We start from the raw sequence: 144179 nt of genomic DNA, 5'->3' as shown, positions 1-144179 counted from the left end.
GTGCTGGTTTACTGTATCCCTTGGACTTTCACACTGCCCATGAAACACAGATATTGCATTGGGATTGAATACAAGAGGGACAATGCCGACTTAAGTACCAAAAGGGCGAATCTTCTAAGAGTTTGTCGTTTGAGCGGCTCCTGGAAGAACAGTATATGATTACAATGCACCAGTGCAGGTTTACTGTATACCTTTGACCATCTTATTGACCGGGAAACACAGAAATTGCATCGAAATTGTATACAAAAGGGACAATTCAGACTAAAGTAAAAGAAGAGTGAAATTTCTAAGACTATGTGGGTAGAGCAGCTGCTAGGAGACCAGTATTAGATTCCGATGCACAAGTGCAGGTTTTCTGTATCCCTTGGACCTTCAATTTGTCCATGAAACACAGAATTTGCTTCGGTATTGAATACAAAATACACAATGCCAACTTAAGTACAAGAAGAGTGAATCTTCTAAGAGTTTGAGTTTTGAGCGGCACCTGGGTGTCCAGTATTACATTCCGATGCACTTGTGCAGGTTTACTGTATCCCTTGGACCATCACATTGACCATGAAACACAGAAATTGCTCGGGATTGAATACAAGAGGGACAATGCAAGCTTAAGGTTAAGAAGAGGGAATCATCGAAGGGTTTGTGCTTTGAGCGGCTCCTGGGAGACCACTATTAGATTCCGAAGCACCAGTGCAGGTTTACTGTATCCCTTCGACCTTCACATAGACCATGAAACACAGAAATTGCATCGGGATTGAATACAAAAGGTACTGGCGGCTTAAGTACAAGAAGAGTTAATCATCTAAGAGTTTGTGATTTGATCGGCTCCTGGGAGACCAGTATTAGATTCCGATGCACCAGTACTGGCTTACTGTATCCCTTGGACCTTCACTTTGACCATGAAACACAGATATTGCATGGGGCCCAATCCAAAAATTACAATGTTGTCTTAAGTGCAAGAAGAGTGATTCTTCTAATAGTTTGTGATTTGAGCGGCTCCTGGGAGACCAGTATTAAATTCCGATGCACCAGTGCAGGTTTGCTGTATCCGTTTGACCTTCGGATTGACCAAGAAACACAGAAATTGAATCGGGATTGAATACAAGGGGAACAATTCCGACTTAAGTACAAGAAGAGTGAATCTTCTAAGAGTTTGTGCTTTGAACGGCTCCTGGGAGAGCAGAATTAGATTCCGATGCACCAACGCAGTTTTACTGTATCCCATGGACTTTCACATTGACCATGAAACACAGAAATTACATCGAGATTGAATACAAACGGGACAATGCTGACATAAGTACAAGAAGAGTGAATCTTCTAAGAGTTTGTGCTTCGAGCGATTCCTGGGAGACCAGTATTAGATTCCGATGCACCAGTGCAGGTTAACTGTATTCCTTGGACCTTCACATTGGCCATGAAACACAGAAATTGCGTCGGGATTGACTACAAGAGGGACAATGCCAACTTAAGTACCACAAGGGCGAATCTTCTAAGAGTTTGTGCGTTGAGCGGCTCCTGGAAGAACAGTATTAGATTACGATTCACCAGTGCAGGTTTACTGTATACCTTGAACTTTTTTATTGACCAGGAAACACAGAAATTGCATCGAAATTGTATACAAAAGGGACACTTCCGACTAAAGTAAAAGAAGAGTGAAATTTCTAAGACTATGTGGGTAGAGCAGCTGCTGGGAGAACAGTATTAGATTCCGATGCACCTGTGCAGGATTTCTGTATCCCTTGTACCTTCAATTTGACCATGAAACACAGAATTTGCATCGGGATTGAATACAAAAAACACAATGCCACCTTAGGTACAAGAAGAGTGAATTTTCTAAGAGTTTGTGCTTTGAGCGGCTCCTCAGAGACCGGTGTTCGATTCCGATGCACCAGTGCAGGTTTACCGTATCCCTTGAACCTCCACATTGACCATGAAACACAGAAATTGCATCGGGATGGAATACAAGTGGGACAATGGCGACCTAAGTACCAGAAGAGCGAATCTTCAAAGAGTTTGTGCTTTGAGCGGCTCCTGGAGAAGAGTAATAGATTCCGATGCACCAGTGCAGGTTTACTGTATACCTTGGACATTTTTATTGACCAGGAAACACAAAAACTGCAACGAAATTGTATACAAAAGGAACAATTCCGACTACAGTACAAGAAGAGTGAATTTTCTAAGAGTATGTGGGTTTGAGCAGCTCCAGGGAGACCAGTATTAGATTCCAATGCACCAGCGCAGGTTTTCTGTATACCTTGGACCTTCAATTTGACCATGAAACACAGAAATTGCATCGGGATTGAATACAAATTACACAATCCCAACTTAAGTACAAGAAGCGTGAATTTTCTAAGAGTTTATGTTTTCAGCGGCTCCTCATAGACCAGTGTTCGATTCCGATGCACCAGTGCAGCTTTACTGTATCCCTTGGACCTTCACATTGACCAAGAAACACAGAAATTGCTCGGGATTGAATACAAGAGGGACAATGCCGACTTAAGTACGAGAAGAGTTAATCATCTAAGAGTTTGTGCTTTGAGCGGCTCCTGGGAGACCAGTACTAGATTCCGATGCATCAGTGCAGGTTTACTGCATCCCTTCGACTTTCACATTGACCATGAAACACAGATATTGCATCGGGATTGAATACAAAACGGACAATGCCGACTTAAGTACAAAAACAGTAAATCTTCTAAGGGTTTTTGCATTGACCGGCTCCTTGGACACCAGTATTAGGTTCCGATGCACCTGCGGAGGTTTCTGTATCCCTTGGACCTTCACATTGACCATGAAACACAGAACTTGCAATGGGATGGAATACATAAGGGACAATGCCGACTTAGGTACAAGAAGAGTCAATCTTCTAAGAGTTTGAGCTTTGAGCAGCTCCTGGGTGTCCAGTATTTAATTCCGATGCACCTGTGAAGGTTTACTGTTTCCGTTGGACCTTCACATTGACCAAGAAACGCAGAAATTGCATCGGGATTGAATGCAACAGGGGCAATAACGACATATGTACAAGAAGAGTGATTCTTCTAAGGGTTTGTGCTTTGAGCGGCTCCTAGGAGACCAGTATTAGATTCCGATGCACCAGTGCAGGTTAACTGTATCCCTTGGACCTTCACATTGGCCATCAAACACAGAAATTGCATCGGGATTGAATACAAGAGGGACAATGCCGACTTAAGTACCAGAAGGGCGAATCCTCAAAGAGTTTGTGGTTTGAGCGGCTCCTGGAAGAACAGTATAAGATTACAATGCACCAGTGCAGGTTTACTCTATACCTTTGATCTTTTTATTGACCATGAAACACAGAAATTGCATCCAAATTGTATACAAAAGGGACAATTCCGACTAAAGTAAAAGAAGAGTGAAATTTCTAAGACTATGTGGGTAGAGCAGCTGCCGGGAGACCACTATTAGATTCCAAAGCACCAGTGCAGGTTTACTGTATCCCTTCGACCTTCACATAGACCATGAAACACAGAAATTGCATCGGGATTGAATACAAAAGGGACTGCCGGCTTAAGTACAAGAGGAGTTAATCATCTAAGAGTTTGTGCTTCGAGAGGCTCCTGGGAGACCAGAATTTGATTCCGATGCACCAGTGCAAGTTAACTGCATCTCTTGGACCTTCACATTGACCATAAAACACAGAAATTGCATCGGGATTGAATGCAAAAGGGACAATGCCAACTTAAGTACAAGAAGAGAGAATCTTCTAAGAGTTTGTGCTTTGAGCGATTCCTGGGAGACCAGTATTACATTCCGATGCAGCAGTGCAGGTTAACTAGATCCCTTGGACCTTCACATTGGCCATGAAACACAGAAATTGCATCGGGATTGACTACAAGAGGGACAATGCCAACTTAAGTACCACAAGGGCGAAACTTCTAAGAGTTTGTGCGTTGAGCGGCTCCTGGAAGAACAGTATTAGATTACGATGCACCACTGCAGGTTTACTGTATACCTTGGACCTTTTTATTGACCAGGAAACACAGAAATTGCATCGAAATTGTATACAAAAGGGACAATTCCGACTAAAGTAAAAGAAGAGTGAAATTTCTAAGACTATGTGGGTAGAGCAGCTGCTGGGAGACCAGTATTACATTCCGATGCACCAGTGCAGGATTTCTGTATCCCTTGGACCTTCAATTGGCCATGAAACACAGAATTTGCATCGGAATTGAATACAAAAAACACAATGCCACCTTAGGTACAAGAAGAGTGAATTTTCTAAGAATTTGTGCTTTGAGCGGCTCCTCAGTGACCAGTGTTCGATTCCGATGCACCAGTGCAGCTTTACTGTATCCCTTGGGCCTTCACATTGACCATGAAACATAGAAATTGCAATGGGATGGAATACATAAGGGACAATGCCGACTTAGGTACAAGAAGAGTGAATCTTCTAAGAGTTTGAGCTTTGAGCAGCTCCTGGCTGTTCAGTATTTAATTCCGATGCACCTGTGCAGGTTTACTGTATCCGTTGCACCTTCACATTGACCATGAAACGCAGAAATTGCATCGGGATTGAATGCAACAGGGACAATAACGACATATGTACAAGAAGAGTGAATCTTCTAAGGGTTTGTGCTTTGAGCGGCTCCTAGGACACCAGTATTAGATTCCGATGCACCAGTGCAGGTTTAGTGTATCCCTTGGGCCTTCACATTGACCATGATATACAGAAATTGCATCGGAATTGAATACAAGATGCACAATGTCAACTTAAGTGTAGGAACAGTGAATTTTCTAAGAATTTGTGCTTTGAGCGGCTCCTCGGAGACCAGTATTAGATTCCGATGCACCAGTGCAGGTTTACCGTATCCCTTGAACCTCCACATTGACCATAAAACCCAGAAATTGCATCAGGATGGAATATATAAGGGACAATGATGACTCAAGTACAAGAAGAGTGAATTTAGTAAGAGTTTGTGCTTTGAGCGGCTCCTCGGAGGCAGGGTATTAAATTCCGATGCACCAGTGCAGGTTTACTGTATCCCTTGGACCTTCAGTTTGACCATAAAACACAGAAATTTCATCGGGATTGAATACAAAATACACAATGCCAACTTATGTACAAGAAGAGTGAGTTTTCTAAGAATTTGTGCTTTGAGCGACTCCTTGGAGACCAGTATTCGATTGCGATGCACCAATGCAGGTTTACTGAATCCCATGGACCTTCACATTGGCCATGAAACACATAAATTGCATCGGGATGGAATACAAGAGGGACAATGGCGACTTAAGTACCAGAAGAGCGAATCTTCAAAGAGTTTGTGCTTTGAGCGGCTCCTGGAAGAAGAGTTATAGATTCCGATGCACCAGTGCAGGTTTACTGTATACCTTGGACATTTTTATTGACCAGGAAACACAAAAATTGCATCGAAATTGTATACAAAAGGAACAATTCCGACTACAGTACAAGAAGAGTGAATTTTCTAAGAGTATGTGTTTTGAGCAGCTCCAGGGAGACCAGTATTAGATTCCGATGCACCAGCGCAGGTTTTCTGTATACCTTGGACCTTCCATTTGACCATGAAACACAGAATTTGCATCGGGATTGAATACAAATAACACATTGCCAACTTAAGTACAAGAAGAGTGAATCTTCGATGGGTTTGTGATTTGAGCGGCTCCTGGGAGACCACTATTACATCCCGATGCTCCAGTGCAGGTTTACTGTATCCCTTCGACCTTCACATTGACCATAAAACACAGACATTGCATCGGGATTAAATATAAAAGGGACTGCCGACTTAAGTACAAGAAGAGTTAATCATCTAAGACTTTGTGCTTTGAGCGGCTCCTGGGAGCCCAGTATTAGATTCCGATGCACCTGTGGAGGTTTACTGTATCCCTTGGACCTTCACATTGACCATGAAACATAGAAATTGCAATGGGATGGAATACATAAGGGACAATGCCGACTTAGGTACAAGAAGAGTGAATCTTCTAAGAGTTTGAGCTTTGAGCAGCTCCTGGGTTTCCAGTATTTAATTCCGATGCACCTGTGCAGGTTTACTGTATCCCTTGGACCTTCAGTTTGACCATAAAACACAGAAATTTCATCGGGATTGAATACAAAATACACAATGCCAACTTATGTACAAGAAGAGTGAGTTTTCTAAGAATTTGTGCTTTGAGCGACTCCTTGGAGACCAGTATTCGATTGCGATGCACCAATGCAGGTTTACTGAATCCCATGGACCTTCACATTGGCCATGAAACACATAAATTGCATCGGGATGGAATACAAGAGGGACAATGGCGACTTAAGTACCAGAAGAGCGAATCTTCAAAGAGTTTGTGCCTTTGAGCGGCTCCTGGAAGAAGAGTTATAGATTCCGATGCACCAGTGCAGGTTTACTGTATACCTTGGACATTTTTATTGACCAGGAACACAAAAATTGCATCGAAATTGGTATGCAAAAGTAACAATTCCGACTACAGTACAAGAAGCGTGAATTTTCTAAGGAGTTTATGTTTTCAGCGGCTCCTCATAGACCAATGTTCGATTCCGATGCACCAGTGCAACTTTACTGTATCCCTTGGACCTTCACATTGACCAAGAAACACAGAAATTGCTCTTAATTGAATACAAGGAGTGACAATGCCGACATAAGTACAAGAAGAGTGAATCTTCGAAGGGGTTTGTGATTTGAGCGGCTCCTGGGAGACCACTATTACATCCCGATGCTCCAGTGCAGGTTTACTGTATCCCTTCGACCTTCACATTGACCCATGAAACACAGAAATTGCATCGGGATTGAATACAAAAGGGACTGCCGACTTAAGTACAAGAATAGTTAAGGGGGGGACGTACACGAAACTGCAGTAATTTTAAAAGTATTTTATAAAACTCTAATTTTTTAAGATAATCAATCCAAATTTGGTACAGTTATTAAGAAATGTTATGCGCATATGAACCTAAATTTTCATTTTTATTGACCTTTTACATCTTTAATTATTAACAATTAATTTTTTTTCAACAATGTAATTACAAATGTTCCTTTTTTGAGAAAACTGTGAGAGCAATGTTAATGAATTTTTGTACACACTTTCATACCAAATAATTACAAAACTCTGTGGAGCAGAATTTTTATATCTTCTTTTGTTCAGTTTTTACGGGTCTCCAATTTCCCTGAAAAATAATATATCAAATTTAAGGAATATTTTCTACCATAAATACCTTACTATTTTATTAAATGAAAATTCCTTCCACAGAATTTTTCACTATAGTACTGACTAGTCATATACCAAATTTCACTTCTCTACCTTTTGTGGTTTTTGAGAAAAAGGTACATAAAGTTATAAAAATGTAAGTTACGGGAAAACTGAATTCAATGATTTGATAGTGTTTGTATTAGGTCCTTACCGTCTCTGTGTGAACTAGTGCAAGCCATATGCATACTCCTCTTCATCTGCAAGCAGTCTCTTCTTTGCTTGTCTTCTTTGGTTAACCTGCTGTTCAATTTTATTGGCTGTAATATCAGCCGCAGCAACTCTTTTGTCATCGATGTCCTTCAATATTGAATAGGTGAAAGCTCCTGGATGAAATCCTAGCCTCTGTAGAGTTTTTATTCTTCCAAGATTACCATTGTTAAAAACTAAACAAGCATCATATGCAGCAATTTCAACAATAATTGTTGAAACAAATGTTGTTTTTGGGCAACGTTTCCAAATCAGTGAGTTGTAACTTTCATTAGGGTTTTGTGTCTTTCCATGCACACACTTTCGTAGGATGTCTGGCTCTGCTAAACACCTAAATGTTGGTTTTATAGCACTTAAAACAGCCACAGGTAAACTGTGCTTGGTGTGAATTGTTCATGCCATCACGCTCAGCCTGCTTGAATTTGCACCACGATATGTCACACAAATTATGTACAGGTTTGTCATCTGTGGATAGTTTATGAAAATAAATAGACCCACACAGCCTTCTGCATGTTATTCAAATTTCCACTGTTGTCCCTTATTGCCTTGCCATAGTACACTTGTAAAGAATGAATTTCTTTGTCTGTGAGTCTGTTGGGACCACCTAAAAGTTTTCCATCCTCAAGTTTCCTGCCCTTCAATTCACGTTTCAATTTTAAAAGTCTGCCTCCCATTCGTTTTTTGCACATGTCCAACACATTCCAACTTTTCTATAGCACAATGGGGACCATAAGGTTCACTTTCCAAAACAGTTTTGAAGGAGCTGGAGTCACCCATCACCAAGGTATTTTGTGTATCTAACACCGTACTTTTCCACACTTCGATGGAACATAAGTTTCATAGCTGCAGGTTCCATTCCACCACTAGAACCAGAATAATTTCTACAGCACACTTTCTTGTGTTCAACCCTGCCACTTATTTTCTTCCACTTCACCAGCTCTCTTTCCGAGTACACAGCTATAGCAATATTTGCTCATTACCTGAACGTCAAGAATTTTTTCCAGTATCAACACTAATGACAGATGATACTCCATACAGTGATGTATGTCCACGCTTCATCCACGTTCCATCACATGACACACACAAAATCGGTGTCTGGCGTGTTATCTGCTTCTGTCTTTAGTTCACTATTCATCTTCACAGCTTCCTTTGCAGAGGACTTCAAGTTTTCTTCCACTTCCTCTTGAAGAGCACTTAGCAGTGTTTTATTTCCAGTGGTGTACCTAGCACTTGGTTGTGGCATGTTCATGATCCCACAAAACAGTCTGGTACCTTCCCTGCCTATGCCCAAACATCTCATGCCATATATTAAACGCATATTTGCTTCATATATCCGGTTACTTGATGCCGAAGTTCTAAAAGCAGTGTCTGAATGACAGCTTTTCACAAGTAAGATGCAACATACACACTATTCCCAATTCTGTTTTCTTCGTCATATAATCTCAAACTTTTTGCACCACAGTCAGCACATACACAAGCAGATGATATAATATCAGATAGTATTTTCAATCAATAAGCCTAAAACCACTAGTAGCTTGAGTGTCTGAGCCACAATCATCAAGTGATTGACAGCTGTCAATTTTCCTTCTCGAAGCACTCGCTTTCTTGGTTGAAGTATCGTTTCCATTTGTTATTATGGGGCTGGTTTTCAAGTGTCTTTACTACATCGAGAAGCTTGACACTTTCTAACCTTTTAAAACACCTTACTAGAACGCGGCATGCTGCAAAATATAATAACAAGTCTACTTACAACTTTCGTAAAAATGTATTCCAAACAAACACTCGTAAACAAACGCTATAAATCAAAGAATATAAAACCAGCGGCAGAGATATTATTCCACAGCCTTCTTGATGTAGTACACAAACGTTCCCTGCATTGTGACTGCACAAAACTGGAAAAAAACGCAGTATAAATAGATATAACGAGAGGATGAAGACCAAGATGGGGGGGCGTCGCCCTGTGCAAGCTATTACAAATTATTATTTTTTTCCCCCTTAGAAGCGGAATTGGAACGTAATATTTGGTAATTGAAATTTCAATACAATGTAGTAAATGAAGAGCCAATAAAATTTTTTTCACAAATTTGGTCATTTTCATGTACGTCCCCCCTTAATCATCTAAGAGTTTGTGCTTTGAGCGGCTCCTGGAGAGACCAGTATTAGATTCCGATGCATCAGTGCAGGTTTACTGCATCCCTTCGACCTTCACATTGACCATGAAACACAGATATTGCATCGGGATTGAATACAAAACGGACAATGCCGGACTTAAGTACAAAAATAGTAAATCTTCTAAGGGGTTTGTGCATTGAACGGCTCCATTGGACACTCCGATGCACCTGCGGAGGTTTACTGTATCCCTTGGACCTTCACATTGACCGTGAAACACAGAACTTGCAATGGGATGGAATGCATAAGGGACAATGCCGACTTAGGTACAAGTAGAGTGAATCTTCTAAGAGTTTGAGCTTTGAGCAGCTTCTGGGTGTCCAGCATTTAATTCCGATGCACCTGTGCAGGTTTACTGTATCCGTTGGACCTTCACATTGACCATGAAACGCAGAAATTGCATCGGGATTGAATGCAACAGGGACAATAACGACATATATACAAGAAGAGTGAATCTTCTAAGGGTTTGTGCTTTGAGCGGCTCCTAGGAGACCAGTATTAGATTCCGATGCACCAGTGCAGGTTAACTGTATCCCTTGGACCTTCACATTGACCATCAAACACAGAAATTGCATCGGGATTGAATACAAGAGGGACAATGCCGACTTAAGTACCAGAAGGGCGAAACTTCTAAGAGTTTGTGGTTTGAGCGGCTCCTGGAAGAACAGTATAAGATTACAATGCGCCAGTGCAGGTTTACTCTATACCTTTCACCCCTTTTATTGACTATGAAACACAGAAATTGCAACGAAATTGTATACAAAAGGGACAATTCCGGCTAAAGTAAAAGAAGAGTGAAATTTCTAAGACTATGTGGGTAGAGCAGCTGCTAGGAGACCAGTATTAGATTCCGATGCACAAGTGCAGGTTTTCTGTATCCCTTGGACCTTCAATTTGTCCATGAAACACAGAATTTGCTTCTGTATTGAATACAAAATACACAATGCCAACTTAAGTACAAGAAGAGTGAATCTTCTAAGAGTTTGAGTTTTGAGCGGCACCTGGGTGACCAGTATTACATTCCGATGGACCTGTGCAGGTTTACTGTATCCCTTGGACCTTCACATTGACCATGAAACACAGAAATTGCTCGGGATTGAATACAAGAGGGACAATGCCGGCTTAAGTACAAGAAGAGTGAATCATCGAAGGGTTTGTGCTTTGAGCGGCTACTGGGAGACCACTATTAGATTCCGATGCACCAGTGCAGGTTTTCTGTATCCCTTCGACCTTCACATAGACCATGAAACACAGAAATTGCATCGGGATTGAATACAAAAGGGACTGCAGGCTTAAGTACAAGAAGAGTTAAACATCTAAGTGTTTGTGCTTCGAGAGGCTCCTGGGAGACCAGTATTTGATTCCGATGCACCAGTGCAGGTTAACTGCATCTCTTGGACCTTCACATTGACCATAAAACACAGAAATTGCATCGGGATTGAATACAAAAGGGACAATGCCAACTTAAGTACAAGAAGAGAGAATCTTCTAAGAGTTTGTGCTTTGAGCGATTCCTGGGAGGCCAGTATTAGATTCCGATGCACCAGTGCAGGTTAACTGTATCCCTTGGACCTTCACATTGGCCATGAAACACAGAAATTGCATCGGGATTGACTACAAGAGGGACAATGCCAACTTAAGTACCACAAGGGCGAATCTTCTAAGAGTTTGTGCGTTGAGCGGCTCCTGGAAGAACAGTATTAGATTACGATGTACCAGTGCAGGTTTACAGTATACCTTGGACCTTTTTATTGACCAGGAAACACAGAAATTGCATCGAAATTGTATACAAAAGGAACAATTCCGACTAAAGTAAAAGAAGAGTGAAATTTCTAAGACTATGTGGGTAGAGCAGCTGCTGGGAGACCAGTATTAGATTCCGATGCACCAGTGCAGGATTTCTGTATCCCTTGGACCTTCAATTTGACCATGAAACACAGAATTTGCATCGGAATTGAATACAAATTACACAATGCCAACTTAAGTACAAGAAGCGTGAATTTTCTAAGAGTTTATGTTTTCAGCGGCTCCTCAGAAACCAGTGTTCGATTCCGATGCACCAGTGCAGCTTTACTGTATCCCTTGGACCTTCACATTGACCAAAAAACACAGAAATTGCTCGGGATTGAATACAAGAGGGACAATGCCGACTTAAGAACAAGAAGAGTGAATCTTCGAAGGATTTGTGATTTGAGCGGCTCCTGGGAGACCACTATTACATCCCGATGCACCAGTGCAGGTTTACTGTATCCCTTCGACCTTCACATTGACCATGAAAAACAGAAATCGCATCGGGATTGAATACAAAAGGGACTGCCAACTTAAGTACAAGAAGAGTTAATCTTCTAAGAGTTTGTGCTTTGAGCGGCTCCTGGGAGACCAGTATTAGATTCCGATGCATCAGTGCAGGTTTACTGCATCCCTTCGACCTTAACATTGACCATGAATCACAGATATTGCATCCTGATTGAATACAAAACAAACAATGCCGACTTAAGTACAAAAATAGTGAATCTTCTAAGGGTTTGTGCATTGAACGACTCCTTGGAGACCAGTATTAGATTCCGATGAACCTGTGGAGGTTTACTGTATCCCTTGGACCTTCACATTGACCATGAAACACAGCACTTGCAATGGGATGGAATAAATAAGGGACAATGCCGACTTAGGCACAAGAAGAGTCAATCTTGTAAGAGTTTGAGCTTTGAGCAGCTTTTGGGTGTCCAGTATTTAATTCTGATGCACCTGTGCAGGTTAACTGTATCCGTTGGACCTTCACAATGACCATGAAACGCAGAAAATGCATCGGGATTGAATGCAACAGCGACAATAACGACATATGTACAACAAGAATGATTCTTCTAAGGGTTTGTGCTTTGAGCGGCTCCTAGAAGACCAGTATTAGATTCCGATGCACCAGTGCAGGTTTAGTGTATACCTCGGACCTTTTTATTTACCAGGAAACACAAAATTTGCATCGAAATTGTATAAAAAAGGGACAATTCCGACTACAGTACAAGAAGAGTGAATTTTCTAAGAGTTTGTGGGTTGAGCAGCTGCTGGGAAACCAGTATTAGATTTCGATACACCAGTGCAGGTTTACTGAATCCCTTGGTCCTTCACATTGACCATGAAACACAGAAATTGCTCGGGATTGAATACAAGTGGGACAATGCCGACTTAAGTACAAGAAGAGTGAATCTTCGAAGCGCTTGTGCTTTGAGCGGCTCCTGGGAGACCACTATTAGATTCTGATGCACCAGTGCAGTTTTACTGTATCCCTTGGACCTTCACATTGACCATGAAACACAGAACTTGCATCGGGATGGAATACATAAGGGACAATGCCGACTGAAGTACAAGAAGGGTGAATCTTCTAAGAGTTTGATCTTTGAGCGTCACCTGGGTGTCCAGTATTACATTCCGATTCACCTGTGCAGGTTTACTGTATTCCTGGGACCTTCACATTGGCCATGAAACACAGAAATTGCTCGGGATTGAATACAAGAGGGACAATGCCGACTGAAGTACAAAAAGAGTGAATCTTCTAAGAGTTTGTGTTTTGAGCGGCTCCTGGGAGACCGGTATTAGACTCCAATGCACCAGTGCAGGTTTACTGTATCCCTTGGGCCTTCACATTGACCATGAACCACAGAAATTGCTCGGGATTGAATAAAGAGATGGACAATGCCGACTTAAGTACAAGAACAGTGAATCTTCGAAGGGTTTGTGCTTTTAGCGGCTCCTGGGTGACCAGTATTAGATTCCGATGCACCAGTGCAGGTTTATTGTATCCCTTGGACCTTCACATCGACCATGAAACACAGAAATTGCATGGGGACCAATATGAAAGATACAATGTTGACCTAAATACAAGAGGAGTGATTCTTCTATTAGTTTGTGATTTCAGCGACTCCTGGGAGACCAGTATTAAATTCCGATGCACCAGTGCAGGTTAACTGTATCCCTTGGACCTCCACATTGACCATGAAACACTGAAATCGAATCGGGATTGAATACAAAGGGAACAATGCCGACTTAAGTACAAGAAGAGTGAATCTTCTAAGAGTTTGTGTTTGAGCGGCTCCTGGGAGAACAGTATTACATTCCGATGCAGCAGCGCAGGTTTACTGTATCCCTTCGACCTTCACATTGACCATGAAACACAGAAATTGCATCGAGATTGAATAGAAATGGGACAATGCCGACTTAAGTACAAGAAGAGTGAGTCTTCTATGAGTTTGTGCTTTGAGCGGCTCATGGGAGACCAGTATTAGATTCCGATGCACCAGTACCGGTTTACTGTATCCCTTGGACCTTCACATTGACCATGAAACACAGAAATTGCATGGGGACCGATACAAAAAATTCAATGTTGACTTAAGTACAAGAAGAGTGATTCTTCTAATAGTTTGTGCTTTGAGCGGCTCCTCAGAGACCAGTGCTCGATTCCGATGCACCAGTGCAGGTTTACTGTATCCCTTGGACCTTCACATTGACCATGAAACACAGAAATTGCTCGGGATTAAATACAAGAGGGACAATGCCGGTTTAAGTACAAGAAGAGTTAATCTTCGAAGGCTTTGTGCTTTGAGCGGCTCCTGGGAGACTACTATTAGATTCCGATGCACCAGTGCAGGTTTACTGTATCCCTTTGACCTTCACATTGACCATGAAACATAGAAATTGCATCGGAACTGAATACAAAAGGGACTGCCACTTAAGTACCAGAAGAGTTAATCATCTAAGGGTTTGTGCTTTGTGCGGCTCCTCTGAGACCAGTATTAGATTCCGGAGCACCTGGGCAGGTTTACTGTATCCCTTGGACCTTCACATTGACCATGAAACACAGAAATTGCAATGGGATGGAATACATAAGGGACAATGCCGACTTAAGTACAAGAAGAGTGAATCTTCTAAGAGTTTGAGCTTTGAGCGGATCCTGGGTGTCCAGTATATGATTCCGATGCACCAGTGCAGGTTTACTGTCTCCGTTGGACCTTCACATTGACCATGAAACACAGAAAATGCATCGCGAATGAATGCAAAAGGGACAATAACGACATATGTACAAGAAGATTGAATCTTCTAAGGGTATGTGTTTGAGCGGCTCCTAGGAGACCAGTATTAGATTCCGATGCACCAGTGCTGGTGTACTGTATCCCTTGGACCGTCACATTGACCATGAAACACAGAGATTGCATCAGGATAGAATACAAAATGCAAAATGCCAACTTAAGTGCAAGAAGAGTGAATTTTCTAAGAGTTTGTGCTTTGAGCGGCGCCTCGGAGACCAGTATTAGATTCCGATGCACCAGTGCAGGTTTACCGTATCCCTTGGCCCTTCACATTGACCATAAAATACAGAAATTGCATCGGGATTGAATACAAAAGGGACAATAATGATATAAGTACAAGAAGAGTGAATCTTCTAACGGTTTGTGCTTTGAGCGGCTCCTGGGAGACCAGTATTAGATTCCGTTGCACCAGTGCAGGTTTACTGTATCCCTTGGACCTTCACATTGACCATGAAACACAGAAAGTGCATCGGGATTGAATACAAAAGGGACAATAGCGACATAAGTACATAAAGAGTGAATCTTCTAAGGGTTTATGCTTTGAGCGGCTCCTGGGAGACCAGTATTAAAATCCGATGCACCATTCCAGTTTTATTGTATCCCTTTAACCTTGATATTGACCAAGAAACACAGAAATCGCATCGGGATTGAATACAAAGGGAACAATAACGACATAAGTACAAGAAGAGTGAATCTTCTAACGGTTTGTGCTTTGAGCGGCTCCTGGGAGACCAGTATTAGATTCCGTTGCACCAGTGCAGGTTTACTGTATCCCATGGAACTTCACATTGACCATGAAACACAGAAAATGCATCGCGAATGAATGCAAAAGAAACAATAACGACATATGTACAAGAAGAGTGAATCTTCTAAGGGTTTGTGTTTCAGCGGTACCTAGGAGACCAGTATTAGATTCCGATGCACCAGTGCAGGTGTACTGTATCCCTTGGACCTTCACATTGACCATGAAACACAGAGATTGAATGAGGAGTGAATACAAAATGCAAAATGCCAACTTAAGTGCAAGAAGAGTGAATTTTCTAAGAGTTTGTGCTTTGAGCGGCTCCTCGGAGACCAGTATTAGATTCCGATGCACCAGTTCAGGTTTACCGTATCCCTTGGACCTTCACATTGACCATGAAACACACAAATTCCATCGAGATTGAATACAAAAGGGACAATAATGACATAAGTACAAGAAGAGTGAATCTTCTAACGGTTTGTGCTTTGAGCGGCTCCTGGGAGACCAGTATTAGATTCCGTTGCACCAGTGCTGGTTTACTGTATCCCTTGGACCTTCACATTGACCATGAAACCCAGAAACTGCATCGGGATTGAATACATAAGGCACAATGCCGACTTAAGTACAAGTAGAGCGAATCTTCTAAGAGTTTGTGCTTTGAGCGGCTCCTGGGAGACCAGTATTAGATTCCGATGCACCAGCGCAGGTTTACTGTATCCCTTCGACCATCACATTACCATGAAACACAGAAATTGCATCGAGATTGAATACAAACGGGACAATGCCGACTTAAGCACCGGAAGAGCGAATCTTCTAAGAGTTTGTGTTTGAGCGGCTCCTGGGAGATCAGTATTAGATTCCGATGCACCAGTGCAGGTTTACTGTCTCCCTTGGACCTTCAATTAGACCTTGAGACACAGAATTTTCATGAGTATTGAATACAAAATACACATTGCCAACTTAAGTACAAGAAGAGTTGATTTTCAAGGAATTTGTGCTTTCAATGACTCCTTGGAGATCAGTGTTCGATTCCGATGCACCAGTGCAAGTTAACTGTATCCCTTGGACCTTCACATTGACCATGAAACACAGAAATTGCATCGGGATGGAATACATAAGGGACATTGCCGACTGAGGTACAAGAAGAGTGAATCTTCTAAGAGTTTGAGCTTTGTGCGGCTCCTAGGTGTTCAGTATTAGATTCCGATGCACCTGTGCAGGTTTACTGAATCCCTTGGACCTTCACATTGACCATGAAACACAGAAATTGCTCGGGATTGAATACAAGATGGACAATGCCGACTTAAGTACAAGAACAGTGATTCTTCGAAGGGTTTGTGCTTTGAGCGGCTCCTGATTGACCAGTATTAGATTCCGATGCACCAGTGCTGGTTTACTGTATCCCTTGGACCTTCACATTGACCATGAAACACAGAAGTTGCATCGGGAATGAATACAAAACACACAATCCCACCATTAGTACAAGAAGAGTGAATTTTCTAAGAGTTTGTGCTTTGAGCGGCTCCTTGGAGACCACAATTAGATTCCGATGCACCTGCGCTGGTTTACTGTATCACTTGGACCTTCACATTGACCATGAAACACAGAAATTGCCTCGGGATGGAATCCTTAAGGGACAATGTAGACTTATGTTCAAGAAGAGTGAATCTTCTAAGAGTTTGAGGTTTGAGCAACTCCTGGGTGTCCAGTATTAGATTCCGATGCACTTGTGCAGGTTTACTGTATCCCTTGGACCTTCACATTGACCATGAAACACAGAAATTGCATCGGGATTGAATACAAAAGGGACAATACCGACATAAGTACAAGAACAGTGAATCTTCTAACAGTTTGTGCTTTGATCGGCTCCTGGGAGACCAGTATTAGATTCCGTGGCACCAGTGCAGGTTTACTGTATCCCTTGGACCTTCACATTGACCATGAAACACAGAACGTGCATCGGGATTGAATACAAAAGGGACAATAACGACATAAGTACATAAAGAGTGAATCATCTAAGGGTTTGTGCTTTGAGCGGCTCCTGGGAGACCAGTATTAAATTCCGATGCACCATTCCAGGTATACTGTATCCCTTTAACCTTCACATTGACCAAGAAACACAGAAATCGCATCGGGATTGAATACAATGGGGACAATGCCGACTTAAGAACAAAAAGAGTAAGTCTTCTATGAGTTTGTGCTTTGAGCGGCTCATGGGAGACCAGTATTAGATTCCGATGCACCAGTGCAGGTGTACTGTATCCCTTGGCCCTTCACATTGACCATGAAACACAGCAATTGCATCGGGATTGAATACATAAGGCACAATGCAGATTTAAGTACAAGAAGAGTGAAGCTTCTAAGAGTTTGTGCTTTGAGCGGCTCCTGGGAGACCAGTATTAGATTCCGATGCACCAGCGCAGGTTTACTATATCCCTTCAACCTTCACATTGACCAAGAAACACAGAAATTGCATCGAGATTGAATATAAACGGGACAATGCCGTATTAAGTACCAGAAGAGCGAATCTTCTTGGTGTTTGTGTTTGAGCGGCTCCTGGGAGATCCGTATTACATTCCGATGCACCAGTGCAGGTTTACTGTATAACTCGGACCTTCAACTTGACCTTGAAACACTGAATTTTCGTGGGGATTGAATACAAAATACGCAATGCCAAATTAAGTACAAGAAGAGTGATTTTTCTAAGAATTTGTACTTTGAACGACTCCTTGGAGACCAGTATTCAATTCCGATGCACCTGTGCCGGTACTGTACCCTTGGATTTTCACATTGACCATGAAATACAGAAATTGCTCGGGATTGAATACAAGAGGGACAATGCCGACTTAAGTACAAGAAGAGTGAATCTTCGAAAGGTTTTTTTGCTTTGAGCGGCTCCTGGGAGACCACTATTAGATTCCGATGCACCATTGCAGGTTTACTGTATCCCTTGGACCATCACATTGACCATGAAACATAGAAATTGCATTGGGATTGAATCCACAACGGACTGCCGACTTAAGTACACTAAGAGTTAATCATCTAAGAGTTTGTGCTTTGAGTGGCTCCTGTAGACCAGTATTAGATTCCGATGAATCAGTGCAGGTTTACTGTATCCCTTCGTCCTTCACATTGACCATCAAACACAGATATTGCATCGGGATTGAATACAAAAGGGACAATGCTGACTTAAGTACAAAAAGAGTTAATCTTCTAAGGGTTTGTGCTTTGAGCGTCTCCTGTTAGACCAGTATTTGTTTTCGATGCACCAGCGCAGGTTTACTGTTAATATTGGACCTTCACATTGACCATGAAACATAGAAATTGAATGCGGACCAATACAAAAGATAGAATGTTGACTTAAGTAAAAGAAGAGTGATTCTTCTAATAGTTTGTGCCTTTAGCGTCTCCTGGGAGACCAGTATTAAATTCCGATGCACCAGTGCAGGTTAACTGTATCCCTTGGACCCCCACATTGACCATGAAACAGAGAAATCGAATCGGGATTGAACACAAACGGGACAATGCCGACTTAAGTACAAAAAGAGTGAATCTTCGAATGGTTTGTTCTTTGAGCGGCTCCTGGGAGACCTTATTAGGTTCCGATGCACCAGTGCAGGTTTACTGTATCCCTTGGACCTTCACGTTGACCAAGAAACACAGAAATTGCATCAGGATTGAATACAAAATACACAATGCCAACTTAAGTACAAGAAGAGTGAATTTGCTAAGAATTTGTGTTTTGAGCGGCTCCTCGTAGAGAAGTGTTCGATTCCGATGAACCAGTGCAGGTTTACTGTATCCCCTGGACCTTCACATTGACCATGAAACACAGAAATTGCATCGGGATGGAATACAGAAGGGACAATGTCGACTGAAGTACAAGAAGATTGAATCTTCTAAGAGTTTGAGCTTTGAGCGCCTCCTGGGTGTCCAGTATTAGATTCTGATACACCTGTGCAGGTTTTCTGTATCCCTTGGACCTTCACATTGACCATGAAACACAGAAATTGCTAGCGATTGAATACAAGAGAGACAATGCCGACTTAAGTACAAGAAGAGTGAATCTTGGTAGGGTTCGTGCTTTGAGCTGCTCCTGGGAGACCACAATTACATTCCGGTGCACCAGTGCAGGTTTACTGTATCCCTTGGACCTTCACATTGTCCACGAAACACAGAAATTGCATCGGGATCGAATACAAAATTCACAATACCGACTTGAGTACAAGAAGAGTTTATCTTCTAAGAGTTTGTGCTTTCAGCGGCTCCTGGGAGACCAATATTAGATTCCGATGCACCAGTACAGGTTTACTGTATCCCTTAGAGCTAAACATTGACCATGAAACACAGAAATTACATGCGGACCAATACAAAAGATACAATGTTGACTTAAGTAAAAGAAGGGAGAATCTTCTAATAGTTTGTGATTTGAGCGGCTCCTGGGAGACCAGTATTACATTCCGATGCACCAGTGCAGGTTTATTGTATCACTTGGACCTTCGCATTGACCATGAAACGCAGAAATTGCATCGGAATTGAACACAAAATGCACAATGCCGACTTAAGTACATGATGAGTAAATCTTCTAAGAGCTTGTGCATTTAGGGGCTCCTGGCAGACCAGTATTACATGCCGATGCCCCAGTGTAGGTTTACTGTATACCTTGGACCACCACATTGCCCATGAAACACAGAAATCGAATCGGGATTGAATACAAACAGGACTATGCCGACTTAAGTACCAGAAGAGCGAATCTTCTAAGAGTTTGTATTTGAGCGGCTCCTGGGAGATCAGTATTAGATTCTGATGCACCAGTGCAGGTTTACTGTATCCCTTGGATATTAAATTTCACCATGTAACACAGAATTTTCATCGGGATTGAATACAAAATACACAATGCCAACTTAAGTACAAGAAGAGTGAATTTTCTAAGAATTTGTCCTTTGAGCGACTCCTTGGAGACCAGTGTTCGATTCCGATGCACCAGTGCAGGTCTACTGTATCCCTTGGACCTTCACATTGACCATGAAACACAGCAATTGCATCAGGATTGAATACAAAAGGGACTGCCGACTTAAGTACAAGAAGAGTTTATCATCTAAGAGTTTGTGCTTTCAGCGGCTCCTGGGAGACCAATATTAGATTCCGATGCACCAGTACTGGTTTACTGTATCCCTAGGACATCCACACTGACCCTGAAACACAGAACTCGAATCGGGATTGAATACAAAGGGAACAATGCCGACTTAAGTACAAGAAGAGTGAATCTTCTAAGAGTTTGTGTTTTGAGCGGCTCCTGGGAGACCAGTATTAGATTCCGTTGCACCAGTGCAGGTTTACTGTATCCCCGGGACCTTCCATTTGACCATGAAACACAGAATTTGCCTCGGGATTAAATACAAAATACACAATGAAAACTTAAGTACAAGAAGAGGGAAATTTCTAAGAGTTTGTGCTTTGAGCGGCTCCTCGGAGAACAGTGTTCGATTCCGATGAACCAGTGCATGTTTACTGTATCCCTTGGACCTTCACATTGACCATGAAACACAGAACTTACATCGGAATGGAATACATAAGGGACATTGCCGGCTGAAGGGTGAATCTTCGGAGTGTTTGTGTTTTGAGCGGCTCCTGGGAGACCTGTTATAGATTCCGATGCACCAGTTAAGGTTTACTGTATCCCTTGACCTTCACATTGACCACGAAACACAGAAATTGCATCGGGATCAATTACAAAGGGGACAAAGCCGACTTAAGTAAAAAAAAGACATAATCTTCTAAGGGTTTGTGCTTTGAGCGGCTCCTGAGAGACCAGTATTAGATTCCGATGCACCAGTGCAGGTTTACTGTATCGCTTGGACATTCACATTGACCATGAAACACAGAAATTCCATGAGGACCACTGCAAAAGATACAATGTCGACTTAAGTACATGAAGAGTGAATCTTCTAATAGTTTGTGATTAGAACGGCTCCTGGGAGACCAGTATTAGATTCCGATGCACCACGCAGGGATACTGTATCCCTTCGACCTTCACATTGACCATGAAACACAGAAATTGCATCGAGATTGAAAGCAAACGGGACAATGCCGACTTAAGAGCAATAAGAGTGGGTCTTCTAAGAGTTTGTGCTTTGAGCGGCTCATGGGAGACCAGTATTAAATTCTGATGCACCAGTGCAGGTTTACTGTATCCCTTGGACCTCCACATTGACCATGAAACACAGAAATCGAATCGGGATTGAAGACGAAGGGAACAATGCGGACTTAAGTACACAAAGAATGAATCTTCTAAGAGTTTGTGCTTTGAGCGACTCCTTGGAGACCAGTATTAGATTACGATGCACCAGCGAAGGTTTACTGTATCCCTTCGACCTTCACATTGAACATGAAACACAGAAATTGCATCGAGATTGAATACAAACGGGACAAAACCGACTTAAGTACAAGAAGAGTGAATTTTCTAAGAGGTTATGGGTTGAGCATTTCTAGGGACACCAGTATTAGATTCCTATGCACCAGTGCAGGTTTACTGTATCGCTTGGACCTTCATATTGACCATGAAACTCAGAAATAGCATCGGGATTGAATAGAAAAGCTACTGCCGGCTTAAGTACAAGAAGAGTTAATCTTGTAAGAGTTTGTGCTTTGAGCGGCTCCTGGGAGACAAGTATTAGATTCCGATGTACCAGTGCAGGTTTAAAGTATCACTTGGACCTTCACATTGACCATGAAACACAGAAATTTCATCGGGATTGAATACAAAATGGACATTGCCGACATAAGTACAAGTCGAGAGAATTTTCTAAGAGTTTGTGGTTTGAGCGGTTCCTGGGAGACCAGTATTAGATTCCGATGAACCATTGCAGGTTTATTGTATCCTTGGGACCTTCACATTGACCATGAAACACAGAAATCGCATCGGGATTGAATACAAGATGCACAGTGCCGACTTCAGTGCCAAAAGAGTGAATCTTCTAAGAGTTTGTGCTTTGAGCGGCTCCTGGGAGACCAGTGTTCGATTCCGATGCACCAGTGCAGGTTTACTGTATCCCTTGGACCTTCAATTTGACCACGAAACACAGAAATTGCATCGGGATGGAATACATAAGGGACAATGCCGACTCAAGTACAAGAAGAGTGAATTTTGTAAGAGTTTGTGCTTTGAGCGACTCCTGGGAGACCAGTATTAAATTCCGATGCACCAGTGCAGGTTTACTGTATCCCTTTGACCTTCACATTGACCAAGAAACACAGAAATCGCATCGGGATTGATTACCAAATGGACATTGCCGACTTTAGAACAAGAAGAGTGAGTCTTCTAAGAGTTTGTGCTTTGAGCGACTCATGGGAGACCACTATTAGATTCTGATGCACCAGTGCAGGTTTACTGTATCCTTTGGCCCTTCACATTGACCATGAAACACAAAAATTGCACCGGGAATAATGCATAAGGCACAATGCTGACTTAAGAACAAGAAGAGTGAGTCTCCTGAGAGTTTGTGCTTTGAGCGACTCATGGGAGACCAGTATTCGATTCCGTTGCACCAGTGCAGGTTTACTCTATCGCTTGGACCTTCACATTGACCAGGAAACACAGAAATTGCATCGAAATTGTATACAAAATGAACAATTCCCACTAAAGTACAAAAAGAGTGAATTTTCTAAGAGTTTGTGTTTTGAGCGTCTCCTCGGAGACCAGTGATCGGTTCCGATAATCCGGTGCAGGTTTACTGTATCCCTTGCACCTTCAATTTGACCATAAAACACAGAAATTGTATTGGGATTGAATACAAAATACACAATGCCAACTTAAGTACAAGAAGAGTGAATTTTCTAAGAGTTTGTGCTGTGAGCGGCTCCTCAGAGACCAGTGTTCGATTCCGATGCACCCGTGCCGGTTTACTGTATCCCTTGAACTTTCACATTGACCATGAAATACAGAAATTGCATCGGGATTAAATACAAAAGGAACAATAACGACAAAGGTACAAGAAGAGTGATCGTCGAAGGGTTTGTGCCTTGAGCGGCTCCTGGGAGACCAGTATTAGATTCCGATGCACCTGTGTAGACTTACTGTATCCCTTGGACCTACACATTGACCATGAAACACAGAAATTGCTCGGGATTAGATACAAGAGGGACAATACCGACTTCAGTACAAGAAGAGTGAATCTTCGACGGGTTTGTGCTTTGAGCGGAACCTGGGAGACCAGTATTAGATTCCGATGCACTAGTGCAGGTTTACTGTATCAATTAGACCTTCACATTGACCATGATACACAGAAATTGCATCGGTATTGAATACAAAAGGTACAATGCCGACGTAAGTTCAAGAAGAGTGAATCTTCTAAGAGGTTGTGTTTTAAGCGTTTCCTGGGAGACCAGTATTAGATTCCGATGCACCAGTGCAGGTTTACTGTATTCCTTGGACCTTCACATTGAGCATGAAACACAGAAAATTCATCGAGATTGAATAAAAAATGGACAATGCGGCCATAAGTACAAGATGAGAGAATTTTCTAAGAGTATGTGGTTTGAGCTGCTCCTGGGAGACCAATATTAGATTCCGATGAACCAGTTCATTTTTATTGGATCCCTTGGACTTTCACATTGACCATGAAACACAGAAATCGCATCGGGATTGTATACTGAAGGAACAATGCCGACTTCAGTACAAGAAGAGTGAATCTTCTAAGGGTTTGTGCTTTGAGCGGCCCCTGGGAGACCAGTATTAGATTCCGATGCACCAGTGCAGGTTAACTTTATCCCTTGGACCTTCACATTGACCATGAACCACAGAAATTTCATCGGGATTGAATATAAAATGGACAATGCCGACATAAGTACAAGATGAGGGAATTTTCTAAGGGTTTGTGGTTTAAGCTGCTCCTGGGAGACCAGAATTAGATTGTCATGAACCAGTGCAGTTTTATTGCATCCCTTGGACCTTCTCATTGACCATGAAACACAGAAATTGCATCGAGATTGAAGACAAACTGGACAATGCCAACTTAAGTACAAGAAGAGTGAATTTTCTAAGAGGTTGTTTGTTGAGAAGCTCCAGGGAGACCAGTATTAGATTCCGATGCACCAGTGCTGGTTTACTGTATCCCTTGGACCTTCACATTGCACATGAAACACAGAAATTGCATCGATATTGAATACAAAAGGGACAATGCCGACTTAAGTACAAGAAGAGTGAATTTTCGACGGATTTGTGCTTTTAGCGGCTCCTGGGGGACCAGTATTAGATTCCGATGCACCAGTGCAGGTTTACTGTATCACTTGGACCTTCACATTGACCATGAAACTCAGAAATTGCATCGGGTTTGAATACAAAAGGGACTGCCGACCTATGTACAGGAAGAGTTAATCATCTAAGAGTTTGTGCTTTGAGCGGCTCCTGGGAGACCAGTATTAGATTCCGATGCACCAGTGCAGGTTTTCTGTATAACTTGGACCTTCTCATTGAGCATGAAGCACAGAAATTGCATCGGGATTGATAACAAAAGGGACAATAACGACAAAGGTACAAGAAGAGTGAATCTTTGAAGTGTTTGTGCTTTGAGCGGCTTCTGGGAGACCAGTATTGGATTCCGATGCTCCAGTGCAGGTGTTCTGTATCCCTTGGACCTTCACATTGACCATGAAACACAGAAATTGCATCGGGATTGAATACAAAATGTACAATGCCAACTTAAGTGCAAGAAGAGTGAATTTTCTAAGAGTTTGTGCTTTGAGCAGCTCTTTGGAGACCAGCATTAGATTCCGATGCACTAGTGCAGATTTACCGTTTCCCTCGGACCTTCACATAGACCATGAAACACAGAAATTGCTTAGGGATGCTATGCATAAGGGACAATGCCAACTCAAGAACAAGAAGAGTGAATGTTGTAAGAGTTTGTGCTTTGAGCGACTCCAGAGAGACCAGTATTAAATTCCGATGCACCAGTGCAGGTTTACTGTATCAGTTGGACCTTCACATTGACCATGAAACACAGAAATTTCATCGGAATTGAATACAAAATGGACAATTCCGACATAAGTACAATTTGAGAGAATTTTCTAAGAGTTTGTGGTTTGAGCTGCTCCTGGGACCCCAGTATTAGATTCCGATGAACCATTGCAGGTTTATTGTATAACTTGGACCTTCACATTGACCACGAAACACCGAAATCGCATCGAGATTGAATACAAAAGGCACAATCGCGACTTGAGTACCAGAAGAGTGAATATTCTAAGAGTTTGTGCTTTGAGCGGCTCCTGGGTGACCAGTAAAAGATACCAATGCACCAGTACAGGTTTACTGTATGCCTTGGACCTCCACATTGACCATGAAACACAGAAATTGCATGGGGCCCGCTACAAAGGATACAATGTCGACTTAACTACAAGAAGAGTGAATCATCTAATAGTTTGTGATTTGAGTGGCTCCTGGGAGACCAGTATTAGATTACGATGCACCAGCGCAGGTTTACTCTATCCCTTCGACCTTCACATTGACCATGATACACAGAAATTGCATCGAGATTGAATACAAAGGGGACAATGCCGACTTAAGTAAAAGAGGAGTGAATTTTCTAAGAGGTTGTGGGTTGAGCAGCTCCAGGGAGACCAGTAATAGATTCCGGTGCACCAGTGCTGGTTTACAGTATCCCTTGGACCTTCACATTGCCCATGAAACACAAAAATTGTATCGGGATTGAATACAAAGTGGACAATGCCGACTTAAGTAAAAGAGGAGTGAATTTTCTAAGAGTATGTGGTTTGAGCTGCTCCTGGGAGACCAATATTAGATTCCGATGAACCAGTTCATTTTTATTGGATCCCTTGGACTTTCACATTGACCATGAAACACAGAAATCGCATCGGGATTGTATACTGAAGGAACAATGCCGACTTCAGTACAAGAAGAGTGAATATTCTAAGGGTTTGTGCTTTGAGCGGCCCCTGGGAGACCAGTATTAGATTCCGATGCACCAGTGCAGGTTAACTTTATCCCTTGGACCTTCACATTGACCATGAACCACAGAAATTTCATCGGGATTGAATATAAAATGGACAATGCCAACATAAGTACAAGATGAGGGAATTTTCTAAGGGTTTGTGGTTTAAGCTGCTCCTGGGAGACCAGAATTAGATTGTCATGAACCAGTGCAGGTTTATTGCATCCCTTGGACCTTCTCATTGACCATGAAACACAGAAATTGCATCGAGATTGAAGACAAACTGGACAATGCCAACTTAAGTACAAGAAGAGTGAATTTTCTAAGAGGTTGTTTGTTGAGAAGCTCCAGGGAGACCAGTATTAGATTCCGATGCACCAGTGCTGGTTTACTGTATCCCTTGGACCTTCACATTGCACATGAAACACAGAAATTGCATCGATATTGAATACAAAAGGGACAATGCCGACTTAAGTACAAGAAGAGTGAATTTTCGACGGATTTGTGCTTTGAGCGGCTCCTGGGGGACCAGTATTAGATTCCGATGCACCAGTGCAGGTTTACTGTATCACTTGGACCTTCACATTGACCATCAAACTCAGAAATTGCATCGGGTTTGAATACAAAAGGGACTGCCGACCTATGTACAGGAAGAGTTAATCATCTAAGAGTTTGTGCTTTGAGCGGCTCCTGGGAGACCAGTATTAGATTCCGATGCACCAGTGCAGGTTTTCTGTATAACTTGGACCTTCTCATTGAGCATGAAGCACAGAAATTGCATCGGGATTGATAACAAAATGGACAATAACGACAAAGGTACAAGAAGAGTGAATCTTTGAAGGGTTTGTGCTTTGAGCGGCTTCTGGGAGACCAGTATTGGATTCCGATGCTCCAGTGCAGGTGTTCTGTATCCCTTGGACCTTCACATTGACCATGAAACACAGAAATTGCATCGGGATTGAATACAAAATGTACAATGCCAACTTAAGTGCAAGAAGAGTGAATTTTCTAAGAGTTTGTGCTTTGAGCAGCTCTTTGGAGACCAGCATTAGATTCCGATGCACTAGTGCAGATTTACCGTTTCCCTCGGACCTTCACATAGACCATGAAACACAGAAATTGCATCGGGATGCTATGCGTAAGGGACAATGCCAACTCAAGAACAAGAAGAGTGAATTTTGTAAGAGTTTGTGCTTTGAGCGACTCCAGAGAGACCAGTATTAAATTCCGATGCACCAGTGCAGGTTTACTGTATCCGTTGGACCTTCACATTGACCATGATACACAGAAATTTCATCGGAATTGAATACAAAATGGACAATTCCGACATAAGTACAATTTGAGAGAATTTTCTAAGAGTTTGTGGTTTGAACTGCTCCTGGGACCCCAGTATTAGATTCCGATGAACCATTGCAGGTTTATTGTATAACTTGGACCTTCACATTGACCACGAAACACCGAAATCGCATCGAGATTGAATACAAAAGGCACAATCGCGACTTGAGTACCAGAAGAGTGAATATTCTAAGAGATTGTGCTTTGAGCGGCTCCTGGGTGACCAGTATAAGATACCAATGCACCAGTACAGGTTTACTGTATGCCTTGGACCTCCACATTGACCATGAAACACAGAAATTGCATGGGGACCACTACAAAGGATACAATGTCGACTTAACTACAAGAAGAGTGAATCATCTAATAGTTTGTGATTTGAGCGGCTCCTGGGAGACCAGTATTAGATTACGATGCACCAGCGCAGGTTTACTCTATCCCTTCGACCTTCACCTTGACCATGATACACAGAAATTGCATCGAGATTGAATACAAAGGGGACAATGCCGACTTAAGTAAAAGAGGAGTGAATTTTCTAAGAGGTTGTGGGTTGAGCAGCTCCAGGGAGACCAGTAATAGATTCCGGTGCACCAGTGCTGGTTTACAGTATCCCTTGGACCTTCACATTGCCCATGAAACACAAAAATTGTATCGGGATTGAATACAAAAGGGACAATACCGACTTAAGTACAAGAAGAGTGAATCTTCTAAAAGTTTGTGTTTTGAGCGGCTCCTGGGAGACCACTATTAGATTCCGATGCACCAGTGAAGGTTAACTGTATTCCTTGGACCTTCACATTGACCATGAAACACAGAAAATGGATCGGGATAGAATACAAGAGGGACAATGCCGACTTAAGTACAAGAAGGGCGAATCTTCTAAGAGTTTGTGCTTTGAGCGGCTCCTGGGAGAACAGTATTAGATTCGGATGCACCAGTGCAGGTTTATTGTATCCCTTGGACCTTCACATTGACCAGGAAAAACAGAAAGTGCATCGGGATTGAATACAAAAGGTACTGCGGACTTAAGTACAAGAAGAGTTAATCATCAAAAGTTCGTGCTTTGAGCGGTTCCTGGGAGACCAGTATTAGATTCCGATGCACCAGTGCAGGTTTACTGTATCCCTTCGACCTTCGCATTGACCATGAAACACAGAAATTGCATTGGGATTGAATACAAAAGGGACAATGCCGACTCAAGTACAGGAAGAGTTAATCTTCTAAGGGTTTTTGCTTTGAGCGGCTCCTGGGAGACCAGTATTAGATTCTGATGCACCAGTGCACGTTTACTGTAACCATTGGACCTTCACATTGATCATGAAACACAGGAATTGCATCGGGATTGATTACAAAATACAAAAATGCCAACTTAGGTACAAGAAGTGTGAATTTTCTAATAGTTTGTGCTTTGAGCGGCTCCTCGGTGACCAGTGTTCGATACCGATGCACCAGTGCAGGTTTACTGTAACCCGTGGACCATCACATTGACCATGAAACACAGAAATTGCATCGAGATGGAATACATAAGGGACAATGCCGACTAAAATGCAAGAAGAGTAAATCTTTCAAGAGTTTGAGCTTTGAGCGACTCTTGGGAGACCAGTATTAGATTCCGAAGCGCCAGTGCAGGTTTACTGTATCGCTTGGACCTTCACATTGACTATGAGACTCAGAAATTGCCTCTGGATTGAATACAAAAGGGACAATGCCCACTTAAGTACAAGAAGACAGATTCTTCTAAGAGTTTGTGTTTTGAGCGGCTCCTGGGAGACCAGTATTAGATTCCGATGCACCTGTGAAGGTTTACTGTATCCCTTGGACCTTCGCATTGACCATGAAACTGGAAATTGCTCGGGATTGAATACAAGAGGTACAATGCCGACTTAAGCACAAGAAGAGTGAATCTTCGACGGGTTTGTGCTTTGAGCAGCTCCTGGGAGACCAGTATGCGATTCCGATGCACCAGTGCAGGTTTACTGTATCCCCTGGACCTTCACATTGACCATTATACTCAGAGAGTGCATCGGGATTGAATACAAAAGGTCCTGCGGACTTAAGTACAAGAAGAGTTAATCATCAAAAGATTGTGCTTTGAGCGGCTCCTGGGAGACCAGTATTAGATTCCGATGCACCAGTGCAGGTTTACTGTATCCCTTCGACCTTCGCATTGACCATGAAACACAGAAAATTCATCGGGATTGAATACAAAATGCACAATGCCAACTTAAGTGCAGGAACAGTGAATTTTCTAAGACTTTGTGTGCTTTGAGCGGCTCCTCGGAGACCGGTTTTCGATTCCTATGCACCAGTGCAGGTTTACTGTATCCCTTGGACCTTCAGTTAGACGATGAAGCACAGAAATTGCATGGGGACCAATACAAAAGATACAATGTTGACTTAAGTGCAAGAAGAGTGAATCTTCTAAGAGTTAGTGTTTTGAGCGGCTCCTGGGAGACTAGTATTAGATTCCGCTGCACCAGCGCAGGTTTACTGTATCCCTCCGACGTTCACATTGACCATGAAACACAGTAGTTGCATGGAGATTGAATACAAACGGGACAATGCCGACTTAAGTACAAGATGAAAAATTTTCTAAGAGGTTGTTCGTTGAGCAGCTCCAGGGAGACCAGTATTAGATTCCGATGCACCAGTGCTGGCTTACTGTATCCCTTCGACCTTCACATTGACCATGAAACTCCGAAATTGCTTCGGGATTGAATACAAAAGGGACTGCCGACTTAAGTACAAGAAGAGTTATTCATCTAAAAGTTTCTGCTTTAAGCGGCTTCTGGAAGACCAGTATTAGATTCCGATGCACCTGTGCAGGTTTACTGTTTCACTTAGACCTTCACATTGACCATGAAACACAGAAATCGCATCGGGATTGAATACTGAAGGAACAATGCCGACTTGAGTACAAGAAGAGTGAATCTTCTAAAGGTTTGTGCTTTGCTCCCCTCCTGGGGGACCAGTATTAGATTCCAATGCACCAGTGCAGGTTTACTGTATCATTTGGACCTTCACATTGACCATGAAACTTCGAAATTGCATCGGGATTGAATACAAAAAAGGGACTGCCGACTTAAGTACAAGAAGAGATATTCATCTAAGTGTTTGTGCTTTCAGCGGCTTCTGGGAGACCAGTATTAGATTCCGATGCACCAGTGCAGGTTTACCGTATCCCTCGGACCTTCACATTGACCATGAAACACAGAAATTGCATGAGGATGGAATACATAAGTGACAAAGCTGACCTCAAGTACAAGAAGAGTGAATTTTGTAAGAGTTTGTGCTTTGAGCGGCTCCAGAGAGACCAGTATTAAATTCCGATGCACCAGTGCAGGTTTACTGTATCCCATTGACCTTCACATTGGGCAAGAAATACAGAAATCGGATCGGTATTGAATACAAAATGGAAAATGCCGACTTAAGAACAAGAAGAGTGAGTCTTCTAAGAGTTTCTGCTTTGAGCAGCTCATGGGAGACCAGTATTAGATTCCGATGCACCTGTGCAGGTTTACTGTATCCCTTGGCCATTCGCATTGAGCATGAAACACAGAAATTGCATCGGGATAGAAAACAAAGGGCACAATGCCGACTTGAGTACAAGAAGAGTAAATCTTCTAAGAGTTTGTGCTTTGAGCGGCTCCTGGGAGACCAGTATTAGATCCCGATGCACCGGTACACGTTTACTGTATCCCTTGGACCTTCACATTGACCATGAAACACAGAAATTGCATGGGGACCAATACAAAAGATACAATGTCGACATAAGTACAAGAAGAGAGAATCTTCTAATAGTTTGTGATTTGAGCGCCTCCTGCGAGACCTGTATTAAATTCCGATGCACCAGTGCAGGTTCACTGTATCTCTTGGACCTTCACATTGACCATGAAACACAGAAATTTCATCGGAATTGAATACAAAATGGACAACGCCGACATAAGTACAAGTTGAGAGAAGAGTTTGTGGTTTGAGCGACTCATGGGAGACTAGTATTTGATTCCGATGAACCATTGCAGGTTTATTGTATCCCTTGGACCTTCCCATTGACCATGAAACACTGAAATCCCATCGGGATTAAATACAAAAGGCACAATGCCGACTTGACTACCAGAAGACCGAATCTTCTAAGAGTTTGTGCTTTGAGCGGCTCCTGGGAGACCAGTATAAAATTCCGATGCATCAGTACAGGTTTACTGTATGCCTTGGACCTTCACATTGACCATTAAGCACATAAATTGCATGGGGACCACTACAAAAGATACAATGTCGACTTAACTACAAGAAGAGTGAATCTTCTAATAGTTTGTGATTTGAGCGGCTCCTGGGAGACCAGTATTAGATTCCGATGCACCAGCGAAGGTTTACTGTAACCCTTCGACCTTCACATTGACCATGAAACACAGAAATTCATCGAGATTGAATACAAACGGGACAATGCCGACTTAAGAACAAGAAGAGTGAGTCTTCTAAGAGTTTGTGCTTTGTGCGGCTCATGGGAGACCAGTATTAAATTCCGATGCACCAGTGCTGGTTTGCTGTATCCCTTGGACCTCCACATAGACCATGAAACACAGAAATCGAATCGGGATTGAATACGAACGGAACAATGCGGACTTAAGTACACGAAGAGTATATCTTGTAAGAGTTTGTGCTTTGAGCGGCTCCTGGGAGACCAGTATTAGATTCCGATGCACCAGCGCAGGTTTACTGTATCCCTTCGACCTTCACGTTGACCATGAAACACAGAAATTGCATCGAGATTGAATACAAACGGGACAATGCCGACTTAAGTACAAGAAGAGTGAATTTTCTAAGAGGTTGTGGGTTGAGCAACTCCAGGGACACCAGTATTAGATTCCGATGCACCAGTGCTGGTTTACTGTATCCCTTGGACCTTCACATTGCCCATGAGACACAGAAATTGTATCGAGGTTGAATACAAAAGGGACAATACCGACTTAGGTACAAGAAGAGTGAATCTTCTAAGTGTTTGTGTTTTGAGCGGCTCCTGGGAGACCAGTATTAGATTCCGATGCACCAGTGCAGGTTAACTGTATCCCTTGGACCTTCACATTGACCATGAAACACAGAAATTGCATCGGGATAGAATACAAGACGGACAATGCCGACTTAAGTACCAGAAGGTCGAATCTTCTAAGAGTTTGTGCTTTGAGCGGCTTGTGGGAGAACAGTATTAGATTTGGATGCACCAGTGCAGGTTTAGTGTATCCCTTGGACCTTCACATTGACCAAGAAACACAGAAATTGCATCCAAATTGTATACAAAAGAGACAATTCCGACTAAAGTACAAGGAGACTGAATTTTCTAAGAGTTTGTGGGTTGAGCATCTCCTGGGAGACCAGTGATTGATTCCGATGCACCAGTGCAGGTTTACTGTACCCCTTGGACCTTCACAGTGGCCATGAAACACAGAAATTGCTCGGGATTGAATACAAGAGGGACAAGCCGACTTAAGTACAAGAAGAGTGAATTTTCGACGGGTTTGTGCTTTGAGCGACTCCTGGGAGACCAGTATTAGATTCCGATGTACCAGTGCAGGTGTACTGTATCGCTTGGACGTTCACATTGACCTTGAGACTCTGAAATTGCAACGGGATTGAATACAAAACTACTGCAGACTTAAGTACAAGAAGAGTTAATCGTCTAAGAGGTTGGGCTTTGAGCGGCTCCTGGGAGACCAGCATTAGATTCCGTTGCCCCAGTGCAGGTTTACTGTATCCCTTAGACCTTCACATTGACCATAAAACACAGAAATTTAATCGGGATTGAATACAAATGGACAATGCCGACATTGGTACAAGATGATTCAATTTTCTAAGTGTTTGTGATTTGAGCTGCTCCTGGGAAACCAGTATTAGATTCCGATGAACCAGTGTACATTTATTGAATCCCTTGGACCTTCGCATTGACCATGAAACACAGAAATCGCAGCGGGATTGAAAAAAAAAGGCGCAATGCCGGCTTGAATACAAGTAGAGTGAATCTTCTAAGAATTTGTGCTTTGAGCGCCTCCTGGGAGACCAGTATTAGATTCAGATGCACCAGTACGGGTTTGCTGCATCCCTTGGACTTTCACATTGACCATGAAACACAGAAGGCACCAATACAAAAGATACAATGCCGACTTAAGTGCAAGAAGAGTGAATATTCTGAGAGTTAGTGTTTTGAGCGGCTCCTGGGAGACCAGTATTAGATTCCGATGCACCAGCGCAGGTTTACTGTCACCCTTCGACGTTCACATTGACCATGAAACACAGAAATTGCATCGAGATTGAGTACAAACGGGACAATGCCGACTTATGTACAAGAAGAGTGAATTTTCTAAGAGGTTTTTTGTTGAGCAGCTCCAGGGAGACCATCATTAGCTTCCGATGCACCAGTGCTGGCTTACTGTATCCCTTGGACCTTCAGATTGCCCATGAGACACAGAAATTGCATCGGGATTGAATACAAGGGGGACAATGCCGGCATAAGTACAAGGAGAGTCATTCTTCTAAGAGTTTGTGTTTTGAGCGGCTCCTGGGAGACCAGTATTAGATTCCGATGCACCTGTGCTGGTTTACTGTATCCCTTGGACCTACACATTTACCATGAAACACAGAAATTGCTCGAGATTGAATACAAGAAAGACAATGCCGACTTTAGTACAAGAAGAGTGAATGTTCGACGGCTTTGAGCTTTGAGCGGCTCCTTGGAGACCCATATTAGATTCCAATGCACCAGTGCAGGTTTACTGTATCCCTTGGACCTTCACATTGACCATAAAACTCAGAAAGTGCATCGGGATTGAACACAAAATGGACAGCCGACTTAATTACAAGAAGAGTTAATCATCAAAAGTTTGTGCTTTGAGCGGCTCGTAGGAGACCAGTATTAGATTCCGATGCACCAGTGCAGGTTTACTGTATCCATTCGACCTTCACATTGACCATGAAACACAGAAATTGAATTGGGATTGAATACAAAAGGGACAATACCGACTTCAGCACAAGAAGAGTTAATCTTCTAAGGGTTTGTGCATTGAGCGGCTCCTGGGAGACCAGTATTAGATTCTGATGCACCAGTGCTGGTATACTGTATCCCTCGGACCTTCACATTGACCATGAAATACAGAAAATTCATCGGGATTGATTACAAAATGCACAATGCCAACTTAAGTGCAAGAAGAGTGAATTTACTAAGACTTTGTGCTTTCAGCGGCTCCTTGGAGACCAGTGTTCGATTCCGATGCACCAGTGCAGGTTTACTGTATCCCTTGGACCTTCTATTTGACCATGAAACACAGAAATTGCATCGGAATGGAATTCATAATGGACAATGCCGACTCAAGTACAAGAAGAGCGAATTTTGTAAGAGTTTGTGCTTTGAGCGGCTCCTGGGAGACCAGAATTAAATTCCGATGCACCAGTGCAGGTTTACTGTATCCCTTTGACCTTCACATTGACCAAGAAACACAGAAATCGCAACGGGATTGAATACAAAAAGGACAATGCCGACTTAAGAACAAGATGAGTGAGTCTTCTAAGAGTTTGTGCTTTGAGCGTCTCATGGGAGACCAGTATTAGATTCCGATGGACCAGTGCAGGTTTACTGTATCCCTTGGACTTCACATTGACCATGAAACATAGAAATTGCATCGGGAATAATGCAAAAGGCACAATGCCGTCTTAAGAACAAGAAGAGTGAGTCTTCTAAGAGTCGGGATTTGAGCGACTCATGGGAGACCAGTATTAGATTCCGTTGCACCAGTGCAGGTTTACTCTATCGCTTGGACCCTCACATTGACCAGGAAACAGAAATTGCATCGAAATTGTATACAAAAGGGACAATTCCGTCTATAGTACTAGAAGAGTGAATTTTTTAAGAGTTTGTGCTTTGAGCGGCTCCTCGGACACCAGTGTTCGATTCCGATGCACCAGTGCAGGTTTAGTGTATCCCTTGGACCTTCAATTTGACCTTAAAACGCAGAAATTGTATCGGGATTTTATACAAAATACACAATGCCAACTAAAGTACAAGAAGAGTAAATTTTCTAAGAGTTTGAGCTTTGAGCGGCTCCTCAGAGACCAGTGTTCGATTCCGATGCACCAGTGCAGGTTTACTGTATCCCTTGGACCTTCACATTGACCATGAAACACAGAAATTGCTTCGGGATGCAATACATTAGGGACAATGCCGATTGAAGTAAAAGAAGAGTGAATCTTTCAAGAGTTTGAGCTTTGAGCGGTTCATGGGTGTCCAGTATTAGATTCCGATTCACCGGTGCAGGTTTACTGCATCCCTTCGACCTTCTCATTCACCATGAAACACAGGAATTGCATTGGGATTGAATACAAAAGGGACAATGCCGACTTAAGTACAAGAAGAGTTAATTTTCTAAGGGTTTGTGCTTTGAACGGCTCCTGGGAAACCAGTATTAGATTCCGATGCACCAGTGCAGGTTAACTGTATCCCTTGTACCTTCACATTGACCATGAAACACAGAAATTTCATCGGGAGTGAATACAAAATGGACAATGGCGACATAAGTATAAGATGAGGAAATTTTCTAAGAGTTTATGCTTTGAAGGGCTCATGGGAGACCAGTATTAGATTCCGATGCCCCTGTGCAGGTCTACTGTATCCCTTGGCCATTCACATTTAGCATGAAACACAGAAATTGCATCGGGATTGAATACATAAGGCAAAATGCCGACTTAAGTACAAGAAGAGTGAATCTTCAAAGAGTTTCTGCTCTGAGCGGCTCCTGGGAGATAAGTATTAGATTCCGTTGCACCAGTGCAGGATTATTGATTCCCTAGGACCTTCACATTGACCATGAAACACAGAAATCGCATCGGGATCGAAAACAAAGGGCACAATGCCGACTTGAGTACAAGAAGAGTGAATCTTCTAAGCGTTTGTGCTTTGAGCGGCTCCTGGGAGACCAGTATTAGATTCCGATGCTCCAGTGTAGGTTTTCTGTATCCCTTGGACCTTCACATTGACCATGAAACACAGAAATTGCATCGAGATTGAATACAAACGGGACAATGCCGACTTAAGAACAAGAAGGGTGAGTCTTCTAAAGTTTGTGCTTTGAGCTGCTCATTGGAGACCAGTTTCAAATTCCGATGCACCAGTGCAGGTTACTGTATCCCTTGGACCTCCATATTGACCATGAAACACAGAAATCGAATTGGGATTGAATACGAAGGGAACAATGCGGACTTAAGTACACAAAGAGTAAATCTTCTAAGAGTTTCTGCTCTCAGCGATTCCTGGGAGACCAGTATTAGATTCCGATGCAAAAGCGCCGGTTTACTGTATCCCCTCGACCTTCACATTGCCCATGAAACACTGAAATTGCATCGGGAATGAATACAAAAGCACAATGCCGACGGAAGTACAAGAAGAGTGAATCTTTTAAGAATTTGTGCTTTGAGCGGCTCCTGGGAGACCAGTATTAGATTCCGATGCACCAGTGCAGGTTTACAGTATCTCTTGGACCTTCACATTGACCATGAAAAGTAGAAATTGCATCGGAATTGAATAAAAAATGCACAATACCGGCATGAGTACAAGAAGAGTGAGTCTCCTAAGAGTTTGTGCTTTGAGCGGCTCCTAACAGACAAGTATTAGATTCCGATGCAACAGTGCAGGTTTACTGTATCCCTTGCCCTTCACATTGACCATGAAACACCGAAAATGCATGGGGACGAATACAAAAGATACAATGTCGACTTAAGTACAAGAGGAGTGAATCTTCTAAGAGTAAGTGTTTTGAGCGGCTCCTTGGAGACCAGTATTAGATTCCATTGCACCAGTGCAGCTTTACTGTATCTCTTCGACGTTCACATTGACCATGAAATACAGAAATAGCATCGAGATTGAAGACAAACGGGACAATGCCGACTTAAGTACAACAAGAGTGAATTTTCTAAGAGGTTGATTCTTGAGCAGCTCCAGGGAGACCAGTATTAGATTCCGATGCACCGGTGCTGGTTTACTGTATCCCTTGGACCTTCACATTGCCCATGGAACACAGAAATTGCATCGATATTGAATACAAAAGGGACAATGCCGATTTCAGTACAAGAAGAGTGAATCGTCGACGGGTTTGTCCTTTGAGCGGCTCCTGGGGGACCAGTCCTAGATTCCGATGCACCAGTACAGGTATACTGTATCACTTGCACCTTCACATTGACTATGAAACTCAGAAATTGCATCGGGAACGAATACAAAAGGGACTGCCGACTTTAGTACAAGAAGAGTCAATCATCTAAGAGTTTAAGCTTTGAGCGGCTCCTGCGAGACCAGTATCAGATTCCGATGCACCAGTGCAGGTTTTCTGTATCCCTTGGACCTTCACATTGACCATGAAACACAGATATTGCATCGCGATTGAATACAAAAGGGACAAAAACGACATAGGTACAATAAGAGTGAATCTTCAAAGGGTTTGTGCTTTGAGCGGCTCCTAGGAGACCAGTATTAGATTCCGATGCACCAGTGCAGGTTAACTGTATCTCTTGGACCTTCACATTGACCATGAAAAGCAGAAATTGCATTGGGATTGAATACAAAATGCACAATGCCGACTTACGTACAAGAACAGTGAATCTTTTAAGAACTTGTGCTTTCAGCGGCTCATGGGAGACCAGTATTAGATTCCGATGCACCAGTGCAGGTTTACTTTATCCCTTGGAACTTCACATTGATCATGAAACACAGAAATTGCATCGGGATTGAATATAAAAGGAACAATGCAACGTAAGTACAAAAAGAGTGAATCTTTTAAGAGTTTGTCCTTTGAGCGGCTCCTGGGAGACCAGTATTAGATTCTGATGCACCAGTGCAGGTTTTCTGTATCCCTTGGACCTTCATATTGACCATGATACACAGAAATTGCATCGGGATTGAATACAGAATGCACAATGCCAACTTAAGTGCAAGAAGTGTGAATTTTCTTAGAGTTTGTGCTTTGAGCGGCTCTTTGGTGACCAGTATTAGATTCCGATGCACCAGTGCAGGTTCACCATATCCCTCGCACCATCACATTGACCATGAAACACAGAAATTGCATCAGGATGGAATACATAAGGGACAATGTCGACTCATGTACAAGAAGAGTGAATCTTCTAAAGGTTTGTGCTTTGAGCGGCTCCTGGGAGACCAGTATTAGATTCCGTTGCACCAGTGCAGGTTTACAGTATCTCTTGGACATTCACATTGACCATGAAAAGTAGAAATTGCATAGGAAATGAATACAAAATGCACAATGCCGACTTACGTACAAGAAGAGTGAATCTTTTAAGAGCTTGTCCTTTCAGCGGCCCATGGGAGACCAGTATTAGATTCCGATGAAGCATTGCAGGCTTTTTGTATCCCTTGGACATTCACATTGACCATGAAACACAGAAATCGCATCGGGATTGAATAAAAAATGCACAATACCGGCATGAGTACAAGAAGAGTGAGTCTCCTAAGAGTTTGTGCTCTGAGCGGCTCCTGGCAGACAAGTATTAGATTCCGATGCAACAGTGCAGGTTTACTGTATCCCTTGCCCTTCACATTGACCATGAAACACCGAAAATGCATGGGGACCAATACAAAGGATACAATGTCGACTTAAGTACAAGAAGAGTGAATCTTCTAAGAGTAAGTGTTTTGAGCGGCTCCTTGGAGACCAGTATTAGATTCCGATGCACCAGTGCAGGTTTACTGTATCTCTTCGACGTTCACATTGACGATGAAACACAGAAATTGCATCGAGATTGAAGACAAACGGGACAATGCCGACTTAAGTACAACAAGAGTTAATTTTCTAAGAGGTTGTTTGTTGAGCAGCTCCAGGGAGACCAGTATTAGATTCCGATGCACCGGTGCTGGTTTACTGTATCCCTTGGACCTTCACATTGCCCATGGAACACAGAAATTGCATCGATATTGAATACAAAAGGGACAATGCCGATTTAAGTACAAGAAGAGTGAATCTTCGACGGGTTTGTCCTTTGAGCGGCTCCTGGGGGATCAGTCCTAGATTCCGATGCACCAGTGCAGGTTTACTGTATCACTTGGACCTTCACATTGACCATGAATCTCAGAAATTGCATCGGGATTGAATACAAAAGGGACTGCCGACTTTAGTACAAGAAGAGTTAATCATCTAGGAGTTTGTGCCTTGAGCGGCTCCTGGCAGACCAGTATCAGATTCCGATGCACCAGTGCAGGTTTTCTGTATCCCTTGGACCTTCACATTGACCATGAAACACAGAAATTGCATCGCGATTGAATACAAAAGGGACAAAAACGACAAAGGTACAAGAAGACTGAATCTTAAAAGGGCTTGTGCTTTGAGCGGCAACTAGGAGACCAGTATTAGATTCCGATGCACCAGTGGAGGTTAACTGTATCCCTTGTACCTTCACATTGACCATGAAACACAGAAATTTCATCGGGATTGAATACAAAATTGACAATGGCGACATAAGTATAAGATGAGGAAATTTTCTAAGAGTTTGTGCTTTGAGCGGCTCATGGGAGACCAGTATTAGATTCCGATGCCCCTGTGCAGGTTTACTGTATCCCTTGGCCATTCACATTGAGCATGAAACACAGAAATTGAATCGGGATTGAATACGTAAGGCAAAATGCCGACTTAAGTACAAGAAGAGTGAATCTTCAAAGAGTTTCTGCTCTGAGCGGCTCCTGGGAGATAAGTATTAGATTCCGTAGCACCAGTGCAGGATTAATGAATCCCTTGGACCCTCACATTGACCATGAAACACAGAAGTCGCATCGGGATCAAATACAAAGGGCACAATTCCGACTTGAGTACAAGAAGAGTGAATCTTCTAAGCGTTTGTGCTTTGAGCGGCTCCTGGGAGACCAGTATTAGATTCCGATGTTCCAGTGCAGGTTTTCAGTATCGCTTGGACCTTCACATTGACCATGAAACACAGAAATTGCATCGAGATTGAATACAAACGGGACAATGCCGACTTAAGAACAATAAGGGTGAGTCTTCTAAGAGTTTGTGCTTTGAGCTGCTCATGGGAGACCAGTTTCAAATTCCGATGCACCAGTGCAGGTTTACTGTATCCCTTGGACCTCCATATTGACCATGAAACACAGAAATCGAATCGGGATTTAATGCGAAGGGAACAATGCGGACTTAAGTACATGAAGAGTAAATCTTCTAAGAATTTGTGCTTTGAGCGATTCCTGGGAGACCAGTATTAGATTCCGATGCACCAGCGCACGTTTACTGTATCCCTTCGACCTTCACATTGCCCATGAAACACTGAAATTGCATCGGGATTGAATACAAAAAGCACAATGCCGACGTAAGTACAAGAAGAGTGAATCTTTTAAGAATTTGTGCTTTGAGCGGCTCCTGGGAGACCAGTATTAGATTCCGATGCACCAGTGCAGGTTTACAGTATCTCTTGGACCTTCACATTGACCATGAAAAGTAGAAATTGCATCGGAATTGAATAAAAAATCCACAATGCCGACTTACGTACATGAAGAGTGAATCTTTTAAGAGCTTGTGTTTTCAGCGGCCCATGGGAGACCAGTATTAGATTCCGATGAACCATTGCAGGTTTTTTGTATCCCTTGGACATTCACATTGACCATGAAACACAAAAATCGCATCGGGATTGAATAAAAAATGCACAATACCGGCATCAGTACAAGAAGAGTGAGTCTCCTAAGAGTATGTGCTTTGAGCGGCTCCTAACAGACAAGTATTAGATTCCGATGCAACAGTGCAGGTTTACTGTATCCCTTGCCCTTCACATTGACCATGAAACACCGAAAATGCATGGGGACCAATACAAAAGATACAATGTCGACTTAAGTACAAGAAGAGTGAATCTTCTAAGAGTAAGTCTTTTGAGCGGCTCCTTGGAGACCAGTACTAGATTCCGATGCACCAGTGCAGGTTTACTGTATCTCTTCGACGTTCACATTGACCATGAAACACAGAAATAGCATTGAGATTGAAGACAAACGGGACAATGCCGACTTAAGTACAACAAGAGTGAATTTTCTAAGAGGTTGTTTCTTGAGCAGCTCCAGGGAGACCAGTATTAAATTCCGATGCACTGATGCTGGTTTACTGTATCCCTTGGACCTTCACATTGCTCATGGAACACAGAAATTGCATCGATATTGAATACAAAAGGGACAATGCCGATTTAAGTACAAGAAGAGTGAATCTTCGACGGGTTAATCCTTTGAGCGGCTCCTGGGGGACCAGTCCTAGATTCCGATGCACCGGTGCACGTTTACTGTATCACTTGGACCTTCACATTGACCATGAAACTCAGAAATTGCATCGGGATTGAATACAAAAGGGACTGCCGACTTTAGTACAAGAAGAGTTAATCATCTAAGAGTTTGTGCTTTGAGCAGCTTCTGGGAGACCAGTATCAGATTCCGATGCACCAGTGCAGGTTTTCTGTATCCCTTGGACCTTCACATTGACCATGAAACACAGAAATTGCATCGCGATTGAATACAAAAGGGACAACAACGACAAAGGTACAAGGAGAGTGAATCTTAAAAGGGTTTGTGCTTTGAGCGGCTCCTAGGAGACCAGTATTAGATTCTGATGCACCAGTGCAGGTTAACTGTATCCCTTGGACCTTCACATTGACCATGAAGCACAGAAAGGGTTGAATACAAAATGGACAATGGCGACAAAAGTATAAGATGAGGAAATTTTCTAAGAGTTTGTGCTTTGAGCGACTCTTGGGGGACCAGTATTAGATTCCGATGCACCTGTGCAGGTTTACTGTATCCCTTGGCCATTCACATTGAGCATGAAACACAGAAATTGCATCGGGATTGAATACATAATGCAAAATGCCGACTTAACTGCAAGAAGAGTGAATCTTCAAAGAGTTTCTGCTCTGAGCGGCTCCTGGGAGACCAGTATTATATTCCGTTGCACCAGTGCAGGATTATTGAATCCCTTGGACCTTCACATTAACCATGAAATACAGAAATCGCATCGGGATCGATTACAAAGGGCACAATGCCGACTTGAGTACAAGAAGAGTGAGTCTCCTAAGAGTATGTGCTTTGAGCGGCTCCTAACAGACAAGTATTAGATTCCGATGCAACAGTGCAGGTTTACTGTATCCCTTGCCCTTCACATTGACCATGAAACACCGAAAATGCATGGGGACCAATACAAAAGATACAATGTCGACTTAAGTACAAGAAGAGTGAATCTTCTAAGAGTAAGTCTTTTGAGCGGCTCCTTGGAGACCAGTACTAGTTTCCGATGCACCAGTGCAGGTTTACTGTATCTCTTCGACGTTCACATTGACCATGAAACACAGAAATAGCATTGAGATTGAAGACAAACGGGACAATGCCGACTTAAGTACAACAAGAGTGAATTTTCTAAGAGCTTGTTTCTTGAGCAGCTCCAGGGAGACCAGTATTAGATTCCGATGCACTGATGCTGGTTTACTGTATCCCTTGGACCTTCACATTGCCCATGGAACACAGAAATTGCATCGATATTGAATAAAAAAGGGACAATGCCGATTTAAGTACAAGAAGAGTGAATCTTCGACGGGTTAGTACTTTGAGCGGCTCCTGGGGGACCAGTCCTAGATTCCGATGCACCGGTGCAAGTTTACTGTATCACTTGGACCTTCACATTGACCATGAAACTCAGAAATTGCATCGGGCTTGAATACAAAAGGGACTGCCGACTTTAGTACAAGAAGAGTTAATCATCTAAGAGTTTGTGCTTTGAGCGGCTCTCGGGAGACCAGTATCAGATTCCGATGCACCAGTGCAGGTTTTCTGTATCCCTTGGACCTTCACATTGACCATGAAACACAGAAATTGCATCGCGATTGAATACAAAAGGGACAAAAACGACAAAGGTACAAGGAGAGTGAATCTTAAAAGGGTTTGTGCTTTGAGCGGCTCCTAGGAGACCAGTATTAGATTCCGATGCACCAGTGCAGGTTAACTGTATCCCTTGGACCTTCACATTGACCATGAAGCACAGAAGGGATTGATTACAAAATGGACAATGGCGACATAAGTATAAGATGAGGAAATTTTCTAAGAGTTTGTGCTTTGAGCGACTCTTGGGGGACCAGTATTAGATTCTGATGCACCTCTGCAGGTTTACTGTATCCCTTGGCCATTCACATTGAGCATGAAACACAGAAATTGCATCGGGATTGAATACATAATGCAAAATGCCGACTTAAGTACAAGAAGAGTGAATCTTCAAAGAGTTTCTGCTCTGAGCGGCTCCTGGGAGACCAGTATTATATTCCGTTGCACCAGTGCAGGATTATTGAATCCCTTGGACCTTCACATTAACCATGAAACACAGAAATCGCATCGGGATCGATTACAAAGGGCACAATGCCGACTTGAGTACAAGAAGAGTGAATCTTCTAAGAGTTTCTGCTTTGAGCGGCTCCTGGGAGACCAGTATAAGATTCCGATGCACCAGTACAGGTTTACTGTATCCCCTGGACCTTCACATTACCCATGAAACACTAAAATTGAATCGGGATTGAATACAAACGGGACAATATCGACTTAAGTACAATAAGAGTGAATCTTCGATGGGTTTGTGCTTTGCGCGCCTCCTGGGGGACCAGTATTAGATTCCGATGCACCAGTGCAGGTTTACTGTATCACTTGGACCTTCACATTGACCATGAAACTCCGAAATTGCATCGGGATTGAATACAAAAGGGACTGCCGACTTAAGTACAAGAAGAGTTAATCGTCTAAGAGTTTGTGCTTTGAGCGGCTTCTGGGAGACCAGTATTAGATTCCGATGCATCAGTGCAGGTTTTCTGTATCCCTTGGACCTTCACATGGACCATGAAGCACAGAAATTGCATCGGGATTGAATACAAAAGGACAATAAAGACAAAGGTACAAGAAGAGTGAATCTTCGAAGGGTTTGTGCTTTGAACGGATCCTGGTAGACCAGTATTAGATTCCGGTGCTCCAGTGCAGGTTTTACAGTATCTCTTGGACCTTCACAATGACCATGAAAAGTAGAAATTGCATCGGAATTGAATATAAAATGCACAATGCCGACTTACGTACAAGAAGAGTGAATCTTTTAAGAGCTTGTGCATTCACCGGCCCATGGGAGACCAGTATTAGATTCCGATGAACCATTGCAGGTTTTTTGTATCCCTCGGACATTCATATTTACCATGAAACACAGAAATCGCATCGGGAATGAATAAAAAATGCACAATACCGGCATGAGTACAAGAAGAGTGAGTCTCCTAAGAGTTTGTGCTTTGAGCGGCTCCTAACAGACAAGTATTAGATTCCGATGCAGCAGTGCAGGTTTACTGTATCCCTTGCCCTTCACATTGACCATGAATCACCGAAAATGCATGGGGACCAATACAAAAGATACAATGTCGACTTAAGTACAAGAAGAGTGAATCTTCTAAGAGTAAGTATTTTGAGCGGCTCCTTGGAGACCAGTATTAGCTTCCGATGCACCAGTGCAAGTTTTCTGTATCTCATCGACGTTCACATTGACCATGAAACACAGAAATTGCATCGAGATTGAAGACAAACGGGACAATGCCGACTTAAGTACAACAAGAGTGCATTTTCTAAGAGGTTGTTTGTTGAGCAGCTCCAGGGAGACCAGTATTAGATTCCGATGCACCGGTGCTGGTTTACTGTATCCCTTGGACCTTCACATTGCCCATGGAACACAGAAATTGCATCGATATTGAATACAAAAGGGACAATGCCGATTTAAGTACAAGAAGAGTGAATCTTCGACGGGTTAGTTCTTTGAGCGGCTCCTGGGGGACCAGTCCTAGATTCCGATGCACCAGTGCAGGTTTACTGTATCACTTGGACCTTCACATTGACCATGAAACTCAGAAATTGCATCGGGATTAAATACAAAAGGAACTGCCGACTTTAGTACAAGAAGAGTTAATCATCTAAGAGTTTGTGCTTTGAGCGGCTCCTGGGAGACAAGTATCAGATTCCGATGCCCCAGTGAAGGTTTTCTGTATCCCTTGGACCTTCACATTGACCATGAAACACAGAAATTGCATCGCGATTGAATTCAAATGGGACAAAAACGACAAAGGTACAAGAAGAGTGAATCTTAAAAGGGTTTGTGCTTTTAGCGGCTCCTAGGAGACCAGTATTAGATTCCGATGCACCAGTGCAGGTTAAACTGTATCCCTTGGACCTTCACATTGACCATGAAACACAGATATTTCATCGGGATTGAATACAAAATGGACAATGGCGACATAAGTATAAGATGAGGAAATTTTCTAAGAGTTTGTGCTTTGAGCGGCTCTTGGGAGACCAGTATTAGATTCCGATGCACCTGTGCAGGTTTACTGTATCCCTTGGCCATTCACATTGAGCATGAAACACAGAAATTGCATCGGGATTGAATACATAATGCAAAATGCCGACTTAAGTACAAAAAGAGTGAATCTTCAAAGAGTTTCTGCTCTGTGCGGCTCCTGGGAGACCAGTATTAGATTCCGTTGCACCAGTGCAGGATTATTGAATCCCTTGGACCTTCACATTAACCATGAAACACAGAAATCTCATCGGGATCGAACACAAAGGGCACAATGCCGACTTGAGTAAAAGAAGAGTGAATCTTCTAGGAGTTTCTGCTTTGAGCGGCTCCTGGGAGACCAGTATTAGATTCCGATGCAAAAGTACAGGATTACTGTATCCCTTGGACCTTCACATTGACCATGAAACACAGAAATTGCATCGAGATTGAATACAAACGGGACAATGCCGACTTAAGAACAAGAAGGGTGAGTCTTCTAAGAGTTTGTGCTTTGAGCAGCCCATGGGAGACCAGTATTAAATTCCGATGCACCAGTGCAGGTTTACTGTATCCCTTGGATCTCCATATTGACCATGAAACACAGAAATCGAATCGGGATTGAATACGAAGGGAACAATGCGGACTTAATTACACGAAGAGTAAATCTTCTAAAAGTTTGTGCTTTGAGCGATTCCTGGGAGACCAGTATTAGATTCCGATGCACCAGCGCAGGCTTACTGTATCCCTTCGACCTTCACATTGCCCATGAAACACTGAAATTGCATCGGGATTGAATACAAAAGGCACACTGCCGACGTAAGTACAAGAAGAGTGAATCATTTAAGGGTTTGTGTTTGAGCGGCTCCTGGGAGACCAGTATTAGATTCCGATGCACCAGTGCAGGTTTACTGTATCTCTTCGACGTTCACATTGACCATGAAACACAGAAATAGCATCGAGATTGAAGACAAACGGGACAATGCCGACTTAAGTACAACAAGAGTGAATTTTCTAAGAGGTTGTTTGTTGAGCAGCTCCAGGGAGACCAGTATTAGATTCCGATGCACCTGTGCAGGTTTACTGTATCCCTTGGCCATTCACATTGAGCATGAAACACAGAAATTGCATCGGGATTGAATACATGATGCAAAATGCCGACTTAAGTACAAGAAGAGTGAATCTTCAAAGAGTTTCTGCTCTGAGCGGCTCCTGGGAGAGCAGTATTAGATTCCGTTGCACCAGTGAAGGATTATTGAATCCCTTGGACCTTCACATTAACCATGAAACACAGAAATCGCATTGGGATCGAACACAAAGGGCACAATGCGGGGCCGGGGCCGGGGCCGCCCCTGCGCTCGCAGTGACGGGCGCGCCTGCTCACCGCCCCCGGCTGCCGACGGCCCCGCGGCACCCGCAGCGCCCGGCCGGGCCCGGCTGGGGGCGCCCGGGCCGCGCCGGTCCACAGCTGAGGCCATGCGGCCGCGCCTGTCGCCGGCCCCGACCCGCAGCCCCAGCGCCGCAGAGGCCCGCAGAGTTTGTGCTTTGAGCAGCTCATGGGAGACCAGTATTAGATTCCGATGAACCATTGCAGGTTTATTGTATCCTTTAGACCTTCACATTGACCATGAAACACTGAAATCGCATCGGGATTGAATACAAAAAGCACAATGCCGATTTGAGTACCAGAAGGGTGAATCTTCTAAGAGTTTCTGCTTTGACCGGCTCCTGGGAGGCCAGTATAAGATTCCGATGCACCAGTACAGGTTTACTGTATGCCTTGGACCTTCACATTGACCATGAAACACAGAAATTGCATGGGGTCCTCTACAAAAGATACAATGTCGACTTAACTACAAGAAGAGTGAATCTTCTAATGAATTGTGATTTGAGCGGCTCCCGGGAGACCACTATTAGATTCCGGTGCACCAGCGCAGGTTTACTGTATCCCTTCGACATTCACATTGACCATGAAACACAGATATTTCATCGGGATTGAATACAAAAGGAACTGCCGACTTTAGTACAAGAAGAGTTAATCATCTAAGAGTTTGTGCTTTGAGCGGCTCCTGGGAGACAAGTATCAGATTCCGATGCCCCAGTGAAGGTTTTCTGTATCCCTTGGACCTTCACATTGACCATGAAACACAGAAATTGCATCGCGATTGAATTCAAATGGGACAAAAACGACAAAGGTACAAGAAGAGTGAATCTTAAAAGGGTTTGTGCTTTTAGCGGCTCCTAGGAGACCAGTATTAGATTCCGATGCACCAGTGCAGGTTAACTGTATCCCTTGGACCTTCACATTGACCATGAAACACAGATATTTCATCGGGATTGAATACAAAATGGACAATGGCGACATAAGTATAAGATGAGGAAATTTTCTAAGAGTTTGTGCTTTGAGCGGCTCTTGGGAGACCAGTATTAGATTCCGATGCACCTGTGCAGGTTTACTGTATCCCTTGGCCATTCACATTGAGCATGAAACACAGAAATTGCATCGGGATTGAATACATAATGCAAAATGCCGACTTAAGTACAAAAAGAGTGAATCTTCAAAGAGTTTCTGCTCTGTGCGGCTCCTGGGAGACCAGTATTAGATTCCGTTGCACCAGTGCAGGATTATTGAATCCCTTGGACCTTCACATTAACCATGAAACACAGAAATCTCATCGGGATCGAACACAAAGGGCACAATGCCGACTTGAGTAAAAGAAGAGTGAATCTTCTAGGAGTTTCTGCTTTGAGCGGCTCCTGGGAGACCAGTATTAGATTCCGATGCAAAAGTACAGGATTACTGTATCCCTTGGACCTTCACATTGACCATGAAACACAGAAATTGCATCGAGATTGAATACAAACGGGACAATGCCGACTTAAGAACAAGAAGGGTGAGTCTTCTAAGAGTTTGTGCTTTGAGCAGCCCATGGGAGACCAGTATTAAATTCCGATGCACCAGTGCAGGTTTACTGTATCCCTTGGATCTCCATATTGACCATGAAACACAGAAATCGAATCGGGATTGAATACGAAGGGAACAATGCGGACTTAATTACACGAAGAGTAAATCTTCTAAGAGTTTGTGCTTTGAGCGATTCCTGGGAGACCAGTATTAGATTCCGATGCACCAGCGCAGGCTTACTGTATCCCTTCGACCTTCACATTGCCCATGAAACACTGAAATTGCATCGGGATTGAATACAAAAGGCACACTGCCGACGTAAGTACAAGAAGAGTGAATCATTTAAGGGTTTGTGTTTGAGCGGCTCCTGGGAGACCAGTATTAGATTCCGATGCACCAGTGCAGGTTTACTGTATCTCTTCGACGTTCACATTGACCATGAAACACAGAAATAGCATCGAGATTGAAGACAAACGGGACAATGCCGACTTAAGTACAACAAGAGTGAATTTTCTAAGAGGTTGTTTGTTGAGCAGCTCCAGGGAGACCAGTATTAGATTCCGATGCACCTGTGCAGGTTTACTGTATCCCTTGGCCATTCACATTGAGCATGAAACACAGAAATTGCATCGGGATTGAATACATGATGCAAAATGCCGACTTAAGTACAAGAAGAGTGAATCTTCAAAGAGTTTCTGCTCTGAGCGGCTCCTGGGAGAGCAGTATTAGATTCCGTTGCACCAGTGAAGGATTATTGAATCCCTTGGACCTTCACATTAACCATGAAACACAGAAATCGCATTGGGATCGAACACAAAGGGCACAATGCCGACTTGAGTAAAAGAAGAGTGAATCTTCTAAGAGTTTCTGCTTTGAGCGGCTCCTGGGAGACCAGTACAAGATTCCGATGCACCAGTACAGGATTTCTGTATCCCTTGGACCTTCACATTGACCATGAAACACAGAAATTGCATCGAGATTGAATACAAACGGGACAATGCCGACTTAAGAACAAGAAGGGTGAGTCTTCTAAGAGTTTGTGCTTTGAGCAGCTCATGGGAGACCAGTATTAGATTCCGATGAACCATTGCAGGTTTATTGTATCCTTTAGACCTTCACATTGACCATGAAACACTGAAATCGCATCGGGATTGAATACAAAAAGCACAATGCCGATTTGAGTACCAGAAGGGTGAATCTTCTAAGAGTTTCTGCTTTGACCGGCTCCTGGGAGGCCAGTATAAGATTCCGATGCACCAGTACAGGTTTACTGTATGCCTTGGACCTTCACATTGACCATGAAACACAGAAATTGCATGGGGTCCTCTACAAAAGATACAATGTCGACTTAACTACAAGAAGAGTGAATCTTCTAATGAATTGTGATTTGAGCGGCTCCCGGGAGACCACTATTAGATTCCGGTGCACCAGCGCAGGTTTACTGTATCCCTTCGACATTCACATTGACCATGAAACACAGATATTTCATCGGGATTGAATACAAAAGGAACTGCCGACTTTAGTACAAGAAGAGTTAATCATCTAAGAGTTTGTGCTTTGAGCGGCTCCTGGGAGACAAGTATCAGATTCCGATGCCCCAGTGAAGGTTTTCTGTATCCCTTGGACCTTCACATTGACCATGAAACACAGAAATTGCATCGCGATTGAATTCAAATGGGACAAAAACGACAAAGGTACAAGAAGAGTGAATCTTAAAAGGGTTTGTGCTTTTAGCGGCTCCTAGGAGACCAGTATTAGATTCCGATGCACCAGTGCAGGTTAACTGTATCCCTTGGACCTTCACATTGACCATGAAACACAGATATTTCATCGGGATTGAATACAAAATGGACAATGGCGACATAAGTATAAGATGAGGAAATTTTCTAAGAGTTTGTGCTTTGAGCGGCTCTTGGGAGACCAGTATTAGATTCCGATGCACCTGTGCAGGTTTACTGTATCCCTTGGCCATTCACATTGAGCATGAAACACAGAAATTGCATCGGGATTGAATACATAATGCAAAATGCCGACTTAAGTACAAAAAGAGTGAATCTTCAAAGAGTTTCTGCTCTGTGCGGCTCCTGGGAGACCAGTATTAGATTCCGTTGCACCAGTGCAGGATTATTGAATCCCTTGGACCTTCACATTAACCATGAAACACAGAAATCTCATCGGGATCGAACACAAAGGGCACAATGCCGACTTGAGTAAAAGAAGAGTGAATCTTCTAGGAGTTTCTGCTTTGAGCGGCTCCTGGGAGACCAGTATTAGATTCCGATGCAAAAGTACAGGATTACTGTATCCCTTGGACCTTCACATTGACCATGAAACACAGAAATTGCATCGAGATTGAATACAAACGGGACAATGCCGACTTAAGAACAAGAAGGGTGAGTCTTCTAAGAGTTTGTGCTTTGAGCAGCCCATGGGAGACCAGTATTAAATTCCGATGCACCAGTGCAGGTTTACTGTATCCCTTGGATCTCCATATTGACCATGAAACACAGAAATCGAATCGGGATTGAATACGAAGGGAACAATGCGGACTTAATTACACGAAGAGTAAATCTTCTAAGAGTTTGTGCTTTGAGCGATTCCTGGGAGACCAGTATTAGATTCCGATGCACCAGCGCAGGCTTACTGTATCCCTTCGACCTTCACATTGCCCATGAAACACTGAAATTGCATCGGGATTGAATACAAAAGGCACACTGCCGACGTAAGTACAAGAAGAGTGAATCATTTAAGGGTTTGTGTTTGAGCGGCTCCTGGGAGACCAGTATTAGATTCCGATGCACCAGTGCAGGTTTACTGTATCTCTTCGACGTTCACATTGACCATGAAACACAGAAATAGCATCGAGATTGAAGACAAACGGGACAATGCCGACTTAAGTACAACAAGAGTGAATTTTCTAAGAGGTTGTTTGTTGAGCAGCTCCAGGGAGACCAGTATTAGATTCCGATGCACCTGTGCAGGTTTACTGTATCCCTTGGCCATTCACATTGAGCATGAAACACAGAAATTGCATCGGGATTGAATACATGATGCAAAATGCCGACTTAAGTACAAGAAGAGTGAATCTTCAAAGAGTTTCTGCTCTGAGCGGCTCCTGGGAGAGCAGTATTAGATTCCGTTGCACCAGTGAAGGATTATTGAATCCCTTGGACCTTCACATTAACCATGAAACACAGAAATCGCATTGGGATCGAACACAAAGGGCACAATGCCGACTTGAGTAAAAGAAGAGTGAATCTTCTAAGAGTTTCTGCTTTGAGCGGCTCCTGGGAGACCAGTACAAGATTCCGATGCACCAGTACAGGATTTCTGTATCCCTTGGACCTTCACATTGACCATGAAACACAGAAATTGCATCGAGATTGAATACAAACGGGACAATGCCGACTTAAGAACAAGAAGGGTGAGTCTTCTAAGAGTTTGTGCTTTGAGCAGCTCATGGGAGACCAGTATTAGATTCCGATGAACCATTGCAGGTTTATTGTATCCTTTAGACCTTCACATTGACCATGAAACACTGAAATCGCATCGGGATTGAATACAAAAAGCACAATGCCGATTTGAGTACCAGAAGGGTGAATCTTCTAAGAGTTTCTGCTTTGACCGGCTCCTGGGAGGCCAGTATAAGATTCCGATGCACCAGTACAGGTTTACTGTATGCCTTGGACCTTCACATTGACCATGAAACACAGAAAATTGCATGGGGTCCTCTACAAAAGATACAATGTCGACTTAACTACAAGAAGAGTGAATCTTCTAATGAATTGTGATTTGAGCGGCTCCCGGGAGACCACTATTAGATTCCGGTGCACCAGCGCAGGTTTACTGTATCCCTTCGACATTCACATTGACCATGAAAACACAGAAATTGCATCGAGATTGAATACAAACGGGACAATGCCGACTTAAGAATAAGAAGAGTGAGTCTTCTAAGAGTTTGTGCTTTGTGCGGCTCATGGGAGACCAGCAGTAAATTCCGATGCACCAGTGCAGGTTTACTGTATCCCTTGGACCTCCACATTGACCATGAAACACAGATATCGAATTGGGATTGAGTACGAAGGGAACAATGCGGACTTAAGTACACGAAGAGTAAATCTTCTAAGATTTTGTGCTTTGAGCGGCTCCTGGGAGACCAGTATAAGATTCCGATGCACCAGTACAGGATTTCTGTATCCCTTGGACCTTCACATTGACCATGAAACACAGAGATTGCATCGCGATTGAATACAATCGGGACAATGCCGACTTAAGTACAAGAAGAGTGAATTTTCTAAGAAGTTGTGGGTTGAGCAGCTCCAGGGAGACCAGTATTAGAATCCGATGCACCAGTGCTGGTTTACTGTATCCCTTGGACCTTCACATTGCCCATGAAACACAGAAATTGTATCGGGATTGAATACAAAAGGGACAATACCGACTTAAGTACAAGAAGGGTGAATCTTCTAAGAGAGTGTGGGTTCTTTTAGCGGCTCCTGGAAGACCAGTATTAGATTCCGATGCACCAGTTCAGGTTAACTGTATCCCTTGGACATTCACATTGACCATGAAACACAGAAATTGCATCGGGATAGAATACAAGACGGACAATGCCGACTTAAGTACCAGAAGGGCGAATCTTCTAAGAGTTTGTGCTTTGAGCGGCTCCTGGGAGAACAGTATTAGATTCGGATGCACCAGTGCAGGTTTAGTATATCCCTTGGACCTTCACATTGACCAGGAAACACAGAAATTGCATCGAACTTGTATACAAAAGAGACAATTCCGACTAAAGTACAGGAAGACTGAATTTTCTAAGAAATTGTGGGTTGAGCAGCTCCTGGGAGACCAGTTTTATATTCCGATGCACCAGTGCAGGTTTACTGTATCCCTTGGACCTTCAATTTGACCATGAAACACAGAAACTGCCTCGGGATTGAATATAAAATACACAATGCCAACTTCAGTACAAGAAGACAGAATTTTCTAAGAGTTTGTGCTTTGAGCGGCTCCTCAGAGACCAGTGTTTGATTCCGATGCACCAGTGCAGGTTTACTGTATCCCGTGGACTTTCACGTTGACCATGAAACACAGAAATTGCATGGGAATGGAATACATAAGGGACAATGCCGACTAAAGTACAAGAAGAATGAATCTTTCAAGAGTTTGAGATTTGAGCGGCTCCTGGGTGTCCAGTGTTAGATTCCAATGCACCAGTACAGGTTTTCTCTATCCCTTGGACCCTCACATTGACCATGAAACACTGAAATTGCATCGGGATTGAATACAAAAGGCACAATGCCGACGTAAGTACAAGAAGAGTGAATCATTTAAGGGTTTGTGTTTGAGCGGCTCCTGGGAGACCAGTATTAGATTCCGATGCACCAGTGCAGGTTTACAGTATCTCTTGGACCTTCCCAATGACCATGAAAAGTAGAAATTGCATCGGAATTGAACATAAAATGCACAATGCCGACTTACGTACAAGAAGAGTGAATCTTTTAAGAGCTTGTGCTTTCCCCGGCCCATGGGAGACCAGTATTAGATTCCGATGAACCATTGCAGGTTTTTTGTATCCCTTGGACATTCACATCGACCATGAAACACAGAAATCGCATCGGGATTGAATAAAAAATGCACAATACCGGCATGAGTACAAGAAGAGTGAGTCTCCTAAGAGTTTGTGCTTTGAGCGGCTCCTAACAGACAAGTATTAGATTCCGATGCAGCAGTGCAGGTTTACTGTATCCCTTGCCCTTCACAGTGACCATGAATCACCGAAAATGCATGGGGCCAATACAAAAGATACAATGTCGACTTAAGTACAAGAAGAGTGAATCTTCTAAGAGTAAGTCTTTTGAGCGGCTCCTTGGAGACCAGTATTAGATTCCGATGCACCAGTGCAGGTTTACTGTATCTCTTCGACGTTCACATTGACCATGAAACACAGAAATAGCATCGAGATTGAAGACAAACGGGACAATGCCGACTTAAGTACAACAAGAGTGAATTTTCTAAGAGGTTGTTTGTTGAGCAGCTCCAGGGAGACCAGTATTAGATTCCGATGCACCTGTGCAGGTTTACTGTATCCCTTGGCCATTCACATTGAGCATGAAACACAGAAATTGCATCGGGATTGAATACATGATGCAAAATGCCGACTTAAGTACAAGAAGAGTGAATCTTCAAAGAGTTTCTGCTCTGAGCGGCTCCTGGGAGACCAGTATTAGATTCCGTTGCACCAGTGCAGGATTATTGAATCCCTTGGACCTTCACATTAACCATGAAACACAGAAATCGCATTGGGATCGAACACAAAGGGCACAATGCCGACTTGAGTAAAAGAAGAGTGAATCTTCTAAGAGTTTCTGCTTTGAGCGGCTCCTGGGAGACCAGTATAAGATTCCGATGCACCAGTACAGGATTTCTGTATCCCTTGGACCTTCACATTGACCATGAAACACAGAAATTGCATCGAGATTGAATACAAACGGGACAATGCCGACTTAAGAACAAGAAGGGTGAGTCTCCTAAGAGTTTGTGTTTTGCGCAGCTCATGGGAGACCAGTATTAGATTCCGATGAACCATTGCAGGTTTATTGTATCCTTTGGACCTTCACATTGACCATGAAACACTGAAATCGCATCGGGATTGAATACAAAAAGCACAATGCCGATTTGAGTACCAGAAGGGTCAATCTTCTAAGAGTTTCTGCTTTGACCGGCTCCTGGGAGGCCAGTATAAGATTCCGATGCACCAGTACAGGTTTACTGTATGCCTTGGACCTTCACATTGACCATGAAACACAGAAATTGCATGGGGTCCTCTACAAAAGATACAATGTCGACTTAACTACAAGAAGAGTGAATCTTCTAATGAATTGTGATTTGAGCGGCTCCCGGGAGACCACTATTAGATTCCGGTGCACCAGCGCAGGTTTACTGTACCCCTTCGACATTCACATTGACCATGAAACGCAGAAATTGCATCGAGATTGAATTCAAACGGGGCAATGCCGACTTCAGAATAAGAAGAGTGAGTCTTCTAAGAGTTTGTGCTTTGTGCGGCTCATGGGAGACCAGCAGTAAATTCCGATGCACCAGTGCAGGTTTACTGTATCCCTTGGACCTCCACATTGACGATGAAACACAGATATCGAATTGGGATTGAGTAAGAAGGGAACAATGCGGACTTAAGTACACGAAGAGTAAATCTTCTAAGATTTTGTGCTTTGAGCGGCTCCTGGAAGACCAGTATTAGATTCCGATGCACCAGTTCAGGTTAACTGTATCCCTTGGACATTCACATTGACCATGAAACACAGAAATTGCATCGGGATAGAATACAAGACGGACAATGCCGACTTAAGTACCAGAAGGGCGAATCTTCTAAGAGTTTGTGCTTTGAGCGGCTCCTGGGAGAACAGTATTAGATTCGGATGCACCAGTGCAGGTTTAGTATATCCCTTGGACCTTCACATTGACCAGGAAACACAGAAATTGCATCGAACTTGTATACAAAAGAGACAATTCCGACTAAAGTACAGGAAGACTGAATTTTCTAAGAAATTGTGGGTTGAGCAGCTCCTGGGAGACCAGTTTTATATTCCGATGCACCAGTGCAGGTTTACTGTATCCCTTGGACCTTCAATTTGACCATGAAACACAGAAACTGCCTCGGGATTGAATATAAAATACACAATGCCAACTTAAGTACAAGAAGACTGAATTTTCTAAGAGTTTGTGCTTTGAGCGGCTCCTCAGAGACCAGTGTTTGATTCCGATGCACCAGTGCAGGTTTACTGTATCCCGTGGACTTTCACGTTGACCATGAAACACAGAAATTGCATGGGGATGGAATACATAAGGGACAATGCCGACTAAAGTACAGGAAGAATGAATCTTTCAAGAGTTTGAGCTTTGAGCGGCTCCTGGGTGTCCAGTGTTAGATTCCAATGCACCAGTACAGGTTTGCTGTATCCCTTGGACCCTCACATTGACCATGAAACACAGAAATTGCATGGGCACCAATACAAAGGATACAATGTCGACCTAAATGCAAGAAGGGTGAATATTCTGAGAGTTAGTGTTTTGAGCGGCTCCTGGGAGACCAGTATTAGATTCCGTTGCACCAGCGCAGGTTTACTGTATCCCTTCGACGTTCACATTGACCATGAAACGCAGAAATTGCATCGTGATTGAGTACAAACGGGACAATGCCGACATACGTACAAGAAGAATGAATTTTCTAAGAGGCTGTTTGTTGAGCAGCTCCAGGGAGACCATCATTAGATTCCGATGCACCAGTGCTGGTATACTGTATCCCCTGGACCTTCACATTGCCCATGAGACACAGAAATTGCATCGGGATTGAATACAAAAGGGACAATGCCGGCTTAAGTACAAGAAGAGTGACTCTTCTAAGATTTTGTGTTTTGAGCGGCTCCTGGGAGACCAGTATTAGATTCCGATGCCCCTGTGCTGGTTTACTGTATCCCTTCCACCTTCACATTGACGATGAAACAGAGAAATTGCTCCGGATTGAATACAAGAGGGACAATGCCGACTTCAGTACAAGAAGAGTGAATGTTCGACGGGTTTGTCCTTTGAGCGGCTCCTGGGAGACCAGTATTAGATTCCGATGCACCAGTGCAGGTTTACTGTATCCCTTGGAGTTCACATTGACCATGAAACATAGAAATTGCATCGGGAATAATGCATAAGGCACAATGCCGACATAAGAACAAGAAGAGTCAGTCTTCTAAGAGTTGGGCTTTGAGCGACTCATGGGAGACCAGTATTAGATTCCGTTGCACCAGTGCAGGTTTACTCTATCGCTTGGACCTTCACATTGACCAGGAAACACAGAAATTGCATCGAAATTGCATACAAAAGGGACAATTCCGACTAAAGTAAAAGAAGAGTGAATTTTTTAAGAGTTTGTGTTTTGAGCGGCTCCTCGGAGACCAGTGTTCGATTCCGATGCACCAGTGCAGGATTAGTGTATCCCTTGGACCTTCAACTTGACGATAAAACACAGAAGCTGTATCGGAATTCTATACAAAATACACAATGCCAACTTAAGTACAAGAAGAGTAAATTTTCTAAGAGTTTGTGCTTTGAGCGGCTCCTGGGAGACCAGTATTAGATTCTGATGCACCAGTGCAGGTTTTCTGTAGCCATTGGACCTTCACATTGATCGTGAAACACAGAAATTGCATCGGGATTGAATACAAACGTACAATGCCGACGTAAAAACAAGAAGAGTGAATCTTCTAAGAGTTTGTGCTTTTAGCGTCTCCTGGGAGACCAGTATTAGATTCCGATTCACCAGTGCAGGTCTACTGTATTCCATGGACCTTCACATTGAGCAGGAAACACAGAAAATTCATCGAGATTGAATACAAAATGTACAATGCCGACATAAGTACAAGATGAGAGAATTTTCTAAGAGTATGTGGTTTGAGCTACTCCTGGGAGACCGGTTTTAGATTCCGATGAACCAGTGCATTTTTATTGTATCCCTTGAACTTTCACATTGAACATGAAACACAGAAATCGCATCGGGATTGAATACTGAAGGAACAATGCCGATTTGAGTACAAGAAGAGTGAATCTTCTAAGGGTTTGTGCTTTGAGCGGCTCCTGGAGACCAGTATTAGATTCCGATTCACCAGTGCAGGTCTACTGTATTCCATGGACCTTCACATTAACCATGAAACACAGAAATTTCATCGGGATTGAATATAAAATGGACAATGGCGACATAAGTAAAAGATGAGGAAATTTTCTAAGGGTTTGTGGTTTGAGCTGCTCCTGGGAGACCAGAATTAGATTGCGATGAACCAGTGCAGGATTATTGAATCCCTTGGACATTCACATTGACCATGAAACACAGAAATCGCTTCGGGATCGAATACAAAGCGCACAATGCCGACTTGAGTACAACAAGAGTGAATCTTCTAAGAGTTTGTGCTTTGAGCGGCTCCTGGCAGACAAGTATTAGATTCCGATGCAACAGCGCAGGTTTACTGTATCACATGGACCTTCACATTGACCATGAAACTCAGAAATTGCATCGGGATTGAATACAAAAGGGATTGCCTACTTTAGTACAAGAAGAGTTTATCATCTAAGAGTTTGTGCTTTGAGCGGCTCCTAACAGACAAGTATTAGATTCCGATGCAACAGTGCAGGTTTACTGTATCCCTTGCCCTTCACATTGACCATGAAACACCAAAAACGCATGGGGACCAATACAAAAGATACAATGTCGACTTAAGTACAAGAAGAGTGAATCTTCTAAGAGTAAGTCTTTTGAGCGGCTCCTTGGAGACCGGTATTAGATTCCGATGCACCAGTGCAGGTTTACTGTATCTCTTCGACGTTCACATTGACCATGAAACACAGAAATTGCATCGAGATTGGAGACAAACGGGACAATGCCGACTTACGTAAAACAAGAGTGAATTTCCTAAGCGGTTGTTTGTTGAGCAGCTCCAGGGAGACCAGTACTAGATTCCGCTGCACCGGTGCTGGTTTACTGTATCCCTTGGACCTTCACATTGCCCATGGAACACAGAAAGTGCATCGATATTGAATACAAAAGGGACAATGCCGATTTAAGTACAAGAAGAGTGAATCTTCGACGGGTTTGTGCTTTGAGCGGCTCCTGGGGGACCAGTACTAGATTCCGATGCACCAGTGCAGGTTTACTGTATCACTTGGACCTTCACATTGACCATGAAACTCAGAAATTGCATCGGGATTGAATACAAAAGGGACAAAAACGACAAAGGTTCAAGAAGAGTGAATCTTCAAAGGGTTTGTGCTTTGAGCGGCTCCTGGAGACCAGCATTAGATTCCGATGCTCCAGTGCAGGTTTTCTGTATCCCTTGGACCTTCACATTGACCATGAACCACAGGAATTTCATCGGGATTGAATACAATATGGACAATGGAGACATAAGTATAAGATGAGGAAATTTTCTAAGAGTTTGTGATTTGAGCGGCTCATGGGAGACCAGTATTAGATTCCGATGCACCTGTGCAGGTTTACTGTACCCCTTGGCCATTCACATTGAGCATGAAACACAGAAATTGCATCGGGATTGAATACATAAGGCAAAATTGCCGACTTAAGTACAAGAAGAGTGAATCTTCTAAGAGTTTCTGCTCTGAGCGTCTCCTGGGAGACCAGTATTAGATTCCGTTGCACCAGTGCAGGATTATTGAATCCCTTGGACCATCACATTGACCATGAAACACAGAAATTGCATCGGAATCGAATACAAAGGGCACAATGCCGACTTGAGTACAAGAAGAATTTATCTTCTAAGCGTTTGTGCTTTGAGCGGCTCCTGGGAGACCAGTATTAGATTCCGAGGCTCCAGTGCAGGTTATCTGTATCCCTTGGACCTTAACATTGACCATGAAACACAGAAATTGCATGGGGACCAATACAAAAGATACATTGTCGACTTAAGTGCAAGAAGAGTTAATCTTCTAAGTGTTAGTGCTTTGAGCGGCTCCTGGGAGACCAGTATTAGATTCCGCTGCACCAGCGCAGGTTCACTGTATCCCTTCGTTGTTCACATTGAAGATGAAACACAGAAATTGCATCGAGTTTTTATACAAACTGGACAATTTCGACTTAAGTACAAGAAGAGTGAATTTCCTAAGAGGTTGTTTGTTGAGCAGCTCCAGGGAGACCGGTATTAGATTCCGATGCACCAGTGCTGGTTTACTGTATCCCTTGGACCTTCACATTGCTCAGGAGATACAGAAATTGCATCCTGATTGAATACAAAAGGGACAATGCCGGCTTAAATACAAGAATAGTGATTCTTCTAAGAGTTGGGTTTTGAGCGGCTCCTGGGAGACCAGTATTAGATTCCGGTGCACCTGTGCAGGTTTACTGTATCCCTTGGACCTTCACATTGACCATGAAACACAGAAATTGCTCGGGAAAAAATACCAGAGGGCAATGCCGACTTAAGTACAAGAAGAGTGAATCTTCGACGGGTTTGTGCATTGAGCGGCTCCTGGGAGACCAGTATTAGACTCCGATGCACCAGTGCACGTTTACTGCATCCCTTCGACCTTCACATTGACCATGAAACACAGAAATTGCATCGGGATTTAATACAAAAGGGAGAATGCCGACTTAAGTACAAGAAGAATTTAACTTTTAAGGATTTGTGCTTTGATCCGCTCCTGGGAGACCAGTATTAGATTCTGATGCACCAGTGCGGGTTTACTGTAGCCATTGGATCTTCACATTGATCATGAAACACAGAAATGGCATCGGGATTGAATACAAAAGGCACAATACCGACGTAAGGACAAGAAGAGTGAATCTTCTAAGAGTTTGTGCTCTTAGCGGCTCCTGGGAGACCAGTAATAGATTCCGATGCGCCAGTTCACGTTTACTGAATCCCTTGGACCTTCACATGTACCATGAAACGCAGATATTTCATCGGGATTGAATGCAAAATGGACAATGCCGACATAAGTACAAGATGAGAGAATTTTCTAAGAGTTTGTGTTTTGAGCGGCTCCTGGGAGACCAGTATTAGATTCCGATGCACCTGTGCTGGTTTACTGTATACATTGGACCTTCACATTGACCATGAAACACAGAAATTGCATCGGGATTGAATACAAGAGGGACAATGACGACTTAAGTACCAGATGGGCAAATCTTCTAAGATTTTGTGTTTTCAGTGGCTCATGGGAGAACAGTGTTAGATTCCGATGCACCAGTGCTGGTTTACTGTATCCCTTGGACCTTCACATAACCAGGAAACACAGAAATTAGATCGAAATTGTATACAATGTTAACAATTCCGACTAAAATACCAGAACAGTGATTTTTCCAAGAGTTTGTGGGCTGAGCAGTTCCTCGGAGACGAGTATTATATTCCGATGCACCAGTGCAGGTTTACTGTAAACCTTGGACCTTCAATTTTACGATGAAACACATAAATTGCTTCGGGATTGAATGCAAAATACACAACGCCAGCTTAAGTACAAGAAGAGGGAACTTTCTAAGAGTTTGTGCCTTGAGCGGCTCCTCTGAGGCCAGTGTTCGATTCCGATGCACTAGTGCAGGTTTACTGTATCCCTTGGACCTTCACATTGACCACGAAACACAGAAATTGCATCGGAATGGAATACATAAGGAAGAATGCCGACTTAAGTACAAGAGGTTTGAATCTTCTAAGATTTTGAGCTATGAGCGGCTCCTGGGTATCATGTATTAGTTTGCGATGCACCTGTGCTGGTTTACTGTATCCCTTGGACCTTCACATTGGCCATGAAACACAGAAATTGCATCGGGATTGAATACAAAAGGCACAATAACGACATAAGTACAAGAAGAGTGAATCTTCTAAGGGATTGTGCTTTGAGCGGCTCCTGGGAGACCAGTATTGGATTCCGATGTACCGGTGCAGGTTTACTGTATCCCTTGGACCTTCACATTGACCATGAAACACAGAAATTGCATCAGGATTTAATACAAAATGCACAATGCCAACTTAAGTGCAAGAAGAGTGAATTTTCTAAGACTTTATGCTTTGAGCGGCTCCTCGGAGACCAGTGTTCGATTCCGATGCACCAGTGCAGGTTTACTGTATTCCTTCGACCTTCACATTGACCATGAAACACAGAAATTGCATCGAAATTCTATACAAAAGGGACAATTCCGACTAAAGTACAAGAAGAGTGAATTTTCTAAGAGTTTGTGCTTTGAGCGGCTCCTCGGAGACCAGTGTTCGATTCCGATGCACCAGTGCAGGTTTACTGTATCCCTTGGAACTTCAATTTGACCATGAAACACAGAAATTGTATCGGGATGGTATACATAAGGGACAATGCCGACTGAAGTACAAGAAGAGTTAATCTTTCAAGAGTTTGAGATTTGAGCGGCTCCTGGGTGTCCAGTATTAGATTCCGATGAACCTGTGCAGGTTTACTGTATCCCTTGGACCTACACATTGACCATGAAACACAGAAATTGCATCGGGAGTGAATACAAAAGGGACTGCCGACTTAAATACAAGAAGAGTTAATCTTCTAAGAGTTTGTTCTTCGAGCGGCTCCTGGGAGACCAGTATTCGATTCCGATGCACCAGTGCAGGTTTACTGTATCCCTTCGACCTTCACATTGACCACGAAACACAGAAATTGCATTGGGACTGAATACAAATGGGACAATGCCGGCTTAAGTACAAGAAGCGTTAATCTTCTAAGGGTTTGTGCTTTGAGCGGCTCCTGGGAGACCAGTATTAGATTCTGATGCACAAGTGCAGGTTTACTGTAGCCATTGGACTTTCACATTGATCATGAAACACAGAAATTGCATCACGATCGAATACAAAAGGTACAATGCCGACGTAAGTACAAGAAGAGTGATTCTTCTAAGAGTTTGTGTTTTTAAACGCTCCTGGGAGACCAGTTTTAGATTGCGATTCAAAAGTGCAGGTTTACTGTATCCCTTGGACCTTCACATTGACCATGAAACACAGAAATTACATCGGTATTGAATACAAGAGGGACAATGCAGACTTAAGTACCAGAAGAGCGAATCTTCTTAGTGTTTGTGCTTTCAGCGGCTCCTAGGAGAACAGTGTTAGATACTGATGCACCAGTCAGGTTTACTCAATCCCTTGGACCTTCACATAACCAGGAAACACAGAAATTGCATCGAAACTGTATACAGTACTGACAATTCCGACTAAAGTACAAGAAGAATGAATTTTCTAAGAGTTTGTGGGCTGAGCAGCTCCTGGGAGACCAGTAGTACATTTCGATACACCAGTGCAGGTTTACTGTATCCCTTGGACCTTCAATTTGACCATGAGACGCAGAAATAGCATCGGGATTGAATACAAAATACACAATGAGGGCTTAATTACAAGAAGAGTGAATTTTATAAGAGTTTGTGCTTTGAGCGGCTTCTCGGAGACCAGTGTTTGAGTCCGATGCACCAGTGCAGGTATAATGTATCGCTTGGACCTTCACATTGACCATGAAACACAAAAATTGCATCGGGATGGAATACATAAGAGACAATGCCAACTGTAGTACAAGAAGAGTGAATCTTCCAGAGTCTAAACTTTGAGCGTTTCCTGGGTGTCCAGTATTAGATTCCGATGCACCTTTGCAGGTTTACTGTATCCCTTGGACTTTCACATTGACCATGAAACACAGAAATTGCTGGGGATTGAATACAAGAGGGACAATGCCAACTTAAGTAAAAGAAGAGTGAATCTTCGATGGGTTTGTGCTTTCAGCTGCTCCTAAGAGGCCAGTATTAGATTCCGATGCACCAGTGCAGGTTAACTGAATCCCTTGGACCTTCACATTGACCATGAGACTCAGAAATTGCAACGGGATTGAATACAAAAGGGACTGCCGACTTAAGTACAAAAAGAGTTAATCTTCTAAGAGTTTCTGCTTTGAGCGGCTCCTGGGAGGCCAGTATTAGATTCCATTGCACCAGTGCAGGTTTACTGTATCCCTTCGACCTTCACATTGACCATGAAACACAGAAATTGCATCGGGATTGAATACAAAAGGGACAATGCAGACTTAAGTACAAGAAGAGTTAATCTTCTAAGAGTTTGTGCTTTTAGCGTCTCCAGGGAGACTAGTATTAGATTCTGATGCACCAGTGCAGGTTTACTGTATCCCTTGTACCTTCACATTGACCATGAAACACAGAAAATTCTTCGGGATTGAACGAAAGTGGACAATGCCGTCATAAGTACAAGATGAGTGAATTTTCTAAGAGTTTGTCGTTTGAGCTGCTCCTGGGAGACCAGTATTAGACTCCGATGAACCAGTGCAGGTTTATTGTATCCCTTGGACTTTCCCATTGACCATGAAACACCGAAATCGCATCGCGATTGAATACTAAAGGCACAGTGCCGACATAAGTACAAGATGAGGGAATTTTCTAAGAGTTTGTAATTTGACCTGCTCCTGGGAGACCAGTATTACATTCCGATGAGCCAGTGCAGATTTATTGTATCCCTTGGGCCTTCGCATTGACCATGAAACGCAGAAATCGCACGGGATTGAATAAAAGAAGCAATGCCGGCTTGAGTACAAGAGAGTGAATCTTCTAAGAGTTTGTGCTTTGAGCGCCTCCTGGAGACCAGTATTAGAGTCCGATGCACCAGTACAGGTTTACTGTATCCCTTGGACCTTCACATTCACCATGAAACACAGAAATTGCATGGGGACCAATACAAAAGATACAATGACGACTTAAGCGCAAGAAGAGTGAATCTTTCTAAGTGTTAGTGTTTTGAGCGGCTCCTGGGAGACCAGTATTAGATTCCGCTGCACCAGTGCATGTTTACTGTATCCCTTCGTTGTTCACATTGAAGATGAAATACAGAAATTGCATCGACATTTGATACAAACGGGACAATGCCGACTTAAGTACAAAAGAGTGACTTTTCTAAGAGGTTGTTTGTTGAGTAGCTCCAGGGAGACCAGTATTAGATTCCGATGCACCAGTGCTGGTTTACTGTATCCCTTCGACTCACATTGCCCATGAGATACAGAAATTGCATCGGATTGAATACAAAAGGGACAATGCGGCTTAAGTACAAGAATAGTGATGCTTCTAAGAGTTTGTGTTTTGAGCGGCTCCTGGGAGACCAGTATTAGATTCCGATGCACCTGTGCAGGTTACTGTATCCCCCCCTTGGACCTTCACATTGACCATGAAACACAGAAATTGCTCGGGATAAAATATTGGAGGGCAATGCCGACTTAAGTACAAGAAGAGTGAATCTTCGACTGGTTTGTGCATTGAGCGGCTCCTGGGAGACCAGTATTAGATTCCGATTCACCAGTGCTGGTTTACTGTGTCCCTTGGACCTTCACATTGACCATGAAACACAGAAATTGCATCGGGATTGAATACAAGAGGGACAATGACGACTTATTTACCAGATGGGCAAATCTTCTAAGAGTTTGTGCTTTCAGCGGCTCGTTGGAGAACAGTGTTAGATTCCGATGCACCAGTGCTTGTTTACTGTATCCCTTGGACCTTCACATAACCAGGAACACAGAAATTGCATCGAAATTGTATACAATATTGACAATTCCGACTAAAATACCAGAAGAGTGAATTTTCTAAGAGTTTGTGGGCTGAACAGCTCGTGGGAGACGAGTATTAGGTTCCCACGCAACAGTGCTGGTTTACTGTATCCCTTGGACCTTGACATTGACCATGAAACACCAGAATTGCATCGGGATGGAATGTAAAATACACAATGCCAGCTTAAATACAAGAAGAGTGAACTTTCTAAGAGTTTGTGCTTAGTGCGGCTCCTCTGAGGCCAGTGTTCGATTCCGATGCACCAGTGCAGGTTTACTGTATCCCTTGGAACTTCAATTTGACCATGAAGCACAGAAATTGCATCGGATGCAATACATAAGGGACAATGCCGACTGAAGTACAAGAAGAGTGAATCTTCTAAGGGATGGTGCTTTGAGCGGCTCCTGGGAGACCAGTATTAGATTCCGATGCACCAGTGCGGGTTTACTGTATCACTTGGCCTTCACATTGACCATGAAACACAGAAATTGCATCGGGATTAATGCATAAGGCACAATGTCGACTTAAGAACAAGAGAGTGAGTCTTCTAAGAGTTTGTGCTTGAGCGACTCATGGAGACCAGTATTAGATTCCGTTGCACCAGTGCAGGTTTACTCTATCGCTTGGACCTCATATTGACCAGGAAACACAGAAATTGCATCGATATTGTATACAAAAGGACAATTCCGACTAAAGTACAAGAAGAGTGAATTTTCTAAGAGTTTGTGCTTTGAGCGGCTCCTCGGAGACCCAGCGGCTCCTCGGAGACCAGTGTTCGATTCCGATGCACCAGTGCAGGTTTACTGTATCCCTTGGAACTTCAATTTGACCATGAAACACAGAAATTGCATCGGGATCCAATACATAAGGGACAATGCCGACTGAAGTACAAGAAGAGTGAATCTTTCAAGAGTTTGAGATTTGAGCGGCTCCTGGGTGTCCAGTATTAGATTACGATGAACCTGTGCAGGTTTACTGTATCCCTTGGACCTACACATTGACCGTGAAACACAGAAATTGCTCGGGATTGGATACAAGAAGGACAATGCCGACTTAAGTACAAGAAGAGTGAATCTTCGCCTGGTTTGTCCTTTAAGCGGCTCCTGGAAAACCAGTATTAGATTCCGATGCACCAGTACAGGTTTACAGTATCCCTTGGCCCTTCACATTGACCATGAAACACAGATATTGCATCGGGATTGATTACAAAAGGGACTGCCGACTTAAGTACAAGAAGAGTTAATCATCTAAGTGTTTGTGATTTGAGCGGCTCCTGGGAGTCCGGTATTAGATTACGATGCACCAGTGCAGGTTTACTGTATCCCTTGGACCTTCACATTGACCATGGAACACAGATATTACATCGTGATTGAATACAAAATGGAGAATGCCGACATAAGTACAAGAAGAGTTAATCATCTAAGTGTTTGTGATTTGAGCGGCTCCTGTGAGTCCAGTATTAGATTCTGATGCACCAGTGCAGGTTTACTGTATCCCTTGGACCTTCACATTGACCATGAAACACAGATATTACACCGTGATTGAATACAAAATGGAGAATGCCGACATAAGTACAAGATGAGGGAATTTTCTAAGGGTTTGTGGTTTGAGCTGCATCTGGGAGACCAGTATTAGATTCCAATGAACCAGTGCAGGTTTATTGTATCCCTTGGACCTTCACAATGACCACGAAACACAGAAATCGCATCAGGATTGAATAAAAACGCACAATGCCGGCTTGAGTACAAGAAGAGAGAATCTTCTAAGAGTTTGTGTTTTGAGCGGCTCCTGGGAGACTAGTATCAGATTCCGATGCACCCAGCGCCGGTTTACTGTATCCCTTTGACGTTCACATTGACCATGAAAGCCAGAAATTGCATCGAGATTGAATACAAACGGGAAAATGCCGACTTAAGTACATGAAGAGTGAATTTTCTAAGAGGTTGTTTGTTGAGCAGCCCCAGCGAGACCAGTATTGGATTCCGATGCACCTGTGCTGGTTTACTGTATCCCTTCGACCTTCACATTGCCCATGAAACACAGACATTGCATCGGTATTGAATACAAAAGGGACAATGCCGACTTAAGTACAAGAAGAGTGATTCTTCTAAGAGTTTGTGTTTTGAGCAGCTCCTGGGAGACCAGTATTAGATTCCGATGCACCAGTGCAGGTTAACTGTATCCCTTGGACTTTCACATTGGCCATGAAACACAGAAATCGCATCGGGATTAAATACTGAAGGAACAATGCGGGCTTGAGTAAAAGAAGAGTGAATCCTCTAAGGGTTTGTGCGTGAGCGGCTCCTGGGAGACCAGTATTAGATTCCAATGCACCAGTGCTGGTTTACTGTATCCCTTGGACCTTCACATTGACCATGAAACACAGATATTGCACCGGGATTGAATACAAAATGGAGAATGCCGACATAAGTACAAGATGAGGGAATTTTCTAAGGATTTGTGGTTTGAGCTGCAGCTGGGAGACCAGTATTAGAATCCGATGAACCACTGCAGGTTTATTGTATCCCTTGGATCTTTACATTGACCATGAAACACAGAAATCACATCAGGATTGAATAAAAACGCACATTGCTGCTTGAGTACAAGAAGAGTGAATCTTCTAAGAGTTTGTGATTTGTTCGGCTGCTGGGAGGCCAGTATTAGATTCCGATGTACCAGTACAGGTTAACTGTGTCCCTTGGACCTTCGAATTGACCATGAAACACAGAAGTTGCATGGGGCCCAACACAAAAGATACAATGTCGACTTGAGTACAAGAACAGTGAATCTTCTAAGAGTTTGTGTTTTGAGCGGCTCCTGGGAGACCAGTATCAGATTCCGCTGCACCAGCGCAGGTTTACTGTATCCCTTCGTTGTTCACATTGAAGATGAAACACAGAAATTGCATCGAGATTTGATGCAAACGGGACAATTTCGACTTAAGTACAAGAAGAGTGAATTTCCTAAGAGGTTGTTTGTTGAGCAGCTCCAGGGAGACCGGTATTAGATTCCGATGCACCAGTGCTGGTTTACTGTATCCCTTGGACCTTCACATTGCTCATGAGACACAGAAATTGCATCCTGATTGAATACAAAAGGGGACAATGCCAGCTTAAGTACAAGAATAGTGATTCTTCTAAGAGTTTGTGTTTTGAGCGGCTCCTGGAAGACCAGTATTAGATTCCGATGCACCTGTGCAGGTTTACTGTATCCCTTGGACCTTCACATTGACCATGAAACACAGAAATTGCTCGGGAAAAAATACAAGAGGGCAATGCCGACTTAAGTACAAGAAGAGTGAATCTTCGACGGGTTTGTGCATTGAGCGGCTCCTGGGAGACCAGTATTAGACTCCGATGCACCAGTGCACGTTTACTGTATCCCTTCGACCTTCACATTGACCATGAAACACAGAAATTGCATCGGGATTTAATACAAAAGGGAGAATGCCGACTTAAGTACAAGAAGAATTTAACTTTTAAGGATTTGTGCTTTGATCGGCTCCTGGGAGACCAGTATTAGATTCTGATGCACCAGTGCAGGTTTACTGTAGCCATTGGATCTTCACATTGATCATGAAACACAGAAATTGTATCGGGATTGAATACAAAAGGCACAATACCGACGTAAGTACAAGAAGAGGGAATCTTCTAAGAGTTTGTGCTCTTAGCGGCTCCTGGGAGACCAGTAATAGATTCCGATGCGCCAGTTCAGGTTTACTGAATCCCTTGGACCTTCACATGTACCATGAAACGCAGATATTTCATCGGGATTGAATGCAAAATGGACAATGCCGATATAAGTACAAGATGAGAGAATTTTCTAAGAGTTTGTGTTTTGAGCGGCTCCTGGGAGACCAGTATTGGATTCCGATGCACCTGTGCTGGTTTACTGTATCCCTTGGACCTTCACATTGACCATGAAACACAGAAATTGCATCAGGATTCAATACAAGAGGGACAATGACGACTTAAGTACCAGATGGGCAAATCTTCTAAGATTTTGTGTTTTTAGTGGCTCGTGGGAGAACAGTGTTAGATTCCGATGCACCAGTGCTGGTTTACTGTATCGGTTGGACCTTCACATTGACCATGAAACACAGAAATTGCATCGGAATGGAATACATAAGGAAGAATGCCGACTTAAGTACAAGAGGTTTGAATCTTCTAAGATTTTGAGCTTTGAGCGGCTCCTGGGTGTCATGTATTAGTTTGCGATGCACCTGTGCTGGTTTACTGTATCCCTTGGACCTTCACATTGACCATGAAACACAGAAATTGCATCGGGATTGAATACAAAAGGCACAATAACGACATAAGTACAAGAAGAGTGAATCTTCTAAGGGATTGTGCTTTGAGCGGCTCCTGGGAGACCAGTATTGGATTCCGATGTACCAGTGCAGGTTTACTGTATCCCTTGGACCTTCACATTGACCATGAAACACAGAAATTGCATCAGGATTTAATACAAAATGCACAATGCCAACTTAAGTGCAAGAAGAGTGAATTTTCTAAGACTTTGTGCTTTGAGCGGCTCCTCGGAGACCAGTGTTCGATTCCGATGCACCAGTGCAGGTTTACTGTATTCCTTCGACATCCATTGACCATGAAACACAGAAATTGCATCGGGATGGTATACATAAGGGACAATGCCGACTGAAGTACAAGAAGAGTGAATCTTTCAAGAGTTTGAGATTTGAGCGGCTCCTGGGTGTCCAGTATTAGATTCCGATGAGCCTGTGCAGGTTTACTGTATCCCTTGGACCTACACATTGACCATGAGACACAGAAATTGCATCGGGATTGAATACAAAAGGGACTGCCGACTTAAATACAATAAGAGTTCATCTTCTAAGAGTATGTGCTTCGAGCGGCTCCTGGGAGACCAGTATTCGATTCCGATGCACCAGTGCAGGTTTACTGTATCCCTTCGACCTTCACATTGATCATGAAACACAGAAATTGCATCACGATTGAATACAAAAGGTACAATGCCGACGTAAGTACAAGAAGAGTGAATCTTCTAAGACTTTTTGTTTTTAGCGTCTCCTGGGAGACCAGTACTAGATTCCAATGCCACAGTGCAGGTTTACTGTATTCGTTGGACCTTCACATTGACCATGAATGACAGATATTACATCGTGATTGAATACAAAATGGAGAATGCCGACATAAGTACAAGATGAGGGAATTTTCTAAGGGTTTGTGGTTTGAGCTGCATCTGGGAGACCGGTATTAGATTCCGATGAACCAGTGCATGTTTATTGTATCCCTTGGACTTTCACATTGACCATGAAACACAGAAATCGCATTGGGATTGAATACTGAAGCAACAATGCCGGCTTGAGTACAAGAAGAGTGAATCTCGTAAGGGTTTGTGCTTTGAGCGGCTCCTGGGAGACCAGTATTAGATTCCATTGCACCAGTGCAGGTTTACTGTATCCCTTCGACCTTCACATTGACCATGAAACACAGAAATTGCATCGGGGTTGAATACAAAAGGGACAATGCAGACTTAAGTACAAGAAGAGTTAATCTTCTAAGAGTTTGTGCTTTTAGCGTCTCCAGGGAGACTAGTATTAGATTCTGATGCACCAGTGCACGTTTACTGTATCCCTTGTACCTTCACATTGACCATGAAACACAGAAAATTCATCGGGATTGAACGAAAGTGGACAATGCCGTCATTAGTACAAGATGAGTGAATTTTCTAAGAGTTTGTCGTTTGAGCTGCTCCTGGGAGACCAGTATTAGATTCCGATGAACCAGTGCAGGTTTATTGTATCCCTTGGACTTTCCCATTGACCATGAAACACCGAAATCGCATCGCGATTGAATACTAAGGGCACAATGCCGACATAAGTACAAGATGAGGTAATTTTATAAGAGTTTGTAATTTGAGCTGCTCCTGGGAGACCAGTATTACATTCCGATGAGCCAGTGCAGATTTATTGTATCCCTTGGGCCTTCGCATTGACCATGAAACGCAGAAATCGCACGGGGATCGAATAAAAAAGGCGCAATGCCGGCTTGAGTACAAGAAGAGTGAATCTTCTAAGAGTTTGTGCTTTGAGCGCCTCCTGGGAGACCAGTATTAGATTCCGATGCACCAGTACAAGTTTACTGTATCCCTTGGACCTTCACATTCACCATGAAACACAGAAATTGCATGGGGACCAATACAAAAGATACAATGACGACTTAAGCGCAAGAAGAGTGAATCTTCTAAGTGTTAGTGTTGTGAGCGGCTCCTGGGAGACCAGTATTAGATTCCGCTGCACCAGCGCATGTTTACTGTATCCCTTCGTTGTTCACGTTGAAGATGAAACACAGAAATTGCATCGACATTTGATACAAACGGGACAATGCCGACTTAAGTACAAAGAGAGTGAATTTTCTAAGAGGTTGTTTGTTGAGTAGCTCCAGGGAGACCAGTATTAGATTCCGATGCACCAGTGCTGGTTTACTGTATCCCTTGGACCTTCACATTGCCCATGAGATACAGAAATTGCATCGGGATTGAATACAAAAGGGACAATGCCGGCTTAAGTACAAGAATAGTGATTCTTCTAAGAGTTTGTGTTTTGATCGGCTCCTGGGAGACCAGTATTAGATTCCGATGCACCTGTGCAGGTTTACTGTATCCCTTGAACGTTCACATTGACCATGAAACACAGAAATTGCATCGGAATGGAATACATAAGGAAGAATGCCGACTGAAGTACAAGAAGACTGATTCTTCCAAGAGTTTGAGCTTTGAGTGGCTCCTGGGTGTACAGTGTTAGATTCCGATGCACCTGTGCAGGTTTACTGTATCCCTTGGACCTTCACATTGACCATGAAACACAGAAATTGCTCGGAATTGAATACAAAAGGGACTGCCGACTTAAGTACAAGAGGAGTTAATCATCTATCAGTTTGTGCTTTGAGCGCCTCCTCGGAGTCCAGTATTAGATTCCGATGCACCAGTGCAGGTTTACTGTATCCCTTCGACCTTCACATTGACCATGATACACAGAAATTGCATCGGGATTGAATACAAAACGGACAAGGCCGACTTAAGTACAAGAGGTTTGAATCTTCTAAGATTTTGAGCTTTCAGCGGCTCCTGGGTGTCATGTATTAGTTTCCGATGCACCTGTGCTGGTTTACTGTATCCCTTGGACCTTCACGTTGACCATGAAGCACAGAAATTTCATCGGGATTGAATACAAAGGACACAATAACGACATAAGTACAAGAAGAGTTTATCTTCTAAGAGTTTGTGCTTCTAGCGGCTCCTGGGAGACCAGTATTCGATGCCGATGCACCAGTGCAGGTTTACTGTATCCCTTCGACCTTCACATTGACCATGAAACACAGAAATTGCATTGGAACTGAATACAAAAAGGACAATGCCGGCTTAAGTACAAGAAGAGTTAATCTTCTAAGGGTTTTTGCTTTGAGCGGCTCCTGGGAGACCAGTGTTAGATTCTGATGCACAAGTGCAGGTTTACTGTAGCCATTGAACTTTCACATTGATCATGAAACATAGAAATTGCATCACGATTGAATACAAAAGGTACAATGCCGACGTAAGTACAAGAAGAGTCAATCTTCTAAGAGTTTGCGCTTTTAGCGGCTACTGGGAGACCAATATTAGATTCCAATGCACCAGCGCATGTTTACTGTATCCCTTCGTTGTTCACGTTGAAGATGAAACACAGAAATTGCATCGACAATTGATACAAACGGGACAATGCCGACTTAAGTACAAAGAGAGTGAATTTTCTAAGAGGTTGTTTGTTGAGTAGCTCCAGGGAGACCAGTATTAGATTCCGATGCACCAGTGCTGGTTTACTGTATCCCTTGGACCTTCACATTGCCCATGAGATACAGAAATTGCATCGGGATTGAATACAAAAGGGACAATGCCGGCTTAAGTACAAGAATAGTGATTCTTCTAAGAGTTTGTGTTTTGAGCGGCTCCTGGGAGACCAGTATTAGATTCCGATGCACCTGTGCAGGTTTACTGTATCCCTTGAACCTTCACATTGACAATGAAACACAGAAATTGCATCGGAATGGAATACATAAGGAAGAATGCCGACTGAAGTACAAGAAGACTGAATCTTCCAAGAGTTTGAGCTTTGAGTGGCTCCTGGGTGTACAGTATTAGATTCCGATGCACCTGTGCAGGTTTACTGTACCCTTGGACCTTCACATTGACCATGAAACACAGAAATTGCTCGGAATTGAATACAAAAGGGACTGCCGACTTAAGTACAAGAGGAGTTAATCATCTATGAGTTTGTGCTTTGAGCGCCTCCTCGGAGTCCAGTATTAGATTCCGATGCCCCAGTGCAGGTTAACTGTATCCCTTCGACCTTCACATTGACCATGAAACACAGAAATTGCATCGGGATTGAATACAAAACGGACAAGGCCGACTTAAGTACAAGAGGTTTGAATCTTCTAAGATTTTGAGCTTTCAGCGGCTCCTGGGTGTCATGTATTAGTTTCCGATGCACCTGTGCTGGTTTACTGTATCCCTTGGTCCTTCACGTTGACCATGAAACACAGAAATTTCATCGGGATTGAATACAAAGGACACAATAACGACATAAGTACAAGAAGAGTGAATCTTCAAAGGGATGGTGCTTTGAGCGGCTCCTGGGAGACCAGTATTAGATTCCGATGCACCACTGCGGGTTTACTGTATCACTTGGCCCTTCACATTGACCATGAAACACAGAAATTGCATCGGGATTAATGCATAAGGCACAATGTCGACTTAAGACCAAGAAGAGTGAGTCTTCTAAGAGTTTGTGCTTTCAGCGACTCATGGGAGACCAGTATTAGATTCCGTTGCACCAGTGCAGGTTTACTCTATCGCTTGGACCTTCATATTGACCAGGAAACACAGAAATTGCATCGATATTGTATACAAAAGGGACAAATCCGACTAAAGTACAAGAAGAGAGAATTTTCTAAGAGTTTGTGCTTTGAGCGGCTCCTCGGAGACCAGTGTTCGATTCCGATGCACCAGTGCAGGTTTACTATATACCTTGGAACTTCAATTTGACCATGAAACACAGAAATTGCATCGGGATGGAATACATAAGGGACAATGCCGACTGAAGTACAAGAAGAGTGAATCTTTCAAGAGTTTGAGATTTGAGCGGCTCCTGGGTGTCCAGTATTAGATTACGATGAACCTGTGCAGGTTTACTCTATCCCTTGGACTTTCACATTGACCATGAAACACAGAAATCGCATCGGGATTGAATACTGAACGAACAATGCCGGCTTGAGTACAAAAAGAGTGAATCTTCTAAGGGTTTGTGCTTTGAGCGGCTCCTGGGAGACCAGTATTAGATTCAGATACACCAGTGCTGGTTTACTGCATCCCTTGGACCTTCACATTGACCATGAAACACAGAAATTTCATCGGGATTGAATATAAAATTGACAATGCCGACGTAAGTACAAGATGAGGGAATTTTCTAAGAGTTTGTGGTTTGTGCTGCTCCTGGAAGATCAGTATTAGACTCCGATGAAGCAGTGCAGGTTAATTGCATCCCTTGGACCTTCACATTGACCATGAAAAACAAAAATCGCATCGGGATTGAATAAAAAAGGCACAATGCCGGCATGAGTACAAGAAGAGTGAATCTTCTAAGAGTTTGTGCTTTGAGCGGCTCCTGGGAGACCAGTATTAGATTCCGATGCACCAGTACAGGTTTACAGTATCCCTTGGCCCTTCACATTGACCATGAAACACAGATATTGCATCGGGATTGATTACATAAGGGACTGCCAACTTAAGTACAAGAAGAGTTAATCATCTAAGTGTTTGTGATTTGAGCGGCTCCTGGGAGTCCGGTATTAGATCACGATGCACCAGTGCAGGTTTACTGTATCCCTTGGACCTTCACATTGACCATGGAACACAGATATTACATCGTGATTGAATACAAAATGGAGAATGCCGACATAAGTACAAGAAGAGTTAATCATCTAAGTGTTTGTGATTTGAGCGGTTCCTGTGAGTCCAGTATTAGATTCTGATGCACCAGTGCAGGTTTACTGTATCCCTTGGACCTTCACATTGACCATGAAAAACAGATATTACATCGTGATTGAATACAAAATGGAGAATGCCGACATAAGTACAAGATGAGGGAATTTTCTAAGGGTTTGTGGTTTGAGCTGCATCTGGGAGACCAGTATTAGATTCCGATGAACCAGTGTAGGTTTATTGTATCCCTTGGACCTTCACAATGACCACGAAACACAGAAATCGCATCAGGATTGAAAAAAAACGCACAATGCCGGCTTGAGTACAAGAAGAGTGAATCTTCTAAGAGTTTGTGCTTTGTGCGGCTCCTGGGAGACCAATATTAGATTCCGATGTACCAGTACAGGTTAACTGTGTCCCTTGGACCTTCGTATTGACCATGAAACACAGACATTGCATGGGGACCAACACAAAAGATACAATGTCGACTTGAGTACAAGAAGAGTGAATCTTCTAAGAGTTTGTGTTTTGAGCGGCTCCTGGGAGACTAGTATCAGATTCCGATGCACCAGCGCCGGTTTACTGTATCCCTTTGACGTTCACATTGACCATGAAAGCCAGAAATTGCATCTAGATTGAATACAAACGGGACAATGCCGACTTAAGTACAAGAAGAGTGAATTTTCTAAGAGGTTGTTTGTTGAGCAGACCCAGCGAGACCAGTATTAGATTCTGATGCACCAGTGCTGGTTTACTGTATCCCTTGGACCTTCACATTGCCCATGAACCACAGACATAGCATCGGGATTGAATACAAAAGGGACAGTGCCGACTTAAGTACAAGAAGAGTGATTCTTCTAAGAGTTTGTGTTTTGAGCAGCTCCTGGGAGACCAGTTTTAGATTCCGATGGAAAAGTGCAGGTTTACTGTATCCCTTGGACCTTCACATTGACCATGAAACACAGAAATTACATCGGGATTGAATACAAGAGGGACAATGCCAACTTAAGTACAAGAAGAGTGAATCTTCGAAGGGTTTGTGCTTTCGGCGGCTCCTGGGAGGCCAGTATTAGATTCCGATGCACCTGTGCAGGTTAACTGTATCCCTTGGACTTTCACATTGACCATGAAACACAGAAATCGCATCGGGATTAAATACTGAAGGAACAATGCCGGCTTGAGTAAAAGAAGAGTGAATCCCCTAAGGGTTTGTGCGTTGAGCGGCTCCTGGGAGACCAGTATTAGATTCCAATGCACCAGTGCTGGTTTACTGTATCCCTTGGACCTTCACATAGACAATGAAACACAGAAATTTCATTGGGATTGCATACAATATGGACAATGCCGACGTAAGTACAAGATGAGGGAATTTTCTAAGAGTTTGTGGTTTGAGCTGCTCCTGGGAGATCAGTATTAGATTCCGATGAAGCAGTGCAGGCTTATTGCATCCCTTGGACGTTCACATTGACCATGAAACACAGAAATCGCATCGGGATTTAATAAAAAAGGCACAATGCCGGCATGAGTACAAGAAGAGTGAATCTTCTAAGAGTTTGTGCTTTGAGCGACTCCTGGGAGACCAGTATTAGATTCCGATGCACCAGTACAGGTTTACAGTATCCCTTGGCCCTTCACATTGACCATGAAACACAGATATTGCACCGGGATTGAATACAAAATGGAGAATGCCGACATAAGTACAAGAAGATTTAATCATTTAAGTGTTTGTGATTTGAGCGGCTCCTGGGAGACCAGTATTAGATTCCAATGCACCAGTGCAGGGTTACTATATCCCTTGGACCTTCACATTGACCATGAAACACAGATATTACATCGTGATTGAATACAAAATGGAGAATGCCGACATAAGTACAAGATGAGGGAATTTTCTAAGGGTTTGTGGTTTGAGCTGCATCTGGGAGACCAGTATTAGAATCCGATGAACCACTGCAGGTTTATTGTATCCCTTGTACATTTACATTGACCATGAAACACAGAAATCACATCAGGATTGAATAAAAACGCACATTGCTGCTTGAGTACAAGAAGAGTGAATCTTCTAAGACTTTGTGCTTTGTTCGGCTGCTGGGAGACCAGTATTAGATTCCGATGTAAAAGTACAGGTTTACTGTGTCTCTTGGAACTTCGAATTGACCTTGAAACACAGAAATTGCATGGCGCCCAACACAAATGATACAATGTCGACTTGAGTACAAGAACAGTGAATCTTCTAAGAGTTTGTGTTTTGAGCGGCTCCTGGGAGACCAGTATCAGATTCCGATGCACCAGCGCAGGTTAACTGTATCCCTTCGACGTTCACATTGACCATGAAAGCCAGAAATTGCATCGAGATTGAATACAAACGGGACAATGCCGACTTAAGTACTTGAAGAGTGAATTTTCTAAGAGGTTGTTTGTTGAGCAGCTCCAGAGAGACCAGTTTTAGATTCCGATGCACCAGTGCTGGTTTACTGTATCCCTTGGACCTTCACATTGCCCATGAAACACAGACATTGCATCGGCATTGAATACAAAAGGGACAATGTCGACTTAAGTACAAGAAGAGTGATTCTTCTAAGAGTTTGTGTTTTGAGCAGCTCCTGGGAGCCCAGTTTTAGATTCCGATGCAAAAGTTCAGGTTTTACTGTATCCCTTGGACCTTCACATTGATCATGAAACACAGAAATTACATCGGGATTGAATACAAGAGGGACAATGCAGACTTAAGTACCAGAAGAGCGAATCTTCTAAGAGTTTGTACTTTCAGCGGCTCCTGGGAGAACAGTGTTAGATACTGATGCACCAGTCGGGTTTACTGTATCCCTTGGACCTTCACATAACCAGGAAACACAGAAATTGCATCGAAACTGTATACAGTACTGACAATTCCGACTAAAGTACAAGAAGAATTAATTTTCTAAGAGTTAGTGGGCTGAGCAGCTCCTGGGAGACTAGTAGTACATTCCGATACACCAGTTCAGGTTTACTGTATCCCTTGGACCTTCAATTTGACCATGAAACGCAGAAATTGCATCGGGATTGAATACAAAATACACAATGAGGGCTTAAGTACAAGAGGAGTGAATTTTATAAAAGTTTGTGCTTTGAGCGGCTCCTGGGAGACCAGTGTTTGATTCCGATGCAGCAGTGCAGGTTTGATGTATCACTTGGACCTTCACATTGACCATGAAACACAAAAATTGCATCGGGATGGAATACATAAGAGACAATGCCAACTGAAGTACAAGAAGAGTGAATCTTCCGGAGTCTGAACTTTGAGCGTTTCCTGGGTGTCCAGTATTATAATCCGATGCACCTTTGCAGGTTTACTGTATCCCTTGGACCTTCACATTGACCATGAAACACAGAAATTGCTGGGGATTGAATACAAGAGAGACAATGCCAACTTAAGTACAAGAAGAGTTAATCTTCGAAGGGTTTGTGCTTTCAGCGGCTCCTGGGAGGCCAGTATTAGATTCCGATGCACCAGTGCAGGTTTACTGTACCCTTGGACCTTCACATTGACCATAAAACACAGAAATTGCATCGGGATTGAATACAAAAGGGAAAGCCCATTTAAGTACAAGAAGAGTTAATCATCTAAGAGTTTGTGCTTTGAGCGGCTCTTGGGAGACCAGTATTAGATTCCGATGCACCAGTGCAGGTTTACTGTATCCCTTGGCCCCTAACATTGACCATGAAACACAGAAATGGCATCGGGATTGAATACAAAAGGGACCGCCGACTTAAGTACAAGAAGAGTTAATCATCTAAGAGTTTGTGCGTTGAGCGCATCCTCGGAGACCAATGTTAGATTCCGATGCACAAGTGCAGGTTTATTGTAACCCTTCGACCTTCACATTGACCATGAAACACAGAAATTGCATCGGGATTGAATACAAAAGGGACAATAACGACATAAGTACAAGAAGAGTGAATCTTCTAAGGATTTGTGCTTTGTGCGACTCTTGGGAGACCAGTATTAGAATCCGATGTATCAGTGCAGGTTTACTGTATCCCTTCGACCTTCACATTGACCACGAAACACAGAAATTGCATCGGGATTGAATACAAATTGCACAATGACAACTTAAGTGCAAGAAGAGTGAATTCTCTAACAGTTTGTGCTTTGAGCGTCTCCTCGGAGACCATTATTAGATTCCGATGCACCAGTGCAGGTTTACCGTACCCCTTTGACCTTCACATTGACCATGAAACACAGAAATTTCATCGGCATTAAATACAAAAAGGACAATGCCGACTTAAGAACAAGAAGAGTGGGTCTTCTAAGAGTTTGTGCTTTGAACGACTCATGGGAGACCAGTATTAGATTCCGATGCACCAGTGCAGGTTTACTGTATCCCTTGGCCCCTCACATTGACCATAAAACACAGAAATTGCATCGGGATTGAATACAAAAGGAAAAGCCCATTTAAGTACAAGAAGAGTTACTCATCTAAGAGTTTGTGCTTTGAGCGGCTCTTGGGAGACCAGTATTAGATTCCGATGCACCAATGCAGGTTTACTGTATCCCTTGGCCCTTCACATTGACCATGAAACGCAGAAATTGCATCTGTATTGAACACAAAATGCACAGTGCCGACTTAAGTACAAGAAGTGTGAATCTTCTAAGAGTTTGTGCTTTGAGCGGCTCCTGGGTGACCAGTATTAGATTCCGATGCATCAATGCTGATTATCTGTATCCCTTGCACCATTCACATTGACCATGAAACACAGAAATTACATCGGGATTGAATACAAAAGAGACAATGTCGAGTTAGGTACAAGAAGAGTGAATCTTCTAGGAGTTTGTGATTTGAGCGGCTCCTGGGAGACCAGTATTACATTCCGATGCACCAGTGCAGGTTTACTTTATTCCTTGGCCCTTCACATTGACCATGAAACACAGAAATTGCATCGGGATTAATACATAAGGCACTTTGCCGACTTAAGTAAAAGAAGAGTGAATCTTCCAAGTGTTTGTGGTTAGAGCGGCTCCTGGGAGACCAGTATTAGATCCATTGCACCAGTGCAGGTTTACTCTATCGCTTGGACCTTCACATTGACCATCAAACACAGAAATTGCATAGGGATTGAATACAAAAGGGAAAGCCCATTTAAGTACAAGAAGAGTCAATCATCTAAGAGTTTGTGCATTGAACGGCTCTTGGGAGACCAGTATTAGATTCCGATGCAGAAGTGCAGGTTTACTGTAATTCTTGGCCCTTCACACTGACCATGAAACGCAGAAATCGCATCAGGATTGAATACAAAAAGGACAATGCCGACATAAGACCAAGAAGAGCGAATTTACTAAGATTTTGTGGTTTGAGCGGCTCCTGGGAGACCAGTATTAGATACCGTTGCACCAGTGCAGGTTTTCTGTACCCCTTGGACCTTCACATTGACCATGAAACACAGAAATTACATCGGGATTGAATACAAATGGGAGAATGCCGACTTAAGAACAAGAAGAGTGAGTCTTCTAAGAGTTTGTTCTTTTGAGCGGCTCATGGGAGACCAGTATTACATTCCCTAACACCAGTGCAGGCTTACTGTATCCCTTTGACCTTCACACTGACCATGAAACGCAGAAATTGGATCGGGATTGACCACAAAATGCACAGTGCCGACTTAAGTACAAGAAGAGTGAATCTTCTAAGAGTTTGTGCTTTGAGCGGTTCCTGGGTGACCAGTATTAGATTCCGATGCACCAGTGCTGATTATCTGTATCCCTTTGACCTTCACATTGACCATGAAAAACAGAATTTACATCCGGATTGAATACAAAAGAGACAATGTCGACTTAAGTACAAGAAGAGTGAATCTTCTAAGAGTTTGTGATTTGACCGGCTCCTGCGAGACCATTATTAGAATCCAATGCACCAGTGCAGGTTAACTGTATCCCTTGGACCTTCACTTTGACAATGAAACACAGATATTGCATCGGGATTGAATACAAAAGGGACCGCCGACTTAAGTACAAGATGAGTTAATCATCTAAGAGTTTGTGCGTTGAGCGCATCCTCGGGGCCAATATTAGTTTCCGATGCACAGGTGCAGGTTTATTGTAACCCTTCGACCTTCACATTGACCATGAAACACAGAAATTGCATCGGGATTGAATACAAAAGGGACAATAACGACATAAGTACAAGAAGAGTGAATCTTCCAAGGATTTGTGCTTTGAGCGACTCTTGGGAGACCAGTATGAGGTTCCGATGCACCAGTGCAGGTTTACTGTATCCCTTGGTCCTTCACATGGACCATCAAACACAGAAATTAAATCGGGATTGAAAACAAAAGGCACAAAGCCCACTTAAGTATAAGAAGAGTGAATCTTCTAAGAAATTGTGCTTTGAGCGGCTCCTGGGAGACCAGTATTAGATTCCGATGCACCTGTGCTGGTTTATTGCATCCCTTGGACCTTCACTTGGACCATCAAACACAGAAATTGGATCGGGATTGAAAACGAAAGGCACAAAGCTCACTTAAGTATAAAAAGAGTGAATCTTGTAAGAGTTTGTGCTTTGAGCGGGTCCTGGGAGACCAGTATTAGATTCCGATGCACCGGTGCAGGTTCACTGTATCCCTTAGACCTTCAGATTGACCATGAAACACAGATATTGGGTCGGGACTGAATACATTAGGGACAATAACGACATAAGTACACGAAGTGTGAATCTTCTTTGGCTTTGTGCTATGTGCGGCTCCTGGGAGACCAGTATTAGATACCGATGTAGCAGTGCAGGTTTACTGTATCCCTTGGACCTTCACATTGACCATAAAACACAGAAATTGCATCGGGATTGAATACAAAATGCACAATGCCAACTTAAGTGCAAGAAGAGTGCATTTTCTAAGAGTTTGTGCTTTGAGCGGCTCCTCGGAGACCAGTATTAAATTCCGTTGCACCAGTGAAGGTTTACTGTATCCCTTTGACCTTCACATTGACCAAGAACCACAGAAATCGCTTCGGGATTGAATACAAATGGGAGAATGCCGCCTTAAGAACATGAAGAGTGAGTCTTCTAAAAGTTTGTGCTTTTGAGCGGCTCATGGGAGACCAGTATTAGATTCCGATGCACCAGTGCAGGTTTACTTTATTCCTTGGCCCTTCACACTGACCATGAAACACAGAAATTGCATCGGGATTAATACATAAGGCACATTGCCGACTTAAGTACAAGAAGAGTGAATCTTCTAAGAGTTTGTGGTTAGAGCGGCCCCTGGGAGAACAGTATTAGATTCCATTGCACCAGTGCAGGATTACTCTATCGCTTGGACCTTCATATTGACCATCAAACACAGAAATTGCATCAGGATTGAAAACATAAGGGAAAATGCTGACATAAGTACAAAAGAGTGAATTTTCTATGAGTTTGTGGTTTGAACGGCTCGTGGGAGACCAGTGGTAGATTCCGATGCACCAGTGCAGGTTTACTGTATCCCTTGGACCTTTACATTGACCATGAAACACAGAAATAGCATCGGGATTGAATACAAAAGGGACTGCCGACTTAAGTATAAGAAGAGTTAATCATCTAAGACTTTGTGCTTTGAGCCGCTCCTGGGAGACCAGTATTAGATTCCGATGCTCCAGTGCAGGTGTACTGTATCCCTTGGCCCTTCACACTGACCATGAAACGTAGAAATTGCATCGGGATTGACCACAAAATGCACAGTGCCGACTTAAGTACAAGATGAGTGAATCTTCTAAGAGTTTGTGCTTTTAGCGGCTCCTGGGTGACCAGTATTAGATTCCGATGCACCAGTGCTGATTATCTGTATCCCTTGGGCCTTCACATTGACCATGAAAAACAGAACTTACATCAGGATTGAATACAAAAGAGACAATGTCGACTTAAGTACAAGAAGAGTGAATCTTCTAAGAGTTTGTGATTTGAGCGTGTCCTGGGAGACCACCATTTGATTCTGATGCACCAGTGCAGGTTTACTGTATCCCTTGGACCCTTACATTGACAATGAAACACAGACATTGCATCGGGATTGAATACAAATGGACAATGCCGACTTAATTACAAGAAGAGTGAATCTTCTAAGAAATTGTGCTTTGAGCGGCTCCTGGGCGACCAGTATTAGATTCCGACGCACCTGTTCTCGTTTATTGTATCCGTTGGACCTTCACATGGACCATCAAACACAGAAATTACATCGGGATTGAAAACAAAACTTATAATGTCCACATAAGTATAAGTAGAGTGAATCTTGTTAGAGTTTGTGCTTCGAGCGGGTCCTGGGAGACCAGTACTAGATTCTGATGCACCAGTGCAGGTTTACTGTATCCCTTGGACCTTCAGATTGACCATGAAACACAGAAATTGCATCGGGATTGAATACAAAAGGGACTGCCGACTTAAGTACAAGAAGAGTTAATCATCTAAGAGTTTGTGCTTTGAGCCGCTCCTGGGAGACCAGTATTAGATTCCGATGCTCCAGTGCACGTGTACTGTATCCCTTGGAACTTCACATGGACCATGAAACACAGAAATTGCATCGGGATTGAATACAAAAGGGACAATAACGACATATGTACAAGAAGAGTGAATCTTCTAAAGGTTTTTCCTTTGAGCAGCTTCTGCGAGACCAGTATTAGATTCCGATGTACCAGTGAAGGTATACTGTATCCCTTGGACCTTCATATTGACCATGAAACACAGAAATTTCATCGGGATTAAATACAAAATGCACAATGCCAACTTAAGTGCAAGATAATTGCATTTTCTAAGAGTTTGTGCTTTGAGCGGCTCCTCGGACACCAGTATTAGATTCCGATGCACCAGTGAAGGTTTACTGCATCCCTTTGACCTTCACATTGACCAAGAAACACTGAAATCGCATCGGGATTGAATACAAACGGGACAATGCCGACATAAGTACAATGAGAGTGAGTTTTCTAAGTGTTTGTGGTTTGAGCGCCTCCTCGGAGACCAGTATTAGATTCCGATGCACCGGTGCAGGTTTACTGTATCCCTTCGACCTTCACATTGAGCATGAAACACAGAAATTGCATCGGGAGTGAATACAAAAGGGACAATGCCGACTTAAGTACAAGGAGAGTGAATCTTCTAAGAGTTTGAGATTTGAGCGCCTCCTGGGTGTCCAGTATCAGATTCCGATGCACCTGTGCAGGTTTACTCTATCCCTTGGACTTTCACATTGACCATGAAACACAGAAATTGCATCGGGATTGAACACAAAACGGACAATAACGATATAAGTACATGAAGTGTGAATCTTCTAAGGGTTTGTGCTTTGAGCGGCTCCTGAGAGACCAGTATTAGATTCGGATGTACCAGTGCAAGTTTATTGTATCCCCTTGGACCTTCACATTGACCATGAAGCACAGAAACTGATTCGGGATGGAATACATAAGGGACAATGCCGACTCAAGTAGAAGAAGAGTGAATTTTGTAAGAGTTTGTGCTTTGAGCGGCTCCTGGGAGACCAGTATTAAATTCCGATGCGCCAGTTAAGGTTTACTGTATCCCTTTGACCTTCACATTGACCAAGAAACACAGAAATAGCATCGGGATTGGATACAAAAGAGACAATGCCGACTTAAGGACAAGAAGAGTGAGTCTTCTAACAGTTTGTGCTTTGAGTGGATCATGGGAGACCAGTATAAGATTCTGATGCACTAGTGCAGGTTTATTGTATCATTTGGATCTTCACATTGCCTATGAAACACAGAAATTGCATCGGGATTGAATACAAGAGGGACAATGCCGACATAATTACAAGAAGAATGAATCTTCTAAGAAATTGTGCTTTGAGCGGCTCCTGGGAGACCTGTATTAGATTCCGATGCCCCTGTGCTGGTTTATTGTATCCCTTGGACCTTCACATGGACCATCAATACAGAAGATGCATCGGGATTGAGAACAAAAGGCACAATGCCGACTTAAGTACAAGAAGAGTGAATATTCTAAGAGTTTGAGATTTGAGGGGCTCCTGGGTGTCCAGTATTATATTCCGATGCACCTGTGCAGGTTTACTGTATCCCTTGGACCTTCACATTGACCATGAAACACAGAAATTGCATCGGGATTCAATACAAAAGGGACAATAACGACATAAGTACAAGACGAGTGAAACTACTAAGTGTTCGTGCTTTGAGCGGCACCTGGGAGACCAGTAATAGATTCCGATGTACCAGTGCAGGTTAACTGTACCCCTTGGACCTTCTCATTGACCATGAAACACAGAAATTGCATCGCGATTGAATACAAAATGCACAATGCCAACTTAAGCGCAAGTAGAGTGGATTTTCTTAGAGTTTGTGCTTTGAGCGTCTCCTCCGAGACCAGTATTAGATTCCGATGCACCAGTACAGGTTTATCGTATCCCTTGGACCTTCACATTGACCATGAAACACAGAAATTGCATCGGGATGGAATACATAAGGGACAATGCCGACTCAAATAGAAGAAGAGTGAAATTTGTAAGAGTTTGTGCTTTGAGCGGCTCCTGGGAGACCAGTATTAAATTCCGATGCACCAGTGAAGGTTTACTGTATCCCTTTGACCTTCACATTCGCCAAGTAACACAGAAATCGCATCGGGATTGAATACAAAACGGACAATGCCGACTTAAGGACAAGAAAGGTTAGTCTTCTAAGAGTTTGTGATTTGAGTGGCTCATGGGAGACCAGTATTAGATTCCGTTGCACCTGTGCAGGTTTTCTTTATCCCTTGGCCCTTCACATTGACCATGAAACACAGAAATTGCATCGGGATTGACCACAAGATGCACAATGCCGTCTTAAGTACAAGAAGAGTCAATCATCTAAGATATTGTTCTTTGAGCGGCTCCTGGGAGACCAGTATTAGATTCCCATGCACCAGTGCAGGTTTATTCTATACCTTGGACCCTCAAATTGACCATGAAACACAGATACCGAATGGAAATTGAATACAAAAGGGACAATGCCGGCTTAATTACAAGAAGAGTGAATCTTCTAAGAAATTGTGTTTTGAGCGGCTCCTGGGAGACCAGTATTAGATTCCGATGCACCTGTTCTGGTTTATTGTATCCCTTGGACCTTCACATGGACCATCAAACACAGAAATTACATCGGGATGAAAACAAAAGGCATAATATCCACATAAGTATAAGAAGAGTGAATCTTGTTAGGGTTTGTGCTTTGTGCGGGTCCAGGGAGACCAGTATTAGATTCCGATGCACCAGTGCAGGTTTACTGTATCCCTTGGACCTTCAGATTGACCATGAAACACAGAAATTGCATCGGGAATGAATACAAAAGGGACAATAACGACATAGGTACAAGAAGAGTGAATCTTCTAAAGGTTTTTGCTTTGAGCAGCTCCTGCGCGACCAGTATTAGATTCCGATGTACCAGTGAAGGTATACTGTATCCCTTGGACCTTCTTATTGACCATGAAACACAGAAATTGCGTCGGGATTGAATACAAAATGCACAATGCCAACTTAAGACCAAGATAATTGAATTCTCTTAGAGTTTGTGCTTTGAGCGGCTCCTCGGAGAACAGTATTAAATTCCGATGCACCAGTGAAGGTTTACTGCATCCCTTTGACCTTCCCATTGACCAAGAAACACAGAAATTGCATCGGGACTGAATACAAGAGGGACAATGCCGACTTAAGTACAATGAGAGTGAATTTTCTAAGTGTTTGTGGTTTGAGCGGCTCCTCGGAGACCAGTGGTAGATTCCCATGCACCACTGCAGGTTTACTGTATCCCTTGGACCTTCACATTGACCATGAAACACAGAAATTGCATCGGGAGTGAATACAAAAGGGACAATGCCGACTAAAGTACAAGAAGGCTGATCTTATAAGAGATTGTGCTTTGAACGGCTCCTGGCAGACCAGTATTAGAAACCGATGCACCAGTGCAGGATTACTGTATCCCTATGACTTCCACAGTGACCGTGAAACACAGAAATTGAATTGGGATTGAATACAAAAGGAACAATGCCGACTTAAGTACAATAAGAGTTAATTTTCTAAGCGTTTGTGGTTTGAGCGGCTCGTAGGAGACCAGTGGTAGATTCCGATGCACCAGTGCAGGTTTACTGTATCCCTTGGACCTTCACATTGACCTTCATACACAGAAATACCACCGAGATTGAATACAAAAGGGACTGCCGACTTAAGTACAAGAAGAGTTAATCATCTTAGAGTTTGTGCTTTGAGCGCCTCCTCGGAGACCAGTATTAGATTCCGATGCACCGGTGCAGGTTTAATGTATCCCTTCGACCTTCACATTGAGCATGAAACACAGAAATTGCATCGGGATTGAATACAAAAGGGACAATGCCGACTTAGGTACAAGAAGAGTGAATCTTCTAAGAGTTTGAGATTTGAGCGGCTCCTGGGTGTCCAGTATTAGATTACGATGCACCTGTGCAGGTTTACTGTATCCCTTGGACTTACACATTGACCATGAAACACAGAAATTGCATCGGGACTGAACACAAAACGGACATTAACGACATAAAAACAAGAAGTGTGAATCTTCTAAGGGTTTGTGCTTTGAGCGGCACCTGGGAGACCAGTATTAGATTCCGATGTACCAGTGCAAGTTTACTGTATCCCCTTGGACCTTCACATTGACCATGAAGCACAGAAACTGATTCGGGATGGAATACATAAGGGACATTTCCGACTCAAGTAGAGGAAGAGTGAATTTTGTAAGAGTTTGTGCTTTGAGCGGATCCTGGGAGACCAGTATTAAATTCCGATGCGCCAGTGATGGTTTACTGTATCTCTTTCACCTTCACATTGACCAAGAAACACAGAAATCGCATCGGGATTGGATACAAAAGACACAATGCCGACTTAAGAACAAGAAGAGTGAGTCTTCTAAGAGTTTGTGCTTTGAGTGGATCATGGCAGACCAGTATAAGATTCTGATGCACCAGTGCAGGTTTATTGTATCCCTTGGATCTTCACATTGACCATGAAACACATAAATTGCATCGGGATTGAATACAAGAGGGACAATGCCGACTTAATTACAAGAAGAATGAATCTTCTTAGAAATGGTGCTCTGAGCGGCTCCTGGGAGACCTGTATTAGATTCTGATGCCCCTGTGCTGGTTTATTGTATCCCTTGGACCTTCACATGGACCATCAAACACAGAAATTGCATCGGGATTGAAAACAAAAGGCACAATGCCGACTTAAGTACAAGAAGAGTGAGTGTTGTAAGAGTTTGTGCTTTGGGCGGGTCCTGGGAGACCAGTAATAGATTCCGGTGCACCAGTGGACGTTTACTGTATCCCTTGGACCTTCACATTGACCATGAAACACAGGAATTGCATCTGGATTGAATACAAAAGGTTCTACCGACTTAAGTTCAAGAAGAGTTAATCATCTAAGAGTTTGTGCTTTGAGCGTCTCCTGGGAGGCCAGTGTTAGATTCCGATGTACCAGTGCAGGTTAACTGTACCCCTTGGACCTTCACATTGATCATGAAACACAGAAATTGCATCGGGATTGAATACAAAATGCACAATGCAAACTTAAGTGCAAGTAGAGTGAATTTTCTAAGAGTTTGTGCTTTGAGCGGCTCCTCCGAGACCTGTATTAGATTCCGATGCACCAGTGCAGGTTTGTCGTATCCCTTGGACCTTCACATTGACCATGAAACACAGAAATTGCATCGGGATGGAATACATAAGGGACAATGCCGACTCAAGTAGAACAAGGGTGAATTTTGTAAGAGTTTGTGCTTTGAGCGGCTCCTAGGAGACCAGTATTAAATTCAGATGCACCAGTGAAGGTTTACTGTATCCCTTTGACCTTCACATTGACCAAGTAACACAGAAATCACATCGGGATTGAATACAAAATGGACAATGCCGACTTAAGAACAAGAAGAGTTAGTCTTCTAAGAGTTTGTGCTTTGAGCCGCTCCTGGGAGACCAGTATTAGATTCCGATGCTCCAGTGTAGGTGTACTGTATCGCTTGGAACTTCACATGGACCATGAAACACAGAACTTGCATCGGGATTGAATACAAATGCGACAATAACGACATAAGTACAAGAAGAGTGTATCTTCTAAAGGTTTTTGCTTTGAGCAGCTCCTGTGAGACCAGTATTAGATTCCGATGTACCAGTGAAGGTATATTGTATCCCTTGGACCTTCATATTGACCATGAAACACAGAAATTGCATCGGGATTGAATACAATATGCACAATGCCAACTCAAGTGCAAGATAATTGAATTTTCTAAGAGTTTGTGCTTTGAGCGGCTCCTCGGAGACCAGTATTAAATTCCGATGCACCAGTGAATGTTTACTGCATCCCTTTGACCTTTACATTGACCAAGAAACACTGAAATCGCATCGCGATTGAATACAAAGGGACAATGCCGACATAAGTACAAGAAGGTTGAGTCTTATAAGAGATTGTGCTTTGAACGGCTCCTGGGAGACCTATATTAGAAACCGATGCACCAGTGCAGGATTACTGTATCCCTTGGACTTTCACAGTGACCGTGAAACACAGAAATTGAATTGGGATTGAATACAAAAGGAACAATGCCGACTTAAGTACAATAAGAGTGAATTTTCTAAGTGTTTGTGGTTTGAGCGGCTCTTGGGAGACCAGTGGTTGATTCCGATGCACCAGTGCAGGTTTACTGTATCCCTTGGACCTTCACATTGACCTCAAAGCACAGAAATTGCATCAGGATTGAATACAATAGGGATTGCCGAGATAAGAACAAGAAGAGTTAATCATCTAAGAGTTTGTGCTTTGAGCGCCTCCTCGGAGACCAGTATTAGATTCCGATGCACCAGTGAAGGTTTACTGTATCCCTTGCACCTTCACATTGACCATGAAACACAGTAATTGCATCGGGATTGAATACAAAAGGGACAACGCCGACTTAAGTACAAGAAGAGTGAATCCTCTAAGGTTTTGTGCTTTGAGCGGCTCCTGGGAGACCAGTATTAGATTCCGATGCACCAGTGCAGGTTTACTTAATCCCTTGGCCCTTCACATTGACCATGAAATACAGAAATTGCATAAGGGATTAATACATAAGGCACAATGCCGACTTAAGTACAAGAAGAGTGAATCTTTTAGAGTTTCTGCTCTGAGCGGCTCCTGGGAGACCAGTATTAGATTCCGTTGCACCAGTGCAGGTTTACTCTATCGCTTGGTCCTTCACATTGACCATGAAACACAGAAATTGAATCGGGACTGAATACAAGAGGGACAATGCCGACTGAAGTACAATGAGAGTGAATTTTCTAAGTGTTTGTGGTTTGAGCGGCTCCTCGGAGACCAGTGGTAGATTCCGATGCAGCAGTGCAGGTTTAATGTATCCCTTGGACCTTCACATTGACCATGAAACACAGAAATTGCATCGGGAGTGAATACAAAAGGGACAATGTCGAGTAAAGTACAAGAAGGGTGAATCTTATATGAGATTGTGCTTTGAACGGCTCCTGGCAGACCAGTATTAGAAACCGATGCACCAGTGCAGGTTTACTATATCCCTTGGACTTTCACAGCGATCGTGAGACACAGAAATTGCATTGGGATTGAATACAAAAGGAACAATGCCGACTTAAGTACAATAAGAGTTAATTTTCTAAGCGTTTGTGGTTTGAGCGGCTCGTGGGAGACCAGTGGTAGATTCCGATGCACCAGTGCAGGTTTACTGTATCCCTTGGACCTTCACATTGACCATCAAACACAGAAATTGCATCGAGATTGAATACAAAAGGGACTGCCGACTTAAGTACAAGAAGAGTTAATCATCTAAGAGTTTGTGCTTTGAGCGCCTCCTCGGAGACCAGTATTAGATTCCCATGCACCGGTGCAGGTTTACTGTATCCCTTCGACCTTCACATTGAGCATGAAACACAGAAATTGCATCGGGATTGAATACAAAAAAGACAATGCCGACTTAAGTACAAGAAGGATGAATCTTCTAAGAGTTTGAGATTTGAGCGGCTCCTGGGTGTCCAGTATTAGATTCCGATGCACCTGTGCAGGTTTACTGTATCCCTTGGACTTTCACATTGACCATGAAACACAGAAATTGCATCGGGATTGAACACAAAACGGACATTAACGACATAAGAACAAGAAGTGTGAATCTTCTAAGGGTTTGTGCTTTGAGCGGCTCCTGGGAGACCAGTATTAGATTCCGATGTACCAGTGCAAGTTTACTGTATCCCCTTGGACCTCCACATTGACCATGAAGCACAGAAACTGATTCGGAATGGAATACATAAAGGACAATGCCGACTCAAGTAGAAGAAGAGTGAATTTTGTAAGAGTTTGTGCTTTGAGCGGCTCCTGGGAGACCAGTATTAAATTCCGATGCGCTAGTGAAGGTTTACTGTATCCCTTTGACCTTCACATTGACCACGAAACACAGAAATCGCAACGGGATTGGATACAAAAGAGACAATGCCGACTTAATAACATGAAGAGTGAGTCTTCTAAGAGTTTGTGCTTTGAGTGGATCATGGGAGACCAGTATAAGATTCTGATGCACCAGTGCAGGTTTATTGTACCCCTTGGATCTTCACATTGACCATGAAACACAAAAATTGCATCGGGATTGAATACAAGAGGGACAATGCCGACTTAATTACAAGAAGAATGAATCTTCTAAGATATTGTGCTTTGAGCGGCTCCTGGGAGACCTGAATTAGATTCCGATGCCCCTATGCTGGTTTATTGTATCCCTTGGACCTTCACATGGACCATCAAACACAGAAATTGCATCGGGATTGAATACAAATGGGACTACCGACATAAGTACAAGAAGAGTCAATCATCTAAGAGTTTGTGCTTTGAGCGGCTCCTGGGAATCAAGTATTAGATTCTGATGCACCAGTGCAGGTTTACTTTATCCCTTGGACCTCCACATTGACCATGAAACACAGAAATTTCATCGGGATTGAATTCTAAATGGACAATGCCGACATATTTACAAGATGAAAGAATTTTCTAAGAGTTTGTGGTTTGAGCTGCTCCTGGGAGACCAGTATTAGATTCCGAAGAACCGGTGCAGGTTTATTGTATCCCTTGGACCTTCACATTGACCATGAAACACAGAAATCGCATCGGGATTGAATACAAAATGCACAATTCCGACTTGAGTACAAGAAGAGTGAATCTTCTAAGAGTTTGTGCTTTGAACGGCTCCTGGGAGACCAGTATTAGATTCCGATACACCGGTACAGGTTTACTGTATCCCTTGGATCTTCACATTGACCATGATACACAGAAATTGCATTCAGACCAATACAAAAGATACAATGTCGACTTAAGTACAAGAAGAGTGAATCTTCTAATAGTTTGTGATTTGAGGGGCTCCTGGGAGACCAGTATTAAATTCTGATGCACCAGTGCAAGTTTACTGTATCCCTTGGACCTTCACATTGACCATGAAACACAGAAATCGAATCGGGATTGAATACAAAGGGAACAATGCCGACTTACGTACAACAATAGTGAATCTTTTAAGAGTTTGTCCTTTGAGCGGCTCCTGGGAGACCAGTATTAGATTCCGATGCACCAGCGCAGGTTCCCTGTATCCCTTCGACCTTCACATTGACCAAGAGACACAGAAATTGCATCGACATTTAATGCAAACGGGACAATGCCGACTGAAGTACAAGAAGAGAGAATTTTCTAAGATGCTGTGGGTTGAGCAGCTCCAGGGAGACCAGTATTAGATTCCGATGCACCAGTGCTGGTTTACTGAATCCTTTGCACCTCTACATTGACCATGAAACACAGAAAGGGCATCGGGATAGAATACAAAAGGGACAATGTCGACTTAAGTACAAGAAGAGTGAATCTTCTAAGAGTTTGTGCTTTGAGCGGCTCCTCCGAGACCAGTATTAGATTCCGATGCACCAGTGCAGGTTTACCGTATCCCTTGTACCTTCACATTGACCATGAAACACAGAAAATGCATCGGGATGGAATACAGAAGGGACAATGCCGACTCAAGTAGAACAAGAGTGAATTTTGTAAGAGTTTGTGCTTTGAGCGGCTCCTGGGAGACCAGTATTAAATTCAGATGCACCAGTGAAGGTTTACTGTATCCCTTTGACCTTCACATTGACCAACTAACACAGAAATCGCATCGGGATTGAATACAAAACGGACAATGTCGACATAAGAACAAGAAGAGTTAGTCTTCTAAGAGTTTGTGCTTTGAGCCGCTCCTGGGAGACCAGTATTAGATTCCGATGCTCCAGTGTAGGTGTACTGTATCGCTTGGAACTTCACATGGACCATGAAACACAGAACTTGCATCGGGATTGAATACAAATGCGACAATAACGACATAAGTACAAGAAGAGTGTATCTTCTAAAGGTTTTTGCTTTGAGCAGCTCCTGCGAGACCAGTATTAGATTCCGATGTACCAGTGAAGGTATACTGTATCCCTTGGACCTGCATATTGACCATGAAACACAGAAATTGCATCGGGATTGAATACAAAATGCACAATGCCAACTTAAGTGCAAGATAATTAAATTTTCTAAGAGTTTGTGCTTTGAGCGGCTCCTCGGAGACCAGTATTAAATTCCGATGCACCAGTGAAGGTTTACTGTATCCCTGGGACCTTCACATTGACCATGAAACATAGTAATTGCATCGGGAGTGAATACAAAAGGGACAATGCCGACTTAAGTACAAGAAGAGTGAATCCTCTAAGATTTTGTGCTTTGAGCGGCTCCTGGGAGACCAGTATTAGATTCCGATGCACCAGTGCAGGTTTACTTTATCCCTTGGCCCTTCACATTGACCATGAAATACAGAAATTGCATAAGGGATTAATACATAAGGCACAATGCCGACTTAAGTACAATAAGAGTGAATCTTTTAGAGTTTCTGCTCTGAGCGGCTCCTGGGAGACCAGTATTAGATTCCGTTGCACCAGTGCAGGTTTACTCTATCGCTTGGTCCTTCACATTGACCATAAAACACAGAAATTGAATCGGGACTGAATACAAGAGGGACAATGCCGACTGAAGTACAATGAGAGTGAATTTTCTAAGTGTTTGTGGTTTGAGCGGCTCCTCGAGACCAGTGGTAGATTCCGATGCACCAGTGCAGGTTTACTGTATACCTTGGACCTTCACATTGACCATGAAACACAGAAATTGCATCGGGAGTGAATACAAAAGGGACAATGTCGAGTAAAGTACAAGAAGGGTGAATCTTTTATGAGATTGTGCTTTGAACGGCTCCTGGCAGACCAGTATTAGAAACCGATGCACCAGTGCAGGTTTACTATATCCCTTGGACTTTCACAGTGACCGTGAGACACAGAAATTGCATTGGGATTGAATACAAAAGGAACAATGCCGACTTAAGTACAATAAGAGTTAATTTTCTAAGCGTTTGTGGTTTGAGCGGCTCGTGGGAGACCAGTGGTAGATTCCGATGCACCAGTGCAGGTTTACTGTATCCCTTGGACCTTCACATTGACCATCAAACACAGATATTGCAACGAAATTGAATACAAAAGGGACTGCCGACTTAAGTACAAGAAGAGTTAAACATCTAAGAGTTTGTGCTTTGAGCGCCTCCTTGGAGACCAGTATTAGATTCCCATGCACCGGTGCAGGTTTACTGTATCCCTTCGACCTTCACATTGAGCATGAAACACAGAAATTGCATCGGGATTGAATACAAAAAAGACAATGCCGACTTAAGTACAAGAAGGATGAATCTTCTAAGAGTTTGAGATTTGAGCGGCTCCTGGGTGTCCAGTATTAGATTCCGATGCACCTGTGCAGGTTTACTGTATCCCTTGGACTTTCACATTGACCATGAAACACAGAAATTGCATCGGGATTGAACACAAAACGGACATTAACGACATAAGTACAAGAAGTGTGAATCTTTTAAGGGTTTGTGCTTTGAGCGGCTCCTGGGAGACCAGTATTAGATTCCGATGTACCAGTGCAAGTTTACTGTATCCCCTTGGACCTTCACATTGACCATGAAGCACAGAAACTGATTCGGAATGGAATACATAAGGGACAATGCCGACTCAAGTAGAAGAAGAGTGAATTTTGTAAGAGTTTGTGCTTTGAGCGGCTCTTGGGAGACCAGTATTAAATTCCGATGCGCCAGTGAAGGTTTACTGTATCCCTTGGACCTTCACATTGACCACAAAGCACAGAAATTGCATCAGGATTGAATACAATATTGACTGCCGGGATAAGTACAAGAAGAGTTAATCATCCAAGAGTTTGTGCTTTGAGCGCCTCCTCGGAGACCAGTATTAGATTCCGATGCACCAGTGCAGGTTTACTGTATCCCTTGGACCTTCACATTGACCATGAAGCACAGTAATTCCATCGGGATTGAATACAAAAGGGACAATGCCGACTTAAGTACAAGAAGGGTGAATCTTCTTAGAGTTTGAGATTTGAGCGGCTCCTGGGTGTCCAGTATTAGATTCCGATGCACCTGTGCAGGTTTACTGTATCCCTTGGACTTTCACATTGACCATGAAACTAAGAAACTGATTCGGGATGGAATACATAAGGGGCAATGCCGACTCAAGTAGAAGAAGAGTGAATTTTGTAAGAGTTTGCGCTTTGAGCGGCTCCTGGGAGACCAGTATTAAATTCCGATACGCCAGTGAAGGTTTACTGTATCCCTTTGACCTTCACATTGACCAAGAAACACAGAAATCGCAACGGGAATGGATACAAAAGAGACAATGCCGACTTAAGTACAAGAAGAGTGAGTGTTGTAAAATTTTGTGCATAGGGCGGGTCCTGGGAGACCAGTATTAGATTCCGGTGCACCAGTGCAGGTTTACTGTATCCCTTGGACCTTCACATTGACCATGAAACACAGGAATTGCATCTGGATTGAATACAAAAGGTTTTACCGACTTAAGTTCAAGAAGAGTTAATCATCTAAGAGTGTGTGCTTTGAGCTGCTCCTGGGAGACCAGTGATAGATTCCGATGCTCCAGTGCAGGTCCACTGTATCCCTTGGACCTTCACATTGACCATGAAATGCAGAAATTGCATCGGGATTGAATACATAAGGGACAATGCCGACTTCAGTACAAGAAGAGTGAATATTCTAAGAGTTTGAGTTTTGAGCGGCTCCTGGGTGTCCAGTATTAGATTCCGATGCACCTGTGCAGGTTTACTGTATCCCTTGGACCTTCTCATTGGCCATGAAACACAGAAATTGCATCGGGATTGAATACAAAAGGGACAATAACGACATAAGTACAAGACGAGTGAATCTTCTAAGTGTTTGTGCTTTGAGCGGCTCCTGGGAGACCAGTATTAGATTCCGATGTACCAGTGCAGGTTAACTGTACCCCTTGGGCCTTCACATTGACCATGAAACACAGAAATTGCATCGGGATTGAATACAAAATGCACAATGCCAACTTAAGTAGAATAAGAGTGAATTTTCTAAAAGTTTGTGGTTTAGCGGCTGGTGGGAGACCAGTGGTAGATTCCGATGCACCAGAGCAGGTTTACTGTATCCCTTGGACCCTCACATTGACCATGAAACACAGAAATTGCATCGGGATTCAATACAAAAGGGACAATGCCGACTTAAGTACAAGAAGGGTGCATCTTATAAGAGATTGTGCTTTGAACGGCTCCTGGGAGACCAGTATTAGAAACCGATGCACCAGTGCAGGACTACTGTATCCCTTGGACTTTCACAGTGACCGTGAAACACAGAATTTGCATTGGGAATGAATACAAAAGGAACAATGCCAACTTAAGTAGAATAAGAGTGAATTTTCAAAAAGTTTGTGGTTTAGCGGCTGGTGGGAGACCAGTGGTAGATTCCGATGCACCAGAGCAGGTTTACTGTATCCCTTGGACCATCACATTGACCATGAAACACAGGAATTGCATCTGGATTGAATACAAAAGGTTCTACCGACTTAAGTTCAAGAAGAGTTAATCATCTAAGAGTGTGTGCATTGAGCTGCTCCTGGGAGACCAGTGATAGATTCCGATGCTCCAGTGCAGGTCCACTGTATCCCTTGGACCTTCACATTGACCATGAAATGCAGAAATTGCATCGGGATTGAATACATAAGGGACAATGCCGACTTCAGTACAAGAAGAGTAAATATTCTAAGAGTTTGAGCTTTGAGCGGCTCCTGGGTGTCCAGTATTAGATTCCGATGCACCTGTGCAGGTTTACTGTATCCCTTGTACCTTCACATTGACCATGAAACACAGAAATTGCATCGGGATGGAATACATAAGGGACAATGCCGACTCAAGTAGAAGAAGAGTGAAATTTGTAAGAGTTAGTGCTTTGAGCGGCTCCTGGGAGACCAGTATTAAATTCCGATGCTCCAGTGAAGATTTTCTGTATCCCTTTGACCTTCACATTGACCATGAAACACAGAAATTGCATCGGGACTGAATACATGTGGGACAATGCCGACTTAAGTACAATAAGAGTGAATTTTCTAAGAGTTTGTGGTTTGAGCGGCTCCTCGGAGACCAGTGGTAGATTCCGATGCACCAGAGCAGGTTTACTGTATCCCTTGGACCATCACATTGACCATGAATCACAGAAATTGCATAGGGATTGAATACTAAAGGGACTGCCGACTTAAGTACAAGAAGAGTTAATCATCTAAGAGTTGGTGCTTTGATTGGCTCTTGGGTGACCAGTATTAGATTCCGATGCACCAGTGCTGATTACCTGTATCGCTTGGACCTTCACATTGACCATGAAACAAAGAAATTACATCGGAATTGAATACAAAAGCGACAATGTCGACTTAAGTAAAGAAAATGTGAATCTTCTAAGAGTTTGTGCTTTGAGCGGCTCCTGGGAGACCAATATTAGGTTCCGATGCACCAGTGCAGGTTTACTGTATCCATTGGTCCTTCACATTGAGAGTGAAACACAGATATTGCGGCGGGATTGAATACAAAATGGACAATGCCGACTTACGTACAAGAAGAGTAAATCTTCTAAGAGTTTGTGCTTTGAGCGGCTCATGGGTGACCAGTATTAGATTCCGATGAACCAGTGCAGGTTTACTGTATCCCTTGCAAATTCACAGTGATCATGAAACACAGAAATTGCATTGGGATTGAATAAAAAAGGCACAATGCCTAAGTAAGTACAAGAAGATTGAATCTTCTATGAGTTTGTGCTTTGACCGGCTCCAGGGAGACCAGTATTATTTTCCGATGCACCAGTGCAGTTTTACTGTATCCCTTGGACCTTCACATTGACCATGAAACACAGAAATTTCATTGGGATTGAATACAAAATGGACAATGCCGACATAGGTACAAGATGAGAGAATTTACTATGAGTTTGTGGTTTGAGCTGCTCCTGGGAGACCAGTATTAGATTCCGATGGACCAGTGCAGGTTTATTGTATCCCTTGGACCTTCACATTGACCATGAAACACAGAAATCGCATGGGGATTAAATACAATAGGCACAATGCCGACTTGAGTAGAAGAAGATCGAATCTTCTAAGAGTTTGTGTTTTGAGCTGCTCCTGGAAAACCAGTATTAGATTCCGATGCACCAGCGCAGGTTCACTATATCCCTTCGACCTTCACATTGACCATGAAACACAGAAATTGCATTGAGATTGAATACAAACAGGACAATGCCGACTTAAGTAGAATAAAGGTGAATTTTCTAAAAGTTTGTGGTTTAGCGGCTGGTGGGAGACCAGTGGTAGATTCCGATGCACCAGAGCAGGTTTACTCTATCCCTTGGACCCTCACATTGACCATGAAACACAGAAATTGCATCGGGATTGAATACAAAAGGGACAATGCCGACTTAAGTACAAGAAGGGTGCATCTTATAAGAGATTGTGCTTTGAACGGCTCCTGGGAGACCTGTATTAGAAACCGATGCACCAGTGCAGGACTACTGTATCCCTTGGACTTTCACAGTGACCGTGAAACACAGAATTTGCATTGGGAATGAATACAAAAGGAACAATGCCAACTTAAGTAGAATAAGAGTGAATTTTCTAAAAGTTTGTGGTTTAGCGGCTGGTGGGAGACCAGTGGTAGATTCCGATGCACCAGAGCAGGTTTACTGTATCCCTTGGACCATCACATTGACCATGAAACACAGGAATTGCATCTGGATTGAATACAAAAGGTTCTACCGACTTAAGTTCAAGAAGAGTTAATCATCTAAGAGTGTGTGCTTTGAGCTGCTCCTGGGAGACCAGTGATAGATTCCGATGCTCCAGTGCAGGTCCACTGTATCCCTTGGACCTTCACATTGACCATGAAATGCAGAAATTGCATCGGGATTGAATACATAATGGACAATGCCGACTTCAGTACAAGAAGAGTAAATATTCTAAGAGTTTGAGCTTTGAGCGGCTCCTGGGTGTCCAGTATTAGATTCCGATGCACCTGTGCAGGTTTACTGTATCCCTTGTACCTTCACATTGACCATGAAACACAGAAATTGCATCGGGATGGAATACATAAGGGACAATGCCGACTCAAGTAGAAGAAGAGTGAAATTTGTAAGAGTTAGTGCTTTGAGCGGCTCCTGGGAGACCAGTATTAAATTCCGATGCACCAGTGAAGGTTTTCTGTATCCCTTTGACCTTCACATTGACCATGAAACACAGAAATTGCATCGGGACTGAATACATGTGGGACAATGCCGACTTAAGTACAATAAGAGTGAATTTTCTAAGAGTTTGTGGTTTGAGCGGCTCCTCGGAGACCAGTGGTAGATTCCGATGCACCAGTGCAGGTTTACTCTATCCCTTGGACTCTCACATTGACCATGAAACACACAAATTGCATCGGGATGAATACAAAAGGGACAATGCCGACTTAAGTACAAGAAGGGTGCATCTTATAAGAGATTGTGCTTTGAACGGCTCCTGGGAGACCAGTATTAGAAACCGATGCACCAGTGCAGGACTACTGTATCCCTTGGACTTTCACAGTGACCGTGAAACACAGAATTTGCATTGGGAATGAATACAAAAGGAACAATGCCAACTTAAGTAGAATAAGAGTGAATTTTCTAAAAGTTTGTGGTTTAGCGGCTGGTGGGAGACCAGTGGTAGATTCCGATGCACCAGAGCAGGTTTACTGTATCCCTTGGACCATCACATTGACCATGAATCACAGAAATTGCATCGGGATTGAATACTAAAGGGACTGCCGACTTAAGTACAAGAAGAGTTAATCATCTAAGAGTTGGTGCTTTGATTGGCTCTTGGGTGACCAGTATTAGATTCCGAAGCACCAGTGCTGATTACCTGTATCGCTTGGACCTTCACATTGACCATGAAACAAAGAAATTACATCGGAATTGAATACAAAAGCGACAATGTCGACTTAAGTAAAGGAAATGTGAATCTTCTAAGAGTTTGTGCTTTGAGCGGCTCCTGGGAGAACAGTATTAGGTTCCGATGCACCAGTGCAGGTTTACTGTATCCCTTGGTCCTTCACATTGAGAATGAAACACAGATATTGCGGCGGGATTGAATACAAAATGGACAATGCTGACTTACGTACAAGAAGAGTAAATCTTCTAAGAGTTTGTGCTTTGAGCGGCTCATGGGTGACCAGTATTAGATTCCGATGAACCAGTGCAAGTTTACTGTATCCCTTGCAAATTCACAGTGATCATGAAACACAGAAATTGCATTGGGATTGAATAAAAAAGGCACAATGCCTAAGTAAGTACAAGAAGATTGAATCTTCTATGAGTTTGTGCTTTGACCGGCTCCAGGGAGACCAGTATTATATTCCGATGCAACAGTGCAGGTTTACTGTATCCCTTGGACCTTCACATTGACCATGAAACACAGAAATTTCATTGGGATTGAATACAAAATGGACAATGCCGACATAGGTACAAGATGAGAGAATTTACTATGAGTTTGTGGTTTGAGCTGCTCCTGGGAGACCAGTATTAGATTCCGATGGACCAGTGCAGGTTTATTGTATCCCTTGGACCTTCACATTGACCATGAAACACAGAAATCGCATGGGGATTGAATACAATAGGCACAATGCCGACTTGAGTAGAAGAAGATCGAATCTTCTAAGAGTTTGTGCTTTGAGCTGCTCCTGGAAAACCAGTATTAGATTCCGATGCACCAGCGCAGGTTCACTATATCCCTTCGACCTTCACATTGACCATGAAACACAGAAATTGCATTGAGATTGAATACAAACAGGACAATGCCGACTTAAGTACAAGAAGAGTGAATTTTCTAAGAGGTTGTGGATTGAGCAGCTCAAGGGAGACCAGTAATAGATTCCGATGCACCAGCGCAGGTTCCCTGTATCCCTTCGACCTTCACATTGACCATGAAACACAGAAATAGCACCGACATTTAATACAAACGGGACAATGCTGACTTAAGTACAAGAAGAGAGAATTTTCTTATAAGTTGTGGGTTGAGCACCTCCAGGGAGACCAGTATTAGAATCCGATGCACCAGTGCTGGTTTACTGAATCCTTTGGATCTCTACATTGACCATGAAACACAGAAAGGGCATCGGGATAGAATACAAATGGGACAATAACGACATAAGTACAAGAAGAGTGTATCTTCTAAAGGTTTTTGCTTTGAGCAGCTCCTGCGAGACCAGTATTAGATTCCGATGTACCAGTGAAGGTATACTGTATCCCTTGGACCTTCATATTGACCATGAAACACAGAAATTGCATCGGGATTAAATACAGAATGCACAATGCCAACTCAAGTGCAAGATAATTGAATTTTCTAAGAGTTTGTGCTTTGAGCGGCTCCTCGGAGACCAGTATTAAATTCCGATGCACCAGTGAACGTTTACTGCATCCCTTTGACCTTTACATTGACCAAGAAACACTGAAATCGCATCGCGATTGGATACAAAGGGACAATGCCGACATAAGTACAAGAAGGTTGAGTCTTTAAGAGATTGTGCTTTGAACGGCTCCTGGCAAACCTATATTAGAAACCGATGCACCAGTGCAGGATTACTGTATCCCTTGGACTTTCACAGTGACCGTGAAACACAGAAATTGAATTGGGATTGAATACAAAAGGAACAATGCCGACTTAAGTACAATAAGAGTGAATTTTCTAAGTTTTTGTGGTTTGAGCGGCTCTTGGGAGACCAGTGGTTGATTCCGATGCACCAGTGCAGGTTTACTGTATCCCTTGGACCTTCACATTGACCACAAAGCACAGAAATTGCATCAGGATTGAATACAATAGGGATTGCCGAGATAAGTACAAGAAGAGTTAATCATCTAAGAGTTTGTGCTTTGAGCGCCTCCTCGGAGACCAGTATTAGATTCCGATGCACCAGTGCAGGTTTACTGTATCCCTTGGACCTTCACATTGACCATGAAACATAGTAATTGCATCGGGATTGAATACAAAAGGGACAATGCCGACTTAAGTACAAGAAGAGTGAATCCTCTAAGGTTTTGTGCTTTGAGCGGCTCCTGGGAGACCAGTATTAGATTTCGATGCACCAGTGCAGGTTTACTTTATCCCTTGGCCCTTCACATTGACCATGAAATACAGATATTGCATAAGGGATTAATACATAAGGCACAATGCCGACTTAAGTACAAGAAGAGTGAATCTTTTAGAGTTTCTGCTCTGAGCGGCTCCTGGGAGACCAGTATTAGATTCCGTTGCACCAGTGCAGGTTTACTCTATCGCTTGGTCCTTCACATTGACCATGAAACACAGAAATTGAATCGGGACTGAATACAAGAGGGACAATGCCGACTGAAGTACAATGAGAGTGAATTTTCTAAGTGTTTGTGGTTTGAGCGGCTCCTCGGAGACCAGTGGTAGATTCCGATGCACCAGTGCAAGTTCACTGTATCCCTTGGACCATCACATTGACCATGAAACACAGAAATTGCATCGGGAGTGAATACAAAAGGGACAATGTCGAGTAAAGTACAAGAAGGGTGAATCTTATATGAGATTGTGCTTTGAACGGCTCCTGGCAGACCAGTATTAGAAACCGATGCACCAGTGCAGGTTTACTATATCCCTTGGACTTTCACAGTGACCGTGAGACACAGAAATTGCATTGGGATTGAATACAAAAGGAACAATGCCGACTTAAGTACAATAAGAGTTAATTTTCTAAGCGTTTGTGGTTTGAGCGGCTCGTGGGAGACCAGTGGTAGATTCCGATGCACCAGTGCAGGTTTACTGTATCCCTTGGACCTTCACATTGGCCATCAGACACAGAAATTGCATCGAGATTGCATACAAAAGGGACTGCCGACTTAAGTACAAGAAGAGTTAATCATCTAAGAGTTTGTGCTTTGAGCGCCTCCTCGGAGACCAGTATTACATTCCCATGCACCGGTGCAGGTTTACTGTATCCCTTCGACCTTCACATTGAGCATGAAACACAGAAATTGCATCGGGATTGAATACAAAAAAGACAATGCCGACTTAAGTACAAGAAGGATGAATCTTCTAAGAGTTTGAGATTTGAGCGGCTCCTGGGTGTCCAGTATTAGATTCCGATGTACCTGTGCAGGTTTACTGTATCCCTTGGACTTTCACATTGACCATGAAACACAGAAATTGCATCGGGATTGAACACAAAACGGACATTAACGACATAAGTACAAGAAGTGTGAATCTTCTAAGGGTTTGTGCTTTGAGCGGCTCCTGGGAGACCAGTATTAGATTCCGATGTACCAGTGCAAGTTTATTGTATCCCCTTGGACCTTCACATTGACCATGAAGCACAGAAACTGATTCGGAATGGAATACATAAAGGACAATGCCGACTCAAGTAGAAGAAGAGTGAATTTTGTAAGAGTTTGTGCTTTGAGCGGCTCCTGGGAGACCAGTATTAAATTCCGATGCGCCAGTGAAGGTTTCCTGTATCCCTTTGACCTTCACATTGACCAAGAAACACAGAAATCGCAACGGGATTGGATACAAAAGAGACAATGCCGACTTAAGAACAAGAAGAGTGAGTCTTCTAAGAGTTTGTGCTTTGAGTGGATCATGGGAGACCAGTATAAGATTTTGATGCACCAGTGCAGGTTTATTGTACCCCTTGGATCTTCACATTGACCATGAAACACAGAAATTGCATCGGGATTGAATACAAGAGGGACAATGCCGACTTAATTACAAGAAGAATGAATCTTCTAAGATATTGTGCTTTGAGCGGCTCCTGGGAGACCTGAATTAGATTCCGATGCCCCTGTGCTGGTTTATTGTATCCCTTGGACCTTCACATGGACCATCAAACACAGAAATTGCATCGGGATTGAATACAAATGGGACTACCGACATAAGTACAAGAAGAGTCAATCATCTAAGAGTTTGTGCTTTGAGCGGCTCCTGGGAGACAAGTATTAGATTCTGATGCACCAGTGCAGGTTTACTTTATCCCTTGGACCTTCACATTGACAATGAAACACAGAAATTTCATCGGGATTGAATTCTAAATGGACAATGCCGACATATTTACAAGGTGAAAGAATTTTCTAAGAGTTTGTGGTTTGAGCTGCTCCTGGGAGACCAGTATTAGATTCAGAAGAACCGGTGCAGGTTTATTGTATCCCTTGGACCTTCACATTGACCATGAAACACAGAAATCGCATCGGGATTGAATACAAAATGCACAGTTCCGACTTGAGTACAAGAAGAGTGAATCTTCTAAGAGTTTGTGCTTTGAGCGGCTCCTGGGAGACCAGTATTAGATTCCGATACTCCGGTACAGGTTTACTGTATCCCTTGGATCTTCACATTGACCATGATACACAGAAATTGCATTCTGACCAAATCAAAAGATACAATGTCGACTTAAGTACAAGAAGAGTGAATCTTCTAATAGTTTGTGATTTGAGGGGCTCCTGGGAGACCAGTATTAAATTCTGATGCACCACTGCAGGTTTACTGTATCCCTTGGACCTTCACATTGACCATGAAACACAGAAATCGAATCGGGATAGAATACAAAGGGAACAATGCCGACTTACGTACAACAATAGTGAATCTTCTAAGAGTTTGTCCTTTGAGCGGCTCCTGGGAGACCAGTATTAGATTCCGATGCACCAGCGCAGGTTCCCTGTATCCCTTCTACCTTCACATTGAGCAAGAAACACAGAAATTGCATCGACATTTAATGCAAACGGGACAATGCCGACTTAAGTACAAGAAGAGAGAATTTTCTAAGATGTTGTGGGTTGAGCAGCTCCAGGGAGACCAGTATTAGATTCCGATGCACCAGTGCTGGTTTACTGAATCCTTTGCACCTCTACATTGACCATGAAACACAGAAAGGGCATCGGGATAGAATACAAAAGGGACAATGTCGACTTAATTACAAGAAGAGTGAATCTTCTAAGATTTTGTGTATTGAGCGGCTCCTCCGAAACCAGTATTAGATTCCGATGCACCAGTGCAGGTTTACCGTATCCCTTGTACCTTCACATTGACCATGATACACAGAAATTGCATTCCGACCAATACAAAAGATACAATGTCAACTTAAGTACAAGAAGAGTGAATCTTCTAATAGTTTGTGATTTGAGCGGCTCCTGGGAGACCAGTATTAAATTCAGATGCACCAGTGAAGGTTTACTGTATACCTTTGACCTTCGCATTGACCAAGTAACACAGAAATCGCATCGGATTGAATACAAAACGGACAATGCCGACTTAAGAACAAGAAGAGTTAGTCTTCTAAGAGTTTGTGCTTTGAGCCGCTCCTGGGAGACCAGTATTAGATTCCGATGCTCCAGTGTAGGTGTACTGTATCGCTTGGAACTTCACATGGACCATGAAACACAGAAATTGCATAGGGATTGAATACAAAAGGGACAATAACGACATAAGTACAAGAAGAGTGAATCTTCTAAAGGTTTTTGCTTTGAGCAGCTCCTGCGAGACCAGTATTAGATTCCGATGTACCATTGAAGGTATACTGTATCCCTTGGACCTTCATATTGACCATGAAACACAGAAATTGCATCGGGATTGAATACAAAATGCACAATGCCAACTTAAGTGCAAGATAATTGAATTTTCTAAGAGTTTGTGCTTTGAGCGGCTCCTCGGAGACCAGTATTAAATTCCGATGCTCCAGTGAAGGTTTACTGCATCCCTTTGACCTTCACATTGACCAAGAAAAACTGAAATCGCATCGTGATTTAATAAAAAGGGACAATGCCGACATAAGTACAAGAAGGTTGAGTCTTATAAGAGATTGTGCTTTGAACGGCTCCTGGGAGACCAGTATTAGAAACCGATTCACCAGTGCAGGATTACTGTATCCCTTGGACTTTCACAGTGACCGTGAAACACAGAAATTGAATTGGGATTGAATACAAAAGGAACAATACCGACTTAAGTACAATAAGAGTGAATTTTCTAAGTGTTTGTGGTTTGAGCGGCTCTTGGGAGACCAGTGGTTGATTCCGATGCACCAGTGCAGGTTTACTGTATCCCTTGGACCTTCACATTGACCACAAAGCACAGAAATTGCATCAGGATTGAATACAATAGGGACTGCCGAGATAAGTACAAGAAGAGTGAATCCTCTAAGGTTTTGTGCTTTGAGCGGCTCCTGGGAGACCAGTATTAGATTCCGATGCACCAGTGCAGGTTTACTTTATCCCTTGGCCCTTCACATTGACCATGAAATACAGAAATTGCATAAGGGATTAATACATAAGGCACAATGCCGACTTTAGTACAAGAAGAGTGAATCTTTTAGAGTTTCTGCTCTGAGCGGCTCCTGGGAGACCAGTATTAGATTCCGTTGCACCAGTGCAGGTTTACTCTATCGCTTGGTCCTTCACATTGACCATAAAACACAGAAATTGCATCGGGACTGAATACAAGGGGGACAATGCCGACTGAAGTACAATGAGAGTGAATTTTCTAAGTGTTTGTGGTTTGAGCGGCTCCTCGGAGACCAGTGGTAGATTCCGATGCACCAGTGCAGGTTTACTGTATCCCTTGGACCTTCACATTGACCATGAAACACAGAAATTGCATCGGGAGTGAATACAAAAGGGACAATGCCGAGTAAAGTACAAGAAGGGTGAATCTTATATGAGATTGTGCTTTGAACGGCTCCTGGCAGACCAGTATTAGAAACCGATGCACCAGTGCAGGTTTACTGTATCCCTTGGACTTTCACAGTGACCGTGAGACACTGAAATTGCATTGGGATTGAATACAAAAGGGACTGCCGACTTAAGTACAAGAAGAGTTAATCATCTAAGAGTTTGTGCTTTGAGCGCCTCCTCGGAGACCAGTATTAGATTCCGATGCACCGGTGCAGGTTTACTGTATCCCTTCGACCTTCACATTGAGCATGAAACACAGAAATTGCATTGGGATTGAATACAAAAGGGACAATGCCGACTTAAGTACAAGAAGGGTGAATCTTCTAAGAGTTTGGATTTGAGCGGCTCCTGGGTGTCCAGTATTAGATTCCGATGCACCTGTGCAGGTTTACTGTATCACTTGGACTTTCACATTGACCATGAAACACAGAAATTGCATCGGGATTGAACACAAAACGGACATTAACGACATAAGTACAAGAAGTGTGAATCTTCTTAGGGTTTTTTGCTTTGAGCGGCTCCTGGGAGACCAGTATTAGATTCCGATGTACCAGTGCAAGTTTACTGTATCCCCTTGGACCTTCACATTGACCATGAAGCACAGAAACTGATTCGGGATGGAATACATAAGGGACAATGCCGATTCAAGTAGAAGAAGAGTGAATTTTGTAAGAGTTTGCGCTTTGAGCGGCTCCTGGCAGACCAGTATTAAATTCCGATACGCCAGTGAAGGTTTACTGTATCCCTTTGACCTTCACATTGACCAAGAAACACAGAAATCGCAACGGGAATGGATACAAAAGAGACAATGCCGACTTAAGTACAAGAAGAGTGAGTGTTGTAAAAGTTTGTGCTTTGGGCGGGTCCTGGGAGACCAGTATTAGATTCCGGTGCACCAGTGCAGGTTTACTGTATCCCTTGGACCTTCACATTGACCATGAAACACAGGAATTGCATCTGGATTGAATACAAAATGTTCTACCTACTTAAGTTCAAGAAGAGTTAATCATCTAAGAGTGTGTGCTTTGAGCGGCTCCTGGGAGACCAGTGTTCGATTCCGATGCTCCAGTGCAGGTCTACTGTATCCCTTGGACCTTCACATTGACCATGAAATGCAGTAATTGCATCGGGATTGAATACATAAGGGACAATGCCGACTTCAGTACAAGAAGAGTGAATATTCTAAGAGTTTGAGCTTTGAGCGGCTCCTGGGTGTCCAGTATTAGATTCCGATGCACCTGTGCAGGTTTACTGTATCCCTTGGACCTTCACATTGGCCATGAAACACAGAAGTTGCATCGGGATTGAATACAAAAGGGACAATAACGACATAAGTACAAGACGAGTGAATCTTCTAAGTGTTTGGGCTTTGAGCGGCTCCTGGGAGACCAGTATTAGATTCCGATGTACCAGTGCAGGTTAACTGTACCCCTTGGGCCTTCACATTGACCATGAAACACAGAAATTGCATCGGGATTGAATACAAAATGCACAATGCCAACTTAAGTGCAAGTACAGTGAATTTTCTAAGAGTCTGTGCTATGAGCGGCTCCTCCGAGACCAGTATTAGATTCCGATGCACCAGTGCAGGTTTACCGTATCCCTTGTACCTTCACATTGACCATGAAACACAGAAATTGCATCGGGATGGAATTCATAAGGGACAATGCCGACTCAAGTAGAAGAAGAGTGAAATTTGTAAGAGTTTGTGCTTTGAGCGGCTCCTGGGAGACCAGTATTAAATTCCGATGCACCAGTGAAGGTTTTCTGTATCCCTTTGACCTTCACATTGACCATGAAACACAGAAATTGCATCGGGACTGAATACGAGTGGGACAATGCCGACTTAAGTACAATAAGAGTGAATTTTCTAAGAGTTTGTGGTTTGAGCGGCTCCTCGGAGACCAGTGGTAGATTCCGATGCACCAGTGCAGGTTTACTCTATCCCTTGGACCCTCACATTGACCATGAAACACAGAAATTGCATCGGGATTGAATACAAAAGGGACAATGCCGACTTAAGTACAAGAAGGGTGCATCTTATAAGAGATTGTGCTTTGAACGGCTCCTGGGAGACCAGTATTAGAAACCGATGCGCCAGTGCAGGACTACTGTATCCCTTGGACTTTCACAGTGACCGTGAAACACAGAATTTGCATTGGGAATGAATACAAAAGGAACAATGCCAACTTAAGTAGAATAAGAGTGAATTTTCTAAGAGTTTGTGGTTTAGCGGCTGGTGGGAGACCAGTGGTAGATTCCGATGCACCAGAGCAGGTTTACTGTATCCCTTGGACCATCACATTGACCATGAATCACAGAAATTGCATCGGGATTGAATACTAAAGGGACTGCCGACTTAAGTACAAGAAGAGTTAATCATCTAAGAGTTGGTGTTTTAATTGGCTCTTGGGTGACCAGTATTAGATTCCGATGCACCAGTGCTGATTAACTGTATCGCTTGGACCTTCACATTGACCATGAAACAAAGAAATCACATCGGAATTGAATACAAAAGCAACAATGTCGACTTAAGTAAAAGAAATGTGAATCTTCTACGAGTTTGTGCTTTGAGCGGCTCCTGGGAGACCAGTATTAGGTTCCGATGCACCAGTGCAGGTTTACTGTATCCCTTGGTCCTTCACATTGAGAATGAAACACAGATATTGCGGCGGGATTGAATACAAAATGGACAATGCCGACTTACGTACAAGAAGAGTAAATCTTCTAAGAGTTTGTGCTTTGAGCGGCTCATGGGTGACCAGTATTAGATTCCGATGAACCAGTGCAGGTTTACTGTATTCCTTGCAAATTCACAGTGATCATGAAACACAGAAATTGCATCGGGATTGAATAAAAAAGGCACAATGCCTAAGTAAGTACAAGAAGATTGAATCTTCTATGAGTTTGTGCTTTGAGCGGCTCCAGGGAGACCAGTATTAGATTCCGATGCACCAGTGCAGGTTTACTGTATCCCTTGGACCTTCACATTGACCATGAAACACAGAAATTTCATTGGGATTGAATACAAAGTGGACAATGCCGACATAAGTACAAGATGAGAGAATTTACTAAGAGTTTGTGGTTTGAGCTGCTCCTGGGAGACCAGTATTAGATTCCGATGGACCAGTGCATATTTATTGTATCCCTTGGACCTTCACATTGACCATGAAACACAGAAATCGCATGGGGATTGAATACAATAGGCACAATGCCGACTTGAGTAGAAGTAGATCGAATCTTCTAAGAGTTTGTGCTTTGAGCGGCTCCTGGAAAACCAGTATTAGATTCCGATGCACCAGCGCAGGTTCACTATATCCCTTCGACCTTCACGTTGACCATGAAACACAGAAATTGCATTGAGATTGAATACAAACAGGACAATGCCGACTTAAGTACAAGAAGAGTGAATTTTCTAAGAGGTTGTGGGTTGAGCAGCTCCAGGGAGACCAGTAATAGATTCCGATGCACCAGCGCAGGTTCCCTGTATCCCTTCGACCTTCACATTGACCATGAAACACAGAAATAGCACCGACATTTAATACAAACGGGACAATGCCGACTTAAGTACAAGAAGAGAGAATTTTCTTATAAGTTGTGGGTTGAGCAGCTCCAGGGAGACCAGTATTAGAATCCGATGCACCAGCGCTGGTTTACTGAATCCTTTGGACCTCTACATTGACCATGAAACACAGAAAGGGCATCGGGATAGAATACAAAAGGGACAATGCCGACTTAAGTACAAGAAGAGTGAATCTTCTAAGAGTTTGTGCTAAGGGTGGCTCCTCCGAGACCAGTATTAGATTCCGATGCACCAGTGCAGGTTTACCGTATACCTTGTACCTTCACATTGACCATGAAACACAGAAATTGCATCGGGATGGAATACATAAGGGACAATGCCGACTCAAGTAGAACAAGAGTGAATTTTGTAAGAGTTTGTGCTTTGAGTGGATCCTGGGAGACCAGTAATAAATTCAGATGCACCAGTGAAGGTTTACTGTATCCCTTTGACCTTCACATTGACCAAGTAACACAGAAATCGCATCGGGATTGAATACAAAACGGACAATGCCGACTTAAGAATAAGAAGAGTTAGTCTTCTAAGAGTTTATGATTTGAGTGGCTCATGGGAGACCTGTATTAGATTCCGTTGCACCAGTGCAGGTTTTCTTTATCCCTTGGCCCTTCACATTGACCATGAAACACAGAAATTGGATCGGGATTAATACATACGCCACAATGCCGACTTAAGTACAACAACAGTGAATCTTCTAAGGGTTTCGCTCTGAGCGGCTCCTGGGAGACCAGTATTAGATTCCGTTGCACCAGTGCAGGTTTACTCTATCGCTTGGACCTCCACATCGACCATGAAACACAGAAATTGCATCGGGACTGAATACAAAAGGGACAATGCCGACTTAAGTACAAGAAGGGTGAATCTTATAAGAGATTGTGCTTTGAATGGCTCCTGGGAGACCAGTATTAGAAACCGATGCACCAGTGCAGGATTACTGTATCCCTTGGACTTTCACAGTGACCGTGAAACATAGAAATTGCATTGGGATTGAATACAAAAGGAACAATGCCGACTTAAGCACAATAAGAGTGAATTTTCTAAGAGTTTGTGGTTTGAGCGGCTAGTGGGAAACCAGTGGTAGACTCCGATGCACCAGTGCAGGTTTACTGTATCACTTGGACTTTCACATTGACCATCAAACTCAGAAATTGCATCGAGATTGAATACAAAAGGGACTGCCGACTTAAGTACAAGAAGAGTTAATCATCTAAGAGTTTCTGCTTTGAGCGGCTCCTGGGAGACCAGTATTACGTTCCGATGCACCAGTGCAGGTTTACTGTATCCCTTGGCCCTTCACATTGAGAATGAAACACAGATATTGCGTCGGGATTGAATACAAAATGGACAATGCCGACATAAGTACAAGAAGAGTGAATCATCTAGGAATTGGTGCTTTGATTGGCTCTTGGGTGACCAGTATTAGATTCCGATGCACCAGTGCTGATGAACTGTATCGCTTGGACCTTCACATTTACCATGAAACGAAGAAATTACATCGGGATTGAATACAAAAGCGACAATGTCGACTTAAGTACAAGAAAAGTGAATCTTCTAAGAGTTTGTGCTTTGAGCGGCTCCTGGGAGACCAGTAATAGGTTCCGATGCACCAGTGCAGGTTTACTGTATCCCTTGGTCCTTCACATTGAGAATGAAACACAGATATTGCGTCGCTATTGAATACAAAATGGACAATGCCGACATAAGTACAAGAAGAGTGAATCTCTTCAGAGTTTGTGCTTTGAGCGGCTCCTGGGAGACCAGTATTAGATTCTGATGCACCAGTGCATTTTTACTGTATCCCTTGGATCTTCACATTGACCATGAAACACAGAAATTGCATCGGGATTGATACAAGAGGGACAATGCCGACTCAATTACAAGAAGAATGAATCTTCTAATTAATTGTGCTTTGAGCGGCTCCTGGGAGACCTGTATTAGATTCCGATGCACCAGTGCAGGTTTACTGTGTCAGTTGGACCCTCACATTGACCATGAGTCACAGAAATTTCATCGAGACTGATTACAAAATGGACAATGCTGACTTAAGTACAAGATGAGAGAATTTTCTAAGAGTTTGTGGTTTGAGCTGCTCCTGGGAGACCAGTATTAGATTCCGATGCACCAGTGCAGGTTTATTGTATTCCTTGGACCTTCACATTGACCATGTAACACAGAAATCACATCGGGATTGAATACAAAAGGCACAATGCCGACTTGAGTACAAGAAGAATGAATCTTCTAAGAGTTTGTGCTTCGAGTGGCTCCTGGGGACCAGTATTAGATTCCCATGCACCAGTGCAGGTTGTCTGTATCATTTGAACCTTCACATTCACCATGAAACACAGAAATTGCATCGGGATTGAATACAGATAGGACAATGATGACTTAAGTTCAAGAAGAATGAATCCTCTAGGAGTTTGTGCTTTCAGCGGCTCCTGGGAGACCAGTATTAGATTCCGATGCACCAGAGCAGGTTTACTGTATCCCTTGGACCTTCTCATTGACCATGAAACACAGAAATTGCATCGGGATTGAATACAAAAGGCACAATGACGACTGAAGTACAAGAAGAGTGATCGTCTAAGAGTTTGTGCTTTGAGCGGCTCTTGGGAAGCCAGTATTACATTCCGATGCACCAGTGCAGGTTGACTGTATCATTTGGACCTTCACATTGACCATGAAACACAGAAATGCATCGGGATTGAATACAAAAGGGACAATGCTGACTTAAGTACAAGATGAATGATTCTTCTAGGAGTTTGTGCTTTCAGCGGCTCCTGGGAGACCACTATTAGATTCCGATGGACCAGTGCAGGTTTACTGTTTCCCTTGGACCTTCACATTGACCATGAAACACAGAAATTTGCATCGGGATTGAATACAAAAGGCACAATGCCGACTTAAGTACAAGAAGAGTGAATCTTCTAAGAGTTTGTACTTTAAACGGCTCCAGGGAGACCTGTATTAGATTCCGATTCACCAGCGCAGGTTTACTGTATCCCTTTGACCATCACATTGAGCATGAAACACAGAAATTGCATCGGGATTGAATACAAAAGATACAATGCCGCCTTAAGTACAAGAAGTGTGAATGTTCTAACAGTTTGTGCTTTAAACGGCGCCTGCTGGCCAGTATGAGATTCCGATGCACCAGTGCCAGTTTACTGTATCCCTTGGACCTTCACATTGACCATGAATCACAGAAATTGCAGCGGGATTGAATACAAAAGGCACAATCCAAATTACGTACAAGAAGAGTGAATCTTCTAAGAGTTTGTGGTTTGAGCGGCTCCTGGGATACCAGTATTAGATTCCGATGCACCAGTGCACGTTAAATGTATCCCTTTGACCTTCACATTGACCATGAAACACAGAAATTGCATCGGGATTGAATACAAAAGGAACAATGCCGACTTAAGTACAAGAAGAGTGGATTTTCTAAGATTTTGTGGTTTGAGCGGCTCCTGGGAAACCAGAATTAGATTCCGATGCACCAGTGCAGGTTTTCTGTATCCCTTGGACCTTCACATGGACCATCAAACACAGAAATTGCATCGGGATTGAAAACATAATGCACAATGCCGACTTAAATACAAGAAGAGTGAGTCTTGAAAGAGTTTGTGCTTTGAGCGGGTCCTGGGAGACAAGTATTAGATTCCGATGCACCAGTGCAGGTTTACTGTATCCCTTGGACCTTCACATTGACCATGAAACACAGAAATCGCATCGGGATTGAATACTTAATGCACAATACTGACTTACGTACAAGAAGAGTGAATCTTCTAAGAGTTTGTTATTTGAGCGGCTCCTGGGAAACCAGTATTAGATTCCGATGCACCAGTGCTGGTGTACTATATTACTTGGACCTTCACATTGACCATGAAACACAGACATTGCATCGGGATCGAATACAAATGAGACAATGCTGCATTAAGTACAAGAAGAGTGAATCTTCTAATAGTTTGTGCTTTCAGCGGCTCCTGGAAGACCAGTATTAGATTCCGATGCACCAGTGCAGGTTTTCTGTATCCCTTGGACCTTCACATTGACCATGAAACACAGAAATTGCACCGGGATTGAATACAAAAGGGACAATGCTGACTTAAGTACAAGAAGTGTGAATCTTCTAAGAGTTTGTGGTTTGAGCGGCTCCTGGGAGCTAACTCGTTACAATACAACCAGGAAGTGGAGAGCAACCCGCACTGGACACCTCAAAAGGCAGAACATTGGGAATTATTGTAGATGTAGCTAAATGGAATATCTGTAGGGAAGTAACAAAATAATGTGTACTAGGATATGACAAGCCTGCCCAAGTCCTCTACAGAGGATACCAAGGGTCTAAATAATGTTTTGATAACATTTTGTATTTAAAAATATTTTTGTGTATAAATTTTTCATGTTGATGTAAATTTGACAATTTAAGAAATGGTCATGCTTAGGAACAATGTAAGAAGTAGGTGTTATGTAAAAGCCAGTGTGCTTTTGTTTGAAACGAAAATGGCTGTGGGGATTGGTAAAGGTGCGAAAGGCGAATTGGCGTGCTACCTTGAGCCAGTGCGGGAAGTAAGTAACACAGGTTGTAGGCAGCAGTGATTGAGGTAACTCCTTTGTGGATCAGAAGCTTTGCCTGCAAATTTTCATAAAAATGCCTCGGTTGAAGGCTGCAAACAGCTTACAGCATAGCTGCGAGTTGTTGAGCTACTGTATGTAAAACTGAATGAAGCCAAGTAGAGAAATTGAGCCCATACAGCAAGAAACTTGCAGGCTGTATTGTGGGTAGTTTAGCTGTCATAACTGTTCGCCACACCCAAGCCTACAGCCACCAGATAAGATTTTTTCTATTTTTACCTTTGTACAGCATGAACCATTAATTTAAACTGTGTTTTAATAATCATTCTTGAACTTTACGGAAACTGGCTCACCCTGTTATTTCATCCTAATCATACATCTGTGTAGGGTTCCTTCCTGGTGTTTGATTAATCCGAGTATCCTGTTTTACAGACTTATGAAGTGCCAAGTTAATATAAAGAGGCACCATTTAAATAGCTTTAGTGTAAATAATAAAAATGTTTTCTTAACTATTGCAAAGTGTTGTAGTTTGCTTACATAAAATTCAATCAGAGTGAAGCCAAGTTACTAAACCCTGTTAGACGGCTATACAGAATTAGTTCAAAGAATAATAGCTTTTGAAAGTTAATTCCACCAAGAAAGAGGTTTTCCTTAAGTGAAATGTTCAGTTAAAAAGTGTGTGCTTTAGTGTCTAAGTATTTAAGTTCCTTGATTATGGAAAGTGCTTTTCTAAAGGTTGTCCCCCCCCACCCCGGCTAATTTTTTTTACCTTCCTTGAAGTTATCTACTGGGCTTTTTCTTTTTTAAAAACATAATGTATAAAGATGTAGCCCAAAATTGTTTAAGTGGGGTAATTTATTTGAAGAGCCAAACTAAACAGTAGCAAGAAAGTAGGCAAAATTCACATTTCTGCTTCTCCAATACTTCACTACTTCATTGCCAGGATAGGTTGGTGACCATTAAGTACATGTTTTAAACCACTAAATGAACTTGGAAATGAGTTGTCCTAGCTTCAGTATATTATTACTCATACTGTGTTTCTATCTAGCCACTGGGTAAGATCTTAGGAAATGAAGTGAATAGTCCAATTTACTTATCCATTAGACACAACACATGGTAAATCCTGTAAGAAGGATAAGTCTACTGATTATCTTTTCCTATAAACAGGACCATCCTTCCATAGTGTATTTAATTTGGAAACTAAACTAAATTTTAGTAAGAGGGTTATACGTGGCAACATAGAGACAGGGTTTCTGTTATTTACGTAAAAGCATACTAATATCATAATGGTAGTGTTATAAGGTCCTATTAATGTGTGGTCATGACATTTGTTAAATGTCTCACCACATTCCTATTGAAACTATTTACTCTTCTTGTAAATAACACCTATGACAATTTTATACAAATGTCCACTAAGACTTTGCTCATCAACTTTCATTTAGGTAACAGCGATCTTTTAGATGTATTTAAATCAGTACTGTTAAGAAATACTGACTAGCTTTATTTTCAAGAATCTCAAGTATAAGTTATACATACTGTTATCCTCCAATAAGAATCATTGGCCGATTCTTCATCTTTGACAGGTTCAGCATGCCTGCAATGCAAAACATTATCTTTTGTATTAACAGATGAAATCCAACTTTTTTAAATTTAATAAATGCTTATACAAACATAAGGTTTCTTCAAAAAATGTATTTCTGACAACTTCCTGTCACAGATAATTTTCACTGAATGTTGCAACCCAGTTATATTGCTGATGAGAACCAAATGTTGATCTTTTCCCTCTCTTCCTTCACCATCTCCTGTTTTGTTCACCTTGACATATTTCTACCAAAAAGACTACCCCAATGGATCCACTGCTTATATTTAACACACAGTAAATTCAGTCAAATATATCCTTAACACAGGATGTGCATTGACGAGCTTGAATTAATCAGAAAAATATAAACAGATACTAACCATTCCACAGCTCTTACAAAATACTTGCATTAAGTAATCATCAAAGCTACTTTTTGTACAGCAAGAGGACTAACAGTCAAAATGGTGCTACATGCTACAGGCAGTGCAATACAATTTATTTTACTCATTGCTACAGCAATAAATGTACTTATAAAAATATTCAGACTTAGACTATAATCAAATACAGAGAGAGAAAATATTCTAACTAAAGAGATATAGCAGCCATAGGCAGAAACAAATAAAAAAACTGATACTAATCTTAGCTTTGAGGACCAAAAGTTTCTTCATCTGGAAAATGTAAAAAGAGAAATGAGACTGTTCAAGAATTAAGGATGAAAATTCAGGATCTTGAGTCAAGGAAGATGGATGGTTAAATAAATGAAAAAACTAGACTGGACATGATGAAATTCAGTTGCAAAAGAGCAGCAGATGATGTAATTTTAAATGCTGAGAAATAAGATCTCTTCAAGAGGAGTCACCAAAAGGTCAAATAAGTGAAGAACAAGCTGAAAATACTGGTAAATGGGCTAAAATGGCGGCAAATAGATAAAGGAAACAGAAAGGAAGTGCTGAAGAACAGGCAACCAAACAACAACAACAACAATAATAATAATAATAATAACAGCACATTGTAGCAATATATAATAGCATTCCCACAACATCTGGAGGAAGATTTTCCACTAACAGAGCAATAAATTCATGAAGCCATCAAATCATTCCAAGACTTCAAAGCAACAAATGAGGACTCCACTACAGCAAAATTAGTGAAATAGTCAGAACACACAAATGATCTACAACTGCTGTTTGAGAACATTTGGAAAGCTGAAGAGATTATGGAAAGCATTAATCCACAGCTATGAAAAAAAGGGGACACACAAAATGTCAACAATTGCAGAGATGCCTCACTTCTGCCAGTGGTATACAAAATATTATCAAAAATTCTCTGGACAGAGTTGTAGAAACTTTAGACAAATAACTGGGAGAATCTCAAGGAGCTCTAGAAAGGGAATACCCTGCACAGAACAGATGTTTATTAGAAAATTGATAATTCTCCACATACTGTTAATCACCAAACCTATAATAGTATCATGTATTGGTTGCAAGAAAACATTTGATTTGGTAGGCAGAGAAATTATAGGTAAAATCATCAAAGAATTTTGTGTTAAAGCAAACATAATCCTCTAAACACTAGCAAATAGGATGGCTGAAGCTAAATTTATGGGAGAAGTATCTCAACCATTTGAAATAAAAACTGATGTTAGACAAGGGGACAGTTTATCACCTTTACTGTAACACTACATTCTAGAAAAAATAGAAAGTATCTGGAATTTGGAGGAAAAAAAATCACAAAATAGAACCAATAATTTTAGGATGAAAAACAAATGGAATTAAGGTAAACTGCCTGGCTTCTGCAGATGATTCTGACATACTTTCAAAAAATCTGACAGACAGTTATTGAAAGAAATCTTTTGGAAGAAATAGCAAAGAGAGCTGGTGCCAAAATTTCAGCCGAAAAAACAACATTGATGACAATTTCAAACAATGCATCAACATTCTTAGAAAAACAAAAATGTAAAATAGCATTAGTAAGTAAATTTGAATATATTGGACAAACTGTACAACAAAATGGACTAGAAGAATTAACAGTAGATGCAAGAGTCAGCAAACTGGAGAGAGCAAATCGTTTGACAAAGGATATTTACAACAAGAAATGTACAACTAAAAAAACAAAACTAAAACACTATCCCACAGTTGTATGACCAGGATGTTTATATGGATGAGGATGCCTAATGATGAACTATAAGCTGGACAGAACAGAGGATCCTCAAAGGAGCATTATTAGAAAATAATGGTTGCAATACAAGCTACAGATGGCTGGAAAATGAGAAGTAATGAGGAGATCTAAAAAAATTTTGAGAAAATATCAGAAGTAATGGCTAAAAGAAGATTAATCTTTTTTTAGAGACCTCTACTGAATGAGTAGTTCTGGAAGAAGGAATCAATGACAGCATGGATTACAGAAATAAGAAAGAAACAACATCAAACAATCAGAAATAAAGAAAGAAACCTTTTTACAGATAAAATACTGAATTTAAAAGGATCATCACCTCTCCAAGATCAAAATTAATTTCATCCCTCTCAATAAGACCGTGAAAACTGGAAATAAAATTCATAAATATGATATTGCGAAGCTCAAAATCAATCAAAACATATTGGAACAATGCCACCAGTAACTGACAGTTGAATCCCATAAATGGGCAGACATGGACTCCATGATCCAACAAGCAGCTAATACTAAAATCCTGACAGCTAAAAAGAGGAATCATACATGGTGGAATGAGGTTTGTGGTGAGGTGGTGGCCCAAACAGCAAGTGCATGGAAAAAGTGGAATTCTACCAGGAGACCTGATGATTTTGATGTATTCCATGAAGTTCGAAAATATGCAGCCAGAACTCTACGAAGGGCTAAGCAGTTGTATGAGAAACAGCAGTTAGAACAGATCAATCAGCGTTTCCAGATAAACAATGTCAGAGACTTCTATCAGACGTTCAAATAGAATTTTGAAGGATACCAAGCCCCTAGTTTTTGTTTTAGAGACGAAAATGGAAAGCTCAGTGTTGTGTACATAGTTCCGCGTATTCAGCACGTACACAAATTTCCCACTAGAGTGCGGTCCGCTAAGCACAACAGCGCAGGCGCAGCACTCGTCCATCTCCACACTACGAGATGGCGCTGCCATAGAGACGGACCAAATTCTGCTTCCACTAATCCACGTATTAATATGTAACGCAGCCAATGAGATTGCTGCTAACATCACTTCCTCCTCGCGCATCACACTCGCTCAGTGATACATGAACGTGCGAGGTATTATAACGAGTGTAAAGACCTTCGATCAGTCAGTCTGCATTTGCTTGCACCAGTCTGCATTAGTCTGTACCAATCTGCATAGTCTGTACCAGTCTGTACGAGTTCTACAATTGTCTGTACCAGTCCATAGTCAAGATTCAGTCTGCGCCTAATTAGATTACCATATTCCTGTACATAGCCATGAAGATAAATGTATAGACACTTTTGTCAAGTATCCGAGATATATGTGAGGGAAAGATTAATGTATCAATACCAAAGGAACTTCAGATTGTCAATTCTAAATAGCATCCAGAACCAAGTTAAGTAATTTTTATATTTGTTATTATTTTAATAAATGTATGTGAAAATTAATCAAGTTCTGTTTAAAGTTGGTCACCGTCAATCTGCTACTCTAAGCGTGCAAGTGGCATTTCTATCATCTGACCTAATGGCAGAAGATAAACACGCCATGATAAGACCACGAGACATATTGCTGACACTCGCTTACTTCGTTAGAGCAACAAGTCAAATAATCTGATGGTGTGTGTACTGAAGGTCTTACAGTATGCACACCACACTCGGCCTGACCAACAAAAAAACTGCAAGATAATGTCTCGTTACTTTGAAAACCTACTTAATTGTGATGAACCGAAAGAAAGATTCCCTGTATGTGCCCCAATCCACAAACTACCCCTCATCTCCATCTAGTAAAGAGGAGACCAAAGAGATCATCAACAACTTTAAGAATAATAAGGCAGCTGGAGAGGATTCAATAGTGGTGGAACTACTGAAGCTGGCAAATAATGAAACTCTAGATATACTAGTCGAACTTTTTGAGGAGATCTGGAGAGCTAGGATGATACCAACTGAATGGCAGCCAGCTTTAATCCATCGTCTACACAAAAAAGGTCATAAATAGAATGTCAATAACTATAGGAGTACCTCATTAGTATCTGTTCCATATAAGATTCTCTCCAAAGTGATACAGAATAGAATAGAAGATCATTGTAACCAACGGATTGGGGACTATCAAGCTGGTTTCCGAAAGGGCGATTCTTGCGCAGAACAGATCTTTAACCTGAAGAACATCATCAGGTACAAAAAAAATTGGAAGATATAACTATGTGGTAATGTTTGTTGATTTTCAGAAAGTATATGACTACATCGACTGACATGCATTAATGAATATTTTGGAAAAGTTTGGGGTGGGTAATACATCAAGAAAGCTGATCAAACAAACTCTTGCTAACACAGTGTCAAAAATTAAATTTATGGGTGAGGTATCTGAACCCTTTACAATCAGAACGGACATAAGATGAGGAGATGGACTATCCCTCTCCTTTTCAATTGTGTCTTGGAAAAGGTCATTCGAGAGTGGAGAAAGTTATTAGCCCAAGAAGAAACAAATGAAGAGTGGTTCAGACTTGGTCCTAAGAACAAAGGGGTGTGCATTGACTGCTTAGATTTTGAGGCTGACCTGGCCATTTTTGCTAACAACATAGAGTCAGCAGTCAACAAGATAAATAGGCTGTCAGAAATTGCTGAAAAAAGTTAGACTCCAGATCTCTATTCAAAAGACAAAATATATGACGAAGATCTGTGATGGACCTGAATGGATGATAACCAACCTGGAAAAAATCGGATGAGTTAAGAATTTCAGGTATCTCGGTGAAGACATCCACCAGGAGAATGGATTAAAAGAAGAAGCAATTGTCGGGATGAGGAAGTTAGACCAAGCATACCGACTGACAAAGAATACTTATAACAAAAAGTCTATGAGTATATGGGCCAAGTTCCAACATTATAATACAGTTGTAAAACCTGAGGGCTTATAAGAATCCAAAACTTTTACGACGAATAGACAAGGTCAAGCTGAGCGGCTGGAAAAGCGTGAGTGTAGGATATTAAGGAAAATCCTAAGGTAATAGATGGGTCGATGGACAATGGCGAATGAGAGCAAATGAGGACTCGTGCAGCAAGACAGAACCTATCACAGCATCCATTACGAAGAAATGATTGTTGTTTTATGGTCATCTCATGAAAATGGACGGTGATCGACTAACAAAAAGAATATGGAGTTTCATCCTATCTAAGAAAACGAGGCTGAGATGGTTCAAAGAATGTGAAAAAGATCTTAAGCAGATTGGTATCTCAGAGAGAAATTCCTGAAAGGAACAAATTTAGAAGATTGGTGACCAACTGCCAAGGTTTTAACATGGCATCAACATCCGAAAGACAGTGAGGACCATTATCTGAAGAGCATAAAAAGGCACTTCTTGGAGGGGCTCAGAAGATACTGGCAGGAAGTCACAGCTGGAGCAAGAACAAGACCTGGACACTAGAGTGAAGTCGGTTGTTACCACACAGTCCATAGAGACTCACCTCGATAAAAAAAATAAGTAAATAAAACTAAAAGGCTTTCAATGCAAAAGAAATAGGGGATTGAGAACAACACGAAGAGAATAAAGGGGGAAAAACATGAGGAGGAGATGGACGAGTACTGGAAAAACAGGAGACGACAAGGGAAGAAGAAGAAGTGAAGTTATTACATGACGAGAGATGGTGATTGGATTTGATTTGATTCAGTTTTTGTTACATACACCGAAAAAATGAGATGATTCTCGAGGCTGTGGAACATGTCAGAATGTATAACACAAAACATTTTAATATAATGAATACTACCCTGATCATTTGTCACGAGATTGTCAAAATAGGTGAATACAATACAGTAAACTGGAAAAGCTAATATTTACAGAATTAATACGCTGTCAGAATGAAACATTGTTATGCACTATTAATAAATTTATCATACACGAAATACTTAATATTGACTGTTGCAACCAAGTGCTGTCAAAACTTAAATCTAACATATTTTTACTTAAGCTGGCCTAACAGTCTCTGTTAGGATATTCATCTATAGAGTAGAAGGCATTGCCTATCAAAAAGTCATTCAAACTCTGTTTAAACTGTGCTTTATCTGAAACCAAGTTTTTAATGGTTGCTGGTAATTTATTGAAAATGTGTGTTCCTGAATATTGGACCCCCTTTTGGACCAACATAAGTGATTTTTGTGGTGTCACCGCCAGACACCACACTTGCTAGGTGGTAGCTTAAATCGGCCGTGGTCCATTTAGTACATGTCGGACCCGCGTGTCGCCACTGTGTGATCGCAGACCTAGCGCCACCACAAGGCAGGTCGCGATATACGATAGAGCACTCGCCCCAGTTGTACGGACGACATTGCTAGCGACAATACGGATGAAGCCTTCCTCTCATTTGCCGAGAGACAGTTAGAATAGCCTTCTGCTAAGTCCATGGCTACGACCTAGCAAGGCGCCAATTGTAACAGTGCATGTATCTTACGAGTCTCATTTGTATAGTCAAGAGAGATGTATCACAAGGAGTGAATAAAGTTAAGTATATTCCAGCTACGTACTTTTCTTGCTACCATTCAATAGTTATCCTGTTCCAGACTTGACGCCAGTCGGCGTGTGTGTACGCGTGCCTTTCTTTCGGCTACTTCAGTGTGGCGTAACAGTCTTGTTACGTCACAACAATTTTAGGTCTTTATGTAGATTGTTCTTATTCCTAGTATTGATAATATGTATTGAGCTATTTGTTGGAAATATAGATATGTAACTTGCAACAAATTTCATTAAGGAGTAAGTATACTGAGAAGCAATGGTCGGAATTCAAAGTTCCTCGAATAGGTTCTACATGATAATCTTCAAAGACTGGTCCCAGATACTCCATTGCACCATTCACCGAACCTGATAACCACGAGCCATCAGTAACAAAAATTAAGTCTTGCTTAAGAGATTTACAACACTACATGCACTTGTTACCAAAGCCTCATTTACTTTTAGAGCTATCTGTCCACTTCCTTTTTGGCCCCACTTATCTCTGTCTTCACTATATCCCATACAGTTATTATTTTGTTGCCCGATACAATTATCTTTTTCTCTTAATAAAGCTACTTCGATTTCTGGATTACTTGATTCAATATTTTGCAGTATTCTATGTAATGCATTACAATGCTAATATCAGAAATGTTCCTAGATAGTAGATACAGTCTCCTTTTTCCCCACATGATATCTTTATTCCTTGTGTAATCCATGGTTTATCTTTTGACTTCTGTGTGATTTGAGTTACCTTTAGGGGAAAACAATTTTCAAAAGAGGAGGTAACTTTATTAATAAATGCTTTGTATTTTCCATTTGAGTCAGGTAAACATCTTTCCAGTTCATGTCTTTGAGCAATTTCCTGAATTCCTCAATTTCTGGCTTATTTATTATCCTCCTGTACTCAGATTTAATATTTTTTTTATCCTGACAAGTTTCAACATTTAACACAAGATGCTGCACGTCGTGATCAGATAGTCCATTTACTATTGGTTTTGTGATATGACTTTTTTCCCCTAGATTTGTTCATAAACATATTATCAATAGCAGTCTCAGAGCAATTACATATCCTAGCTGCAAAGTTCACAATAGGAACTAAATTGAATGATAGTGTTAAAAACACCAGCAACCAGTATTTCCTCTTCTTCTTTTTTTTTTTTTTTTTTTTTTTTTTCGCTTTGTGAAATGAAGCACTGCCTAGTTCCAAAACACAGGACTACTATGACAAGGTGAAATGTTCTCAGAGTGCTACATGTATGATAGTAAATGTAATCAGCACTATAGTTGTTTTCTGAGTAGTTATGCTGTGTGTGTTTCATTCAATCAGATGAAATGGAATAAAATCATCAATTTATTTATTTGGGCTCTTTATCACAAAGATACATTCAATGTTGGTTGAGGTTTATCTTTTGAATTCACTCCAGTGTATATTGTCAAAGTTTTATCAGTTGTCAAAGTACTTTTAACACAGTTTCCGAATTTACTGCCATCCAGGAAAGTCTCGCACTCAAATTATTCTCAGAGACTGAGAGCTGGCTGAAACCCAGAGTAGAAAGCTCTAACATATTTAGTGATTAATGGAATATATATCAGAAAGGCAGGTTAGACACTGTAGGAGAGGGAGTGTCCATTGTCTCTATTGAGGTCAAAGCTGATTGTGACAGTGAAGTTATCTGGTTGCGTATAACAAGTCTATGTGAAATCACGTTAATTAATGGATAATCAGCCACCCAGTTCTGCTATGACAGTTTTGGAGCCATTCACAGAAAGTCTACAGACAGTAGCACGTAAATACCTAGATCATGCAATACTAGTTGGAGGTTAATTTAGCCTACTGAGTATAGATGGTAGCCTATGGCTTCATTGCAGGGGGTGCAGTCAATCTCGTGAAGCACTTTTGAATGTGGTTTTCGAAAATTGTCTTGAGCACTTAGTTTAGCACGCCACATGCAATGGAAATATCTTAGACCTTGTAGCTACAAACAGGACAGATATCATCATTGACTTCAGCATAGAGATGGGGATTAATAATCATGATAACATCATAACAACTAAGGTTACAAAAATTAATAAATCAGTCAAGAAGGCTAGGAAAATGTTCATGCCAGAAAGAGCAGATAAGCAGATGTTAGCATCTCACTTAGACAGAACTGACATCACTTAGTTCCGTTAAGATGGACGTAGAGAGATTATGGTCAAAGCTTAAACAGATCGTGACTTGCACTCTCAACAAGTCTGTACCTAGTAAACGAATTAAGGATGCAAAAGAGCCACTGTGGTTTAACAATGAAATTCGGAAAATACTGAGGAAGGAAAAGCTACTGCACTCTTGGTTCAAAAGAGAATGCCAAATGGCAACAAGGAAAGGTTACTACCACTGTCATACCTCAGCAAAAGATCTGGCTGAGAAGCAGGGGAAATTATTGTCCTATGTAAAATCACTAAGTGAGTCAAAGGTTTCCATCAAGTCACTTGACCAGTCTGGTGTGGCAGTAGGAGATAAATGTTTTAAATTTTACATTTAAGAAATCATTCATGCAAGAGAATCATATAAACATACCGTCATTTGACAGTAGCACAAAGACACCTAACAACAATCACCACAAGAGGCCAGCACTAGCACAAGTTGTTCACATGATATTTGTTGGACTGTTACCTGTAAACATGTGCCATGTCAGTGCTCTTGGAAGAGAGCTGTGGCAGTGACACGGCTCTGTTGTTGTTCCTGTGTAGTGATCTGCAAAGACGGTATGGCGGGGTGGGGGGGCGGGTCGAGATTCAAGCAGTGATTAAGTACTTCATAAAGAAAGGTATGAAAGCGAAGGACATTCATGCCGATTTCCAGAATACACCAGAGGCTCTGCTCCTTTGTCTTCAACTGTTGCCAAGTGGATAAATGAATTTAAATTTGGTCAGGAGAGCTTAGATGATGATCATCCATGAATACGTCAGCCAAGATGTGTCACTACTCTAGAAATCATTGCAAAAGTGCGCATAATGATCAAGGAGGATCACCAATTTAGAGTGCATGAAAATGCTCACGCTTGCCAGATGTCATCTGAAAGGTATTCACAAGATGGGTGCCACGACTCTTGATGCTGGGTCAAAAACGCATGAGAATGGACATATCACAACAATGTTTGGCCTGTTTTAGGAGAAACAAACAAGATCTTTTGTGCTGGTTTGTGACCCTGAGGAAACTTTGGTTTACAACTATACCCCAGAGACAAAGCAACAATCAAAGCATTGGAAACATGCTGAATCTCCGCCGCCAAACTCCTTCAGCGGGGAAGGACATGGCGTCAGTGTTCTGGGATGCGCCACCAAATTCCTTCAGTGGGGAAGATCATGGCATCAGTGTTCTGGGATGAGAAGGGGATTCTGTTTGTACTTTATCTCCCCACTGGGCAAACAATTACTGGAGAATACTATGCTAACCTTCTGGACAAATTGCAACAAAAGGTATACAAAAAAGGCCAGGTTTAATAAGGAAGAAAGTCATCTAGCATCAAGCCAATGCACGCTCGCACGCATGTGCCATCGCCATGGTAAAATTACACAAACTAAGGTATGAATTGTTGGCACACATGTCTCTTCCCTAAACCGAAAATTTTTCTTTGTGGATGAAGATTCACTTAAATGAAGAATTGATAGCCTGAGTTGACAACTATTTTGTAAGCCTGGAGGAAAATCATTGTCGAGATGGGATCAAGGTATTGGAACACTATTGGACCAAGTGAATTAATCTACAAGCAGGGTACATTGAAAAACAAAAAAGTTTCAGTGACATAAGTACTTTTTTTCTATTCTGTTTCAAGAACTTTTCAAACCACCCTCGTAAGCATCCCTGACACCTGAAATAATTAAAAACAAATAAGTCGCCAGTTGCAGATGGAATCTCAATTTGGTTTTACAAAGAGTGTTATATGGCACTGGACCCTTACGTAGCTTGTATTTATTGTGAATCTCTCACCCAGCAGAAAGACCTAAGCAACTGGGGAAAAAATACAGAGGCATCTGCTGTATATACGAAGGGCCAAAGAACAGACCCACGAAATTACAGACCAATACCCGTAACATCAGTTTGCTGCAGAATTCTTGAACATATTCTGGGTTTGAATCTAATGAGTTTCATAGAGACCAATAACTTTATGTCCACAAATCAGTACAAAGCATCGCTCATGGGCAACTCAGCATGCCCTTTTGTCATACAACGTCTGTTCAAAAAATTCCAGAACCTTGTCCACAAAATTTTCTATGCTTATCTTTTAGTTACTATGGATTGTCTCCTTCAAAATACTCTCCTCCAAAATTGATACACTGCTCCCAATATCATTTCCACTTCCAGGAGCAGTCTTGACACACATCTTGCTGGGTCGCATAAAGTGCCGTCTGCGAATTTTCTTCTATCTCATCTACCATTGCAAAACTTCATCTTTTCACCTTTGGAAATAAAAAGAAGTCTGCAGGGGTCATACTATTCTCGCAAGGAACATCTCAGTCTCATTTGTGAGATCCAAAAAGTTTTGTTGGTCTTGACTCATGAGCCGTGGAATGAACTTCACGGCAACACAATGCATTCCAAGATGCTGTGTCATTTCATAACATGATCCAATTGAAATGTTACATTCTTCTACAATCTCTCAGACAGTGAATCTTCGACTGGCACACACAATTTCGTTGACGTTCCTGACACAAGCATCATCAGGGGACATCTAAGAGCGTCCTGAACAAGGATCATGTTTGACTTTTGTAAAGCCATTTTTAAAACGTGTGAATAATATTTAACACCAAGTATAGCTTAAGTACTCATCGCTATAGGCTCCCTGCATCATTTGGTGTGTCTCTGTAAAGGTTTTCTTGAGTTTCACACAAAATTTAATGCAGATGCATTGCTCCTCTAACTTTGCCATCATAAAATTCACAAACCCAGATTCCATATTTCTTGATTTCCGAGAAGCTTTTGACATAGTGCCTCACTGCAGACTTTTAACAAAGGTACAAGCAAATGGAATAGGTTCCCAGACATGTGAGTGGCTCAAAGACTTCTGAAGTAATAGAACCCACTACATTATCCCGACGGTGAGTGTCCATCAGTGACTAGGTTATCATTAGGATCGTTCCAGGGATGTGTGATAGGAGCGCTATTACTCATATTTTCTATGTGCATAACTGATCTGATGGACAAAGTGGACAGTAATCTGTGGTTGTTTGCTGATGATGTTGTGGTGTATGGAAGGTGTCATCGTTGAGTGATTTAGGAGGATAAGAGATGACCTGGACAAAGTTCCCAGTTGGTGTGATAAATGACAGCTAACCCTAAATGTAGAAAAATATAAGTTACTGCAGATGAGTTGGAAAAACAAATCCATAATGCCAGAATCCAGCATTAGTAGTGTCATGAACGAAGAAGTCACATTGTTTCAATATCTGGACATAACATTGCAATGTGATATGAAATGGAACAAATGTGTGAGGGTCATGGTAGGGAAGGCGAATAATCATCTTTCGTTTGTTGGGTGGATTTTACTACAGTGTGGCTCAGCTGTGATGGACATCACATATAGGATGCTAGTGTGATCTCTTCTTGAGTACAGTTTGAGTGTCTGGGATCCGCAAGGGGTCGAATTAAAGCAGACATTGAGGTAATTCAGAGGCAGGATACTAGATTTGTTAACAGTAGGTTGAAACAACAACATAAAAGTATTATGGAGATGTTTCTGGAACTCAAATGGGAATCCCTGGAGGGATTTTGAGGAACACTGTGCTGACTGCAGAACAATTCTGCTTGCACCAACATACATTATGTGTAAGGACCACGAAGATAAGAGACGACAAATTAGGACTCATAGAGAGGCATATAGATATTCACTTTTTCCTCACTCGATTGGCAGATGGAACGGGAAAGGAACTGACTACAGTTGAAATAAAATTACTTGATAGTTGGCACTTCAAATGCCAATAAGAGTAGTCAGCGTCACACTTGAACTGTCTGCTGTTGCCAAACTCCACCAAAATTGGCCAGTCACTTCCAATTCCCGGTTCAGCATTCTTTCTTGATGTATTTGTATCCCGAATTATGAGCCCTACATTTTTATTATGTATTTCATGACACGCAATAGCTACACTAAAAACAACACACATTAACAATGCTAATGAAAGACACACATTTCATTCATAGCACTAACCAAACACTACCATATAACTCAGCACAAGGTGTAATTCAGTATCATACATATAGTTATCATATTCACAGAGATCATCTTACATTAGATAAGCTTTTCACTACAGTGCGTGAAACTGAAATTATTAAGGTTGCAATTCATAGTTGCAACTGGGTCACTACATTCACATTTATAATTACTTCATGCAGTGCTGTGGCATAGCACAATGGTTGGCAGATTAATCTAATGTGTAGCATGTCGTAGATTTGAATCTCATCAATGTAGCAAAATTTTTATTTCTAAATCTAACCAAAAGAGTGTGATTATTATTTTCATTCAATTAATTGGTTTAAATATATATTTTTTATTTTTAATAATTTGCTGCATCATTTTTCATCATTGTTTTGACTGTTCTATTTGGTCTTATTTTTCTTCCTGTCATTATTTCTTCATTTGGAATCTGCCTCAGTCATCTATAATCCACGACCAAGTGCCCACATGGACTGTTCACTGGTTTCTAACATGGCAGCATGTGCAGCTAGTGTAAGGATACTTACAGGTAACAAATGACACGGAGAAATTTCAATTTGCTTTCAGCCCTGAAATTGAGTTTTTGTTGTCTTGAGTTTACCCTTAAGGGTTAGCTTTAATCGCCATGAACAAAGCGATCATGATATTAGTACTGCTGCAGACTGTTGACCACAATTTTCTCGGCTGGGTTAGGACACAAGTTTACAGTCAGGGATACAAAACGGGTCGTCTGCCCCAGTTCAGTCACTGGTCACTTTAAATCAATAGTCGACAGAGTATCCAACATTTCTGACATACCTTGCACCAGCCACTAGAAAAATTGCTCTGTGTTAAACATTTAACATAATTTGTGAAGTGAGCTGCTTGTTTGTTGTCACCTGTACCAAACGGTAGCTAGTAGCCAATGTGGCAACATTGTTGCAGCAAGTGATTGATGTCAACTATCAAGTAATTTTATTGTAGTGAGACAGGGTACCTTCTGCCATGCACCATATGGTGGCTAGTGGAGTATGTATGTAGATGTGGAATCACATCCCATCTGGAAAGTCAGCCCTTGATCTGCAGTTCTGGGTAACTTTCTCAAAATCTACCCTTTTTCCTAGACCTATCCTTCACCCCTCTTCCTTCCACTTCAACCCTTCTGCCTGAAGAATGAGCTACTGGCTCTGAAAGCTCGCCTAATTATAATCTTCTTTTATGTGTGTGTTCTGCCGCCACTTAGCGAGTAGATTGTTTATCTATCCAATTCAATTATCATGTAATCAAAAGCTGCATTTAACACACCAAGTCTCTTTTACCAATCACTTTTGATATGTCCTACAGAATGTACTGTCTATCCTGTCCTTTTTTGAGATTACTGTTCTGTTGTACTTTTCTACAGGCATCATCTTACTTATTAGGAGTCAGTTCCTTCATGTTGTTGTTGTTGTGGTCTTCAGTCCTGAGACTGGTTTGATGCAGCTCTCCATGCTACTCTATCCTGTGCAAGCTTCTTCATCTCCCAGTACCTACTGTAACCTACATCCTTCTGAATCTGCTTAGTGTATTCATCTCTTGGTCTCCCTCTACGATTTTTACCCTCCACGCTGCCCTCCAATCCTAAATTTGTGATCCCTTGATGCCTCAAAACATGTCCTACCAACCGATCCCTTCTTCTAGTCAAGTTGAAGAGCTGCCTGTCCTCGGGAAAAATTACGGCTGTAGTTTCCCCTTGCTTTCAGCCATTCGCAGTACCAGCACAGCAAGGCGTTTTGGTTAATGTTACATGGCCAAATCAGTCAATCATCCAGACTGTTGCCCCTGCAACTACTGAAAAGGCTGCTGCCCCTCTTCAGGAACCACATGTTTGTCTGGCCTCTCAACAGATACCCCTCCGTTGTGGTTGCACCTACGGTACGGCCATCTGTATCGCTGAGGCACGCAAGCCTCCCCACCAACGGTAAGGTCCATGGTTCATGGGGGGAGTTCCTTCATAGTCAACAGTTAAGGAATGGGTGGCTGAATTCATATGTGGCATATGTCTCTGTAAGGTGACTCATGAACTACTTCCTAGAATTACAATCAAATATGAAAATGCTGAGAAAGAACACAGTGTGATATTGCAAGATCAGTAATTAAAAAGATGTGCAAAACAGTTGATGCCGTGGCCGTACCAGAAAGTGAGTGGCATGTCTGTTGAAGCCTGACTACAACCTAATGTGAAAAACAATTTGGGACAATCTGACACACAACTGATTCTATGCACCAATCTGTTCCCGTGGATGAAATGAAACAGCAGTTGCACAAAAATAGCCAAGGTGACTTCATCGGAGAGAAAGAGTGGTCATTGTTTTCTAGGATGCAAAAGGGATTGTATTTTAGATTAGCTTGCAAGACTGAAACAATACCTCGCAAATACTATGCAAATATTCTGACTCAACTGGATGAAAAAATATGGAGCCAAGACCCAGGGGGAAAAAAAAAAGTTTATCATAAGTGAAATGCATATGGTCACAAAGGCACTTTCACAATAGGAAAACTGGGAGTTTCCAGTGTGAAGTCTTCAAATATCCATTCCATTCTCCAATTTTTTCACATTCTGACTTTAGCTTCCTCTTCTTTTCTTTTTGTATGAATGATTCACTTAAGACTACATGCGTCACAGCTCAAAACCGTTTTGTGAGTCAACAACTGGATATGTTTTCACTGCTCTGTCTCTTGTAACTCCGTTGGACATGGAGGTAGCAAATGAGGATGTAGGATGTCCATGACATACTGCTGTGCTGTCAGAGTGACCTGAAGTCATATCCGATGCTGCCCCACACGCCCTCTCCCTATGTCGTTGTCATACTCACTGACAACTGTCATCGCGGGTCTTGCAGAATGTGACTCACTGCTGATCACATGACAGGTGCAGGCGTGAAAGGGTTACAATGTGCTCAGCGTACTTACAGCAATTCTCCCATGGGCTTGTCAGACACGGTCAACCGGAAGCTTGCTGACAAGCACGCCATCCTTACGTACCCAAGCAGTCCAACATGGGGACACTACCACATCTGAATGTCTCACAAATCTGCATACTGCATAATTCAATCAGCCTGGCAAATGGAGACACACAATTAGGCTCCTTCAAATTTTGTTACGTGCTGATAATGCTGACTCACAGAAGTACAGGGCATCTGTGTCCTTAACAGGGATCACTCAACATCTTACGCTCTTCACATCTCTTACAGCTCCTACCATTCACGGTAACAATCCGAGACACAAACAAAGCTAATGCAATCTGGTGGCCTTTGTATCTATTTCAGAGAGTTGCGACTCTCATAATTTACCACTGGTATGCACACTCGTGAAACTACGTTGCTTCAGGGAGCTTCCCTTTTTTTTCTTCAAGCAGTTTAGTTCTTTGAATCCATTTTTCTTGTAGCTCAGAATAATTATTTATTGTGTAGCAAACTTACAGACTAGCATTCTGGCCTGAGCTGTCGGAGTTGGTGGTCATGTGTGTGTGAGGTGTGCTTGCTTGTGTGAATGAATGGTGTGTATTTCTATATCTTTTTCTGATGAAGGTTGTGGTCAAAAGCTTATGTGTAAGTGTCTTAACTCTGCCTGTCTGCATTTTAACGTGCCATCTTTATGGTAATTACCACTCCATCTTTTCCTACGCTGCTGATATTCCAACCTGGAGTTTCCATTGTTTGAACTTACGGTTTACTGTTTTATGTTGCAGTGCACTTCTACAAGTGTAATACACAAATGTTGCGTTAGGAAAGAGTCACCATAACATCCATGTCTATCGTTTGCTATTTTTTACAAAATAGCATGTCTCACTCGAAATTTAACTTAGCCAATGAAATAAGTTTGAAGATTTATTGTGTGTAAGAGACACAAGGGCCCACTGTGTGGGAAATGTGGGAAGTTCTGTGCAGAGACGGAGTTATCCACAGACGCGGTAAGTCTGGGGAGCTATACGGGTGTTTAAACATCGCCACCTGCTGGGATGAGGGGCCACTTACTCTGAGGTGGCGCTGTGCCAGCAACGAGCTCGACCCATTGATTAGCACCACAGATGACAATGAGCAACCAGCTGCTTCTCTGTGCAGAGATATAAAATTTATCGATTTTGGACATCGGGTGACAATCTGTCACATGGAGAACAATGTTTACTCTGGCAATTTTAACACTAATCTAGTGTTCTGCAACATATTAATGTGAAATGTTGTCTATGATGTTGAGGAGTGTAAGTTAAACTGATATCTGAGAATTTGTTGTTTTTGTGGCACTATCTAGAAAATGACCTCTCTTGCAGCTCCAAGCATAAATGTATAGTGAAGAAGAATAATTAGCACAGCAGACTGGAACCGAGTAGGGATCCGGTTCACTGCTCGGCCACTAAATTAGCATATTGTGAGTACACCAGAAGAAACGCTGTACACACTTGCATATACTACATACACAAGTACAAGCATCGATCAAGCTACTGCGAAACTGCACTCTGTGTGACTCATCACTACATCAGAATACTGTAAATGTGGTGATTCCAATTTCGTAAGGTCTCTTCCTGTTTGTTTTCATCAGTTGGATCTTATTTTTCAAGTATGTGGGAATCCAATGAGCTGCCTGTTTGGATACATTCTTTCTGTATGTCCCACAAGTTGGATTCTTTGGAGACACATTGTAACAAGAGTTTTTAGGAATTTGCCTGGAGATTTCACACTGGGTCCTGTGTGATGTATTCCATCTTTTATTCTTGGACCTAAGATTTTTACTACAATTTTACATTCTTCTAATTCAGTTTGTTGTTTTCATGTCTTGTGTTGGACAAAGAGTCTCTCTCATGCATAAAGAAATTCTAATTTGATCACTGTTGTACAATGTTAGATTTTAGAGTTCCAGGAAAAATACTTTTAGTTAACTTAGAGACAGTTTGTATTTTCTGAAGTCTGGATTCTATGGCCTTCTTTTCATTATGATGTTCAGTGGTCTTTTTCACCTAATTATTTAAACTCTTTAACACCGAATACTGTGTTGTTGCCTATATAAGTTCACCCAGTGCCATTTTTGTATCGTCCAAGAATTTTTTCTCCAGGTGAAATTAGTAGTACAATTTTCCTAGATTGCTCCCTTAATATTTCAAATTGCTTTAGCACATCAGTGATGTTTCTGTCAATTAGTATTATGTCATCGGTATAGGTTACACAATATAATTCTATCTTTAAGTTTACGTTCTAGTCAGTGTAATAGTGCACCTGCTCTTCTCCATTATCTTACAATTTTCTTAGGGGCATAGTTGAATAGCAATGTGATATGCCATCCCATTTTCATATACTTATATCTGTCTTAAATTACACTGCTTGAAGAAAAGTGAGACACTCAGAAGGTGGGGAGAAAACAAATTGAAACATAGCTAATTTAGAGGGTATGTGATGTTATTTCAGTGATAACAAAACAGAGTCAAATTTACACAGAACTTATCAGTTTGAGCCCACTTATCAATACAGCAATGCCCCCTGTCTGGCCTGGACAGTTCGGGAGGATGTCGTAAAAAGCTGCTGCATACCCTCCTGAGAAAGGTGATCCACAACTGTTGTAACTGGACATTTCAATCATGGATACAGGCAGTGGGATGGAGTTGACGTCCATCTTGGTCCCATAATGTTCTATCGGGGACAGATATGGGGATTTTGCTGGCCACAGGAGTATATCAACATCACGCAGACAATTTAAAGAGACACATACTACATGTGGACAAGCACTGGCCTGTTGAAAAATAGCACCACAATACTATTACACACTGCTGTACCATCAGAGTTCCCTCGGCCATTACAAGCCGTGACCTGAAGTCATACCCAATGGCTCCCCACACCATGGGACTGCTTTGTGACCCCCCCCCCCCCAAAATGTGGAAGAATGGGACCTCTCCCCATCTCTCCAGGTCACTGTCAAACTTCCCCACGATAGTCATTTGGAGCAGTGCAGGACTGGGACTCATTAGTGAACATAATGTGACACCATTCATTAGCAGTCCGTACTTCTTGATCATGGCACCACTTCACATGCAGTCATTTGCTTGGGTGTTAATGGCAGCCTATGCGCAGGACGGCAGTTCCATAGTCTGGCTGCTCCTAGCTGTATGACACAGCATGTTGCAAGGAGTCTATTACAGTGAACTCCTGTTTATCCGAAATGATCAGGACGGTGGCTGGTTCCGATAACGAAAATTCCAGATAAATCAAAGTCTCCCTGTTTTCACATGCGAACACTCCAAATTGCGTCAATATTGCAAAATACGATCGTAAAACGCGCGTAGGGTATGTAAAACGTTACTGATACGGTTGCAAATAACCCTGCACTTTTTTACTGAAAAAATTGTGTTGACATGTTAAAAAGGCACCAAACTATGATTGAAAACTCAAAGTTTTTAAATGCTGTATAACAAAGCTCGTTTATTTTGCATTCTTACAGAAAAAATCTCCCTTATTTGGCAGCAGGAAATAACAGGAGTTTTAATTTTATTACCTACTCTTTTGAGTAAAAAATAAACTACTGAACAAAATTATGAAACAAATCTAGAGATTACTCAAAGGAACAAAAAGTCTGTCTAGAGGAACTTTCAAGAAAATAAAAAAAAAAAAAAACTTTTTAAGTTATGGACATAGAAGTTCTAGGATGCTTCATTAGAGTTTATTTTTTGGTAACAAAGTCACAAATGTCTTTTTTTTTTTTTTTTGTTTTTTTGCTTGAGAAACTATTGCTGCAACAATACATCTCCAACGTTGAAATCAAACCATTTCAGGTTAAATCGTCTCCGCCTGTTGGCTGATGTACTCCAGGGCAGTTTGGATCCCTTCGTAACAGAATGTGTGAGGAATATTTTTCTCTGATTCATCATCAGAAACATAGTCTTCTGACACTTTATGATCGGTCACAATTTGGACGATTTCATTCTCAGTCACATGAAAAAATGCCATTTTCTATCCACTCTTCAATGTCTTCGAAGTGTGTGTCTTTACAACCAGCTTCTCCAGTAAATTCACCAAAATTATGTCAGCTTGAGTTTCGGTGTTGCCTCCTCCTTCCCACCACTTAGGTTGCCTTACAATCTAAGAGTTTTTTCCAAGACCTAACAAGAAGAACTGGAGGAATTAGATTCCAAGCTTCAGCAATCAATGAATGACACTTAAAACATCGATTTTTTTAAGAACTTCCACAAAATCATCTGCAGCATCAATCACACCTATTAAGTATTCCAGCATCTTGCGTCTGTAATGTTTTTCCATCGCCTCAAGAATACCTTGGTCCATTGGTTGACATAGAGGTGTGACATTTTGTGGGAGAAATACAACTTTGATATCCCCATCTTGCAGATCACCTGGGTGAGAAGGAGCATTGTCCACAAGAAGTAGCGCTTTTCAAGGAAGTCCATTTCCTTCCATGTAATTTACTACAGCTGGAACAAACTCTGCCTGGAACCACTCTCTGAAGATGGCACTGTTCATACATGCCTTAAGACTGATTCGTGTACCTCAGTGGCAAACTGCTTGGTTGGTGTCTAAATGCTCTCGGTGTTCTGGATTTGCCAATTAAAGTAAGACACAGTTTATGATTGCCAGTGGCATTACTGCAAGCAAGGACAGTAAATCTTTCTTTGATTTTTTTGTATCCGGAAGCCATTTCTTCTTCTTTAGAGGCAAGGGTTTTCATTGGCAGCATTTTGTAATTCAACCCAGTTTCATCACATTTGTAAAGTTGATTGCCAGTATAACCTCCTTTGTCAATGATTGTGTGCAGTTTCTTCTTAAAATCAGTGTAGCAGCTTCATCCCCAGATAATGATTTGGCACTGATGGCAATTTCATGAATGCCATGCTGCTTCTTGAAACGATCCTGCCGGCCATTACTTCCGAGGAATTCTTGCTTCTTTCCTTCAATCAGCTCATCAGCTCATTTTGACAAAGTAGAGGACCTGAAACTGACACACCTTTGGCTCTTATTTTTTGTGCCACAAAAATAATGCCTCTTCTAACTGAGGATGTGCACCTTTTCTCATTGTTTTTTTAAGATTTCACTGCGCTGCCCAATGCTTGGATGGAACAAAATTTTTCAATTCCTGATCGATTTGCCTTCCGATCAGTAATTGTACTCCTACTCTGCAGCAACTTTTGTGGGTGGCTCACCAGCATCAATTCTCTGCAAAGTGTGAAGCTCTTTTTCCAACAAGATCACATTCATTTTATGTTTCGTGCCCGTAGTCACGTTCAGTGTTCTTTTTACAGACACTCGACTTAGTCCTTTATGGTTTTTGGCCCCTTTTATCTCTGGACACTTTAAGGCACATAGTGGGAGCACAAAACCTCAAATCAGAAACACACAGATGCACAACTTGACAACACTCGAGATGCACTAGACAAACTTTTGACTTTTGAAACCAGGCTGTGGCAGCCATCAAATGAAAGCATTCGATACATCTATGCCATTTCCTCTGTTCTACGCAAGCCCACGTGGCAACACAACAGGGTGTTGTACATTCACTGTTAAACACTCAGCTTTGATGTACCGACAACAAGTGGAGAGTGTTAGGCGGCGCACTCTAATTGTCGGTTTTGACAGGGCTACGTTGCGCTGCATAGAACAATACTGTATGTACTGTACTTCCAAGGAGTTCCAATAGATGGCAGTGGCATGAAACCATGCAATACGAATAAGAAACACACTAGAGCTTCAACCAACACACGCACGAATTGACGATACTTGGACTTTTGACACGCACCAGTGCACTGATTAGCAGTAGATTGCCAAAAAACACCAGCAAATGCTTGGCTTCAGGTGCACGCAAACTGAAACTTGTCAAGTGTCAATCTAGCTAGCCAAAAGTGTAGCTGCATGAGAGTTTACTGTACTTGTTCTCAGATGGCAGTCACAGACGTGAACAGGTTACAATGTACTCAGTACACTACACAGTGATGCTCCCTTGTAGTGGTCTGATGTAGTCAACTGGAACATTGATGATGAGTATGCCCTTACTTTCCAACATCAGGCCACTGGCAGATCCAAATACTCCAAAAATACAGATGTTGCAAGGTTTAACCAGGCGACCAAATGGACATCCACAATGAGGTTTCTTTCAAAATCTCATCAGATAATGCTGTCTCACACCAATATGCAGCACCTTCATATCCTCCAGAGTGATGATTCAACATCTGATGCTATTCGCATCCCTTATATACCACATGATGCTTGCTAAACAGAAATAAAAACAAAGAACACTAATGAATAATGAAGGAAAAGACAGACTGTTACTTACCATAAAGAAGATACCTTAGGTTGCAGATGGGCAGAATTAAAAGACACTTACATAAAGCTTTCAGCCACAGCCTTCACCAGTAAGTAGTAATCTGTCTTTTCCAACATTGTTGATATTCCTACTGGAGTTTCCATTGTTTCAAGGACACTGATGCTTTTCTGTGAGTGTTTCCTTTATGATGTTTTCTGCATTTTAGCTTTTTTTTAAAAAAAGAAAAAAAAAAGAATGAAAGAAAGAAAGAAAAAGATTTGTTGCTGGAAAACTTCTGAAGTCCAATAAAGGAGTTACAACAGCCATATATGGTTATCTGGTGGACCTTGCAGAACCAAATTCTAGGGCTGAAATATACTGTTGACCAATGGGCATCAATCAGAATGAATACTAAATAAAAATTAAATCCAAGTTTACACAAAAAACACAGGTTCTATCACTGTTGTTTTTCGTTCTATTTTGCTCTTATGTTTGCTACGACTTGTTAAGCAGAAATTTTCTTTCTATCTATAGAGTTACATTTGCTGTAATGTATCTTACCTGCATGTTGTTTCTTCTTTCTTCTCACTGCTGCCCCAATCATGGCAAGCAAGTCATCCTCACTGCATTTGCTTGGTATTGCATCTCTGAAACAACAGTTAAAACACCCGTTAAACAGTACCAGGCAATTACCACACAGTGAAATGTTGGTACACTAAAAAGGAAGAAAAACTTTGCAGAAATCTTCAACAGTAATCTTGTAGTCTGCAGTAGGCAACAGCAGGATAACAAACCCACTGGACAAGAATGGGAAAGTCATGATAGAAGTTACTTTTATTTTTATAAATAAACAGGTATCTTACACAAATGCTCAAGAGTATACATAGAATCTCGGGCTGAAGAGGTGGAGCAGAAACTGACATTAGTTTTGTTGAAGAGGGAGTACTGGAACACAGCACAATTTCTTGCAAAATGAAGCCAAATTTATTGATAAACTCTTAATTAATTGCCAAGCTCACTAATGTGACCATTTTACAACAGGTACTTACTGCTTGGAGTATATGTGACTTTTCAGGCTTGCCTGATAGATCTGTTGCAAAAACACTTTGGGTTCCCCACCAGATAACATTATGCAAGTCCCTCCCTCAATATTTCAGTGACACAACGTTTTGGCATCTTCAGGTGGTGGTGATTTCCACCATCACTGCTGCAAGATGCAACTGGCAATTTCCACATGACAGCTTTGAAATTTATCATGTGGATGACTATGACCATCATATTTAGAATTCAGAGGATTTCATAGAATACCTGAAGATGCTTAAACTAGAACTTTCAGATCTTTTAGTTAGCTCAAATGTTATATCATTACTTACAAAAGTGTCCTGCAGCCCTCATTAGAGGTTATTAGCAGCAAGTTTGAGAAAGAAATTGTGGTGCTGTTTAAACATGTGCATACCTCATCCTATTTCTTATGTAACACCAACTACTTTAATCAAGTGGACAGTGTTCCCATGGGAGATCCTCTATTTCCCTTAGTAAATATCCAACATTCCTCCTTCTAGCAGAATGCTGAAGAGACATTTGTGGTGTGGCCCACATAATGCAGACACTACCTATGTCCCTGCAGCATTTGCACTCGCTCCATCTGAATATTCAGTTCACTGTGGAAGTACAAAAAGATAGCAGCTTACCATTCCTGGATGTCATGGTTAGAAGAAAAGCTGACAGAACACTGGGGCATAGTCTCTATTGCAAACTGCTACACGCAGAGTTATATTTGCGGTCCAAAAGTTGCCATCACCCTGCACAATGTGGTAGTGTCTTACACTCCCTGGCACATAGAGCACACGTGATCTCAGATACCGACAGTCTGCCTGGTGAACTGTAACACCTAAGAACAGTGTTCCAGCAGAATGTTTATTTTTGTAAACAGATTTGCAATGTGTTCTGAGCAAAGCAAGTTCAGTGTAGGGATGTAAATGAAGATACTTAGACAAGCACTGCAAATGGCTTTCTTGCCATATTTCAGTGGCATGTTTTCAAAAATGGAAAGAATCGCTAATAGAAACAGAATCAAGTGTGTTTTTCGTCTGCCAGCAAAACTAAGGAATTGTTTGTGTTCAGTTAAAGACAATCTTGAACTTAGAAAACATAGATCATATATAAGATCTGATGCCATTATGGGAAATCTTATATAGGGCAGACACCTCACATTGTGCAAGAACACTGTGTTCAACAGTGCTGACAAAAATGCCACCCAGTAAATTAGTGGTAGCAGAGCACTGCCTGAATACAGGGCACCACACGTTTCCCAAGAGTACTGAAATTTTATCCTCAGCACCATCACTCTAGGATTGTGTTTTTAAGAATGAGGCATGTAGCCATACGGTGGGCAATCTTACCAACAGGAATATGGAATTTTGACTAAGCACTGCCCAGAATCCAGCACTGACTGCCATGAAATTAAAGCAGTAGTAACCAGATCCTCTGATGTATGACCTGATGCAGCACCTTGCAGAGAGTTAATTCAGCTTTTAACCACACGAGTGTCCAGAAGTGCAGTCATTGCCAAAACACATAAGCAGACGGCTACTACGAATGGCATTTCCATACAACTGGGAGTGCCTGTCCATACATTCGTACTCCTGCTTCTAGCCCGACAAATTTCAATTCTGCTGTGCAAATATCACCAGTTACATCTTGCAGCAGTGATGACAGGACCCACCACTACCTGAAGATGACGAACAGTTGTGTTGGTGAAATATTGTGAGGCTTGCACAAAGTTATTCAGTGGCAAATCTGAGAAGATTTGTATACATTATTTTTCTGTGATGCAGGCATTGTGCAGCAAAATGTGATATCTTTCTGCATTTGCCTTTTTGTACATTTCAAAATACCCCAAAAATTGGTGAGAAACACTGAACATATGACGTAACCAGATGACATACCACACAGCATGTGCAGCAGTCGGGGTTGAGTGTAAAGGAATGATTGAGCAGTGCAATACTTTCATTTGAGCAAACAGAGCAAATTTCGAAAACATTTTGTAAATATGATCTGTTGTAAATGTAGATGTTACAAAATTATTGTCCCTGCTGTAATCAAGCAAAAGCAGTTCTGATTTTGTGTTTTTTGCTTCTGTCACTTTTCTTTTTGTTTACAGACATTAGTTAGTAAAGAAAACAAAGGTCATTTAATGGCGATGATGCTATTCTGAAGTTTACACTCATCTACTTGTTATGCAATATGGTAGTTTTCATTGTACTGTACTTTGCAAGAAATCAAGGAAACTGCAAGACCGGTAAATAAAATAACAAACTTCAATATAAATACATAATTGTTTAACACAATGAAAAAAATACTGCCTGCCAGATGCAAGACTCAAATCCTGAACGCCATCACTAAAGTCGCATACGTGTGTCCGTAGCCACAATGATATGAATACTTGACTTGGGTTGGGATGATCAAGTGTGACAGACCAAGAGGCTCAACCACTGCAAGCATGGCAAGGTACATCGTCTGGTGACATTTGTCATTCGCTTTTGTCACATTTCCCAACATTTGTATCGTATCCAACATTTGTGATCCCATGTGTCTTGTATTAAATTACTTGTCTCAGGGTCATCTACGGTGCTTTGGAGGTTTTTAAATGTTAATACGCATCACCCTGTGTGTGTGTGTGTGTGTGTGTGTGTGTGTGTGTGTGTGTGTGTGTGTGTTTATATATATGAAACAAATACTAACAAAGAGATAGAGGGCCTGGCCAGTACTTACCTCAGCTCAGTACAGCCGATAGATACACAAAACAGAACAGAAAATTGACGTATCCTAGCTTTTGGAACTTCGTTCCTTCATCAGGGAGGAGAGAGGAGAAAAAAGGGGAAGATGGGAAAGTGGATTCAGTTATTCACAACCCAGCTTATGAAGCAACAGGGGAAAGGTAAACAGGGAGGGTAGCAAAGATGGAGGCATAGATGTCAGAGGGAAGCCAAAGATATTCTACTGTAATTACTGTGCCAGCTTCAAACCAAGGAGGATGAATACAGAAGTAAAGAGGTAAATAGTATAAAGATAAACGCAACTATGTAGGATGAGAAGATGCGTGAATGGCTAAAGAGGAAAGGGAAAGAGGAGAAGACAAAGAGTAAATGGGAGTGAGGTTGGTTAACATAGGTTCAGTCCAGGG

The sequence above is a fragment of the Schistocerca piceifrons genome, chromosome 2 (assembly GCF_021461385.2).
Source record: "Schistocerca piceifrons isolate TAMUIC-IGC-003096 chromosome 2, iqSchPice1.1, whole genome shotgun sequence".
In the NCBI taxonomy this organism is placed as follows: Eukaryota; Metazoa; Arthropoda; class Insecta; order Orthoptera; family Acrididae; genus Schistocerca; species Schistocerca piceifrons.
This window is presented reverse-complemented; position numbering follows the sequence as displayed.